Raw genomic sequence first — 144,179 nt, 5'->3', positions numbered from 1 at the left:
GGCCTTAAATCTGGACCACCAGACATCACTCGGCCCCTTCTCCAGATTGACAGTGGTACTGTCCGCTCTGCCACTCTCTTTTATGATGCCACTAGCCAGCACTTTCACTAGAGCTCTTGTGACTGGGAAGCCGTGGTCTGCCATCCAAAATATAAAAGAAATCAGTGCATCTTCTTCTGCAGGCGTCAGGGCCGAATTAGGATGAGGGTTCAGTGTGTATTTCTTCTTTTTGTAGTCCTGCAGGGTGGTGTGTGGGATGCCATACTTTTTGGACGTCAGCCTCAAGCTAGCTCCTGCTCTCACTTCCTCAACTGCCTTTTTTAGCACTTCCTTTGTATACTGCTTTTTCTTGCCTGACATTTCCTCACTTTCCCTTGTCTTGCTTTTCTTATTTCCCTTTCAAATGAACAATACTGTATGTTATGTTACAACTAAAACTGTATTTTATGTAAGCGCAATAAAACTGCTAGTACTAGAAGCGAGTGTCATATACGCTCTGGTATTGCAGGATCATTAACAGATTATGTCTATTTGAAAACTTTAAATGCTTAAAAACACAAACCTTTCTTCAGCAGATTCACAACAGAGTAGCGCGGCGCAGACTTATGACATCACAGCAACACACCAAAATAAAAGTCCTGGTCACAGGCTAAAATCACTAAAGTGCATAGAAATTTAGACTACATACAAAAACACATACAAGAAATAACGTGAAATACATGTTAAAACCTGCTGTATGGTAACAACATAAAACAGAGATAGACTTATCAGTTAATGTAAGTTTATTAATTTATTTGTTATGGTCAAATCAGTCCACACTAACTGATGTAGAGCAGTGTTTCCCAAGCTGTGATACAGGTCATTCCTGGTATCCTGTTGAACATCATAACATTTAGAAAATCAACCGCAGTTTTTAAAATAACTTGTGCAATCACTATAGGGAGAATAGATCAAATAAATAACTTTAAGTATTTATGAAACAAAATAGTAACGCTTTAGATTACAGCCAGTGAAATACTGCATAAGTAAAACACATGTACAGCATACCTTTCAGTAATTATAACGTACCTTTTTTATAACTTACATGTAGGAATAAGGGAACAATATGTACAGTTTGGGGAATAGAGATGTAACAACCAGAAAAAAAAAAAAAAAATGTATACTGGAAATGTTTTAGTACGGAAGCCCTAAAAGGCCATAGATTATTATTTTTATTTCTAGTTTTCTCGTGATCACGACATAATAAGAGTGGTTTTCTACGGAGCCCCTAAGGGGACATGGTGGTGGGAAAAAATTTGAGATGAGAGGAAAAATAATGTCAATGCTTTTGCGTTCCTCTGAAATTTTTTTGCAAAAAAACAACAACAACAAAAAACGCAAAAGCATTGCCAAATAATTTTTCTTCCCATCTCTTTATTTTTTTTATTTTTTTTATCTCATCTCATTTAATTTCCCTTTAGGGACTTTTCTCGTTATCACAAGTTAATTTTCTCATGACCTCGACATTACAAAAGTAGTTTGATTCTGCAGGATTCCACTGTTGCTATAGTAACAGACTTTCACACGCATCTGATCGACAGATTAACCATGCCACATGTTGTGGATATTTCAGAAAAAGGTTTGCTACGCTTAATAATGCAGTCTACAATAAATAAATAAATAAATAAATATAGGGTTATCAATCATGGATGCCAGATCACTATTCTAAAATATTTTAGTGCTGCTTGGATTCAACCCACTTTATTTTACTCATTCATTTGAAATAAAAATGACATTACATAATTTGTTTGTGATTTTTATTGGTCATATAGGATAGGCTGTGACTGATGTGCGTTACACTGGCTATATATCCTTCTAGCCATACGCTTCCATCAAAAAGAGGTGCAATACTCCAGATCCAGTTTATATAATTACAAGCTTGGGATGCTGTTTGAGAAGAGTGTGTGTGTGTGTGTGTGTGTGTGTGTGTGTGTGTGTGTGTGTGTGTGTGTGTGTGTGTGTGTGTGTGTGTGTGTGTGTGTGTGTGTGTGTGTGTGTGTGGCTTCCTACAAAGAAATGTAGAAAATACAAAAGGTCACAACACTGTATAACATCAGTGAATTCAATTATACACATCTTAAATCTTTACACATATAAATCATATTTCTCATCAATATACATTGAGTGACACAGTGAGGTAAACTAATGACACAATTAAGACTGCGCTGATCAAAACGGCGTTGAGAAGTGGAAGTCCTTGAGGGATAAGTATTTAAAGGAGAGGAAAGTAGAAATGGAGAAGAGAAGTGGCTCTGTGGGAGGAGCGATTTGTGAAGGAGAGGCCGATGTCATCCAACATCCCCCAGGCTTTAAACCAGCTAGAGTCAGTATAGAGCTCTTAGAATATGCTTAGGATTTAGGAGTTTGAGTTTGAGGAGAGTTAAATTGTCTTTGGTATATTGGACATCTTTAAATGTTAAACTGAGTTATACTGGAAATCATATAGCTAAAGATGTTTTAAATAATTGCTTGGAATACTTAATAACAAAGGGAGAAGATATGGATGGAATATAAACCAATAAGCAGAGAAATAACAGATTGATGATGTAGAATGTAGTGTCTCACCTGTTTGGGGAGAGGTCCCAACATGGATAATTCCTGGTGTTACAATTGATTTAGAGATATTAGATAAGAAAAGGGAATGTGAGGAAATGGCTTAAATATTATGTAAATAAGTAGGGGTGTAAATCGGACAGTTCATCACGGTACGATATGATGTCGATTCTCTCAGCCAGCGATACGATATATGCCGATATACCTCAATACCTCAAAAAATGCGATACGATTACGATTCGATTCAGGGCTATATCGATTGATTTATCGATATTTAGATATAATGTGCTAAGTTTACACAACCAGTTACCTTTTTATGAACTCACAAATGCAACCAAAATATATAACATGCACATTTAATTAAACTCTTTGAAATTGCACACCCTCTCCTAATTGGGACATTTATAACAGAAGAGTTCATTTGCAAAAACAGATAACTCCGTTCATTTTCATAAAGCAGGTTTGTTGTTGTTGTTGTTGTTGTGCATTCCAAGTAATATCAATCAAACTGCAGCTGGGTTGTTTTGATTAAGTAGCCTAATAAAAAAAATTTATAAAAAAAAAAAAAAAAAATGCAGGTAACTTACAAATGTAAAGTTCATTGAAATTTTTTTTTTATATATTAAAAGTTTGTTATTTAGCAAAAGCAGATAACTTCAACAGTCGTTTTTTTGGGCTAAATCAAATAACTCCACATTTCATGTTTCAGAGTTAAAACCAAGTAATTGTTATGATATATAATAAAACACTTGGTTAATCTTTGTAACGTTAATCTCCTCAGATGACATAGATGCCTGACAAACTTAATTGTTGTGATTACACGCAATACAGGGAGCTGTTCCCTCACCGCTGTAACGTGCTGCTTTATCAAGGATATAACCCTGAAGAAGATATCTAGGGTTCATCAAGTCCGTTTAAATGATCCACCCTCGGTCACTTTAAGTCAGCTTTGACGAAACTCCTCTCAGCTAGCGCGTCTTTTCGAAGTGACTAGCAGCCTTGTCACCTGACCTGAATACTGCGTGCTGATTCGCTTAAACAGACTTATCAGGTTGTGTTCACAAACAACAAGGGTGCTACTCGCGATGCCTTGACAGTGGACAATACCGGCGTTTGTGACAATACATGTTTAGGGTTCAGTCAATCTTGTCAGGCGTCTATTTCAGCACTGCAAAAAGAGATGTGTTAAAAATGACACATCATGTGTAGAATTTTAACACATGTGGTGAGTGTGTTCAGGGACTACACATGTTGTGTGAAATTGTGTCAGGTAATTTTACACAGAAAATAAGTTATGTCAACACATGTTTTACACAATAGATGTGTGAGCTATTTTAACACATAAATTGTGTCAGGTAACTTTACACACAAATGTGTGATATCAATACTTTTTACACATAAAGCGTGTGAGACAATTTTACACTTAAATATGTCATTTCAAAACATTAAGTGCTGATTGTAGCTGAAAATGACCAGAAACGACTAATAATGTGTTAACATTACCAAGCATATGTACGGTAATCATAAAAAAAATAAAAAAAATGTCAAAATATATTTGCCATTTAATGAGTGCAAAGTACAACAAAAGCTACGGAAACCATACTTGCATATAACAATCAATCACACAGTTATGACTAATGGATGACATAACAAGAACAGTCATATCATAAAACACAGATGCATGAATACATGTCATAAGAAACATTTGTTTAAAGTATAGTTAATCTGTATGAAAACCATACTTGCATATAACAATCAATCACACAGTTATGACTAATGGATGACATGTAACAACATATAAGTCATATCAGAAAACGCAGATGCACTGATCACTGAGATAATAATAATATAACTTTTGTCAATGATAATTAGTCTCGAACTTGACTTGAAATCGTTTACAGTAAAACTCTAACAGTAGGCTATGAGATTACATCACCCAGTCTGAATATATTAGCTGATTGTTATTAATCACAACTTCAAAGATGACAATGACAGTCTGCAGTCTGACAATTTACATTCTTGAGAAGGATTAGCTAAACAATCTTGTATCTTGGGTTTAAGTATAGCTCATCTGTATCAAAACCCTGCTTTATGTCCAAAGGCCTGAAATCTGCAGTATCGGCCAGACTGATCATTTCAGACTCTTTAGTTTGATGTACAACATAGGCATAGAAATGATCATCAAAGTACTTCACTGTAAGAATTCTAACAAACATCAGGATAGACATGTCATCAGTCTGAGGTATGATGTGAATCATTTCTCCAAACTAGATGTACCGCATCGCGGTACAAAATATGACCGCCGCTCAGGCCTGCACTGGCTTTCCACAAAAATAAATGACGTGGAGTAATTTGGCTGTATTGCGTGTTTATGTATATACCTAAAAAAAGTAATAGTATGTGCATGTCTGTCTGTGTGTGTGTGTGTGTGTGTGTGTGTGTGTGTGTGTGTGTGTGTATGTGTGTGTATTTGTGTATGTGTGTGTCTGTGTGTGTGTGTGTGTGTGTGTGTGTGTGTCTGTGCGTGTATGTATGTGTGCGTACATGTGTGCGCGTGTGTGTTTGTGTGTGTGTGTGTCTGTGCATGTGGATTTGTATGTGTGTGTATGGGTGTGTGTCTGTGCGTGTGGATGTCAGTGTGTGTGCATGCTTGCGTTTGTTTATATTCCTGCATGTGTGTGTGTGACAGTATCATCCTAAACCAGCAACCCTTCGCTCAACAGCACCATCTACAGGCCGATGAGTGTACAGTCACTAAATGTGCACATAAATGAATTTATTTTATACCCCCCCATGGATGAAATTCTACAAAACTTAGCAGAGGATACCCCCAGAGGTTGTCAAGTTAATCATACACATGAAATATGGTGCAGTTCTGAACATCTCCACTGAAGATAGGGGCGATTAAAGCAGAATAATATTGCATTTTCATTTTTTATGGGAGGGGCGCAAATCACAAATGAGTGATTATGGGCTAGTTTGATGTGCCATAAAAATTTCTTCATCCTCGGTGCCACGGTTCAGGTAGTTATTTAGGAAAAACTGCATTTTTTTGGGTTTGGGGGGGCCCAGCGCGGGGGGGGGGGGGAGTGGCCCCCGGGGACCAAACGAAATTTTTCCGTAGAATCGTTGACGAAAAATTTACGGGGGCCCCAGCGCGGGGGGGGAAGTGGCCCCGGGGACCAAACGAAATTTTTCCGTAAAAGTCTAGTAGACCAACATACCATAAAAATGTCTTCATCCTCGGTGCCACGGTTCAGGTAGTTATTTAGGAAAAACTGCATTTTTTTGGGTTTGGGGGGGCCCAGCGCGGGGGGGGAGTGGCCCCCGGGGACCAAACGAAATTTTTCCGTAGAAGTCTAGTGGGGCTACATGCCCACCAAATTTCATGTTCCCCGGTGTTTCGGTGTCCCTGGTATCGTTGACGAAAAATTTAAGGGGGCCCCAGCGCGGGGGGGGGGAAGTGGCCCCCGGGGACCAAACGAAATTTTTCCGTAAAAGTCTAGTAGACCAACATACCATAAAAATGTCTTCATCCTCGGTGCCACGGTTCAGGTAGTTATTTAGGAAAAACTGCATTTTTTTGGGTTTGGGGGGGCCCAGCGCGGGGGGGGAGTGGCCCCCGGGGACCAAACGAAATTTTTCCGTAGAAGTGTAGTGGGGCTACATGCCCACCAAATTTCATGTTCCCCGGTGTTTCGGTGTCCCTGGTATCGTTGACGAAAAATTTAAGGGGGCCCCAGCGCGGGGGGGGGGAAGTGGCCCCCGGGGACCAAACGAAATTTTTCCGTAAAAGTCTAGTAGACCAACATACCATAAAAATTTCTTCATCCTCGGTGCCACGGTTCAGGTAGTTATTTAGGAAAAACTGCATTTTTTTGGGTTTGGGGGGGCCCAGCGCGGGGGGGGGGGGGGGGGAGTGGCCCCCGGGGACCAAACGAAATTTTTCCGTAGAATCGTTGACGAAAAATTTACGGGGGCCCCAGCGCGGGGGGGGAAGTGGCCCCCGGGGACCAAACGAAATTTTTCCGTAAAAGTCTAGTAGACCAACATACCATAAACATTTCTTCATCCTCGGTGCCACGGTTCAGGTAGTTATTTAGGAAAAACTGCATTTTTTTGGGTTTGGGGGGGCCCAGCGCGGGGGGGGAGTGGCCCCCGGGGACCAAACGAAATTTTTCCGTAGAAGTCTAGTGGGGCTACATGCCCACCAAATTCCATGTTCCCCGGTGCTTCGGTGTCCCTGGTATCGTTGACGAAAAATTCAGTAAGGTGACAAAAAAAAAAAAAAAAAAAACTTTGACAATCCCTATATGACCGGCTAGCTACGCTAGCGGCGGTCATAATAAAGGCTCTCCTTTGTTATCTTCTTTAAGAGGCACTACAGAGCCAGTTCTGTAAGTTTGGCCGGACACACTAACAGCATGGGTGACATAGACAGTGCTGTTCAAAGTATATTCAGTGTCTTTGGCTGATTTCAGATTTTCGAGCACAACATCTGCTTTCTTCAAAGAGTCAATAGTAACAGGATATGAGTTTGTAACAATCATTTTCTCAGAAAAAGGGTCAGCTAACTTGAAGCTATACATTTGCTGAACCTGATGTTTATATCTCAGTGTTTTAGAAACATTTTTAAAGTTTCCAACTATATCTGCATGTCTTTTTAATGGTTTATGCTTCGCTTCGAATCTCATACACCACAATTGAGATATTCATGGGTTTCATCAGGTCCCTTTCCACAGGTGTATTAATCAAGCACAATGCAGTCTGCATTCATAATCTAGGTGCTTGATTTTATACACCTGTTGAAAGGGACCTGATGAAACCCATGAATAGGTCCGAACATAACCATCATTCGCGGATAGTGTGTCATAAAATGATGTTTGGGTATCAAGTTTCGGTCATAGAGCTTCTTGAATAGTGTGTGATGCTCAATAATGAGCTGTTTAAGAAAAACAGCAAGTCCATATGTAACAACAGGTGCAAATACAATGCTACATATCTCTCTTAACAAAATGAATAAGTGCCAATGTTCACTTCCTACACTAACAAGATCACCGACCAAAAAGGGTAATACCTGTAAACCACATTTGCGATGCCGTCTGTTTTATTGCATTGTCAGAGGTTCTTAGATTGAGTATAACACTGGGCTCATTTTTTTCATTCCCATACCCATAGTCAAAACTGGAAATTCTATGATTCAACAGTTCTAAAGAAAATAGCCTTTCTTCATAAATGAAGTGGCGTAACATTAGTCTGATTTCCAAAGGCGCTACACCCTCAAGGATATCATGCATAATGTCAACGCATGTGTTCTCAGTGACATGGAAATAGTGCAGCTTGTTTAAACAGGAGTCCTCTTTAACTCCAGATGGATCATTACGTAGCACATGCTGCTCATAGTTTTCTCTGGTGCGCTTTTCTACTTTATCTTCGTCGAAATCAGTCTGTGCAGTCGTTTGGTCAATCAGGCAGAAGTGACTAAACTTGTTGGCTGAAAAGCTTTCCAAATAACCACAGAGGGAATGGATAGCTAAATTGTCAGCAGTCAAAACACAGATTGTTCCATAAAGTTGATGTCTTTGTCCTAAATTTGTTTGTGATTTTTATTGGTCATGTAGGATAGTTTGTGACTGATACCATGTGCGTTACACTGGCTATATATACTATATACTTTTCCTTATGTACATTAATGATCTTCCTTATGTGCTTCATTTTTCTAGTTCTTTGTTATATGCTGATGACACTGTTATTTTTCTGTCTGGCCCAAACATTGACACAATTAATTACAAACTTAACACAGATCTGCAGCATTTACATTTATACACTTAATATTAAAGGGTTAGTTCACCCAAAAATGAAAATTCTGTCAGTAATTACTCTCCCTCATGTTGTTCAACCCCGTAAGACCTTCGTTCATCTTCAGAACACAAATTAAGATCTTTTTGATTAAATCTGAGAGCTGGATCACTCCTCCATAGGCTTCTATAGACGGTATAACTTGCTGGCCCAGAAAATGTATTAAAGACATCGTTAATATAGTCCAAGTGACTACAGTGGCTCAATCTTAAGTTTATCAAGCGACGAGAATACTTTTTGTGCGCAAAAAACAAACAAAAATAACGACTTTATTCCACTATTCATTTCCTTCTCTCTCTCATCAAAAATATCTTCATTTGTGTTCCGAAGATGAACGAAGGTCTTACGGGGTTGGAACAACATGAGGGTGAGTAATTACTGACAGAATTTTCATTTTTGGGTGAACTATCCCTTTAAGAAAACAGAATGTATGTATTTTTATTCATCTAGGAGACAGCTATCTATATCCAATCCCATCACCTTTTCTAATCAAAAGCTCTCAATTGTATCCACGTATAAGTATCTGGGAGTCTCTCTTGACTCACATCTCACTTATCGTGAGCATGTCCAAACCCTAACCAGAAAGTTAAACCAAAAGTTATTTGTTTATAGTAAAATTAGACCATATTTGTTGCTTTCTGTCTCTAAAACATATCTTCATGCTATCATTATGTCCACTCTGTCGTATTGTTTACCTGTTTGGTCACTCACAACAAATGAGATCCTTGAACCAGTAACAAGACTCTATAATAGAGCCTATAAGATCCACAACAGGCTTCCAGGCTGGACTCACCACTGTATTGCACAGTGTCTTTGTGTAATGCCTTGACATTTCAGAACTATAAAATAAGCCATGGGATAAACTTGTATTATCAAATCTTAAACGGACACACTTCAGCAGCACTGACTGCGTTGGTTCCAAAACTCAGCTCAAGGTTCGAGCGCACTACGAGATCTGTTACAAATGGACTTCTGCCTTTACCTATGGAAGCTTGTTTCCGCCACAAAAAAAAAAAAAAAAAAATTGCGACTTTTTATCTCACAATTCTGACTTTTTTTCTCAGAATTGCGAGATATTAAAGGAGAACTTGGTAACTTTTTTAACTTAATAAAACTGTCTAGAAATCATTTGGATGGTTAAACAACCTGTTCTGGTGATATTGGTGACTTTCCCCGCTCCCCCCAGCGTTCCCAGGCGGAAAACCAACCTTGCAACTTGCGCACTGCCGTCCCGGCAAAGTGAAATTGGAAGTCTCGTGAGAAGCGAGAACTAGAACGAGAACGAGCGCGAAACACAAATTGCTTTACGGCAATTCGACATAAACACACACGCATGTATGATGTATTACCAGATTACCCACCTCGGTAGACATAGCTCCACGCGATACAGTTGGCTTGCTCCGATCAAAACAAACGCACATGAGCAGCGGTAGAGAGGGGGAGGAGGCCGCCGCAAGTGAGTTTTTTACGACTGTGTTGTGAAATATACGCCCCCCCCACAGCTGTAGGGGGAGCTCGTGGGGAAAACATGCGACAACAAAAGGGAAAATCAGCGAAGAAGTGACTAGAGTTCGCTAGAGTTACAGAGTTCTCCTTTAAGTCAGAATTGTGAGATATAAAGTCGCAATTCTGAGAAATAAAGTCGCAATTGCGAGATATAAAGTCAGAATTCTGAGGAAAAAAAGTCAGAATTGCGTGATATAAAGTCAGAATTGTGAGATATAAAGTCAGAATTGTGAGATATAAAGTCAGAATTGTGAGATATAAAGTCGCAATTGCGTGTTATAAAGTCAGAATTGCGAGATATAAAGTCAGAATTCTGACTTTTTTACTCGCAATTGCGACTTTATATCACGGAATTCTGACTTTATATCTCGCAATTGGGAGATATAAAGTCAGAATTGCATGATATAAAGTCGCAATTGCGTGTTATAAAGTCAGAATTGTGAGATTATAAAGTCCAATTCTAAGGGGGAAAAAAGACGGAGTTTTTTTTTTTTTTTTTACCTCAGAATAGTTTATATCTCCCAATTCTGACTTTATAACACGCAATTCTGACTTTATATCTCCCAATTGCGAGATATAAAGTCAGAATTGCGTGATATAAAGTCGCAATTGCGAGTAAAAAAGTCAGAATTCTGACTTTATAACACGCAATTGCGACTTTATTTCACGCAATTCTGACTTTATAACACACAATTCTGACTTTATATCTCGCAATTCTGACTTTATATCACGCAATTCTGACTTTTTTTCTCAGAATTCTGACTTTATATCTTGCAATTGCGACTTTATTTCTCAGAATTGCGACTTTATATCTCACAATTCTGACTTCATATCTCGCAATTCTGAGAAAAAAAGTCAGAATTGTGAGATAAAAAGTCGCAATTTTTTTTTTTTTTTTTTTTTTTTCTGTGGCGGAAACAAGCTTCCATATTTACCGGCTTAGGAACTGCTATGGACAGAGATCTTTTTTTCATGTGCTCACTAAAGCCTGGAATGAGATTCCACAGCACATCAGAACTATAACATCAATAAGACTATTTAAAATAACATTTGCTCGCCATCTAATGGACAGGTATATCTGTGACCACTGAGATGGTTTCATGGCCTTCTCCTGATGCTTGTTTGTTGCTGTCTTGTCCAGGAGTTTTGTTGTGTATGTGGTATTTATGTTCTGCAGAGCAGGAACCTGCTGAAAATCAGTTTTACACTGAGTCAGGCCCGATTGTCTTTAATCTTTTCCTGTTTAAAAATATAAATAAATAAATCCTTCTAGCAATGCTCCAATTCACAAAAAACTAAACTTTAATCCAGTTGATATAAGTACAAGCTTGGGATGCTTTTGAGAAGAGTGTGTGTGTGTGTGTGTGTGTGTGTGTGTGTGTGTGTGTGTGTGTGTGTGTGTGTGTGTGTGTGTGTGTGTGTGTGTGTGTGTGTGTGTCGTGTCAAGTCAAGTCACCTTTATTTATATAGCGCTTTTTACAATACAGATTGCATCAAAGCAGCTTCACAGTGATAACATGAAAATAATACAACAAAGTTTGTTTCTAGAAGAAAATTGCATCATCGTCCACCCTAAGTAAGGCAGATCAATAATATTGTTAATATAGGAAGGTAGCTGAGAAGTTCAGGATTCCTGTTGCTTCACTGGCCCGATATGTAAAAAAAAAGGCGAGAGCTTGCTGACGAGGGCCCAGGCCCTCTGTCCTGTGTAGGGTACAAGGGCTGCAATGCAATTCTTACTAATGACCAGGAGCTCAGCCTGGATAATGTTACCAAGAGCATTCCCTGCCAGTGCCATGGTAACAAGAACCCCCTCTCAGCTGATGTTATGCTTCCCACTCGTCTTTCCCCCTTCATCGCAACAAGAAAGCCAGGTTTCTGGACAGTTGCGAGCCCCATCTCATCTACATTCCAGATATCTTTTCCCCGAAATCCATGTCTGCTGTAGACAGTTGTCAGATTTTTGAAGAAAGACCCCACGTTCACTTCATTAACGTTTGTTGATCTGTACAGACTTGTAGCCTGAGGCCTTCTGATGGAGAGAATGGGGTGCCTCCGCATACAGTTGGTAAACCAACTTGCACTTGCCTTGCCGTTTTTAGTCCATCGCTGTGGAAAAGGCAATCTGTAAAAATCGGTCAATTCAAAAGCCAATTTGCGAATCTACAACGATAAAGAAAAACAAAATTAGTTGATAATGCAGTTGTACTTTTATAAGATATCCCATGTATAATTTAATTATTTCATGATTTGAAGTTAAAGGCTGTTGAAAAATACATTCAGACTACAGAAAATGTATGTGCAGAAAAACATCTGTTATGGATTTGTAAAACTGGCTTATTTGTCATTGTGCCTAACCTGGTCTCTCCCTATTGTTGGTTTTTAGTGTATTCCTTCCTCTTTGGGGGGTAGCCCATAATACAAGGTAGAGTCCTGCACGGGTTCGGGTACCCGCGGGTATTTTGCTCAAACGGGTGAGAAATATCCAACTGTGTCGGATACGGGTGCAGGTCGGGTCGGGTCGGGTCGGACACGGGGGAAACACGGGTCTTAACACGGGTTTAAAACAATCACATGCAAACGTAAAAATTAGGGGTGGGGGAATTAACGCGTTAATCTTTGCGATTAATTTGAAATGTTTAACGCGTTAAAAAAAAATAACGCAATTGACGCAGCACTTTTTTTTTTTTTTTCGTTTTAATGATTTCCTGTTGCGTCTGCTATTAAAAAGGCCGAAATATGCCGTCCCGCCCCTCCATGTTCGGCGGTCAGGTTTCATTCTCGGGCAGCTTTCATGAGCGGGTCTTTTCCGCTCGGTATGTGCGTCGCGCTCTGTGCTCCGCGCGCACGCGCGCGTGAGTGTGTGTGTGTGTCGGTCGGTCGGCGCGCTCTGTGCTCCGCGCGCGTGTGCGTGTGTGTGTGTGTGTGTGTGTGTCGGCTCGCTCTGTCGTTAATGGCCCAGCAGCGGCGAGCTCTCCGTTCCGTGTGTGTGTGTGTGTGTGTGTGTGTGTGTGTGTGTGTGTGTCGGCGGCTCTGTCGTTAACGGCCCAAAGGCTTCAATCATGTACTAAGCACTGGAAAAGTAAAGTCCACTCAAGTAACGTGAAATTTCTCTGTTGACTTCTGTTTGCTGAGCTGGTATAGCCATGCTGGGCAACAATGGTAAAATGACCTGCTCTGATCACATGCTCTGGTAATAATAGCTTTGTAGGACTATATTTTGTTTTAATAATTAATAAAATAATAATAATAATCTGTTAAATTGATTATGTTGATTGATTATTGAAAAAGAATAATATATTGATATATTGATGTTTAATATTTTAATATAGGGCTATTTTCTGTTCCCTTTTTTTCCTGTGTTGTTTAATTAGGTGATTCTAAGTTTAAAAATTGATGATTACAAGCTTGGGGGAAGCGCAATTAATTGCAATTAATTACAGAAATTGTGCAATTAATTAGTTAATTTTTTTTAATCGATTCCCAGCCCTAGTAAAAATATATGCATATTTTTAGGAACACATCTACAAAAATATGCCTGTATTTCAAGTTGATAAAATAATTTAAAATCCACATCAGTTTATTTGTGCCCACGAGCCACTCCCTCCCAGGATCTATAACGTTACCTAGGCTACTTTCACTTTGAAAAATTCCTCATAACCACGCGCGTGATCTGCTTGCATTCGTCGAGATGGATGCTGAGGAGTTGAAGAAAAGAATAGCTAGTGGAGATTGTAAAGTTGTCGACAATACGTCATCAAAAGTCAAGTCCAGTGTGTGGGAGAAATTTGGAGTTATCTGAAGAAAATATTGTGAAAGGCTTTGCTGCATGCATTTTCGTGTTGGATAGCCGCACATGTGGAACTTCATCGCAGAGGAAGCACGCAGATAACTGTGGTAACAAACCAGTTCTATCGAACAGTATTTTTCAAATTTAACACTGTTCAGTATGTGTGGTGTTCAGGGCGTGTTTGAACCCAAAATTGTCAGATGTAGGCTAGACGAAATTGCGTGGCAGATATAGTGTTGTAGCCGCGTCTGTTCCCTTTGTCTTTCCCCGGAAGAAATACCTTCCGCATTTCATTCGTGGTAGCCCAGAGGGATCTATCGGTCTTCTTGCAGCATTTTGTACACTACACCTGGGCAACAGAGGAGAGCAAAGTCTTGCTGCTGTTGGATAATCACAGCTCCCATATCTCAATAGAAGCTATAAACCTCTAGGGCCAATGGTGTGGTTATGCTTTCATTTCCACCACACTGTACTCAACATCTGCAGCCGCTGGACAAGTCTGTCTACGGTCCGGTAAAGAGGCTCTTCAGCGAGGAGATGGACAAGTCTGTCTACGGTCCGGTAAAGAGGCTCTTCAGCGAGGAGATGGACAAGTGGCACCGTGAGAATCCTGGACAAACTATCACCATCAATGACCTGAACAAATCATTGTTCCTAGAATGATTAGTTCTGTGTTGAAAGAATGTTTCAGGATCATCATACTAACCTTAAATAAAAACGTTCCACTAACTAACATTAAGAAAACTGAACATTCTGACGTTCCCATAACAAAACACAATGTTTGGAAAACGTTCTTAGAACAAAAATGTGTTAGCTGGGTTAAGACTTACAGGAGTTGTGTGTGTTCTTGTGCATTGGATGTATGCAGATGATGGCACTCTTGATGTGTTTTTTGGGTGATTTAATGGTTTAGTCTTTGCTTGGGCAAGGCATCAGAGAAAGCTTTGCTCTTGGTTATCCCAGATAAGATTCAGTCACTCAGTTTTGGGTCGGCTGCCAGGATGCCTGTTTCATCACCTGTACAAAGAAATAAGAGCAAATTTTAAAAACAAATAAATTCACATTGTCTCTTAAACCTTATCCGAAGCGTCATTACCAAGTGATTGTTACAAATGAAACAAAGTGTAACGTAAACGACTCTGGGTCAATGCGAATTAGCTCAAGAATATAGGGAATTTGGGAAATATTACTAATCATAACTCATGGTCATAATTCATAAATCGCATATACATTACTTTATTAATTTTCGGAAATACCTCGTTCTGTAACTGGTCTCGTCATCAGTCATTCGTCCAGCGAATAAATGTAAGATTATCAGTTAAGAAGGAGTATCCCTGTTTACAAACTCCAAGAAAGTTTATCTTCTGGCCACGAACATAAAAACTTTCTGAGTTTATGAATTAAAACTACTCAAGGTAGTCAATATCGAGCTTGTAGCTTAGATCTTTGGTTTTATTGACTCATAAGGTGGGTTTTCAAACACAGAGACAGTTAAAAGTATAAATTGATTTTTAATAAATGTAAACTAGAGATTATATGAGCTACAATATAAACGTACGTAAAAATGCAAACAGTAAAACACACAAACATTTAACCAAACAAACACATAAAACGTAACGTGATAGAGAGAATAAAATGAAAATGAAAGAAAGAAAGACAGAAATAGAGAGAAGAGATAGAGGGTAACTTAATTCACAGACCTAAGAGCAGGACACCTGAAATCAGCTTTTAGAGAGAGATCACGTTACTTGCAAGATTCTGTGCTCTTTCAGTGTGGTGCTGAAGAGGGGGCGCGCGTGCGCGCGTGTCCGGCTGGTTTGCGTCTAGCTTCGTATTCTGGGTCGTTTCGCAAGACGATGTAAAGGTTCACTTGAATTTAAAGTTACCGAGAAAGTTCAGATCATTTCCCTTGTGGAGCGGAAAGGCGTGTAGGAACTTAGTTGCAAAAGAACGGCAGCTTCTACATGCATCCCAGAGGAGAAGCCAAGGCCTGTTCAGCTGGTTGCGTTGGGAAGCGCTGCGCGTGGAGGAGAAGGTCAGAAGAGAGTTGAGAGCGTTGAGAGTTGAGAGAGCTGAGAGAGTTGAGAGAGAGCGTGTAACAGGCGAGTTCCGTCTTTTGAGGGAATCCCGTGTACGCCTCCTTTTGCGTGGAGGATGAATCGGATCTTCTGATCTGAAGCGGGAAGAGGTTTCTTTGTTTGTGAAGAAACGCCCACTTTGACTGTCATGTGAGAGATCGAATTTGAGAAGATTTGCTCCAGACATATGAAAGGTGTCAAACGATACAAATTATTGCAATTGGTTATCAAAATTCAACTCCGTTAGCTGGAGAGGATTACAGAGATATCAAAAATAGAATATAGACGTTGTAGCAATGCAAAGATACATTATTATGCATTAGTATAGGCATTTGCAGTTCTATTAATGTTACAATAGGACATATGCTTTCCTATGGTTTACACACACCTCTTAACACAAAAATTTATATATTTAGTACATTTAAGAGTGACTTTATGGGTAAAAGTCCTTTTCTGTAGGGGGTTTCTGTTTCAAAGTCCAGAGTGTGTTTGTGTGTGTGCGTTGGAATGTTGCGCACCCGTGGTCTCCTTTGCATAGGGCTGGATGAGCTCGGTGGTCAACTTTTATGACCTGCCAATGAGATTGGGTTACGGGATGCGATTCTTCTGGGAGAACATTCTTCAAAAATACATTTCAGAGCCAAACACTTGAAGATCATAACTATATGATCAAAACAACATTAATCACACATACATACAGGAAGTTCAGATACAAGTCTGAGTTACATACATTAAAAGGATGTTAAGTTAAACCCAAAGGATGTTTGTTTGTTTGTGTGTGTGTGTGTGTATGTACGTGTGTGTGGAGTATCTGGAATGTCACGAGTCTATAAAAGTCACAGGGAGTCCACGCTGAACTGGGGGGCTCCAGACACCCCGGCGCTGGTGAATTACCCCTTCGGGAGTAATATTAACCAAAGCTCGTCTTCCTAAGGACAAAGAAGATGTGTTCGACACCCTCATGATTCACTTAATGTGAAAAGCAGCTGTCCGGACGCCATTGTTGCTACAAAAGATATACTGCATGTTCCTCAAATTTCCCAAAAGGCCAATCTATGCGAATATAAAGTAATGACCAACAATTATGCCCTTTAACAACTTGCCAAAACACGTCTTTCCTCACCTTGGCAAGCCGCACTGAGTGTGCCCTTTTCTTCTCTTGATGGTACCAACATTTGATCAGTGTTGTCCAACACTGGTGGGGTGAACACTTAAGCACACAAATATTTCATGTTTTTCATTCCTTTTAATGACTTTAGATGGATATTTTCCCAATGAAATGGTGTTCTGTTGGGCCGTTTCAAAAAGTCTCACTGTATCTGCATATATTATTAACACAGAACTCAGGTAAATACCAATAAAATGATTTACTCAATATCATCCAGGAGAGACTGTCTAAAAAAATATGCGTTGTTGTCCCCGTAATTAAATACTTGATTTCCGACGTGATCAGAAGAACCAGTTATTATCGACCATACAACCAACCCATTCAATTCTAGCCAAATCAAATCCTGCCACAGTGTTGGTGCCACAGACGATTCTTACTGAGGAAAACTTCATGTGAGGGAGAAGCAGATTTAGACATAAGACCATGATAGCCATCTCTCTGTGGGGGAGATGTATATATAATGTATATACGGTGTCTGTATATATCTGTGAGTTACATCGTCTCCTTAAATTTTACCGTCAACAGGGTTAAACAGGGTGAGTGCCGAAGTTGAGGGTCTCTCGTGCAACAGTCTCTGGGTATCGGCTCTCCATTTCACTGGCAATGTCCCTTATATTTCTTGATTACATTTTAAGAGAGTGAAAGCCAAGGGAAACTGCAAGGGTCTTTTTGGTGCCAGTGTTCAACGGCTCTGCGGCTTCTCTAGCCAATCAGAAAGCTTGTCACATCCATCCCACTACAGCGAATTTGCATTGTTTCACGACATTTCACCAGCGCAAGACCCAAAGTGTCACGTAAAGGTTAAATCGAAGAGGCTAAACGACTACGCTGAATGAATAGCTAATAGAAAAAAAAGGTTACAGAAATGCCATTTAAATGCCTGATTAAAACATATATTTGTCATTTAATTTGTGAATCCAATTATTTATCTTTTTAAACTGCAGTTTCAAATGCAATTCGAAATTCCACTATTTATGAATGTGTTCATGCATGTTTAAATTATGTACTTATTGAGTGTTTTATGTTGTTTTTGTAAATCCCTTTTTATTTTGAACTATTTATTGATGGATTAATAGTTAATTTATAAATTCTTACATTTATAATTACTCCTTTTATTGCCCATTAAAATATAAAATAATGAATTACCTGCAATTTATTCTTCTATTCTATTCTATTTATTCTATACTTTGCAGTTTATTCATAGAATAATTAATTAATTTGTAAACAAATTTATCAATGCCTATTTTTCTTGTACAATTAGTTATTTAATAAAATGCTTTATTACAATATCCGATTACACTTGTGGATCTCCATACTAGATTAGGGTTAGAAATCTAAAACCTGGCCTGCGCTGAAAGCTTGAAACAGTCTTCTTCACTGAACGGGTGGCAGATTTCCAACCACGTCCTCAGTCTTGGCAAAACTAAGGTCATCTACACCGTTTATTACTCCAGTAAACTGCAGTCCAGCCAAGAGTGAGTCTATCAGATCATAACTGAGTGACCATTAGCTTTCCGAACTAATTCTTTCACAAGCTTCATAGTGGCATATGCTTATATTTTTATGGTGTTCATACACTCCAAGCTCAGGCACCCAGCTCACAGTTTTTATCTGAAGCAAAAGTAGGACAATTGTTTCACTTTTAATAAAAATGCTAGTTATTAAATGCTAGTTAAATGAGGTAAGTCCAAAGTCTACACCTGTTTCTTTACGCCTCCATCATAGAGCTCAGGAAACCTCAGTCTGAAACCTGAACATGTGGGCTAAATAAACTGCTATGACTCTGCTAGCCCTGACACAACTGATGTCTATGAGCAACTGACTCACATTTTTGAAGATTTTTTCTTGACCTTATGCATCTTTTGGAACAGCAATACCTACTTTCAAAGCACATGGTCCAAGTATGTACACTGCAAAATTTTTCGTTGTGAATTTACAATAAATAATTGGATAAATTTTGCATGACTTTCACAGTAAGGATTACAGCAATATACTGTGAAATATACTCACAGCAATTTACTGTAATTTTATATCTGTGATATTACAATGCATTGTTGTAAAAGCACAACTGTATACTGTAACTTCACAGCTTCAATGACAAAGCAATTATTGTGATATTACAGTACATTACTGGGGAATTACAATCTTTTGCTGTACATCGTTACAACAAGGCCCTGTATTTTACAGTGTGTACTGTGAAAGTAATGTACAGGTTGACAATAATTTACTGTGAATTTACAATCATTGTACAATTAACCCCCTCCCCCCCAACAAACAACTCTGAGGTAAAGTCAATGTTAGCCCAATGGCATATTTATTAACAAATACATATTTTTCAATGTACAGCAGATGCCAAGAACTTCAAGAGTTCAAGAAATTAAACTTTCTAGTCATAAAAGTCATCTTAAAATGCAGAAAATGCAGAGAAATTGTGCAAACTCGAAATTCAACTACCTGTCTCACAATTCAACTATTCATCTAGCTGTGTCACAATAACAGTAATGGACAGGATGGGAATGAGGCCTTCATGGCAAGATAAGAGAGCGATGAAGGAATGTCGTAAAGGGGTCAGGCGCTCCTCTCAGTCTCAAATATTATAATGAGTCCACACGTAAAAATCTTGTAGTGCAAAGTTGTCTTGAAAAATTACAAAAAGAACAAGGCTACTCAAAACTGAGCCTGACAACTACCGCTGCAAAAAAAAACTATGATGCCCACTCAAAGTCAATAAGTTTCCTCAAAAGGGTGCTCACATGAGGGTTCATTGTTGTCCGCTTCTTGGTCTTTGAGCCTCTTTCAGGATTGATGCCCAGGAAGCACCTGTTAATAAGCAAAGATAGTTTCAGTTTTAAATAGACTTACAGTATGTATTGCAGACAGCATTTATCAAGGTGTGCTTTTTGCTGTGCTTTTTCCCCACATCAAACCCTAATAGATTTATAATCCAAACTTGTTAGATCTTACTCTCACCATATTTTTTTTTTTAGCCATTTTTAGCCAAGGTGCCTCAGGTTAGGTTTGCCTGAGGCAAATAGGGTTGATTTTCTACTATGAGAGGCCATATCAACGTGTGCCGCCACTGAAATGCATCTTCACGCAATTGGCCAGTTGGTAAATTAAAACCAAACCCTGTTGAAAGTATGACAAACATATCCTTTTCAATAAAGGGCCTGAGAGCATTTAGTTCTGCTTTGAAAGAAAATTTCATCTACTTCATTCAATGCATTCACATTTCGCAATAGACGTTTCAAAATCATCATCACATAGCCTGCCCCAAAACAAAATAAATAGCTGTGATTGGACCGGCAGGTATTTGTCAGCATAACATGTGTAGAAACCCAGACTGATCTGCAGAGCGAAATTGAATGAGTTCGCGAGATCAGGATGGTCTCACCAGGCTAGCCTCAGGTACCTCGTTTGTCAGTATTTTAGACCTCAAGACAATCATTGAGTTGGAAGCCTGTACTATAATGTGAATTACAAGATTAAATGTTATCTTTATAAAATACCTTTGAATGAACTCCAGCGTCGACGATCCAGCGGCAGGATACTCAAGGTTGAAGACGTAATAGCTGCTGAAGAAAGCAGCTACTCCGTGTAAAAAGAAAGGGTGTGGGCCCATCACAACATGTCCCTCGATGGATACAAGCCATCCAGAGGGCTTCATCATGTCACCTGAAATGAACAGATACAACATTATGTGTTATGAGCACTTTGCGATCTGCTTAAGATACAAATGGCTATACAAATGTAATTCTTATTATAATTATAATTATTATTATTTATTGTGGTCTTGTAGATTTCTAGAATGAAAACAAAATAATGAGTTAGAAATGTCGATACTAGATCAAAGTAACATTACCTTGAATGATCAAGCAGGGGCTGCTGGGGAGTTCTGCAGTATTGACCAGTGGCACATGGCTGTAACATAGTTAACACACAATAGCATGGATTTAGGATAAAGGATAAATATTGTTCATTGGTCAGAGGTAGTAAATCATGCAAGGTAAATGTTGATAATGTAATCACTCATTTTGCATTTTAAATATTTGAATAAAAAATCTTACATCAACTTCAAGCATCAAACTCTCTCTGATGACCTGGAAAGAAAAGAAAAAGGAGAAATTACACAAATGCAACCAACAATAAGAATTTCAGTTTGAATGCAGATTATGATCATTGTAATTTAATTTTATCCGTATGTCAAAAATGATAGTGGTATATATATAGTGTTTTTTTCTGTAGCACTTTGAGATTGCTCACTCAATGTAAAGTGCATTTACAACTTTTACAATTATTATTCATTCATATCAGGACAAGTGGGAAACCCTAGTGTTAAAACCCTCCCGTTGTCGAACACGACATGAGACTAATTTACTCTAGTTAGCTCAGTCATGTTGTAACTAGGATATCCGCTGGAAAAATATTTTTTCATGGACCGTTTGGTTTGAATCAGTTATTAAAGTTAAACAGCTAACGGTTAGCCCTGCTAATCTATGATAACCTTGACTAATTACAGAAATGTGCACACATAAATAGTAATGTTTGTCCCATCATTGGTTTTATAAACTTTACAAACACCAGATTTGTCTAAACGGTGCTGTGACATGAAAAATTAACTTATAGCTAAACTCTCGTCATTACTAACATTACTACTATTAGCAAATGCTGTGCTACAAACACTTGCTAACAAAATGTGAACTGTGTCATGCGATAAACGTATAAAGTAAGGATGGCTGACGCGAAACAGTCGTTCCGAAGCTTTGCGAGATCCCGAAGCGCAGATGTTTCGAAACACTGATCCGAAGCGTGATTCAAAACACCTATGTCACGTGACTATGGCCAAACGAAGCCTCGAAGTGTTTTCATCAGGTGTGGTCCGCCGAATCAGCGTTTGATTGACACGGTCGGGAACAGACCACACAGTCGCACATCTGTATAAAAGTGAAATCAACGCATATTGACCTCGTGGGTTTTTGTGAGAGGAGTTTGATTTTGAGATAGCGGATTTTTGGTGATATAGTGACATAGTGCGATTTGATTAGTTATAGGCTATTTAGGCTTGCATTTAAATTTAACTGGAATGTAAATGAAACTGGAAAGAGATAGCAGTAATCTTTCCTCATTTGTATGTTCTAGCTAAAAAAATTATCTCCGCCGTCTGCGTCAATGGCCTCGTGGTCAGTGCGCCGACATGTAGCGTCTTTGCACTCGGGCGTCCCGCGTTCGAGTCCCGGCTCGTGGACCTTTCCCGCCTCGTTTTTTTGTCATCTCTCTACTGTCCTGTCACAATAAAAGGAAAATCACCAAAACAATATATATATATATATATATATATATATATATATATATATATATATATCTTTGCATGCCAGCAACAAGTGTCCCTTGTGAGAGGATTTTTTCAAAGGCTAGAGAAATTATCTGTAAAAAAAGTAGTCTAAGTCCTTCCACAGCAGAGAAATTAATATTTTTGAATAAAAATCTCTAAAAAAGTGAGACATTGTGGCTTGATTTCTTTTATTAATATTCATTTTGCAAGACCAAAATAACATTATGCACAGTGAGGAGCCTATAGGTTACAATCTTCACATATTAGAAAATTATAATAATAAAAAAACAACACATTTTTTTAATGGCTCGTCAAGGTTGTTTCAGATCAACACCTGCAAGTGACCACTAGGTGTCACCGTTGAGACGGGTGTCGGATTGATTCGAAGCCTCGAAACAATATGGCACATTTGGTTCAACTGTTTCATTGCTTCACGAGGCCTCGATCTGGCCATCACTAGTATAAAGTAAATATTATTATCATATTAAAATAACATGGGTGTAAGTGCTGCAAACATTCTGCTCACCTTCTCCATTCAGCCCGAAAATTCAGAAGAGGGACACGACCGCGCCTTTTCAGTTCAAATTCAAAACAGTTCGGTTATGTCATGTGACTTCCCAGGGCATATTTCAATACAATATTTCACTGTAATAATACTGTTTAATGCTGTGAAATCCTTATTTTTTTCACTGTGTTGCTGTGATATTACAGACCTTGTTGTGATATAACAGCAGGTTTTTGATTGCAGTATTTTACTGTAAAATAAGAGTTAAATGCTGTAAAATCCAAGGATACTGTCGTTTTTACAGGTATTCATTGGGATATTACAGGGAAACTTAATTACAACAAGTTACTGTAAAATAATACTGTTAATTATTGTGAAATGCTGGTAATTTTTAACAGTGTATGAGTGGACCAAACTGTAAAGTCCAGTCAGCAGATCTTCCCCTCCACCTTGGAGACAAGGGATCCATCTCGGTAAGTTCTCCTGATGAAGCTGAAGGGCATTGTCACCCTAGCCCTGACTCAAGCCCACGAGTCGGACGGTACATCTTCCTGATCGAGCTTCCATTTCAACCGGTTTGTCACGGAGATTCATTAACTATTGCTGGTGCATATTAACATCTTGTTTAACCACACACATATTCGTTTGCATTCATAGTGTCCGTCCGAGCTTGCAATGTTTTACCGAGTTCGGAGAGGCGTGCGAAATCCTGTCTCAATTTGTTAACCACTGAGTTTGAGGACTCAATCATGTTCTGTAAAGTGTGGATTTCGCCAGAAAGTACTAAGCCAATTTGACCTTCTTGGCGAACCTCTCCTCCTGTTCTGGCAAAACCATTCAAATGTCTGCGTCTTTGCATTTCTTTTTCTTTGTTGGCTCATCTTGAGACAGTTTATTCTTCACGGATTTTGATCCAGACATTTTCAGGAATGATTTCTGAATGTAAGGAAATAATCCTGAATTTTCTGACGTGTGGGATGGAGCGTACATCTCTCGTACCCAGCCACCAGAAGTCTCATAGCATTGTTTAAGCAATTCATTTAAGCTTAAATAATCTTCTACAGTCCATGAAGGACACACAGTACATGCATTTCCCCCAGACTGTATATTTAAAACTTTCCTTGCTATAGTTTCCCATGAAAAAAATCTTCACATTGTCAAAAATGTATTTTAAGTAGGCCTAAGCATGTTGTGCTTGGAGTTAGTTGTTTTATTTGTGATAATAACGCAATGAAACATGAATTATGCAGACATACTTTTTGTCCAGGCTGTCATACAAAGAAATGATGAACACACGCAAAAACAAGATACAACCAACAAAATATTAAAAACTGATTATGTTGTAGTCAATGTAGGCTTTTTCCTGTCAGTTTTTTGTTTTACTAGTAAAATAAAACCTGTAGATGTAGTTTGCTTTTTTTTCCCAAAAATAATTTTGTCAGATAAGTACCTCAACCAAGTTTAGTTTTGTTTTGTTCTTCCTTAATATTTAAAATATTTAAAAATATATAAAATATTTTCCTTGTATTTTGATGGTTTAATCAAACTTGAAGGGTCATCAAAAATATATTTCCCCTCTGGATATCATTCTGGACTGCTGTGTGTGTGTGTGTGTGTGTGTGTGTGTGTGTGTGTGTGTGTGTGTGTGTGTGTGTGTGTGTGTGTGTGTGTGTGTGTGTGTATACACACACACACACACACACACACACACACACACACACACACACACACACACACACACACACACACACACACACACACACACACACACACACACACACATACATATTTCTATGTAAATATGCATTTTTGTGATTTTAGACAGCAGCGAGTGAAGGGGACTTTTATTTTGGTCTGGCGATTTGACGTCATATGTCTGCGTCGCGTTCCTGCAAGTGTTGTGTTTTGCCTGAAGAAAGGTTTGTTTTAAAGCATTTATATCAACACAAAAACCGCTAAACCATTTATATAGTTTTACAAGCTATGCAAAATTAATGATTTATTATTCAACGAAACATTGTAATTATTTATTTGAACATAACGGACGATGTTTGTGTTAATAAAGTGCTTTTAGCACGTGGGTAATTTGTTTACTAGGACTAGATATTACTAGTCCTAGTAAATCAGAAAAGGTGCGTCTCATTTCGTTCCACATATAGTCAATAATTTGATCGTAAACACGAATTCGTCAGCTGGCAGTAGTGAACGAGAAACGGATGTTTTCTTTTTTTTTTTACTCCGAGTCAATTGAATCAATCGCTCCGCAAAACGATTCACTGATTCGAATCGCTCGAACTGCCTAAAACAGTGTAAATGCAACGAGAATACAAACACAAACATGTAATGACAACTTTTATAAACTAATGGCAAATGTTTTCATTAAAGTGTATTCTATACAATGTGGTCTACAAATCATTAAATATCATTTATACATCATAAATGCCTAAATATGAAGTGTCTTTATCATTTGCTCTTTTATTAATTTTCACTGCATGTTTTGAGTGATTTTTGTCTAGTCAGTTTATTTAAGTCCATTAACTCTCAGTCTGACTGACTCCCTCACCAGTGCGCTGAACTACTGAACTAGAGCTGATTGAGACGCACTCAGAGATTTACTGTGGATCTACTTTTCTTTCTGTTAATTATTCTCATCTTAAACATGACTTTGTCCAAACACACAGGAAAACTCCTGGAGAAGCATCTGAGATCCACGACACTATTATAAAGATGGCGTTTATTAAAGAGGAGAGTGAAGACATAATGATTGAAGAAGTGTTCAGTGTGAAACATGAAGAAACTGAGGAACAAACAGGTTAGTTTCATTCAGTCCTTATTAAAATGATCTACAGAAATGAATGATAGAAGAATGTCATATGAGTGTCCTAATTAAAGTGGTTTTATTTGACATGGAGCGGGTCGCCTCATGTGGACAGACATGTTGGTTGAGATCACATGACCAGACAAATGCTAATGCTGCTTATTACGACATGTAGAACATTAAATTAGAAAACTATGGAAGTAGCCTAAACAAACCCAGTATTCTGTGTAACATTAAACCTAAAATCTCTTCTAACAACCCCAGTTGTAAATTTTCCATCAGAAGTTGAGTGTTTCTTCTCCTGAACTCCAGCACATGTGTGAAGTATTCAGTCTCAGAGAGATTGAGACTAGCTCGTATATGATGCTGTTTATAGCTAAATAATACTAGTGTCATAATGGCAAATATTTATAACGAAAATAATGCAATTACTGTTTAATGACTGATAGGATTTTTTTTTTTTTTTTTTTTTTTTTTGTTGGCCTATATTTTCTTAATTCACTCCATTGAAAGGTACATGTTTGTCCTCCTGCAGATATTATTTATATAATATAAATTGGCAAGGCTTAAAAATGCAAATGATAAACTTTGGTGACGATGCAGCACTCACATGAGATCGCTGCAGTTAGCTAATGACAACGACTCGACTATCCAATGTTTTTCTCATTTGAGAAGCACTTTCACTCATATATAATAAAAAAAATACCCAACAGGCTCAACCCAGCTTGTGACTGATTCATTCAAAAACACTGAATCATTCATGAATGCAACGGCTCTGCTGTGCAAATGTTCATTGCTGAAATGGAACGAAAACACTCAATATTGTGCTTAAATGTTACTTGAACAGCATTTCTAAATCACGTTTCAAATGTAGGTCAGAGTGTAAAGTTGAACTCATCTTCCCCACTTTCCTCTCGTATCACATGGATGAGTGACGAACATTTGTGATAAACTACTGAAAAAAACAAACATTGACTATCCAGCTTACACATCACCTGCACATCACCTACACATCACCTGCACACAGCTGAGCTGCTGAAAACACCAACAGGTGTTTCTGATTACCCACGCGTCTTACAGCACCAATACAAAATAAAAATAAAAGACGTAAACTAAAAAAAAAATCTATCCGTCAAATATTTTCTTGAAAGGCAAAAAAAGAAAGACCGGACGAGCCCCCATTATGTTACGGCCGACTCGTGGCCTCAACAACAAAGAGAAATCAAAACAAAAGATCGATATAATGAATAAGGTTTATTACATGATTCTAGGGGTTTCACTCATTTTTTGCCATCTGAAATGTCCCACAATGCCGACAGACGATAGATGTGGTTTTAGTGAGGAAACGAGGCCAGCCGGAGTTGATGTCTCCTCTCCGTCCGCCCCTCATGCAGGGAAACACATACATCTCCACCTCCTAATGTGAGTCAGGTGTTCCTCATCTCCGCTGCCCTCTACAAAACCAAGAGAAATACAAACACACCCACACCCATAACAATATTAACTTCTTGTTTATGGAACTGTTGCTTAAAACCAATATCACATTTGCAATCATGCACATATTTGCCTCCATATTTTAAATAAATAAAATAATATAAAAAAATGCATAAATTTTACTGCCGTTTTTTGCGCCACAATCCTTAATTTCTGACCCAGGTCCCAATTCTTCCTCTTTTCACATACCCCTGGAGTCCGCTTCACATTTAACTCATTATTTAACTCATTGCATCCGCTTGTCGGAGAAAGTGTTAACGGCAGTGTGAACTGAAGCAGATATTTATGTATTTTTAGGTAATCCGCTAACCTGGCTAGTTATTTTTATTGTTGGCATTTTATGTGATTTAAATATCTAAATGCTAGTGAAAAATTTTTTTTTAGAAATGAATCTGCATATACGATGGACATCGGTTTTGCTCATCTTTGCTCACTCCTTTGAAGGCATCTTGAGTAAAACAGATCTATATTTAATAGGTGTATAGTTGCATACTTTGTAATTCTTCAACCCTCTACACCAGTGGTTCTCAAACTTTTTACACCAAGTACCACCTCAGAAAATATTTGGCTCTCCAAGTACCACCATAATGACCAATATTAAAATACAGTAGTGTAGTGTGCCTAACTGTTCAGCTATAGCTCTGCACAGCTCAAACTGAGGAAGCTTTATTTATAATAAGAATATTCATTATTGTCAGCCCCTTTTTATACAGTGCAAAACCCCAGTCTGAACATTAACACTGCACTGTGCTGCTTACATACAGGTCAATACAAAACTTAAATATTGATTAAATGAAAATGAATTGCACCTAAATGTGAAATAAAAAATGTACTTAAACATTAAATGAAAATGTATTGTACTTAAAAGTTAAATAGAAACTGAGCTGTACTTAAATGCGAAGTAAAAAATAAAAAATAAAAAGTACTGTACTTGATATATTTTAACACAGGCTGTGCATCTGCAGGAGAAGAAGACAGACAGAGGACCTAATCAACCAAAAGCTGAAAAGAAAACACGATGGCGTTAGTTGAGCTGGATGTGTGATGGGCGCCGCCATGTTAGTTTGTGCCGCCATTCAGAGAATCGGATCTGTTGGATTTACAACACATGAATTCATCCACTTCTCCCGAAATACATGAAAGAAAGTGGCCGGTGAACTGGGAGAAGAATAGAGTTAACTTTAAAGTTACTTACACAATATGTATCTGATATAAATAAAACATCTACTTCGTCTAATTATAATGGAAAGGATTATTATTGCCGCTTCCATAGACATCAGTGTGTAACTCTAAATGTATTGTTTATATATAATCTATAATTAAATAGGGGTGGTGGTGGCGCAATGGATAAGACACATGCCTTTGGTGTGAGAGACCCGGGTTCGAATCCACTGTGAGACACCAATGTGTCCCTGAGCAAGACACTTAACCCCTAGTTGCTCCAGAGGCGTGCGACCTCTGACATATATAGCAATTGTAAGTCGCTTTGGATAAAAAGCGTCAGCTAAATGAATAAATGTAAAATGTAAAAATATATATGAAGAGTTCAGATGCAAAAGCCTTTAAGTGCCATCTGAAAATTTCTTCTAGAATGATCATTTTTATCAAACTTGTGAAAATTTATGAAATTTACCTATTAATTGCCATTTAAGTGAAATTACTGAACTTACATATACAAGCTTGATAAAAATGATCATTCTAGAAGAAATGTTGTATATGTATGATTTCACCAAATCAGCTTATCTTTTTAAATATCTGAACATACACTCTTAACATCAGTCAATCAAGCATTATATTATTATAATTATGATAATCAAGCACTATTTAATTATAGAACTTTAGTAATTAGAAGTAAAACTTGGTAACCATGTATGAATGCATATGTAAGCAATAAGGTATAAGAGGCTGTGCTGTATCTTGAATAAGTAACTGAAGGGCGTTGTTAGGCCTGCAACCCCTTCAGCCGTGACTTATTCACCATACAGCACTTGCCTCGAGTACCTTATTGCTTTTATAAAACGGTTACCACACAATATTAAAGTAAAAAAAAAAATTATTAGTGCAACTTTCATGAAGTTAAATCAATAAAAGCATTCCTTCCGCTAGAAAAAATAGTCCCTGACCGTAAACAACAACGTTCCATGTGTAATAGCCTATGCATGAAAGCTCAAATAAAAACAACAAACCGTTCTCAAACTTTGTCTCATTTTTTTTTTTTTTTACACAATATTTGTGAAATTTCCTCACACAAATAGGCATAGCTTATCTCTCAGCATGAGGAAACGTTTATTTTTTAGTTTATCCCGTTATTCTCTCTGCACTAAACTAAATATTTACATAGCCTAAAAAAATAATTGATAGATAATTGATCTATTTTGATAGATAACAGTTAGGTCTTTAATCTATTTTATTAATGTTATTAATTTAGTTGCTAAAATGCTGCCTAACAAGAGATACTTTTTTTTATTGTTGTTTATTTAAATTTATTTGAACATCTCCGTTTATTGTGCACGCATTAAATATTTGTCTCGTTTCAATCAGCTCCACTGTGGTGATATTTACCTCGGTTCTCTTTAGTTGGGGCTCAGCACTGTATCTCTTGGGGGTGGTGGTGGCGCAATGGATAAGACACATGCCTTTGGTGTGAGAGACCCGGGTTCGAATCCACTGAGACACCAATGTGTCCCTGAGCAAGACACTTAACCCCTAGTTGCTCCAGAGGCGTGCGACCTCCGACATAATTAGCAATTGTAAGTCGCTTTGGATAAAAGCGTCAGCTAAATGAATAAATGTAAATGTAAATGTAGCACTGTCAGCAGTGTTTTCTGTTGCAGCAAGAATGTCGCTCCAGTGCTTTCTTTGTTTTAAGTTTGGCCTCCAGTAGCTCTGTAGTGAACTTTCACACTTATGTCCACTCACAGACATAATTTCCCTCGATTCGAGACCAGCATCGGACAATCTCTGCACCATGGTGCTGCGAAGGCAGTGATTGGTGTAAACCTTGGAGGCGCCGGCTGCTTTACAAATTCTCGGCAACATTGTTGCGAGGTAGTTCACACCCATAGGCTCTCTTGTGTACCTGCAACAATCAAAAACGAGAAAAAACTTTAACACAACAAGATTTAAAACAAATTATAAATAGCTAATATGATTTATGTGCCACTGCGTGATCTACGCACCAAACACATTTAGAGAGGTTTTGCTTTTTGGGTTCAAGGATTGGAACTAACCGTTTTATAATTGTCATTTTAACTGAACTGAAGGACTGGTGGTGGTGCTTAAGATATTGTTGGTCATTTAAGTACTGTAAAAAAAATTGATAATAGAAATTATTATTAAAAGATAATACTACTACTACGAACTCTACTACTAATAATAACATCTAATAATACAACGCACGTTTCTTTTGAACTGATTTGCTGAAATATAAACGGGGATGATCGCCAGCCAATGAGATTGCCGTTTGCGCATTAGCTCCGCCTACTACCGGAGAAAATGAAATATCTTCCGCTTGTTCTTAAAAGCTGAACAATTCAAAATGAACTCCGTTATTTTGACTGGAGAATACAACAAAGAATATCGTTTACATGTAGCGCGTCGATTCTGCGTGGTATGTAAGATTCTCGCTCTCTCTCTTTCCGTGTGTGTGAGAGAGACAGCGCTCTCAGCAAAGCGACCGCGAGTTGTGCGCCTTCACACTAGAGTTTACAGAGTACGTCAAATACAGGTACGCTGGGCATCCATTGAGCTGAATAGAAATAGTAGGTACAGATTATTTGACGGAGAGCAAAACTCACAAGCGCTCAGTCAGAGTGTTCAGGGAGTGAAAATATAAACTTCTACTTGTCCTCTAACACAAATACACTGGCGAGTAAAATCTAAGAATTTATTAACCAATGGCTAATGATAGACATCATTTAGTCACCCAGAGTGATTGACTCGCATTGTAGAGGGTTGGTCTTTGTGTATAAATAGCCATCATAACCATTGTCTCTTGTCTAGCTTTGTTTTGCGTAACCTGCTGTTTGGTGAGTTTGTCAAGTCTGTTTATGGTCATAGTAAGTCTAGTTCTCACGTTCAAGTGCTCATGTTTATGTTTATGTTTTAGTTCAGTTTATTTTTGTATCACGTTTTTCATTTATCAAATAAAACTACACATGGGTTCAGACACATCGCCTACGGTGGACTTAAATGTTACACAATTAGAAATAGTTGTTTGATGTTAAGTCCAGTCATATTTATTTGTATAATTCTTTTCACACTACATATTGTTTCAAACCAGCTTTACAAAAAGTTATTTTGTAAGAAAGTCATACTGTGTTTTTCTAGCTGTATTTCTGGGAACAGTGTTTTCAGTTCCAGCAGAACCGTCTAATGCAGCATAGCTAGTTTAGGAATGAGAAATGAGGAGGTTAGTTGAATGGTGTGTTCCATTTACCTCGAAAGTCTGAGCTTTCCACCACATGTCGGAAAATCAAGATGGACGCATCCAGGCAAACCTTTGTTGTGCATAAAAAAGTGATACTGTCAAAGTATCATGTCCACAGATAGAGGAACCTCACAAGAATCAGAAATTGGTTAATTTCCCATAGACTGGAGTGAGACCACAGATGTCTCTCGAGCTCTTGTGTGCGAAGAGGCTGTGTGGAGCACACATAAACTAATCATCTCTTCCTCTTTACTACTAGTTACAGCACAAAAATAAACATACTGTAATGAATAGAGAATGGAGACTCCATCTCCAAGTGGTTCAGCTGATCTAGAGTTGATTCAGGGACACACAGGTAGACCCGTTTGCCTCCCAGGAGTCCTACCACTGCCAGCACTTTTACTCCCTAAAAGCTGTTGACACACAGCTGGGCCGGGGGCCTACGCAAATACGGGTTTCCCCCAGTAAGCCTATTTGCACAGAAACTGTGCAAGATCAGAGAGGACAGGGAGCAGGTCTTGATGGATTTTCTGACCTGATTCTTCTTGTGACAGCCTCACCCTGACAGATTCCCATGAGGAAGATCCTTCTTTTTTAAGGGACAGGGCACCATCAGTGATAGTGTGGTAGACACTATCACTCAAGCCGGAGCTCCCTGTATTAGGCGAGCTAATTTTTTGAAGTGGAGTCTGTTTGCTGAGTGATGCTTTTCCCATCAGAAAGACCCCCGGAGATGCCTGATCGATTCTGCGCTTTCCTTCTTGCAAGATGTGTTGAAGCGGAGGCTGTCCCCCTCCACCTAGAAGGTGTATGTTGCCACCATTGCGCCACATCACGTTGCAGTGGATGGTAAGTCCCTAGGAAAGCACGACCTGGTTGTAAGGTTCCTGAGAGGCGCCAGGAGATTAAATCCTTCCAGACCGAGCCTCATCCCCTCCTGGGATCTCTCTGTGGTCCTTTCTGGTATCCAGAGAGCTCCCTTTGAGCCGCTTGAGTCCGTTGAACTTAGGATCCTGACTCTAAAGACAGCACTCCTGACCTTGCACATTTCCATCATGAGGGTGGGGAACCTGCAGGAATTTCTATTAGCGAACCGTGCCTTGAGTTCAGGCCGGCCTCTCCTCATGTCATCCCACCACACCCTTCCAGGACCAGGTTGAGTTTCCTCCGAGCTTGCCCAGCATTAATTACACTGGTCATGGCTTAAAAAAGGGAATTGAGAAACTAAATAAAACGTGAAATAAATCAAAAAAGGAACAGCAGCTATGACCGTCTCCATGGTAAGCCCTGTCCCTTTCATCCTGTTGGCATGGAGGACTAACATTCTGGGCTTTCGTGGGGCATTGGGTAGGTTATGACTCAACGGGAGCAGTTGCCAAAAGGCCACGCTAAAGCTTGCCAGCATCTGCATCTCCATCACTCATAACACATTTCAGTGGTTGTGACATTTTCCATAGGGACCCCCATTTGTCAATCGACATAACATTGTAGTGACTGACAAATGGTCAACGTCTTGGTTACCAATGTAACCCTTGTTCCCTTATGGAGGGAACAGAGATGATTTGTGTCCCCTGCCACAACCCTGAACCACCGCTAAATGGCCGGGTCCCTCGTCTCAGCTCATCAGCATTAACCCGAATGAGTTGATGCGTGCCACCATCTTATGTACATATGTACGGGGAGTGGCTCGGCTTTCAAATTCCACTCGCCAATTCCATCTGCCATTTTTCTAAAACTCAGAGGTGATTTGGGCTCCCAAGTAAGACCCTATTTGTCAGACGACATAACATCTCTGTTCCCTCAATCAGGGTTACATCAATTCTCGTTGTGAATCCACCATAGCAACATGTTATGCAACCAGTGTTTAAAACACAGGAAATCAATAAACAGTCTTCAAGGGAAGAGTTCACTTCACTGTAATATACTGAATTATTATCATTATTACAAGGTTATTATTTTAAGAGCTCAGGATTAGAACATGTATTTTATGTCTTTACACTAAACATTTGTGCTGGCAAAAGGGCTTGAAATTCCTGAAAAATTACAGAAAACACCTATTTAAGCTATGTCTTATTGCAGTAGGCTTTGTGCCATTAAACTGGTGTTAACTTGTATGTGTTTTTTTTCACTTTAGACCTGATGGTGCCGAAAGAGGAACTGAAAACTGAAAAGAGTCAAGAACTGAATAATGTTGAAGAGAAAGATGAGAAACGTGATTTCATGATCGGAGGAAATCTATCCACACAGACTGAAATGACTTCCTCACAAAAAAAGACCAAATCTAACAGTTATGTCACCTGCCATCAGTGTGGAAAGAGTTTCAGTCAAACACAAAAACTCAATGTCCACATGAGAGTTCACACTGGAGAAAAGCCTTTCACGTGCCATCAGTGTGGAAAGAGTTTCAGTCAAACACAAAGCCTTAAACTCCATATGAGCATTCACGCTGGAGAGAGACTTTTTACCTGCAAACAATGTGGAAAAAGTTTCAATCGAAAAGGAAACCTTATGGTCCACATGAGACTTCATACTGGAGAGAGTCCGTTCACCTGCCAACAGTGTGGAATCAGTTTCACTCAAAAAGGAAACCTTAATGTCCACATGAGAATTCACACAGGAGAAAAGCCTTATACTTGCTCTCATTGTGGACAGAGTTTCACACATAAAAAAACCCTTAATGTCCACATGAGAATGCACACGGGAGAAAAGCTGTATGCATGTGATCAGTGTGGAAAGCGCTTCACATCAGAAAAAAGCCTTAGATTTCATATAAACATTCACACTGGAGATAAACCATTCCAATGTGATCAGTGTGGAAAGAGTTTCACACATAAAGTAAACCTTAAGGTCCACATGAGACTTCACACTGGAGAAAAGCCTTATACTTGCTCTCATTGTGGACAGAGTTTTACACATAAAAAATCCCTTAAAACCCACATTAATAATTTACACTGGAGAAAAGTGTTTGTATGTGATCAGTGTGGAAAGCGCTTCACAACAGAACTAAGTCTTAGATATCATTCAAACATTCACATATCCTTCACTTCTTTATATTTTGCTTGAGGCATTTAAATTTTTTTGCTCATATGCACATATTTACTCTTATGGCCACATCGACCATCTCGGGCCTCCAATTTTGATTGTATAAAGGCTTCACTCCATTCCAAATATTGATAACTTGAAATCAAATTATTAGTTAAACTTCTGTCTTGCTGTGACATACCACAATGTAACTGAATTATTATACATACAAATTAAAAAACTGAATGAAATGAACATTGCACAGCATTACTTGCTTCATTTTTAGTGTTAATCAGTGGTGGGTAGTAACGAAGTACATTTACTTCGTTACATTTACTTGAGTATTTTTTTGGAAAAATGTTACTTTTAAGAGTAGATTTGAATGTGGGTACTTTTACTTTAACTCGAGTACATTTCTAATGAAAAAATTTTACTTTTACTTCGTTACGTTGGGCGACGTTCCTCTCGTTACTTTATTTTAATGCAATATGTGTTGTTAAATGCGTAGTTTATTCCAAGCGATGCTCAATTCACAAATGAATCACTCTTTTGGGTCGATTCTGTTCAAAGACTTCATCAAACAAGTTGGCAGATCTGTCTAAATCGGTTTGCGAATCAGTTTGAATGAACTGTTCAGTTCCTGCACGCACTGAATCGTCTGAAGCGATTTCAATTCACACTGGACTCGGAGTCATAACAGAAGATTTAAGAACATCAAGAGCATTAGATGAAGTGGCCGTGGACCTACAGTAGGCTACAGTCAAGTGAAAGCAAATCTGCAAATGTATCATATTTTTTGCCAGCGATGAAGATCTTTATTAGTAGAACATCTTCGTAAGCTGTCTGTGAATCAATGATTCCACAGGACAATATATTTGATTTCATTTCACTCAGGTAACATTAATACATTTTACAACCAAACAGATTATTACGCCACGATAGCACTACTAGAAGTTATGACATTACCCGTTTTTTTTGGACATGTACATTAATTTATACATGAAATAAGCTACCATTGTTCACAGTTTATGAACACCCGCCATCCCGCGGTAGTGTGTGTGTATTGTTGCGCAGTGGCGTGCAAACTCGACTTGAAAACGAATGCCTTTGCCTGCCGTAGACACCGTTAACCAGTTTAAACATGCTTGCAGAAATATACATTGTTTTGTAAGATACGCCTAGTGTATGCACTGAATAAAGACACTGAGAGCAAGCTCATACGTTTCAGGAACCTTTACTGGGAACATATGTGTCACCTTCAAAACAGTCCGTGTGTAACCATGAAACTTTAGTTCCCTTTACAGAACACCTCCCCTCTTAAGTAAGAATCCCCCCCTCTGACATCCGACAACAGCCCTTAAAAGCAATACTCACTTATCGGGAAATTCTTGTCAAACAGAACCTTTCACAACAGAACATTTATAGAATACGTTTTTTTTTCCTTCAGTCTCTCACAAATCCAGACGCTCTGGCGGCCGTGACACTCTTCCTGAGATTGTCACATACGGGGTGTGACTGTCTGTCTGTGATTGTCTGTGTCAGTGTTCTCATGTTGGTGTGTGACCTGGTTGTCTGACTCTGTAGTTGTAACAGTCTAATCCAGCGGCACCTGAGGTTGTGGTTGGTGCACCGGACATAGGTGTGTTCGGTTTCTCCTGATCTGTCCTTCATCTGTGTGAATGATGTAAGACCTGGGTGTTGTAGCCTTCTGAACGACTGTTCCTCGTTTCTCCTCTCTTGGGAGCCACACATTTTGTCCCGGCTGCAAAGGCAGCAGGGGGCGGGCTCAATGACGCAGGTTGTAGCGGAGTTGTTGTTTTTCTTTCAACCGCTTTTCACCCTTCTTGAACCCTCTGATGTTTGGCCAGCGAGGAAGCAGGGATGCTGGAAGCTGAGGTATGGTCGTGCGCAGCTGTCTGCCCATAAGGAGTTGTGCAGGGGAGTAACCACACCCCAGAGGTGTGGCTCGATACGCCATCAAAGCTTTTAGTTTCTCACCTCCTCCTTTCCACAGTCCTTTTATGGTTGCCACCGCACGCTCTGCCTCTCCATTCGCTTGCGGGTATCTTGGGCTGCTCGTGATGTGTGTAAACCCATACTCCGTGGAAAAGTCTCTGAACAACCCACAGCTGTATTGTGGTCCATTATCAGACACAACTGTGTCCGGTATCCCATGGCGGCTAAATGCTTCTTTCAGAGCTGCAATGACTGTGTTGGCTGAGGCAATATTGAGGTGGGTAACTTCAATATAACGTGAGAAGTAGTCCACTACAAGGAGATAAGTCTTCTAATCCCAGAAGAATAAGTCTGTGCCCACTCTTTGCCAGGGTCTCTCCTGTACTGGGGTGGTCAGCAAAGGCTCCCTGTGCTCTATCCTGTGCTGTGAGCATGTGTTACAGTTCTCCACCAACTGACTGATATGTACTGACAGTCCTGGCCACCAGACGGACTGGTGTGCTCTTGCTCTGCACTTGACAAAACCTTGATGGCCACTGTGGAGGTAGTTGAGGATATCCTGTCTCATGTCGTGGGGAATGACGATTCTCTGGCCCCTGACAAGCAGCTCTCCTGCTAACGTTAGTGTCGCTCTTTCCGGCCAGTATGGCCCCAGCTCTGGCGGAAGGGCATTTTTCTCCGGCCAGCCTGTCTTGCAGTATCTGATGAGTTTTGCACACACGGGGTCAGTTTTCTGTCTTTCTTGTATTTCCTGTAGTTTTGTTTCAGTGGCGGGAAGGCTTTGGATGACAGCATCCGCAAAAACTTTAACCTCTGCCTCGTTATCCTTTTCCTCCTGTGTGAGTGTTTGTCCTACAGGGGCTCTTGATAATGTGTCTGCTGTTATTAAACTCTTGCCTGGCACATGCACAATGTCGAACGTGAACTTCATCAGTCTCAGCCTGAATCTCAGTACCCTGGGAGGGAGTTCATCTAACGCCTTGGTACTCAGGAGTGGCACTAGAGGTTTATGGTCTGTCTCTAACCTGAACTTCAGTCCCAGGAGGTAAGGCGTCAACCTTTCACATGCCCACGTCGCAGCCAAAGCCTCCTTTTCGATTTGTGCGTAATGTTTTTCGGCCTCGGACAGGCCTCTGGGGATGAACATAATGGGCCTCCACGTTCCATCACTCTGTTGTTGGCTGAGCACGGCGCCCAAGCCAAAGGATGAGGCGTCTGCCGACACACACGTCTCTGCTGTTGTTGAATATGAGGCCAGCACCCGTGGTGAGCTCAGTTCTTTTTTAAGTCTTTGGAACGCCTCCTTCTGTGGTGCTCCCCAGCACCACTCATTCTTCTCACAGAGCAGGTCTTTAATTGGCCTGGTGTATGACGCAAGGTGGGGTAAAAACTTGCCCAGATAGTTCACTATCCCCATCACTCTCCTCACGTCTTCTACACCCTTTGGTTCGGGCATCTCCATAATGGCTCTGACCTTATCTGGATCCGGTGTCACGCCACCTGCCGTGACACGATGACCCACAAACATGATGTTATCTTTTGTAAACTCACATTTTTCATTCAGCGTGAGTCCTTCCTCTCTCAGTCTCTTCAGCACCTGGTGCAGTCTCTCGTTGTGCAGCTGTATGTCCTCTCCATACGCAACTATGTCGTCCGCATGACACACCACTCCATCGCACCCCTCCAACATCTGCGACATACGACGGGCTGATGAGATCCCAAATGGTAGGCGACTGAATGCATATCGCCCGAATGGGGTGATGAATGTAGTTAGGAGCTGGCTCTCCTCCGACAACGGGATCTGCCAGAAACCGGAGGTTGCGTCCAACTTTGTGAACACTTTTGCCTCGGCCAGCATGGCTAGTGTGTGGTTTACTGCTGGGAGAATGTGTCTCTCTCTCTGCACCCACTGGTTCAAGTGTGTCAGGTCCACGCACAGCCGAATCTTTCCTGGCTGAGCTTTTGGCGCCACAACCATGCCTGCGCACCAGGGTGTGGGCCGGGTCACCTTTGTAATCACCCCCATGTCCTCCATACGCTTCAGCTCCGCCTGCACCTTATCTCACAGTGGTAGAGGCACGCGGCGTGGGGATGACAAAGCGTATGGGACAGCACCTGGCTCCAGCTCTATTTTGTAGGGCTCCTTTAATTTTCCCAAGCCTGAAAACACTGTAGGGTACTGCGCCTTAAAATCCTCTTGCTGGGTTTGTACAGTGTGGACACGCCTTATTAGCCTGAGTGCTTTTATAGCAGGAAGGCCCAGTAGCGCCTTAGTCAAATCTTTAACAACATAAATGTCTTGTTCTGTTGTTACCTTATCCTGACTCAGCTCAACTTTAAAGCGTCCTTTTACTTCCAGTCTGTAGTTTCCTGGTCCATACAGCACTTTGAGTGGCGGTTGCAGTGTCCCATGCTTTTTAATGGAGTAGCTGCTGCTTGGAATTGCTGTAACACTTGCTCCAGTATCCAGTTTTAAAACAGTTGCTTCTCCATTTAACTGCACTGTCTCTATCCACTCGTCCTCACCCTCAGAGCCCACCTCTCCTAGGAAAGCAAAATCCTCTTTGTTTTTACTCCCCCTCTGTGCCTCTGAGATTTCATGGACCCCACCAGTCGATCTGCATTTCTTTGCAAAGTGTCCCTTTTTGTGACAACTCCTGCACTCTGCATCACGGGCGGGGCAGTCCTTCCACAGATGTTTCCTTGAAAATCTGCACCTGCCGCATTCGGATGTCTTTGTCTCCGGTTTATCTTTGGCCGCTTTCCGCCATTTGGTGTTTCTGCTGTTTGCTTCAACCTGTCCGGACGCTTGCTCTGTCCCTCGTAACATTGGCTGCTGTTTTTTTACTGCTGCGCTCTGTCTCACTCTTGTCATGGCTTTAGCTAGTGTCAAATCAGCGTCCAACTGTAGACTTTCTGATAATTTAGCATCACTAATGCCAACCACAATTCGGTCCCTTATTAACTGTTCTCTTAAGACCCCAAATTCACAATGTTCGGCCAGCGTGTGCACCGCTGTTATAAAGGACTCAACACTCTCACCGGGTTCTTGGTTTCGTCTGTTGAAGCGTGCTCTTTCGAAAATAACGTTCCGCTGACTAACACAGTGCGCCGTGAAAGCCTCTGTAACCGCATCATAGGACTTCTTTTGTTCGTCTGTGAGGGGTAACACTTTTAGGATATCTTCGGCATCGTCGCCAGCTGCATACATAAAGGCGTTCACTTGAAACTCTGACGATTGTTTATCCAATCCTGACGCTATTCTGTAGCGTTCAAAGTGCTTAAACCATCTCGGCCATTCGTTAGCATTGGAGAAGTTGAACTTGCCTGGCAGCGCTAGCTGTGGAGCTAACTGTTGCGCCGTTGCTTCTCCGTCCATCTTCCTTCCTTTTTCGGGACGATGTTTTGCTTCACAGGTTTAGTTCGTCTTTCTACTGTCCTCCTCCACTCCGTTTTACTTCTGACACCATGTTTTGTAAGATACGCCTAGTGTATGCACTGAATAAAGACACTGAGAGCGAGCTCATACGTTTCAGGAACCTTTACTGGGAACATATGTGTCACCTTCAAAACAGTCCGTGTGTAACCATGAAACTTTAGTTCCCTTTACAGGACATACATTTGATTATATTTTGGAGAACAGACAGAAGAAGATCCGTCGATGTACTTTTTTTTGTGTGTGTGTGTGTTCAGATGTTCAATAGCAGTCATGAGCGCGAGCACATGTGAAGAGTTTTAACTCTTTCTTCTGTCAATTACATGCCTTTGAATGCAACACTCTGCAGATTCACTTTATTTCGACATTGTCTAATAATCCAAATGTAGTTGTATAAGTTACTATTATACAAACCAAAGGACAGGCAATGATTTTCAGGCTATACAAATGGCAGAAATAATGTAATTGTCTCTTCTGTTTTTGTTGCAAAGATAGCCTATCCAGGGCTTGACATTAACTTTTTTGCTCACTAGCCAATGTGGCTAGTGGTTTTCCAAAGTTACTAGCCACACAGCATTTTTACTAGCCACATTTTTGTTGTTGTGAAATTACCTGATAAAAGTTGACTATGGTGTGCTAAAATTTACTTGAACTAGATTTACAACCCTTTTAAATGTAAAACCACTGTACACACCCAAATCAAGACTACATAAATATATAACAATACAGGTCATTATCATTAGCTCTGATAAGGTTGTGTGTAAAGCTCCTTTTTTAAATAAAACCATGTATAATGTATTATATGTCGCCACATAGCTCCACCGGCATACGATGTAACTCCAGCAGGGCAGCTAGCTGTCTCTTCGTTTCTGTGTTGTAGTTCACTAGAGCGCAAGCAAGGTTCACTGTGTGCATGTAATACTCTAGGGCTGTCAAAATCAGACCTGGGTGCAGACTAACTTTTTTTATATATACATGCCATGGGATTAATCAATGCATGCTGATGAATGATGTATAATAATAATAATTTATCTGCATACCCTAGTTTTGCACTGATGTAACAAGACTGACAGTGACACAATAAGACCTCATGTTAGCATCTTTTTACTCTTAAAAAAAAATATATATATAAAAAAACATGCATGTTCTTTAATGTTTGATTATAATTTTACTGTCTTCACATAGGGATGGGATTTGATAAGATTTTATCAATAATAATGCCACTGACGATTCTGATTATCGATCCAATTCTTTAACGATTCTCTTATCGATTCTTGATAGCACTGTGTGGAAAAAATTTAAAAATGCTTTTAAAAAAAGTGGTTTTTATTTATTTTAAAGTTTAAGCTTGAGTTAGCAAACTGTACTTTTTATATAATGTATGTAATAAATAGAACCTTATTGTAAAGTGTTACTGATTAGTTATACACCGATTCAGACGTCTCCTGAGTTCACTGTTGGAAAGATCAGTTGTTTTAACGATTCATTAAAATGAATCGGTTCAAATGAGTCATTATTAGTTCGCGAATTGGACGTGTCGTGCGCGTTGTGTGATTATCCCAGCAGTTAGGACATGGACATCCAAGATTTGTGTCAAGTTGTCAACATAGAAAACATTTCATCACTGTATAGTTTTATTTCGTTTAATTAAAGTGTTGTTTTATGTCAGCTGAATGTCCGGAACGCTTTTCAGAGAAGATAAGGAAACTTATTTAGCACAATTCACACCCAGCAGTATAATTCAGGGGAAAAAAATCTCCGAATGCTCCACACGAAACTTTGGTCTTCCGACCTTTTACCACCGTGTCGATTTATTTAGATTAATATGTGCGAGGGAGAGAGAGCAACACAGCGCCTAGTTTGGAGACGGTGAAGTCGTTTACACAGAGAGAGTGCGCGCGCGACCGGCTCTCTCTCTCTCTGCTCGTTCTTTTAGTTAAAACATGCGCCCTGTCACAAACGCAGCCGTTCATCTACATTACTCACCGATCAATTAAGACTTTGGCGGGACAAAAATTCACTTTGGCGGGCGCTAAAACAAGTTCAATGCAGGAAAATTCATGCGTGAGTTTCCATTAGACTCGCACGGTAGCCAGGCAAATGGCGAGCTCAGCTGTTGTTGACGCTGTGTGTGTCATGGTGTGTGTGCTTCAAGATTATGACGCAAGTGCTAAGATTCCGATTGGCCAAGAGAAAAAATGCTAAGATTCCGATTGGCCCAGAGAAATGTAAATTATAAGAATTATCCAATAATGTTTCGCAATTCTAGCCTGCATGGCAGTTTACTGTGAGAAACAATACCCCCCCCCCCCCCAAAAAAAACCTCTCCGGTTCTACGCGATTCACGTAAATGACCCAATTGACCAAGAAAAGCGACAAGTTTGCAGGTATGCAAAATTGCTCGAAATGACGTTCGAATATTCCCTCTAAAAAAAACACATAGCCTTTATTCGAACTATTCGAACATCTGGTTGCGCATTTTGTCAATGACACGCATTAGGTCAATAACAGGACAAATTAATACAAAGAGACATAACTACTTGTATAGTTTATTTAAGTTTAAACATATTTGACAACGTATTACCTACACAAAAACAAGTAAATCAACTAATGGGCAAGACCGCAGACCTCACTCTCGCTCACTCGCACTTGCAGGCACTCTTTCTCTCTCTCACCCTCATGCTGCGGTCACACCAAACGTGAATAGAGCGTCTGGCGCGAGTGATTTCAATGTTAAGTCATTGTAAAACGCGCATCTGGAGGTCTTGCGGCGCGAATGAGGCGTCACGCTCTCTGCGCATAACGGTTTAAATGAACAACAACAAGAGTTTTGTGCAAGCAATTTAAGGTCGCGACTCTTATATAGCAGGCTTCATTCAGTGATTGAAACAAATATTATTAACATTAATTGAAGTTTTACAGTATAACCAACATTGAACGCTCCGAGCGAGCTGTGCTGTGGTAAACATGGAACTTTTCCTTGGCATGAAACGGTAAATAATCAAACCAGTGGAAGCCTATGCATGAAACTGCTGTATCTAGCCTACCTTATTCATGCAATATCTATTCAGTCAGTACAGTAGCCTACACTTTAGTAATGTTTCTGTTTAACGTTAAATATAATGACCTGTCCCTGACCCCTCTGACAGCGCGCACTCGCAAAGCAGACAGCCGCGCCTCTGCTACCGCGGGCGTTTTTCCACATTAAAGGGTTACTTCACCGTTTTTTCATATTAAACTATGTTATTCCCTTAACTAAGACGAGTTGATACATACCTCTCTCGTCTCAGTGCGTGCACTAAATCCCTCTGTCTTGCGGCGAAACTTTGTTAGCACTTAGCTTAGTCCAGTTCATTCAATATGGGCCAAGCAGAGAAGCTACCAAACATCTCCACGTTTTCCCTATTTAAATACAGTTACTCGCGTAGTGTAACTCGACCTAGGACGGTGACAAAACAAAACGTTGCGCTTTTCTAAGCGTGTAAAATGGATAACTATATTGTATGGCGGAATACCATAGCATGTGCTTGTAAGCACTTCGACTTGGCGCAGTAATATCTTCACTAGAGGGAGCGGGGGCCGGTGAGAGGATTTTTCACGAGTGAAGATATTACTGCGCCGAAGTCGAAGTGCTTACAAGCACATGCTATGGTATTCCGCCATACAATATAGTTATCCATTTTACACGCTTAGAAAAGCGCAACGTTTTGTTTTGTGTCACCGTCCTAGGTCGAGTTACACTACGCGAGTAACTGTATTTAAATAGGGAAAACGTGGAGATGTTTGGTAGCTTCTCTGCTTGGCCCATATTGAATGAACTGGACTAAGCTAAGTGCTAACAAAGTTTCGCCGCAAGACAGAGCGATTTAGTGCACGCACTGAGACGAGAGAGGTATGTATCAACTCGTTTTAGTTAAGGGAATAACATAGTTTAATATGAAAAAACGGTGAAGTATCCCTTTAATATTCATTTTCACCTTAATTCAGTTTTTTAAAACTATTCGAATATATATTCGAATTTAGAATATTCGTTGACAGCCCTAATAGCCTACTCATGGGAGTTGTAGTGTCGTAGTGTCACACTTACTGTATTTCAGATGCCTTTTGAAAAGACTACAATTATTCAACCCGCCAAAGTGGCTAGTTGGAGTTACTATGTTACCCGCCACGAGCAAAATCCACCCGCATCCGGCGGGTTGGCGGTTGTTAATGTCAAGCCCTGAGCCTATCTACTTATGATAATAATAGTCATTTAAATAAATAAAAAATCTAAATAATATCATTTTATATATATGACGACTTCAGATGCAAAAGCATCAGGTACCTATTAATTGTCATGAAAGTGAAATTACTGAACTTAAATATATGAGCTTGATAAAAATGCTTGTTTTAGAAGAAAATTTAAGATGGCACTCAGAGGCTTTTGCATCATGAAGTCTTCATATACAGTATATATATATATATATATATATATATATATAGGCCTATATGATCCAAAGTAACTAGCTACTTGAGTCGTTTTTTCATTGGATACTTTTTTACTCTTACTCAAGTAACTATTAAGATTATTACTTTTACTTTGAGTAAATATTTCTATAAGTACTTGTACTTTTACTTGAGTACAGTTTTTGGATACTCTACCCAACTCTGCTGTTAATCTGGACTTGAATATGGCTATTGTTGGGGGTTATCTGATGATACCTGGAAGTCTCACTGCTAATCCTGACTAGAGTTCTCAACGGGTCGGGTCGGCCCGACAAACCCGACGGGACCCGCGGGTTCGGGTCGGGTTCGGGTCGAAAATATAAGCAAATGGGTCGGGTCGGACCTCGGGCTTAATCCTTTCCACTAAAAAAAACAACAAAAAAAACATTTATTAATCATCGCTGCTGTTCACCGTAAAGAAAGTCTGGCTGCTGCGTGCAACGTGCATCATGGAGAGGGGCGGGGGCAGACGCCACTGCGTGCACGCCTTTAGCCTGGAGAAGAAGATGGAGTTGGTGAAAAGTAAACTTGCCGCAGGTGAATTCACCGTCGCTACTACAGGAGTGGGAAAATCAGAGGTCTGGAAAGTGTTTATTGTTTGTATTGTTAAAAGGCGTGAACATTAAAGGTTGATTTGAATTCCCGTCTGCTGGTCATGATAATACGTGTATTAAAAAAAAATTTAAAAACCCGCAGCGTTGGGCTGCGGGCCGGGTTCGGGCATATAATTCATGTTGATGTGTCGGGTTACATCGGGTCCGGGCTTTAAAAGCCACGGGCCGGGTCGGGTCGGGTTGTAATTTTCAGGCCCGTTGAGAACTCTAATCCTGACTAACCACTAAACTAAGGGGGTTCTGCCTAGTAAATAATAAAGTAGTAAGCAATAATAACAACAACATGTTAAATGTATATTTATTAAAATCATAAATGGATGCTCCATTATTGGGATCTTGGATTACGTGCCTAAAGCCACACATGCACTAACCATATTAAACCTGGCGATACAGCATTGCCAATTGTTAGTTGTCATCCCCTTGATTGTGCAGAGTGTCAATGTTGCGGTCTCATTTTAGAGAATGATACTACTAGTAAACCTGAAAATCTAAGCTTAAATGTTGTTGTTTTTTTAAATAGTCCAAGAGAAGACACAAATAGAGGAACTTCCTTAACCTTCATCAGCAGTGGAATCATCTGGATCAAGCAAGATTACAAGCAGATAATTATGTAATGCTTGTGAAGGGTGACATTTTTTATATAATTACTTCACTTATCAGGCTTATGTTACTCTGAATAATACCTGAACTTCGTATTTTGAGCACTCCTTGCGTTGTTGTTGTTTTTGCCTCTTCATGTTGACTCGCTTAATTTAGTCCTATTTTGTAAGTCGCTTTGGATAAAAGCGTCTGCTAAATGACTAAATGTAAATGTATATTATGCTTACAAATATAATTACAGAATGTAGTTGGTTCATTTAAGTTAATGAAAGAATCAGGATTTTACACCCACACATGGCATCTCTGATGTTCTGCAGAACTTTGCTGAGGGAACAAAGCCAGTCAAAGCCACTGTTTCCATTTGGATATGAGAGACAGTCCTGTGGACCAAGAAGGAGCCATATGGTCTTTCTATAAGGCATAGGGACCCAACTGGGTGGTTGAAATGTGTTTTAGAAGGTAACTGTTATCAAATTTATGGATGTCATAATTATAGCTTTTCTAAGATCGGACCTAACCACCCTCACCATTGCACCTTTCCTCATTCTTCCTAATCTCTACCTCCCCTTCGGGGTGGCCCGTATAGGTCCCAGCAAGTTCATTGGTTCATGCAGGGCTGCCCGGACTGCAATTTCAAAATCTCTTCGCACCTGCCCATAAGCAAGCTCCTACCTCAGCCCGTTCTTCATTGCCCCTGGTCACACCTAGGACTAGACTTCATCCCTGATCTTGTGGCATCAGGTGGCTACAACTGAGTCCTTGTGGCAGTGGATCAGCTTTCCAAAGCTTGTTGTCTGGTGCCAATAAAGGGCCTCCCTGTGACCTTTTAAGACAGTGGAAACGCTATTCCAACATGTCTTATGAAACTTCAGTCTTCCGGAAAACACAGGCTGCATCCGAAATAGCATACTCTCCTGAGAAGATACTTATTTTGAAGAATTACTTCACGATCGCTAAAAAGTGTTTTATATACACTGTAAAACCAAATTAGTAAGCAGAACTCAAAAATTGATGTAACTCGTTGCCTCAATTTTTTTAAGTTCATGAACTTAAAAAAAAAATATTTCAAAGGTTAAATATTTGGATTACATGCTACATAAACATTTTAATTACAGTTAAATTAAAATTTGTTATTAAATCAACTTAAATATTTTCAGTTATAGTGACTCAAAAAAAAAAAAAAATGCCCTTAACCATTCTCATGGTATTAAGTTTACATTACAAAAAAAAATAAGTACACGAAGAACCATTTTTAAGTAGCATCAACTTAATATTTATTAGTCTTTGTGATTTGTTTTACAAGTACAAATAACTCAAAACATTTGACACACAACACTCAAAATCGTATGCCTCACCTTAAATTTTTTGTGGTAACTCGTTGCCTCAAATATTTTGAGTTCAAACAACTTCAACAGTTTAATTTACAGTGAGTTACAATGAATTCTTGCCATCTTTTATTTAACACTGCAGTGTTAATTTAAAAGACAGAAACATAAAACAATCCAGAGATGCACTAGACTAAAACCTGAACACCAGATTAAAATAGCACCTCTAAAATTACAAATTTATGAACCTGCATGAAACTTTACAACAACATGTACCATTTAAAACTAAAATACATGTACATTTATCAAGTGCTACCCAGCTGTACTTAACAACTCTCAAGAACAAGAGCTGTATTAATACCAAATAACATTAATAAATACAAAAGGCACACTGTGCATATTGTGTGGAAAAAAAACAACTGGTGCAGAAACAGTTTAACCATTATTTTCACAGAAATTACCTACATTGAACTACAGAGGAACTGCCAGGCCTTAGTAATTATTCTGATACATTTCTACATGCGCATCAAGTCATTTTTGAGACTCTGTAAGTTGGGTGACAGTTTACCATCGTCAAGACCAAGTAAAATCTTCTGAACGAATTCAAAAGTGTTGGTCAGTCCCCTGGGATAGCTGAGGTGTAGTGCATAGATCAGTCCAAACATTACCAGGAAAGCATCAGCAAATCTGGGGAGGTTGCCCACAATCTCGCTTTCAATGACAACAGAGATTTTCACAGGCTGGAAGTGAACTGGACTTGTGTCATTATCTTTGACGACTGTGAGGAGGGCCACTGAAACATCTAAAAGCTCTGGCTCATCAGATGTGTCCTGTAAAATAAAATAGATATAAAAGGATTAAAGATTTTTTTATTAAGATTTGTCAAAAATATTTACAGCAGGTTTAGTGCAAAGATAAAGGCATTTAGTTAGTCGTGAGATTTAACAAACAATATTGCTTCAGACCAACTGACAGAAAGTTGTGTGAACAAACTACAATATGAAGATTTTAAACAGAAGATCAGTGTTCTACAGGACCCAGCTAAGCTACCAGTAAACAAGAAATTGATACTATACTAAAAAAAAAACCTATAAAAACGCTTCATTTTGTTTAACCCTTTAGCACGTACGATCAAACCGTTGTGATTTGTCTTGGCTGATCCCTGAAGCGTACAATCACACCGGTGTGATTCGAACGTTCCCCGCATCACGTCATCAGCTGCTGAATTCAAATCGGTTTTGGCGCTTTGGCTGGCGCTGAGCCAGATCGGACGCACTGAGTGCTTGTCATATTATCACAACTATTGTGTTTTCAACCATATAATGCTTATTTTAGGTTTCAGACATTTAAATACACAAGTACTAGCAAAACCATACATTTATAGTTTGTAAAATACACACTGATGTCTATGGAAGCGGCAATAATGTTCCTACAAATATATTCTGACAACATATTTGATTGATATCATATACAGATTATGTAGGTTACTATAAAGTTCACTCTCCTCTTCTCCCAGCTCACCAGAGACTTAATTTAATGGCTTTCGGGAGGAGAGGATGAATTTGCGTGTTGTAAATTCCACAGCTCGGATTCAGCGCGAACAAACATGGCGGCGCCCATCACCCGGTATAGATTAACTAACGCGGTCATAATAAAAGTGTTTGGACTTTTAAATATATTTACTTGCACATATTTCGAAATCGGAATATCAGATTTATTTTTATTTACATAATATAGAGAGCATGCTTGTGAATATTAATAATAAAAAAGGAAAAACTAAATAAAAGCGATCCATGTGTCTTACAGTGCTGTTGTGGCTGCGGTGTGTCACATGACGCGTCGCCATGGAAACAGTAATGCGAAACATTCTAAAATAACGGTCGCCTAAAAAACTCTCACCCTTTGGGGTAAGATAGAATATTTTAAACTCACGTGTGAAAAGGTTAAAGCAATCTAGTACCAAAGTTTTTTTTTTTTTGTGAGGTCAAAGAAAACAAATCGCTTCAAATCTCTTCAAATCACACAAACTATGTGATTTGAAAGACTGAGCAAGGGTAAGCGTGTAAGTATGTCTGTATTCATATGAACCGTTTACTTAATATGGTTATGAGATAAAAAAAATAAATAAAAATAAACTCACTATGCAGGTCTTGAAAAACTCTGAGACGTCCTCACGTAGATACACAGGAAGGGCATGAAGAACAGTAACACGCTTGGTGTGTATGTCATGAAACTCCTATAACGATAAAAACAGAATTGTAAATAACTTATTTAATGTTAAACAATACAATCAGATATACAAACATCAGACAAATACCAAAAAAGTGGACAAGTTGTTGTATTCAAAGCTCATTTGAATCATCAAACTTTTCAAATGTTTTCCAATGTTCCTCTTTTAATTAAGAATTAGACCTATAAAATAGGTATAACAATATTTGTACCTGTGCATCATGGATTTTTAGGATTTCAGTCAAAGCATCTGATGTCTTCCCGGTTCTGCCTGCCTTCTGTCTGAACAGGGTCATCAGTCTAGGAAGATGTCGGTCAAGCTCAGAGTAAAATGTGTTGGGCAGGTTCTGGTTTGTAATCCGTTGGAACTCTGCATATACCTACATTTTAAAACAAAGACAGACAGAAAGACAACACAGCCATATTAACTATGTGAATCTGGTAAATCTACTAACCTTCCATAAGGCAGAAAACAGCCCCTGAATGTGGTATATGTTGTCAAAAAAAGAAATAACAGGAAAAAGTGCTACTACATTACCTCAGATTCCATTTTGAGTGCAGGCCAGAGTTCCATGAGCTCTTTCACTGGTGGGCATGTCTTCACTATGGTTTGTCGCCGCAGGGCAAATGTGGTTTGCATCATCTTTTTTATAAGCGGTAAATTCTTCTCAGCTTTCTTCATTTCATCAACGACTTTCTGCCTCAGCTGTTCAAGGGTTGAGGGATTTTCTCCTTGGGGAAAGTTGGGCAGAAAGTTTACCTCTGCTCGTTTGGGTCTTTTAATATTTGAATGTGAAGAGTCATTGTCAGGATTCATTCTACTTCTCTTTCCAGCATTCACTGTGATCTCTGGACATCCAGCCCTTCTCATCTTGCTCCTATAGTTGCCCATCTTAAATTTGAGGCTGTTCTTCCATCCATTCCAGCCTGTTTCAGATCCTGCTTCCTTCAACACAAGAGCCTCAGCTAACATTGCTATCTCCTTGTCACTGGGATAAGCCTTGTAGCCATACATCTCAGATGCTAGTGTGACGGAGTAGTACCAGGTTTCAGACACAAGGGATTTCGACTACGCCACCCATGGGAATTTCACCCCGGGAAATATGAATGATACCTAAGAATTTAGGTCACACAGGTTCGACTCTCTTAAGGAAGTGGGCGGAAACGTGGGTATCATGAAGAATACAAAACTTTATTAATACAAAATCAGATTTAAAAAAGAGTGTGAGATTCACATTAAAATAATCTCCGTTGCACCAGGATGTGTCTGATGACTCGTTAGTGCATGGCTGACATCGGCTTCAAGACAAACAAAAACAACAAGAGACATACAACAATTCACATCACTATTAATTACACAACTAAAAAGAAAAGAAATACAACCTTACAGGGCCGGGGTTCACCACGGAGAAGGGGGTCACAAAACTAGTAAATCAAAAGCACACTTGCACACACACACACAACACCGTGCACTCAACTTACGCAACCAAAACACTTCAAAAGTGTGGCACCGCCCGTAGGAGGAGCACCACCACCACCACCACAAGAGACCCGTCACCCGTGAGACCCCGGCGACTGAAAGAAAAACAACAACAACTTCAGAACAGTTACAATAAATCACAATTTGATTATATCACTGATCACAAAAACAAGACGAAAATAAAGTCATATCAAGTCACAAACAATATACAGATGTTGGTACAATAGAAAAAGAAAAAAAAACCACAAGTTAACTAAATTCAGACCAACTTAAAAGGAGCAACCGCGGGGTTATCTTCTCCTTATTTCACAAAGTAGTGAACGTGGACTCCAAAATACACTGAACTATAATCTAAAGAAACCAGACAGCGACAATCCTCCTGATTAATTGGACGATACGGCGCTCTCGTAGTATGGCAACGGGGAAGCAACCGGAACTGCAACTATAGCAGAAACAAATCGCTCACGAGCGGGAGAGAGAATCCTGAGACAAATCCACAAAAACAATTACCAAAATGGATACATCGCCTGCTAAAATTCTCAGCATTTAACTATGTGCATAACAACACTTACCGAACAAGTGGAGATGAGCTCTATTATCCATTTACAGGCACAGATATACGGTATTCATATAACTGCCGTTCAGCTGAGATACAGGGAATACTGCACACAACGCGAAACATCAACTAATCCCCAAACCCCACAAAGCTAACCAATCTGCTTTTCATAAAACAGTCCGCACATACCTGAGAGGTTAGTAGTCTTAGCATCCACTGAAAACAAGCCGAGGGAACCAGGGAGGAGAAAAGACAGGCTAGAATGCGCCATGAATCGTTACTGTCATGCACACAGCAAACAACAAAACTCGCTACATGCTAATGAAACATACCTGTGTCCACTGTCAACAACGGAAAACGAGGAGGAGCCGGACGTGACGCATCCCAGGCCATAACCAACCAGCTCTTAAATAGTGGATCCTCCCTGCTGATTGGTGCTCACAACCGTCAATCACCATCACTCGTCCTATTCATTCGGTTACACTAGCTTTTCTAAAATGTCATGTTTTACGTCTCTTGTTAACTGAAGATACTTGTTGTTCTTCTCAAATTCGGCATTACCTTCCCGAAGTTTCAATTCAACATCCAAAGAAAATGTGGGAATTGGAAAAAGAACTGAAGGCCATCTTCTCCCACGTTCTGAGGATGATACGCTTGAGACTGTTTCCATTGAGGCAACAGAGCTGGAATCTTGCTCAAAAGACACATGCACAACAGCTTTCTGTGGCAACTCATCAATGTCAGTGAGGGATGTAAGTTTTCCATCAAAGTCGGGGTCTTCATATTTTAAACTGAAGTCAAGGTCTATTTCCAGCTGTTCTTTTATAACAGCAATCAGTGCATCAACAGACGCTGATCGTGAACAGACTTTTAATTTTCTAGCCCGGTCTGGTTCAACAACACGAAGGACCATGGGTTGTGGGGATAGATCTGCCATTATGCTAATGGAAAGCAAAAGATTGGCATGCATAAATGGTTATTAAAATACACAGATTATATGCTGCTAAATAAACAGTAACAAAAATATAGGAATTAATTCATAAAAAACTACTCACCACTGGCTAGACTCAGTTCTGTTTTATTTGTATGAATCTCTTGGGTGTTAACAGAAGCGAGCCTTCTACCTCGTATGCAGAGAGCGGGACTGAATCGTTGAGATCAGACTTCAGGTGGATTGACAGACTTGTCTGGGAAGGTGACAGCTCATAGGATCCAAGATGTTCTAAATACCAGCAATCATAATTAGAACATAGGAATGAAACAGTGCTATTGACAAGGTAGATGTGCTCTACTCTGCAGAACCTAGGTAGTCCACCACTGTCTCCGACAGACAAAAACATTTCACAGACATAGTCTGTGCCATCAATGGTAACCTTTGATGTCTGGTATATTGTGTCACTAGTTGTTAGTCTTCTAATGTGTAGCTGAGCTACTTCTGGTAGAGCTGAAATCAGAACGGAGTCAACCCTGGATGCTTGTGTTTCTGGCTTGAAAAATGATGGGGCAGCAAGATGGTATGCCATCATGTGTTGGTGTCTGACTGCCATAGTCTTCAAAATATTTTTGAAGTTTTGAGCATCATGCACCACTCGTTTAAAAAAACGGTGTTTGGCCTCAAATCGCATTGTCCAAACATGCACCAGGGGCCCATAGCACTTGATCATGGTGGGGTAATGCTCCACGTAGTGATGTTTAGGACGAAGGCTAAACTCTGGGAATGTCTTCAGCAGTACTTGCTTATGATCGCTGATTTTGGACTGAAAATAGTCTAAGGTTTCATCAGTAAATGATGGGCATAATGCTAACTGCACTAACTCTTTCAGTTCCATCAAAACTGTCCATGCACCATTACCTTCTGGTACAACATTGCCTACAAGCAATGGAAGCAGTCGGAGCAGAGTAGCATTTTCATGTCCATTCCCTCCTACCGTTCCTCGAGACAGAAATGTTTTGGGAATTGGTTGAGGCCTATCCACTTTATCAGCATGTTGATATGGGAAAGATGCAATCTTTTGGTTCAAATACTCTAAAGTGAAGTACTTCATCTGGATCAAGGTCTTAATGCAGAGAGAAAGCTCCACAGGAACTATGCCTTCTAGAAGATCATGAAGGACATCTGGAGGAAATCCTGTGATTGGATGAAAGTAATCCAGGGAGTCACGCAAGACACAACTAGCTTTAACACCAAAGTGGCTGGAGGACGTGTCATTTTCCTGAATGTTTTGTACATGAAGGTCATGGCTGTCTTTGGTTCTTTGAGAAAACTGCCTGGCTTCAGTTGCTGGAAACTGTTCTCTTGTGGCCAAGCAGAATCTGCAAACATAGCCTGCTTTAAATGACTCCACAAAGCCACCTAATCCATGGGCAGCTAGATTGTCAGCAGACACACAAAAGATGGTGCCTTTGACATTGCGACCAAGTCTTTCAATAAAGACACCATCCTGTTCAAGAATATGAACATCACGTAATAGTGGAGCAAGTACAGCTGCATACCCATGCCTCTGGAGGTCTGTCACTTTTGCAAGCATTGCTAGCTGTATATTGTGTAATGCTGACCTGTATTTTGGTGACATATTGGCAAGTGCCCAGTATACAGCACAAAGTTTGTGAATTTTACGTGATGTGCCAAGTGGGTTGGCAATTTCAAGGTCATCAATATAAAGCTGGAGTGGTAGAATGAGATCACCTGTTGAAAATAATTCATTTTCAAGGAAATATGAGCCATTGTAGCTTGAGGCATATTGACCAGAATTGGTATTTGGATCAGTAATCATTTTTAGAATGTCTGTGTTTTTAAACAACTCCTGAATCATTTGAAGGATAGGAACATACATTATGGTATGTCCACGTAGCTCCAGCTGATACTCGACTGGCATTACACATGGATAGTTGTGCTCGAAAAAGACTTTTCTGCGCTTGGATGTGGATAACTCTGCACCTTTAGAAGTACTAGTAAATATAACATTGGAATCCATTACAGCACTTACAACTTCATCCAGTGCAGATTCTGCCACATTGCAACCATTTTTCTGCAATATCTCTCTAATTGCCTCCTTGAAAGTCTGACGAAACACTTGCTTGGTGTGATCTACTTTTATGAGAATTGAATGAAGAGTACACCTTTGTGGTAAAGCTACAATCCTTATATGGGCAAGCCACTGTTTCATGATTTCTTAAATGCCTTCTAAGATGGCAGAAAAGAACAGATTCAGAAAATTGCTGCTGAAATGGGCATAAAGGGCATTTAAATAACAGAGCCTGCTGAGAGTGTTCTGCACTACTGCCAAATTGGCGAGCATGATATCTTGACAAATGAGTTCTAAGACTATTAAGTGTCTTAAATGTACACATGCAATCATTATAGATGCATGGAAGGGGGCTTACACTGGAAAAGTGACTGTGCTGCAGTCTGTACTGTAGTGCTTAAATATTTGCAATCTGTCAGTAAAAGAAGCTGAGCACAACTTACATTGCCAAATCATACTGTAGCCAACAACCTGAAAGAAAAACAAAATTAATGTTAGAAAGTGTATAGCTCCATCAAAATAGTTTAATTATTAAGTACAAGTCAACTAACAGGTTACATGATCATGACCAGAGAATACAACTAACACTGTTCTCGTTATAATGTGTTTTTTTCATGTGTACAGATAGAAAAATGTATGTTAATGTTACACCGAACATAGAGGGGCGTATTATATAATAGACAAGGCTGTTTAAAGATTAAGCAGGACAATTATAAATGTGGACCTCTTCATATAGACATCTCAGCGCTGTTTTATATTTAGAAACAGACGTCATAAGTCAATACTTTAACACATAACGGCTCTATATTTTGCAAAAATACAGGCAATGGCACATGCTCTCCAGTTCCCTAGTTTGCGTATCATTGGCAGTTTGGCACGCCAACACATTGGGAAAAGTATATTAGTTAGCCTATCTAGTTTTGGGCACACCAGCCAAAATAAGCAATGGATGTTTTTTTAATTGCGTGTCACGCATGGACATAATCTCAGCGCCTAACGTTAATGTCTTTAAAACACATGTAGCAGTGACGTTAGGCTAAATCGTACACGCTAGAGATGCGCGGTTGGCGGTTACAGCCGCGGACTCCACGGATAAACCGCGGATTGGCCTGGCTTCATGACGTGACGAAAAATAATATTTTAATTAAATTCGGACGGGTGGTGGGCGGTTGAACCAATCAAAAACGTGGTGCAGATGGATGGCGGACGGATGATGAGTTTTGTGATGCGGTTGCGGATGAAATAATAGCCCATCTGCGCATCTCTAGTAGTACACGCAGAATTATAGACTATGGTCCGTTTAAAAAATGATAAAAGTTAGCTGATGTGTAACATTATGCTTCGTCGTTCATTGTTTTTATTAGGCCTATTTCATCAGTTATTCCTTGCTAGACATCCATGACTTTTGAATGTAAAATACGTAACTGACGAACGCTGTTTAAAGTTTTGTCTTGATTAAACTGCTGCAACTGTTCACTAGATAAACCCCTGTTTAAAAACACATGTAACACTTACCGTGACACCGAAGTTGCTGATAAATGCCGACAGCTTGAAGCTTACATCCTCCTCACTGCAGTCACTTGTGGCGCCAACCTAACTTAAAAACTATCCACGTGTTCGTGTTGCGCGTTCCCACAACGTCGCAAGTCTCACGTTGACCTTGGGGCACGTGAGCCTCTCAAGCCAATAAAATTATGATCCTTACGTCAACCGAGTCGTAACTTTTTAATCAAACATTTTTAATTGCTTACGTTATTATCTTAAGCAGTGATTCCTTAATATTCTTTGTGCTCACATTAAACCAGCTGTAAATATATGTACAATTAGTGCTTAGAGTGAATTGAATATTTTTTCTTGCTAAAATCTTTTACAGCTGAATTTAAGAAGACCCAACCATTATTAGGAAAATTAAGTATTTTTTTTTTATATTAACTTATTTAAATACATATAATTTAATTAAAAATATCAAACAATTTGTTACACACACAAACCCACACACATGCAAGCACACACACAATGTTGAAACAACAAGAAATAAGTACAGTTAAATTATACACCCAAGTGGCACTTACTTAATAAGCAAATTGTTTAAGTTAATTAAAAATAATCAGTTTAACTCACTCAAAACTATAAAAAAGTCACATAAACTCAAAATATTTAGGTTAGTAGAACTGTTTCAGAAAATTAAGTTTATGCTACTCAATAATTTTAATTATTTTGAGCATTTGGGTTTACAGTGTAGTATGAATGTGTGTAGTGTGAATGAAATCCAGATGTACTTAATGCTGACATTATCATGTGACCTTCCAGCATCAGCTGCGTTGCTTCACCATCCACAAATCCTCTCCCGTGGCCTCATGGGATAGAAATGTGTCCATCATATGCACACTTTAGAATCCCGGAAATAGTAGGTCATCTGGGTACTTTTTGCCTACATTTTTATGAGTTCTGTGAATTCGAACATACTTCTTTTGTCACATACTGTTTTTTTTTTGTTTTTTGTTTTTTTTGGTTCTTTTGGCAGTGTGGGCAGGTGCAAATCCTGCTGGAAAATGAAGGAAGCATGAAGTGCTCTGAAAATGTCCTGGTAGACGGCTGCGTTGACTCTGGATTTAATAAAGCACAGTGGACCAAAGTCCTCTTTTCTGATGAGAGCAAATTTTGCATCTCATTTGGAAACCAAGGTCCCAGAGTCTGGAGGAAGAATGGAGAGGCACACAATCCAAGATGCTTGAAGTCCAGTGTGAAGTTTCCACAGTCTGTGTTGGTTTGGGGAGCCATGTCATCGGCTGGTGTTGGTCCACTGTGCTGTCCACTCAACGCACTGTCTACCAGGACATTTCCAGAGCACTTCATGCTTCCTTCAGCAGACAAGCTTTATGGAGATGCTGACTTCATTTTCCAGCAGGATTTGCACCTGCCCACACTGCCAAAAGAACCAAAACCTGCTTCAATGACCATGGTATCACTGTGTAATTACTGTGTGATTTCATGTAATATTCTAATTTTCTGGGATTTTGATTTCATGGATTTCATAAGCTGTAAGCCATAATCATCAAAATGATAACAAAGGCTTGAAATATCTCACTTTGCATGTAATGAGTTATTAATGGTCTACGTCGTTTCCAACTGATTCTATGCCAAGTACCCCCTGACCGACCGCCAATCATTTAAGATAGAAATAAAAGCTATGACTATGATATAGTGATGTGCCAGTGCCATCATTATGAGATTTATTAAACAAATGAAAAACATTTGCAATAATAAACATTAGCAATAAACATTTGCAATAATAAACAACGTATCATTACCGATAACTGATTAATATAACAGTTTAATTACCCCTTGACGGCCCAAACATGTTTGATAAAAGAAACATATACAGTGTGTATATAGCCTTTATGATGTGTATTACATTTTAGCTCAAAAACAATTGTAATAAAAGATAGGATCATAAGATGCGCAATATATTGGAAGACATAGTTTTTACCACTTAATGAAGTTTTGTTTTGTAAATCGTCAGACATGATTTTTACCACTTCATTAAGTTTTGCTTTGTAGAAAGCCTTTCTTTAAAGCGAATTTCGCTTTGTACAAATTGTATCTTAATTTTAATAAATGTTTCATCAACCTTATTTAATAAATAAAAAGCAAATATAGCAGACAATATAATAATTGTGACATTGAGGCGCCGGTGCGCCGCGTTCACTTGCATTGCATTGTAAAAAGCCTTTCTTTAAAACGAATTTCGTTTTGTACAAATTGTATCTTAATTTTAATAAATGTAAAACCTGTATTTAGAATACATATAAATGAATATAATTGTTTGCTATTACAAGGTTAATGGGTGTATTTGGAGTAAGATCAATTTCTCTTTCATGAGATAATTCCTGTTCTGGCCCGGGTTTCGTTTCTCCATGTCGTAAACTCTAGGGGCGAGGCTTCTGAACCGTGATATTCAAAAGATGATTGTCTTCGCCGCCACATTTTTCAACGTACGGTCATTCGTACAATGGAATTGGCGGCATCCTGTCGTAAGATTATTTCTGCACTTGCTTCTTCGTTAGATTGATAAATGAGGCTTGTGTGTGTCCCTGCCCATAATGCAAGGAGACACACTCAGTCTAAACTGCTTATTGGCCTTGATCCAGTGGTGTAGTCTACGTGATACGCAGGTATACGCCGTATACCCACTAGAAAAGGCCAAGGATTTCCGTATACCCACTTAAAAAAAGCGTGAGGATACGTATCAACTTCGTTTTGTGTCAGAACTTTCACACTTTCATTCATAAATTCACCCCGTCTGTGTTTGCGAAGCGACGGATCGAATCGCGGAATCCAGTCACAAATGGAACTTGCTATATAAAGCAGAACGTCACGGAATTAGGCTATTTTTGAATGAATAAATCAAAAGTAGCTGCTGTACAATGAATCAAATCTCGATATGGACTAGTGTCAATGAATATTAAAGCTAAAAGAGACTGCAATTGTTCTACGCGTCTCTGGGAATGAGCGCTCAGTGTGCTCCACTACACACACACACACACACACACACACACACACATTTACATTTACATTTAGTCATTTAGCAGACGCCTTTGTCCAAAGCGACTTACAAATTAGGACAAAGTTCAGCGAGTCATCATAAAGAGGCAAAAGCAACAACAACGCAAGAAGTGCTCAAAATACGAAGTTCAGGTATTATTCAGAGTAGCATAAGCCTGATAAGTGATGTTTCAAAGGGAAAGGAAATTTTTTTTTTTTTTTTTTTTTTTTTTCTATAAGGTTAAGTGCTCACGGAAGAGATTGGTATTCAGCTGTCTTTTGAATGTTGTCAGGGATTCTGCATTCCGGATGAGGGTGGGGAGAGCGTTCCACCAGCATGGAACTGTGAATGAGAATGTTCTGGAAAGTGATTTTGTGGCTTTCTGTGATGGAACCACGAGACGTCGCTCGTTGACCGATCGTAGGTGTCTGGTAGGGATGTAGACTCGTAGGAGTGAGTGAAAGTAGGAGGGAGCTGAGCCTGTGATAGTTCTGTAAGCAAGCGTCAGTGCCTTGAACTTGATGCTAGCAGCTAGAAGTAGCCAGTGCAGAGAGATGAACAGAGGAGTGACGTGGGCCCTCTTGGGCTCGTTGAAGACAAGACGAGCTGCAGCATTCTGGATCATCTGTAGGGGTTTGGTTGCACATGCTGGAAGTCCAGCCAGAAGAGCATTGCAGTAGTCAAGCCTAGAGATGACCAGGGCCTGGACGATAAGTTGTGTTGCATGCTCAGTTAGGAAAGGCCTGATTTTCCTGATGTTGTGCAGTGCAAACCTGCATGATCGAGCTGTCTTTGAAATGTGATCTGTGAAGGTCAGCTGGTCATCAAACGTTACTCCCAAGATTTCTGACCGATCTTGATGGGGTGATTAATGATGACTCTAGCTGGATGGTGAAGTCGTGCTGTAGAGACGGATTGGCAGGGAGGACGAGAAGCTCAGTCTTTGCCAGGTTGAGCTGCAGGTGATGTTCCTTCATCCATGTGGAGATGTCCGCCAGACAGCTTGAGACCCGTGCAGCTACTGTGGGATCATCTGGTTGAAAGGAGAGGAAGAGCTGCGTGTCATCAGCATAGCAGTGGTAGGAAAAACCGTGTGCCTGTATGATGTGTCCCAGTGATGTGGTGTAGATGGAGAAGAGGAGGGGACCAAGAACTGAACCCTGGGGAACACCTGTGGTCAGCTGATGTGCTCTGGATACCTCACCTCTCCATGCGACCTTGAAGGACCTACCTGTGAGATAGGACTCAAACCAGTGGAGTGAAGTTCCTGTGATGCCCAGTGATGAGAGGGTGGACATAAGGATCTGATGATTCACCGTGTCGAAGGCAGCAGACAGATCCAGGAGAATGAGGACTGAAGATTTGGAAGCAGCTTTTGCGATCCGTAGGGCTTCTGTGACTGACAGTAATGCAGTCTCAGTTGAATGTCCTTTCTTGAAGCCAGATTGGTTGACATCCAGCTGGTTGTTTAGAGACAAGAAGGATGTTAGTTGGTTGAAGACAGCTCTTTCAAGTGTCTTCGCAATGAATGGTAGGAGAGAGATAGGTCTGTAATTCTCTACAAATGATGTGTTTAGCGTGGGTTTTTTGAGCAGTGGAGTAACCCGAGCCTGCTTGAATGCTGTAGGGAAGGTGCCAGTGTGGAGGGATGAGTTGATGATGTGTGTGAGTGATGGTAGAAGTGTGGGAGAGATGGCTTGTAGAAGGTGTGAGGGGATGGGGTCAAGCGGGCAGGTGGTAGGGTGACTGGAGAGAAGAAGTGTAGATACTTCTTCCTCGGTTAGCGAAGAAAAGGAGGACAGAGGGGTATTGGCTGTGGAAGGGGTCGGTCTGGGTTCCTGTGTGTGTGGAGCTGAGAACTGACTGCTGATAGCTGTTGTTTTGTTGGTGAAGAAGTGCGCAAAATCGTCAGCAGTTAAGGAGGAGGCGGGAGGTGGTGGAGGTGGACAGAGGAGAGAGTTGAATGTCTTGAAGAGTAATCGTGTGTTGGAGGAGCTGTTGATCTTGTTGTGGAAGTATGAAGATTTTGCAGCATGAACATCAACAGAAAAGGAGGAGAGGAGAGATTGATACATACTCAGGTCAGATGCGTCTTTTGATTTGTGCCATTTCCTCTCCGCTGCCCTGAGTTCGGTCCGGTGTTCCCGAAGAACCTCAGATAACCAGGGGTTAGAGGGAGTAGCGCGTGCTGGCCTGGAGGAGAGAGGGCAGATAATGTCTAGAGAAGAGATTAGAGTGGAGCATAAGGTGTCCGTTGCGGTATTCACATCCAGAGATGAGAATTGTGAGGGTGGGGGAAGAGAGGATGATACGGCAGAGGAAAGATGGGAGGGGGAAAGTGAGCGCAGGTTTCGTCTGAAAGTGACTGGTGGTGGAGGTGGGGGTGCAGGGGTAGAGAGTTGTAGACTGAAAGTAATGAGGAAATGATCTGAAACGTGGAGAGGTGTCACCAGGATGTTTTCTGTGGTGCAGTTGCGTGTGTAAACCAGGTCCAGTTGGTTGCCTGATTTGTGAGTACCTGTGGTGATGAGTCGTTTGAGATCACACACATACGCACGCGTGACTCACGCTCGTGGTGTTTTCAGCGTTTCACTGTATTGAGACATGATGTAGGCTACACATGTGCATTTCATCGCAGAGCTGCTATGAGAGTCACTTGATGAGAATTTCACCATTTCATTTGATAAAACTATCGTCATTCATTCGTTTCATATACACACAGAAACTGTTATGTCTTTACGACAAACTGTCAAAATAAAAGTTCTGTATAACTTGAAGAAATTATAACAGAAATATATTACTATTGCACAGAGTATACTTCAGGCCTAATAATAATAATAATAATAATAGTTTATTAAAACACACAGAAACTCAAATGTCTACAACCCACCAAAATAAAAGTTCGGTCTAACTCAAATTAATTAGAAAGGAATTGCACAGTAAAATGTATTTTAAAATATTTATTTTTTTCAAAAACACCATTTCTAAAAGTAAATTTGTATTTGTGCCTATAATGTTTGTTTTTTTAAATTGTTGATAATTGTCAACTGATAAAACCTGTGCTTCAGGGACCATATTCATATAACAAATAAATAAGTTGAAAACACTTAGTATTTCATAATGCTCTCAATTACATGTCGATGCATACTGTATGCATTAGTGAGTGTGGTGGTGCTTATGGGGTGACGCTCTGGGCTGGGTGAGTATGCGGGGGGGGGGGGGTTATATTAGAGTATACTCACTACAAAAAACTAGACTACACTACTGCCTAGATCTATATATATGCCTACAGGACAAACAACAGCAGATAGACAGAGTAACATAGAGCGCTTACTGAAGCCACAGAAGCTGACGATGTTTGCTTCCGCGGTACGCTATCATATGTTTGAGCCAATACTACAAAACAGAACAAAAATAGCATTTTTCAATGCTTTTATTAATTGGAGAAATTAAAGTTAAAAAGAGATTGAAATTAAGATTTACATAATGGAGTAATTTCTGTAGTAAAGATAAATTCAGAAAATGTTTTAATGCATGTTCAATGTGAGCAGAATAAGTTTTAAAAAATACTTCTAGCACAAATATAAGCAAGTTGGGCTTGTTTGCCATTGTCATTCCAGCAGTGGTTACCTAGGATAAGATAAACAATAAATACATGATTATTTTTATGAATCAAAGACACTTTTATTAATGCAATTAACTTTATATTTAATTAGTTTTAAGAAATCTGTTATATTCATACCAAAGTTTATTTCCAGAACGTGGTCAATATTTGCACCATTGTCAGGTTGTCCACTGCACCAGTTGTTGTAATCAAAGACAGATCCATCAGTCCACATCCACTGTCCTTCCTAAAGAGTGAATTAAGTGGTTAGAAAGTCTTCTGTTCAGAAACACTCACTCACACTTACTTATTGCAATTGATGAACTTTTTTCCTTTTTGTAAAATATTTGTGCCCAAATTCATATTGTATCTTACAGGGCTTTTTGAGGCAGATAATGACAAAATTTGAATTACTTTGAATCTGCATAAAAACAATTGTTAGGCAAAGTTAGCTGCTACACTCGTCACAGTTGCTTATTTTATTATGAAATGTACAAACTAACCCACAAAAAAATATGTTGTAGTCTTGAACCTGTGCATAAATTATATAAAACAATAAATAATTTTTCACAGCCATCTTTGCGTTTTCTTTATTTTTCTATCCGAATCTATGGCAAAATCTCCAGTCTCCTCCTCTGACTTCAAGCTCATGTGATTGCCACTAACTCTCCGTGTGGAACAGTCATGTTGTATAACAAGGGCAGAGGCTCACAACATCCCAAGTGTCCAAAGACAACATATACGCCTGCCATAAGCTATTTCATGTCACAATCAAGCGGCAACCTTCCAGTCTCTCTCTTAAAAACACGGAATTGACTTAAACTGCAATTCATCGACTGGCTGCAAAAGAGAGTCAATCCCATTGACCCCCATGTTAACCCTCTGAGGTCTGAGGGGTTTTTGGGGTCCTTGAGATGTTCTGACATGCCCTGACATTTGTGCTTTTTTCAGTTGCTTATAAACATATTAATGGCAAAGGTATAATTACACTCTATTTAGCACAAACAGGGCTACCATAATATGTGAGCAACATGCATGTACATGTTTGTATTTTTGAGAGAAAAATGTTTATGCACGGTTATTGAAAAAACTAAAAACTAAAGTTTCTGAAATAAGGCCACAAAACACATACTAAATATGTGTCAATAAGACTTTTGACTAATTGATGTCTTTGCCTAGAGTTTTTTCTTCAAAATGATGTGAAAATCATCCTGCCCTTATCATTCACATAACACAATACATTGATTTAAATCTTGTAAAACACTTTTTGTTTGTAAAGGCAATATGCGCAAGGGGCGTCAACCATTCAACAGCATCATGCATATGTAGTGGTTCACACCTCAGGAGACAATGGGGCCCGCATACTTAATGAGCCATTCATTCAGGTGTGTCACCTATAGCCACAAGAAAGAATGCAAGAGCAATATATATACAGTATATATATATATATATATATATATATATATATTCTACCAAATTGGTTCACAGTTGGAAGCATGTCAATTATTTTTATTTTTTTTATAAATTTTGCTTGCAAATTGTATAATATCCAAGGAAAACATGTCTATTAATTGTGCAGTTAATTCTCATACTGTATTTTCAGTTTTGGAATATGTATCCTCTCCCCAAATTTGTCAATAATAAAACACAATAAAAATTATTTAAAGAAAATGCTTATATTTACCTTTTAAAATTTGTTTACATCTACCTTGTAAATATATATTTTTTTATTAAAAAGGTTACAATTACAACAACAATTGAAGTGTAATCTTTCTTTGTAAAAACTAAAGTATACATTTTATCATACATATTTCAAACTTCGAATATAGCCTACATTGACAAAACATACTATATTTAACATATTAGCAAAAATTGGCAAACAAAAGCTTATTTGAGGTGGCAGATATTTTACAGTAAAAATGTGTAATCTATCCAAAACTAATCAACGAAATGTTGTCTTTCATATGTCTGTAACATAGGTCTTTCGTTTTTATTATAAGGAATATAAATGTTAATTTGCAGTTTAATACGTTGCTTATACAAATACATTTTATTTCAACATATTTCAATCGATTTTACTCAGTATAGCAAAATAGTTTGCTAAAAGCAGATCATTTATTCACACACAGAAACGCAATTCAAATTTAAACCGTCTTTTTGCGAGTTGTGGTAAACAGCGCATCTCTGCGTTCATTCATTCACACAGAAACGCGATTTACTTGAGGATGAAAAAAAAAACTTACTACAGTATTCCATCCGTTGCTCCTCGAAATACCAGCACTTCTGAGGTAAGTTTTCCATTATTATTATTCCTCACAGCGCTGCGAGACAGTGTAGACGACTACACTTATCTGAATAAACTTGATGTGTTTTCTCGAGCTGATATGGGGGCGTTCACAGTTTGTATGGGATCGTCGGTCATTTGCGTTTGAATAGCGCGCGCTCTCCGTGGGCGGGGCCGATTATAACGTAATGAGCTGAGATGAGCTCGACTGGAATCGCTCTCTTTTAATACAGATTTCACAAGATGAGAATATTTGTTTTTTATATAAATTACTTCATTTAAAAGAAGAGAATTCAAGCTTCATGCCTGTGTGTCTGTATGCCTGTTTGACTGAGTATTCGCTCAGATATTGTTCATTTTCGGACGCGTTTCAGAATGGACTTCACTGGCAGAGAGAAGGCAGAACTCGCTTCGTGTTTATTTTTCTTTATTTGGCAAAAAGCACAACACTTTGTTTTTATTGTGAGTATACACAAAAATAATACACATTTAACAGAATCGATTGATGTATGAAACTCCTATGGAAAATCAAAGTCAACAGAGTATTTATGAGTTTCTTTTACATTGATAAAAAAAAAGCGAGCTGGTATCGCCGGCGATACCGTAGACCTCAGGGGGTTAAAATGCCCAATTGTACAGCAGAAAAAAACATGTTTAAACCCTGTCTGTTAGCCGTTACGTCACCACAGCTAATCCGCCTCTTTGACCGTTTTCGGTTATCTGGGAGTGACACGCTGCCAAGATGGCAACAGCCGGCTCCGCCCACTTTGGGCTTCAAAAATGCTCTTCAGAAACAGAGTGACGTCACAGACACTACTCCCATATATGTTTACAGTCTATGGTCACAATATGCAAAGTAACTTTACAAAAATGCAAACGAAACTTTAAGAAAATGTATAAATAATAATTAAACAAACTTTTATCATCTGCATAACCACTTACTTTTACAGCATCATGACCACCAATCCAAGTTCGTGTCGTACCAGGCACCATGTTCAGCAGAAGATCGTTTTCAGCTCTACTGTGCACCGATGCGAGATTTCCACCAAAAGTTTGACAGTACTTCTGAAAAGGCAGAATATTTTTAATATCATCAATCAAAACCAATTATTTTAGTATTTTGTAACATTAATAATGGTAAATGTAGTATCCTCAGCATTACAGATGTGTTTTTCCAAATGGGATCTGCAAATTTTTTTTACAGACTTTCGTGTGCGCCCATGAAACTTTTCATGTTTATGTATACTATAACCTATTTCATTTGTGCGCCACTGCCATTTTACTATGAAGAAGACAGGAGTATGGATGCACATGAATTAATAACACTATATTTGCTCAAAATGTGTCTTTCATTAGGGCAGTAGTATAGTCTATCTCTAATATCACGGCCTTATCTCTGCTTCATGATATGGGCTGATGGCACAATAGTGTACATTGGACTAATAATAAGTGTTTATCCCTGAATATTGTACGCCAAACACAGAGGTTTTTCAGATTTCCCATCATGCCATTCTGTCTGTATTTATGATTCTTTGCAGCCTTTAAAAACTGTGCAAATATAACATTAGAAGCAGATCCTGAGAGGTGTCATGTATTGTCAGGACACAGACCGTGTCACTAAACAGAGCTGAGGGCCACTGCCGTTTACATAGTGACATGCAGGACTCTTGCTCATGATGCATCACATGACCATACGAGCCAATACATCTCTGCATGTGCAATTCAGTACAAAACACATGTTTAAATTCTACAGATTTATTTTTCAGTGAACAATATGCATATGCAATATAATGCAACAATCATTTCTATATAGACTGTATTTTTTATATGAACTTATGAACATGTTACGTGTGCACCAGAAGTGCGAGTTGCTCATTATTGTGAGTGTATTTAAAGATGAAATAATACACAAAGGAGGATCCAAACATTTCTTCAAAAACCCTGGAATAACTGATGAGCCAAGAGGGTGTCAATGTGGTTACTGATGCAAGTTTGGGCATTTCTCAAGAATTCTTCAAGATTTGCAAATTTGTGTTGCTTATTTAAGTTATACTAATTATTATTATTATTAATTATTACATGGCTTGGTTGAATTCCAATGTAGAATGTGGTCTGTTTCAATAAACAGAAATATCTGAATATTTATTTGATGATCAGATTCTTCAGTTCAGATCAGATTCACTATTAAGAACTCAGAGTGTCTGAATTCTTTATATTTCTCTGTATAACTTCAGAAAATGACATTTCAGCCTCAAATTTATGCATATAACTATAATAGTGCTGTCAGGAGCACATTACCTCTGCTGACATCCAGTCAAGTGGTGTTGCAAAGAATTTGACACATTTCAGTCCAAATGCAGACCATCCAGTGGGGCAGCCATTAGCTGTATATATAATATTCAAGAAACAGTGAGAGTATTTACATACACAATCATTGATTATGCTTAATAACCCAACAACATGTCATGTAAACACTTTAAATAGAGTTATTATTGAGTAAATATCATAAACTGTTTAAGTTTCTCAAATAAGTACATAACTTCTTGGAAGAATATAAAATGTATTCTCTGCTCTCACTGTAATAACAATAATTATTTCAATAGTAACCTGCTGCGTCCCCCTGAGAGAATGTCATGAAAAGAAGCAGAAGTGTCAGCTTTTCCATGGTAAACCTGGGAATGAATTGTTGTAGCAAATCCAACGTCTTTTTGCTTCGGGTCTCAAAGGAAACTCTGTGTCGAAGTTCCAGGTCCCAGAAGAAATAACTTTATTGAACAATCAACAAAGTGATATGCCAGCCGTTCATCTGAAGTTCCCATTGCCAGACTTCATGTCTTATACCTTTTTCTTATCTCTAGGTACCCAATGGGCATTTTCTTTTCTTGCCCCTCCTCGTGATATCGCCACCATTAAAAATAGACTTTTTGTCTATTGGTGGAACATCTCAAACATCTTATATAACATGTTTTTCAGTACCTTCCAGTGCTTCCCTCTCCCTGCACCCCTCCTCCATGCAAATAGAAAAACACCCGCAAATTAAGAAAACATCTTCATCAGTTTCACAACACATGTGTGCTCCAAATACTCACAACACAACCAAATACAGAAACACACTGCAAAAGTTCACAACTTTGCAATGACATGCAGCCTCTGTACCCTTTCATATAGGCTGATTTATTTCGAGGTTTTTATTCTCTGTCTGGGAAGCGGGGCAGACAAACATTTATTGCTGCGGTCCCTTCAATGGGCTGAAGGCCATGTTGGAAAGCTGAATAACCGTACCTTTATCTGTCATGTTTGCAGATTGAGAGCTGAGATTGGGTAACTGTGCTGCAGATGTACAGATGTTATTGCGGGTTGTATTGATGTGTATTAACGTGCATGTTTTCTTTATTGTTAAAGGGACAGACCAGCCACTGTTTCTTGTATATTTAAGTTCCTTTTCAGTCGGTCACGTCCGACGTTACGTGCACAAACAATAAAAACTTCAATCTCCTTTCTCTGCCACTGACTCGCCGTGTGGAACAGTCATGTTGTATAACAAGGGCAGAGGCTCACAACATCCCAAGTGTCCAAAGACAACATATACACCTGCCATAAGCTATTTCATGTCACGATATGAAAAGTAGCTTTGCAAAAATGCAAACGCAACTTCAAGAAAATGTGAAAAATAATTAAATGTTTTTTCATCTGCATAACCACTTACTTTTACAGCATCATGACCACCAATCCAAGTTCATATCGTACCAGGCACCATGTTCAGCAGAAGATCGTTTTCAGCTCTACTGTGCACCGATGCGAGATTTCCACCAAAAGTTTGACAGTGCTTCTGCAAAGGCAGATTATCTTTAATATCATCAATCAAAACTATTTGTTTTAGTATTTTGTAACATTAACCCTCTGAGGTCGAGAAACGCGCCGACGCGTTTTGCTGGATTTTTTTCACATAGCAGCAACATAAACTTAAATTACTCCGTCATTTATGGTTATACAGAAAAAAGAAATATAAAAAAATTATCTGTGATATTTCTACTTTTGTATGTGTCCACTTACAATCAAATCAAAACATTGTGCTTTTGTAAAATAAAGAAAATAAACAGGGTGTGCGTTCTGCCTCTCCATCGCGGTGAACTTTTTTTTCTTGAGCACGTCTATAAACTGAAACAAAACTCAGCGAATACTTGTCACACATTTATGAGCCATATACCTTTATACACATTTAAGTGTGTACTTTTAAATGATCGGATTCAAACTGAAAACAAATATTCTCTGTTTAAGTAATTTGTATAAAACCAACAGGATGTCCAGTATCTCAAACGCTTGCTAATTACTTTTTAATTCGACACGCCCACTCGCGCAAAAGAGATTCACATGCAAATCGTCCACATGGAACGCGAACGCCCTCGTTACCTCAAACACAAAACACCAAAACACTTCACAAGTCTCTGCTTTTCGTCGAGTTTGGAAGACACGTCTGAGCTTACATGGATTTACCTCAGAAGAAGAAGAACGCGATTTGAAGACAAGAAAGATGTAAGGTAAGAAATTCTTACTTATTAGTTTATGGTATTGTTGCATAAACTTCACATTGCAGTTGAACTGTTGCTAGATATATGGTGAATATTATACTATTTAGACCCGTGTTTACTGTTAAATACTGTTTGTGGATATCTGCTCAAACATAGATATGTATAACCATAATGTTTAATATTTTGGAGCGCGATGGCGTTTGAATGTATCATATTTTGGAGCGCGCTGTGGGTTTGAATGTGTCATATTTTGGAGCGTGATTGCGTTTGAAAGGAAAAATGCACCAAACATTAGGCTTTATGTTTTTACTATTATCTCATTTCATATCATCATAACGAATGGAAACATTTGAAGTAACATATGATAATCAATATATTTTTCTCTAGCGTAGTTGTTCTTGAAATCTTTTGGAAGATTTAATTTATTGTTATTATTATTTTATGCAGCACTGCGTAGCCTATGCCTACAAGGCCTATATTCATGTTCATTATATATTGTTGGAAACGTGTGTGTGTGTGTATTCTGTGAATTTTAAAAATAAATTTTAACCAGAAAAATCTAAAATCTATTCCCAAAATCGTGCAGCCCTATAGTTTCTCTTGATATCAGTATGTTCACAGTTTTTTCTTTTTTCTTTTCTTTCAGGGACCAGATGCAACTGAGTCCTGCTGACTTCAACATTCACATGAGTCTCTGTACATGCACATGGTAAAGTGAAAATCAAACACCTTGGAAATGAAAGGTATGTACAATGTTTTTAGGAATGGCACAAAGGTCTCTGTCTTTGGATCATTGTTTTCAATGTGCTCTTTTGTCATTTGTATTTTTGGATTGTGTTGTGTTGTAAATAAATCCAAACAATCTAAAAGCCATTCTTTTTTAAATCTCCTCATTCTTTGTGCAAGGTTGCTCTGAATGACAGGGCCTGATCGCTCCTAATAGGGCAGTTAGGGGAGTGTCTTTGTCTTTCTCAGGTGTGAAAAGCTTACATATTCATGAGATGATCACGCCTCTTCGAATATGGCTTTGTCACACAAAACACGTCTTAGAAATTTTAAATCAATATATTGTCTTATCTGAATGAGCAGTCAGGGTGATTTTCACATAGTTTTGGAGCAAATATTCTAGGCTATGTCATACAATTTTCAAAAGTCTTGTGAAGAAATAATAAGTATGGGTTTCATGGCCTTATTTCAGTGAGAATTTTTTTTTTGTATTTTCACAAACCACGCATAAATGTCATTATCTCAAAACTACAAACTTTTACATACATGCTGCTGATATATTATTGTAGCAGAGTTTGTGCTGAATACAGTGTAATTAGACTTTAGCCATGACAATGTCACTAGTAACAGAAAAAAACACAAATGTCAGAGCATGTCAGAACACCTCCAGGGCCCAGAAAACAGCTCAGACCTCAGAGGGTTAATAATGGTAAATGTAGTATTCCTCAGCTTTACAGATGTGTTTTTCCAAATGTGATCTGCACTGCAAAAAACAAAACTTGTTCTTAATCAGTATTTTATGGAGCCTCTAAAGGGACCTTTGCAACAAAACAATAAAAACCATTTACAGACTTTCACGTGAGCCCATGAAACTTTTCACGTTTATGTATACTATAACTTATTTAGTTTGTGCACCACTGAGAGTATGGATGCACATGAATTAATAATGCTATATTTGCTCAAAATGTGTCTTTCATTAGGGCAGTAGTATAGTCTATCTCTAATATCACGGCCTTATCTCTGCTTCATGATATGGGCTGATGACACAATAGTGTACATTGGTCTAATAAAGTCATGAGCCAAGTGGGTGTAAATGTGGTTACTGATGCAAGTTAGGTCATTTGGCTGTATATATAATATTCAAGAAACAGTGAGAGTATTTACATACACAATCATTGATTATGCTTAATAACCCAACAACATGACATGCAAACACTTTAAATAGGGTTATTATTTGGTAAATGTCATAAACTGTTTAAGTTATTCAAATAAGTACATAACTTCTTGATAGAATATAAGTGAGGAGACAAGAGACGGAGATGCGTCGAGTCAGTTTTACTCTCCACTTCAATATATCTACAGTATCACACTGTACAGCGAGTGAGGTCAAAACAGCCACACAACGTTAACCCGGAACTCATATATCATAACACATAGTCCCTTGGTGAATGTCTCTTTCAGTCTTACTTGTGGGTCACCACAATGTATTCATTGCTCTCACTGTAATAACAATAATTATTTCAATAGTAACCTGCTGCGTCCCCCTGAGAGAATGTCATGAAAAGAAGCAGAAGTGTCAGCTTTCCCCTGGTAATCCTGGGAATGAATCAGCAGCAACGGTAAAATATGTCTGTGCATTATAAGAAAATCTACAAAGATACCAAGCAAGTAAAAAGCTATTTGAAATGCAAAACAAATAAATAGATGCACTTAATCAGTGTCTTAGGCTTATTTTATAACAATATAAATAATAGCTTTACTATTATTTATAACCATGAGTTGCATTAAATATTAAGACATAAATGTAAATTATACATATTGTTTCACTGGCAGAACTTTATTCACTTAAAGATATAGTTAAACTCAAAAATGAAAATGTCATAATTTACTCACCTTATACTGTTCCTAAACTGAATGAATGTCTTTCTTTTGTGATACAACAACAAGAAGTCAATGGGGTCCAATTATGAACTGCACGGCACTGAAATTTAGGGATGTTTACTTCAGAATGTGCCGTCAAAATGTCAGTAATGCTGTAGTGATGCTCTATTAAGCACCTTTCCCTACTTTAATACTAGATGTTATATCTAAAATCACAAGTGGGATAATATTTCAATAAATATTGATAATTTTGACAAACTTCCTTTTACACTAGATATAATTAGAAATTTGGGTGGAGTGAGAATTGGATGGATATCAAAGATATGTGATACCTTTATTTGGATTCTTCCATAAACATGCTGTAGATAAAAACCCCTAAGGAATGTAAGCATGGTATGTTTGCTCAGTCCAATGAAACAGTGGATAATAAAGGGCAGTTTATCAGGTTCAATGAATGAGGAACAACAGCAGAGAGAAGGAAAACAGGATGGAAACACTTTCCATGCCATGTGAGCTTGAACTGGATCAGGTTTCTGTGGGCAACAAACAATGCCTTCATTTAAAGGGATAGTTCACCCAAAAATGAAAATTACCCCATGATTTACTCACCCTCAAGTCATCCTAGATGTATGTGATATTCTTCTTTTTAGACGAATACAATCAGAGTTATATTAAAAAATGTCCTGGCTCTTCCAAGCTTTATAATGGCAATGAATGGGTATATGTCTTTGGAAGTCCATAAAAGTGCATCTTTTATGCATCTCACACGTAAGCAAGATGGCGCCTGTGTTTGGCTTTGCCTCTGCTCTGTCTCTGCCCTCACGTATTTCTGTGGTTTTTCTAGTGTTGTTCTTTGTTTTATCAGCCTTGATAACAAATAGCTGTGTCTCAGCTGTTTTAAAATATGATCGTCACACGCTTTTCCGCATTAAGGAGACTATGAACGACTTCTCAGTTACCGGGGCTTGGTCCTCGAAGTTTTTCCCTCCTTATATTGAATATTCTACGTCATCGCCGGTGTACCTGCTAGTCACCAAGCATCGCGGCAGGAGGAGGAAGCGGGGATCCAGGGCTGGTATCCAGGCCAGGTGGAGGAAACAACGTGGAGAGTCACCATGTCCAATTGATCCCGGAGCTTTCTGGGTTGAGCGGTGCTTGCGGTCAATTCCTGTCTGCAAGGTGTCGTGTGCGCCTTCGTTGCTTTGGAGTAACGTTAGTCAATCTGATCGGAGTTTCCCGACTCGGCGGTCCCAAAATCCATTTCCGCGAGAGCGGATTCTGTGTCATGTGACTTGCCAGCTAGCAAATGCAAAACCTGACCCATCTGATCGTGTCCAGCCGGCGCGATTTGCTCTGTTTAACGCGCGCTCCATTGCTAACAAGGCGCTCATACTCAATGATTTATTTACAAAGGAACATATTGACTTTATGTTCCTAACAGAGACTTGGCAGCGAGATATGGAATACACTCATCTCAATGAACTGTGTCCCCCGGACTGTTCTGTGTATGGGACACCGCGGGTGTCGCGACGAGGAGGCGGACTCGCTCTCGTCTACCGGGACCGTTTCTGCTGCAGGTTGATCAATTCGGATTCTTTCGACTCCTTTGAGCTGCAGATGACTAAGGTTGGAAATAATGATTCATTTTATTGTGTCTTAATTTACCGCCCTCCTGGTTCTGCTCGCTTGTTTTTAGCTGATTTTGCCGAGTTTTTATCTTCAATTATCAAACTTGAAAAGGTTCTGATACTTGGGGATTTTAACTTGCATGTTGATGACTCGTCATGTTCTGTGGCATCTAAATTCTTAACACTCACTGAATCATTTAATTTTAAACAATGTGTTTTAGGTCCTACACATATAAAGGGTCATACTCTGGACCTTGTTTTTTCATTAGGTCTGAGTATCGACCATTTGAGTGTTATGGACATAAATGTGACAGACCATTGTTGCATATTTTTTAATCTGTCTTCTAATGTTGACTGTCTTCCATGTAGACCGATGTTGCAAAGACGTATTATTAATCAAGCTACAGCAGAGAAATTTTCGGAGTCATTTGACCGAGTTCTTTTATTGATTGTAATAATGCTGAATTATTTCTTCAGTCTTTTAATAATCAGTGTCTGTCGGTTTTAAATCTAGTTTCTCCCTTGAAAAGTAAAAGCATATTCCCTAATAATGTGTGCCCTTGGATGAATGAGGATATAATGTCTTTCAGGAGAAAGTGCCGTAAGGTTGAACGTTTATGGAAATCCACAAGTCTAGAAGTACATAGATTGCATTTGAGGGAGCTTATCTCACTGCTAAATGTTAAGATAAAACAGGCCAGGTCAGAATACTTTACTAATCTTGTAACTAAGAATAAGAATAATTCTAAAGTCCTGTTTGATACAATATCTAAGATTGTCTCTCCCCTTGCTCCCCAAGTGCCTGTACACTCAAAGAGTGATTGCAATAGGTTTTTAAATGCTTTTGTAAACAAGGTGCAAGATATTAGAAATACTATAATTCCATCTCTTGATGTCATTTCATGTGGGTCAGCTGCCTCATACACTTGGGATACTTTTTCTCCAATCAATCTAGATGATATTAAGAGCATATTAAGTCAAATGAAACCATCTTCTAGCCCGCTCGATGTAGTGCCGACTTCGTTGTTATTAAATGTGTTTGATTTACTTGGACCATTTGTTGTTAAAATGATTAACCTTTCCCTTTTAAGTGGATCTGTTCCTAGTCATTTTAAACAAGCAGTTGTCAGCCCTTTACTAAAGAAACCTAATTTGGATTCTTCCGTGCCAACTAATTACAGGCCGATATCTAAAATGCCATTTTTATCTAAAATTCTTGAGAGAGTGGTCGCCGGCCAGCTGACTACATTTCTTAATGGGAAAAATATACTTGATAAATTTCAGTCAGGTTTCCGGAAATGCCATTCAACTGAGACGGCACTTCTTAAAGTTTCAAATGACATTATGATGGCTGCTGACTCAAGACAGTACACAGTGCTGATTTTACTTGACTTATCTTCTGCGTTTGATACATTAGACCATACGGTCCTGTTAAATCGATTACACAATGAAATGGGTTTCTCTGGTGTTGTTCTTAGATGGTTTACCTCTTACCTGAGCGACAGATCATTCTGCGTGTCTGTTAATAACATTTTGTCAGATATGACCCCTCTGTCATACGGAGTTCCTCAGGGTTCAGTTTTAGGTCCTCTTTTGTTTTTATTATATATGAGCCCGCTTGGTGAAATAATCAGAAACTTTAATAATGTGTCTTATCACTTTTATGCTGATGACATTCAGTTGTACTGTTCTTTTAATGATTCTGAGTTTGGAAAATTAACGGATTTACTGGAATGTCTGTCATGCATTAAGTCTTGGTTATATAACAATTTTCTACAACTGAATACAAAAAAGACTGAAACTATGATCATCGCTCCAGAACAAAAAATATCTCAAATTAAACAACACCTCTGTTCCTTAGACTCGTCTTTCCAGACGAGCCTAAGAAACCTTGGTGTTTTGTTTGACCAATCGATGTCCCTGGATGGTCATTCTAGACAGCTGGTCAGAAGCTGTTTTTATCATTTGAGAAATATCTCTAAATTAAGAACAATACTGCCCAAAACTAACATGGAGATGATCATTCATGCTTTTATTTCATCACGGTTAGATTATTGTAATTCTCTTTTTACTTGTTTTAACAATTGTTCTGTGAGCCGTCTCCAACTGGTTCAAAATGCCGCAGCCAGGCTTTTAACAGGAACAAACAGAAGGGCACACATTACTCCAATTTTATTTACTCTCCACTGGCTTCCGGTAAAATACAGAATTGATTATAAAATTTTAATTTTAACTTTTAAAGCACTACATGGACAGACGCCTCAATATATCACTGACATGTTGACCCCTTACTCTTCGTCTCGTATTCTCCGCTCCTCAGGTCAAAATCTCCTGATGGTACCTAAAACCCGCCTGAAAACTCGGGGAGATCGCTCCTTCCAGGCGACTGCTCCAAAAATGTGGAATGCCTTGCCCTTGTCATTGCGTGTGGCCGATTCTATTGTTTCTTTTAAAAAACAGCTGAAGACACTGCTATTTAGACAAGCTTTTAGTTGATTGTGTTTTTATGTTTTTGTTTTTATGTTTGTATGATGCTTTTTAAATTGTATACTTGCTACTTGTAAAGCACTCTGTGATTCTTTCTGTGATGGGTGCTATATAAATAAAGTTTACTTACTATATAAATAAAGTTTACTTACATCTATCCATCATAAAAGTGCATCTATCCATCATAAAAGTGTAACGACTCAAACAGGAGGATGCAATAATGCAAGTAAAACTCTTTATTGGAAGTTTAACAGAATAGTCAGAGGTAAACAGACACACACAAACACGGAGGCAGACGAGTGGCGCAGGGACCTCGATGGGCAGCACGGGTGATGATGATGGTGAGGCTGAAGGATGTCCGTGACGTGCAAGGGGAGAAATCTGGAGCAGGCGGATTAATGTGAGAATGAAACATAGGCTTTAATTTAGATACATGAAAGACGGGATGAATTCTCCTGTACGCCGGAGGAAGATTGAGTCGGACTGTCACCGGACTAAGGATCTTGATGACAGTGAACGGGCCGATGAATTTGAGAGCTAGCTTGTTAGAGACGGAGCGGAGTGGAATGTTCTTGGTTGAAAGCCACACTTTTTGACCAACGACGTATACGGGAGGCTTTGACCGGTGGCGATCGGCTTTAGCCTTGGTGTGCGCCCCCACCTGGAGCAGAGTCTCACGGGCTCTGGTCCATGTGCGTTGACACCTCTGGACGAAGGCGTGGGCGGAGGGGACCGCGACCTTGGATTCCAGACTAGGAAAAACTGGTGGCTGGTAACCTAAGCTACACTCAAACTGAGATAGGCCCGTGGATGACAATGGCAACGAGTTGTGAGCGTACTCCACCATTGAAAGATGCTGACTCCAGGAGGAAGGATTCTTAGATACCAAACATCGCAGCATTGAAACCCTGAAGATAGACTGACACTCGCTCCCAGTAATTTACAAAACTCTCGCCAAAATTTGGACACAAACTGGGGTCCCCTGTCAGAAACCACATCCATCGGGAGGCCATGTAAGCGAAAAACGTGGTCCACAACAGTTACCGCTGTCTCCTTGGCTGAAGGTAATTTGGGCAAGGGAATAAAATGAGCCGCCTTCGAGAACCGGTCCACTACGGTCAAAACGACATCTTGCCCTGGGAGGGAGGGCGGGAGGACGGTAATAAAATCTAGCGCTATGTGGGACCAGGGTCTCGAAGGGACAGGCAGCGGTTGGAGTTACCCATCTGGGGGTCGATTGGAAGTCTTACCAGTGGCACAAACCGAGCAAGCCAAAACAAAACTGTGAATGTCGCGAGCCATTAATGGCTACCAGAATCGTTGCTTGATCAAAAAACTGGTGTGGTTAACTCCTGGATGACAAGCCATGTGGAACAATGCCCCCACTGAATAACATCTGACCGTAATCCCTCCGGCACAAATAAACGATTCGGTGGGCAACCGGCCGGAGGCGTTACCCCTTCTAAGGCCGTCTTGACCTTCGATTCGACCGCCCATGTGAGTGTGGAGACAAATGGGGTCTCGGGTAAAATGCACTCGGGAGTAGACGGGCGTTCGGAATGGTCAAAAATGCGCGATAAAGAATTGGGTTTGATGTTTTTGGAACCCGGGCGGTACGAGAGAGAAAAATCTAAACGACTGAAAAAAAGTGCCCACCGAGCCTGCCTAGAGTTGAGTCTTTGGTAACACTTTATAATAACTGCACGCTATTAATCATTAGTTAAGCATTAGTAAACAGTTAATTCATTTATAAAGCATTAATATACATTAATAAGCAGTTTATAAATACAGTTATAAATGCTGTATTCTTGATTTATAAGCATGTCTATAATGTGTTTAATAATTGTATTTTCTTAATTTATTAATGATCACTTTATCATTTTTAAATGAAGTATTGCATTATTTACAAACCGGTTATTTAGGAGTTGTCAGTGGCTAATAAGATCACTTAGAAAGTGTAAGTAAATGTAGTAGATTCAGGTAGTTATAAAGCATTTAGTACTGGTCAGTTAACTATGTTTGTGAGCTAATCTAAAGTGAGGACTAGTTATGCTTTGTAAAGCATTTATAAAGGAGATTTAAAGACTCAGTTTTCTTCTAAACAGAAAAAGTAAACAAACACACACAGCGATACAGAACATAAAAATATTAACAGCCTTTAAATCTTCTTTATAAACGCTTTACAAAGCATAACTAGTCCTCACTTTAGATTAGCTCACAAACATAGTGAACTGACCACTACTAAATGCTTTATAACTACCCGAATTAACCCTGAATTACAGTAGAAATACATGTTAATAAACCATTTATTAACACACTAAGTAACTATTACTATATGTCTGAATAATAATATGTATTTAAACAGTTTATTAATAATTTACTTACACTTTCTAAGTGATCTTATGAACCACTGACAACTCCTAAATAACCGGTTTGTAAATAATGAAATACTTCATTTAGAAATGATAAATTGATCATTAATTAAGGATGAAAACACAATTATTAAACACATTATAGATATGCTTATAAATTAAGAATACTGCATTTATAACTGTATTTATAAACTGCTTGTTAATGTCTATTAATGCTTTATAAATGATGAATTAACTGTTTACTAATGCTTAACTAATGATTAATAGCGTGCAGTTATTATAAAGTGTTACCGAGTCGGTTGGCGGTTCTGATATATTCCAAATTCTTATGATCGGTCCAAACGATAAAGGGTACCCCCGATCCCTCCAACCAATGACGCCATTCTTCCAACGTTAACTTGACTGCCAACAACTCTGTTACCAATGTCATAGTTACGTTCGGCAGGTGATAAACGATGGGACAAAGACACGCAAGGATGCATCCTGTCGTCTGTGGAAGAATGTTGGGAAAGTACTGCTCCTACCCCCACCTCTGACGCGTCGACCTCCACCACGAACTGACGTGAAGGATCAGGGGCTATCAAGATGGGGGCTGAAACAAAGCAGGCTTTCAGTTTGGAGAATACAGCCTCAGCTGTATCGGACCACCTGAACATAGTTCTGGGGGAGGTCAAGGCAGTCAGAGGAGCGGCTAGTTGGCTTGAATTGCGAATAAAACGCCGATAGAAATTGGCGAACCCCAGAAACCTCTGTAGGGCCTTACGGAAATCTGGACTTGGCCAATCTACCACAGCCTTAACCTTCTCAGGATCCATACGTACTCCCTCAGACGAAATTATGTAACCTAAGAAAGGAACAGACTGTGCATGAAAAGCGCATTTCTCCGCCTTGACAAAAAGCCCATTCTCTAGCAACCTTTGAAGCACTCGTCGGACGTGCTGCACGTGTTCCTGGAGAGAAGAAGAAAAAATCAATATGTCATCCAGGTAGACATATATGAACTGATCTACCATATCTCGCAGCACGTCATTGACGAGAGCCTGAAAGACCGCTGGGGAGTTGGACAGCCCAAAAGGCATGACCAAATATTCAAAGTGTCCCCTGGGGGTGTTAAAAGCAGTCTTCCATTCATCTCCCTTCCTTATGCGAACCAAATGATAGGCATTACGTAAACTCAATTTTGTGAAGACTGATGCTCCCTGCAACCTCTGGAAAGCTGAAGACATTAACGGCAAAGGATAGGTATTCTTTACTGTGATGTTGTTCAACCCCGGTAATCAATACAAGGTCGCAGAGACCCATCCTTCTTCCCCACAAAAAAGAACCCCACCCCCGCTGGAGAAGAGGAAGGACGGATGAACCCCGTTGCTAGAGAATCATAATTATATATTATAGGCCTCCATGGCCTCCCTTTTTGGGGCAGAATGCGAATATAACTTGCCTTTAGGCGGAGACATACCTGGCAGTAAATCTATGGCACAGTCGTAGGGACGATGCGGAGGAAGAGAAGCAGCACGAGACTTACTGAACACTTCCTTCAGGTCGAGATACTCCGCGGGCACGTTAGATAAATCCACTGCCTCCTCCTGAAACACAGAACCAGAAACAGATGAACAAGCAGACACTAGACAGGACTCATGACATTGATTGCTCCATGCAGAAATGGAATTCTTTCGCCAGTCCACTCTAGGGTTGTGTTGGGTTAACCAGGGGTGACCAAGGACAACGGGTGCAAGTGGAGAATCCATGAGAAGAAATGATAATGTCTCGGTATGGTTGCCTGATGTGATGAGGGTAATGGGTTCGGTGGTGAGTGAAATGTTAGGGAGTTCTTGACCATTGACTGATATCTTGTGGGTGAGTGAAGTGATCGGGATCTGAAGTCTGTGAGCAAGTTTAAGGTCCATGAAATTACCTTCTGCTCCGGAATCCAGCAGGGCTTGACCGTCGTGCGTGCGTGTTGCCAATCTCAGTCTTACAGGGAGGAGCGTGGACGATGATGAGATCTTCTCGGCGGAGATCCCACCCGATAGTAGCCTCACTGTTACTATCGGGCTTGTCCTTTTACCTGGGCAGGAATGTAGAAAATGGCCCACCCCTCCACAGTAGAGGCAGAGCCCCTGGGACCTCCGCCTTTCCTTCTCCTCCCGGGAAAGCCGAGCTCTCCCCACCTGCATGGGCTCGTGATCGAAGACGGGGCTGACCGTGTCCCCGCCGCTGGCACGTGGATTCTCAGCACCCCCAGGTGATCTGTTAGGAAGTAAACGACGTTCCATCCTGGTTAATCGGGCGTCCACCTTCAATGCCAGATCGATAAGTCCATTGAGGCTCGTTGGGAGGTCCAGGACGTAGATTTCCTTCTGGACACAGTCTGCCAGCCCATGCAGGAACACATCCCACTGAGCCTCCTCGTTCCAGTGGCACTCTGCCGCCAAGGTCCGGAACTCGATGGAATAGTCCGACACAGAGCGGTCACCTTGACGCAAGTCGGCGGGTATCTTGGCCGCCTCTCTCCCTGCCACCGCTCTGTCGAATACTTGCCTCATCTCCTCGGAGAGTGCCTGGAACGAGGTACAGCATGGATCCTGGTTCTCCCACACCGCCGTTCCCCATAACGCCGCTCTTCCAGTCAGTAGTGTAAGAACAAATGCCACTTTCGATCGTTCGTTGTTGAAGTTTCTCGGTTGTAACGAGAAATGCATGGAACATCGGGTTAAGAAGGCTCTGCAGTATCTAGGCTCTCCTGAATAAGACTCAGGGTGTATTCACACCTGCCTTGTTTGGTTCGATTGAATCGAACTCTAGTTCGTTTCCCCCCTTGGTGCGGATCTTTTGGGCAGGTGTGAACGGTTCCAAAACGAACTCTGGTACGGTTCGTTTACGATGTGAACATGAACCGACCCAATTGCAGAAAACTGCGCCTTTTTATTTGACTGCTCTTATGAGGATACATTTTGGCATAATGGTGTGTGTTATTGTTCGTTCAAGCGCGAAAGAGAAAGAGAATTCTGGTGCGCTGTCTGTGCACGCGATACTGTTGCGCGTCTCTCTGCGCGTCGTGTGTGCATCAGGACATTCACAGACAGAGCGTTCTCTTTTGTCTTATCGCGCTTAAATGGTTTAAAAGCATGTTCTCTCCGCCAGAACCGTCTTGCAGCACATCGTCGTCTTCTCAAAAATCCTAATTACAACATCGTATAGATGACATTGTAACATATGATGCTCAATAGTTTCTTCATATTGCGTTTGTGGAGAATAACACCAAATCAGTAAAAGAAAAAATATTGCATTACGAAATATCTCCATGCTGAGCCTATTTTTGCACTTCCTGCTTTTCCCTGCTTGAGAATTATTTTTATTTTTTATTTCTTTATTTAAAAGGGACAGCGCACATTAATCAACATGAGGACAAAGTCCAAAATGTAAATGTGCCATATTTAGCCATACAGGCTAATTTTCATCTGCAGTCTCTAGGTTGATGGTTAAGAGAAAACAATAAATACACTACAACAATACAATAAATACATATCAATAAGAAAGCCTTAGATAAGTAAGAATAACACCACTATTCCCGATCAGGACAACTGGCAGGTTGATAAAAAAAAAATATATATATTCCTGTCCAATGAATGGACGACCTTAGCACACGTGTGGTTTTGTTTACAAATTTTGGTTCACTTGCAAAAAGAGCAGTGTGAAAGCGAACCGTACCAAACAAAAACAAAAATCAACATTGTATTTGGTCCGGACCAAAGCAAGTGAACTATCGGACTTTCCTGGTGTGAATACACCCTCAGGAACAGGCAGGCGAGGTTCTGACTGAAAGAGGGGTTCAGGTGGTGTGGGTGGAACTGGCGGTGTGGGTGGCGCAGTGGGAGCTCTCAGATGTTGTAGTTGTTGGGTGAGCTCGGACACCTGCGCCACTAAAGCCTGCACCGCCCGACCCGTGTTGGTGAGACTCTCTTCCTGAGCATCCATTCTTGTAATGCTTCTGGTGATGAATTCATCCATAGTGATTGTAGGTCCACTTGCTGCATCCATCAGGTGGTCAGATCGTTCTGTAACGACTCAAACAGGAGGATGCAATAATGCAAGTAAAACTCTTTATTGGAAGTTTAACAGAATAGTCAGATGTAAACATACACAAACAAACACGGAGGCAGACGAGTGGCGCAGGGACCTCGATGGGCAGCACGGGTGATGATGATGGTGAGGCTGAAGGATGTCCGTGACGTGCAAGGTGAGAAATCCAGACGGAGAACGGAGAACACAAAGAACAATCCAAAAAGGAACACACTGATGTCAGACAGAAACAGGAACGGGAATGAACACAGGAATACTCTACAACGATCTGACAAAGACAAGATGAAACTGTGAACTTAACTAGGCACGTTGATCAGCTGCAGCTGATGCCGCTGATGAGATGCAGCTGTCATCGCAGATCAGCGGTAGTGATCAGTGACCACGCCCACACACACACACACACACACACACACACCACAACAATAACACGAGACGAGAAAGAGACAGTGAATTCATGAACCGTGACAAAAAGTGCATCTATCCATCATAAAAGTGCATCTATTCATCATAAAGTGCATCTGTCCATCATAAAAGTGCATCTATCCATCATAAAAGTGCATCTATCCATCATAAAAGTGCATCTATCCATCATAAAAGTGCTCCACAGGCTCTGTTGTGTTAATAAAAGCCTTCTGAAGTGAAGCGATGTGTTAGTGTAAAAATATCCATATTTAAAACTTTATCGACTAAAATAACTAGCTTCCAGCAGAAGGCCTACGCAAGTCGACTTGTGCCACCAGAGAAACACTTGACGATGTGTGGCGTAGATGTAGGAGTAGTGTGAGGTTTGACGCCTCTCGCGGTTCAAACAAACAGTATGTTATTACTTTTTAAAGAGCACACGTTTATAACACACATACAGTAAAAAGGATGTTGTAGAGTCTATGTCGTGCTGTTACTGTCATTCTCTACAATATGCTGTTCTTTGTCACTAGCCGCGTTTTCCATTACCCTTCAAATTGCAAATAGAAATTGCGAATTGAAAATGCGCTCAATGGAAACAGGTCAATTTCACAAAACCTCCCATATATCACAAAAAAAATTTTACACCAAAAGGTAGACTACTTACATCTGATATATTCGCCATTTTAACAGATGGACAGTGAGTTAGCAACGAAGCTACCGGTGATGCTATCAATATTAATACTAATTTATGACTGAAGTCTTGGATATAATCCGTTTTTTTTTTTTTTTTTTTTTTTTTTTGTGATAGGGGTGTAGAATGTTTGTTTGTAAGTGAGTGTGGAGAAGACGCGTTCAGCCGTGATCCACGGACGTAACCTTTAAGAGTATGCAGCGTTAGATCACTAATAGGCTTGAGACGCGTCTGCTCAACAGTCCGCGTTGTAACAATGAGGTTTGAGCAGTAGTGCTTCTCAGTGAGGAAAAGTAGAAAATGTTCGTTGTAAGCGAGTTTAAAGAGAAAAATCAAGAATTATAAATCAAATCGATAGAGCTCCAAAAACAACAACGCGTTCAGACGCGACGCATGATAATAACAGGACAAGACATTACTCACCGTGTTTGTTGAGTGTTTCTTACTCACCTGAGCTTTTATGAACTCAAAGGCGCGAGCGCGCGAGAGAAAATAAATAAATAAAAATAGCTGAGCGCACGGGTGGCGCGTTAACAGGCTAGCGAATTACTAGCGTGTTGTGCTAGTAGTAACGTAAGCTAGCGATGTCAGGTTAATCTGAGATGTTGGGTAAGCTGTATTTAGTAGTAGTATAAACAACTAGAAATTGTAGTAAATGATGGTTCAAAACAAGGAAATACGAGGCTAAGACGGAGCTTACAGCACCGAAGCAGACACACTCACAACAGGCAGCGAGGCAGAAAGAGGTCCCATTAAGTTAATCAGTGAGCAGTTGCTTTCACAGAGTTCTTCGCCTATGTCTATCCTTGACTAAATCAGTTCCTTTCATGAACGACTTCACAAAGCTTGTGAGACTGCTAAAGTTCATCTTGCTAACTCTCAGACTAAAATGAAAGTGCAATATGATTGTAAGAGTGTGGCATGTACTTCTCAGCCTGGTGAGTCTGTGCTCGTCCTGCTTCCTGGATCTGCATTGTAGGCTAGGTTCTCTGGAACTTACACTGAGAGAGGAAGCTAAGTGTGTAGCTGCCTGGCTTAAGAAAGGTAACATAAGAAACATTTGGTTATTAAAAAGGCTTGGGGGATTTGTGTCTCAAGGGTGTATCTCAAGCTGTCTAGTATGGCAGCTTGAGCGTGTGTGTGTGTGTGTGTGTGTGTGTGTGTGTGCGTGTTTGTGTGCGTGTTTGTATGTATGTGCGTGTGTGTGCGTGTTTGTATGTATGTGTGTGTGTGTGCGTTTCTTTTTTTTCTTTTTTTTGTGTTTTATTGTGTTAACACTCTTGTGGACAAGAAATCCTTTTTGTTTTGTAAGTTACTGTTTGTTTGTATATACTTTTATTGTCCATTACCTAATAAGTATACAGTATATTGTTTATTCAGTGGGAAGGGATTAGTAGAGAGGTGGGTGCCATTTCCTTTTATATCTTGTTTTTCTCTTGTTTAAGCTAGTTAGGGAGTTAGTGTATTATTATTGTACTTTTGTTTTGTTTTCTTTTTTGTAGCTTAGTTTTTCCCAAATAGTTAGAGGGTTTATGTTTGTTGTCTTGGCCTTGCCCCCTCCCGAAGCCTTGAAATCCTCCCACATTTGTTAAATAAAGAACGTGTTTTGCTATTGATTTGTTTTTGGTCATTGTTACGGCATTGGGGTTGGGAATTGAACTTTGCAGCCGCCACACATCACACCATTTTAATTCTGTTACTTGTCCCTTCAACCCTAGACAAAATAGGGACCACACACACACACACACACACACACACACACACACACACACACACACACACACACACACACACACACACACACACACACACACACACACACACACACACACACACACTCTCTCTCTCTCTCTCTCTCTCTCTCTCTCTCTCTCTCTCTCTCTCACTCTCTCCATAGGCGTAAAGGTTTTAATACTGTGAACTATTCTCTCCCCTTACACTAACACCCTATAAAAAGAATAGTTTTGTACTTTTGAAAATCAAAAGTTTGATAGTGATGGCCTTATGAAAGGCAATTTTTGTGAATAAAATGGTTATATAGATGAAACAACTATTTTTTGTTGTGAAAATAATACTTTGTGATTTTGTGTATTTACTAACACAACTTAAAATGTGCTGAAATGTTTGAATAAAGTGCACTTTGATGATCTGTTGTGATATTAGTACTAAGAGTTTTGTAAAATACCTTACTTGTGAAAATAGTACCAAAGTGAATTAAATAAAAACTGTAAGTAACAAAACTGATGACACACCAATCAGAGTCTCAGGATAAGGGCCATGGGGAATTATGTGCTTTGGAAAATGAATCCCATGGGAGAGAAAGAGGAAGAAGAGAGGAAAATAAAAATGAAGAGGACAGGGTCAAAAGTCATTTATTCCTGATGAAATACAGAGCACTATAGTTGAGCATGTTCTTCTGCAGGAATGATCATGAGGGAAGTTGGTCTACAGGGTTTTACTCACACATACAGTATAATTACAGTACAGCAGTACTTTAGATGAGAGACCTTTCACTGTTACAGTAAACACCGTGGCACACGTTGTTAGAAAACTGCTCTGTCACAAAATCTGACTATATAATGACAGAATAATCCAGTAACCGGCTGTGATTGGCCCGTCCCGAGCAGCGCAGAGGAAAGTAACAGGCACCACGTGACCGCGGGTTCACTTCAGCAGAGCAGAGATCATCGTTATTTATGATTAACATCTGAATAATGACGTCTGACACGAGTGCATATAAGTGAAAATAAGCCGTTTAAAAAATAAAAAATAAATCCAACGAACATTAGTAATATACAGTATACATAATTTACATATTAATACATAAAAATAAATAATAAAAGACACATGCCAGCGTGTACAAATTGATCAATTAATCAAAAAACGGTATATTCATTAGAGATATGAGTCTAGTGAAATAAGCAGGAGGATGACGTAGGCAGTTAGCCCCGCCCCCTGCGCGAGTGGTCCTCAGCCACGCCCTGCTCCGCATCCTCATGACAACAGCAGCATCCTCGCCATCCCATCATCACTGCGAACACAACACACAGATAACCCTGAAGAGAAGACTCGCCATCCCAGCATCACTGCGACTGACTCCAGCAGGACAACACACACAGATAACACACAGATAACCCTGAGCAGATCTACAAGCAGACACCAGCATCTTCTTCTGTTCCTCGCCTGACGCCATTAGCTCGAGCTCAGCCCGTTCCTCGTCGTCTTCTGCTGTTCTTATATAAACTCGCTGATACCGTGTGATCATGACGGACGCCGTAACGTTAGCTGAGTGTAATATTAAAGTGCTGTGTCGCTTCAGGCCTCTGAACCAGGCGGAGATCCTGCGCGGAGACAAGTTCCTGCCCAGCTTCCAAGGGGACGACACGGTCATCATCGCGGTAACCATCTCCTTTATCCACATTAACCGCACATTCAACACTAATATAGACATTACATGATGATACGAATGATGATGATGATGATGCGCGCGACTGTGTCAGTATGACGTCAGCACATATAGAGGCTCGAGGCCTAATCTGAGTCTAGCTAAATACAAAAGAAATATAGTTCTGTCTGTGTGTATATATATATCTGTGTGTGTGTGTGTGTGTGTGTGTGTGTGTGTGTGTGTGTGTGAGAGAGAGAGAGATAGTTTGAATGAATGCAGGGAGTGGCTGATGATGATAATGTAATAGTTATTGGGGAGGGGGAGGGTTTTATTTTTTTTACTAAGCTGTAATAAATGTATATATATATATATATATATGTAGTGAAAGTATCTGAATGTGATTAGCAGTTCTGTGAAGGCTTATAGTGTATAAAGCTGAACTGAGACAGTCTATTCCTCCGTCTATATCTCTGTGACGTGATTGATGGTCTAATAATCAATATCTGAGTCCAAACAATGACGTTCCCGTTTCCTCTGTGTGTTTTATGTGTCCGCAGGGAAAGTCGTACGCGTTTGACCGTGTGTTTCCCACTAACACCACTCAGGAGCAGGTGTACAACACATGTGCCAAGCAGATCGTCAAAGGTCAGTGTGTGTGGAGTGTGTTTCATGACTATAGCTGAACTCATTACATATGAGCTGGGAGGATAGCGTTCGCCAGGCTTATACTGGATGTGTGTGTGTGTGTGTGTGTGTAGATGTGCTGGGAGGTTACAACGGCACCATCTTCGCCTATGGACAAACCTCTTCTGGGAAGACTCATACCATGGAGGTACAGTGGGTTACACTGGTTACATTATTACACAGTTTTACTTCCAGCAACATTATCAAGAGTTCATTTTGCATTAGTTTTTTAGGGAACACTTTACCATAAGGTTAATTATTTAACATTAGTTAACATGAACTAAGAATGCACAATACTTCTACAGCATTTATTAATCTTAGTTAATATCAATTTCAACATTTACTTATACATTATTAAAATCAAAGGTTGTATTTGTTAACATTAGTTAATGCACTGTGAACTAACATGAAGAAACAATCAACAGCTGGATTTATATTAACTAACGTTAACAAATATTAATAAATACTATAACAAATGTAATGTTCATGTTAGTTAACACATTAACCAATGTTAACTAATGAACCTTATTGTAAAGTTAAAAACATTTTTACATTATAAAAATAGCAAAACCAGTCAAAAGTAAAAATATTTAGCATAACATACGTTAAACATCACTACTAAAATCTACAGTTGTGGTCTGTGTCATTGGTCAGCCGTCATTGTGTTTAGTGTCGTCCGGCTCAGTCTCTTTCTGCTGGAACATTTTTATTTTTATTTTTATTTGCCCTTTATTTAACCACTTACAGCTTTCTGAGATTAAGGCAAAGCAAGTTTATTTATATAGCACATTTGATACACTATGATAATTCATATAGATTTACACAGAAATGAATAAAAAAATAAATTAAAAAAATCACAAAATAAAAACAAGGAAAATTAAAATAGTTATAAAAGGAATTAAAAGAGTAAAAAGATGATACATAGATAAACTTCTCATCTGGTGTATCATAAAACACCGGTGTATCATATTTCACATTATTAAAAGATAAAAAACAGAAGTGACCTGGCCAAAATGAGCAGCACAACATTGTAAAAAAAAATAAAAAATCAGCATAACATTAAAACACATCATTAGACCGATTAAACACGTCTGTCTGTGTAATTTACCAACATTCTACCACGAATTGACAACGATAAAATACTTTTTTCCTGGTGTATCTAATAAATAATACACAATGCATAATAATACATGCATATCGATTTATTTTGCTGTCTTAACAATCATGCGAGCCATTGCTCTGTTTATTGATCTGAACCGAGCCGGACGATGACATCACTGATTAAACCGAACGGCTTTATAGACGAACAACTAAATCAATTACTTTTATTATACTAAATAAATGACTGACAAATTCTTGCTCTTCTACTCTGTGTTCAATAACATAGATAATATAGAATAAAAAAATAAAAAACATAACAGTATTATTTACAATATTTGACTATTTATGTCCTAATTTATTTCTTATTATTGCACAGTTTTTATCCTTGCATTGTTTATTTTAGTTTTTTTATTGCTATTATGCCCTTTATTGAGGAAGCTGCGTAGACATGCACTCTAGTTTCTAATGTTTTATTGGTTAATGCTTTTATCCTGTGTTTTGACCGGGACCTTAGTGCTTCGCTTCGTTCCTTCATGTAAAAATGTGTATGGAATGACAATAAAAGACCCTTGAAGAGTTTGATCTTTACAACAGAACTGACTTCAGCTGAACAGTGACACTGCTTCCTGTTAGAGCTGCAGAACTAAACTCAGTTTGCATCATTTAATCATTATTTTCCTGTTATCTCTGTAAAGCCGCTTTGAATCAATCTGTATTGTATAAAGCGCTATATAAATTAAGCTGACTGGACCTGACTGGTTCAGAAGCACTGCACCACCGCTCGGATCAGACCAGGATGAGTTTTACTAATGACATGTTTATTTCAGGGGAACCTGCACGACCCGCAGCAGATGGGCATCATCCCCCGCATCGCAGAGGACATCTTCAACCACATCTTCTCCATGGACGAGAACCTGGAGTTCCACATCAAGGTACTAGATTTCCCCCTGAACACCTGACTTGAGTTTACCTACAGTCGACACTTTTAAACATTATACTCAGCTGACTTCACCTCTGACGGCTCGGGTTGACTGAACGCTATTCTGACCACGTAAAAGGCCTAAGAATTATAGTTCCCTGAGCACATCTAACCCCACCTACAAGTCTCTCACTGAGTCGAACCACGTCTCGTTCCTTTGTGAACACTATCACTTGGGTATAAGGTGTGTAGTGTCCCACTAACCCTGCTGCACTGCAATAACTAGACAGACTCCAGACAATGCCTTTCGAATATGCTTTCTCACGGCTGGAGGATCTCAGACCAATTTCAGGGAGAATCCCACCAGCAAAAATACTACAGCTTTTATAGAATAGGAGCATGGCAAAGCAGACATGATGATACATAATTTCCCTACAATTTGATTGGTTGTTCATATGCAAACCCTGCTGTTACTAGGTAGAAGCAAACTCTGTTTTCGTGTTTGCTTCACATTGTTACTCAAAGTCACGAGTTTATAAACCTAGACATCAGCCTAGTTTAATTTCCACTTTTGTTATACTCGGACATGATTCACTAACACACACACACACACACACACACACACACACACACACACACACACACACACACACACACACACACACACACACTCAGTTACGAGTTTTTGACCAAAGAGTTTGGAAACATTTAGGATTCAAAAGCATATAAATGTTATTCCTGCAAGAGAAATGAATGCTCGTTATGCTCGACCAGTGCTCTCAAAAGCAGTGTTTGCTCTCCTCAGGTGTCCTACTTCGAGATCTACATGGAGAAGATCCGGGATCTCCTGGACGGTTTGTAGGAAACAGAAATAGTGCAGCGTAACGAATTCCCTACAATACTCCTCATTGTGTTTCTTTCCTCTTCAGTCACGAAGACCAACCTGTCTGTGCACGAGGACAAGAACCGAGTTCCTTACGTGAAGGTGAACGATCAGCATATTCAGTGAGAGTGAGATTAAAGGAGGAGTTCACCTCAGAATCAACATTTCCTGATCATTTACTCCTTTACCCACACATCATCCAAGATGTTCATGTCTTTCTTTCTTCAGTGGAAAAGAAATTAAGGATTTTAAGGGAAAACACTCCAGGATGTTTCTCCATATAGTGACTTCAATGGAGTCCAACGGGTCGAAGGTCCAGATGTGAGTTTCAGTGCAGCTTCAAAGTCTCGACACGATCCAGCCGAGGAATAAGAGTCTTATCTAGACAAACCAGCCGACATTTTATAAAGAAATAAACATTTATATACTTTTAACCACAAATGCTCGTCTTGCATTAGCTCTGTGATGCGACACACGTTACGTAATCAAGTTGAAAGGTCAAGCGTGACGTAGGCGTAAGAACCGACCCAGTGTTTACAAAGCCTTAGTGTTTACTAAGTAAAAAAATTCTAATAAATAAAAGGTCAAACAACGATGTCGGACGATTTTGAAGTTGGAGGAGAAATTAGATTTTTCGCTCTACTCTACATTTCTGAACCAGAACACACGTGACCTTTCAACCTGATTACGTAACGTGAGGCGCATCACAGCTAGAGCAAGACAAGCATTAGTGGTTAAAAGTACATAAATGTTTATTTTGTTATAAAATGTCCGCTGGTTTGTCTAGATGAGACTCTTATCGAGATCGTGTCGAGACTTTGAAGCTGCACTGAAACTCACATCTGGACCTTCGACCCGTTGGACCCCATTGAAGTCACTATATGGAGAAACATCCTGGAGTGTTTTCCTCAAAAACCTTCATTTCTTTTCCACTGAAGAAAGACGAACATGAACATCTTGGTTGATGTGTGGTAAAGGAGTAAATTATCAGGAAATGTTCATTCTGAGGTGAACTCCTCCTTTAAGCTTTCTACCAGTGCTAATGAAGTGTGTGTTATCAGGGTTGCGTTCGCGCTAATGAAGTGTGTGTTATCAGGGCTGCACTGAGCGCTTCGTCTCCAGTCCGGAAGAGGTCATGGACGTCATCGACGAGGGCAAGTCCAACCGGCACGTGGCCGTCACCAGTGAGTGCTCACACTCCTTATAATCTCACTGACCGTAGCTGTAGAAACACATGATATGAGGAGAGTGAAGAGTAAACGCGGTGTTGTTGTGTGGGCAGACATGAACGAGCACAGCTCTCGCAGTCACAGCATCTTCCTGATCAACATCAAGCAGGAGCACGTGGAGACGGAGCAGAAGCTCTGCGGGAAACTCTACCTGGTGGATCTGGCCGGCAGCGAGAAGGTCTGAACTATTTTTACTACACGCCTTTGGACTACTTTCTTTAGTGGAATAGTGTTGGGGTTACACGCAACATTGGACCCCATTGACTTTAATTACATGGATCAAAAATAGCGAAATATTTGTCGTATCATCCTTTTAACGTTTAGGGATATTTACCATGAATGGCGTCAGCGCTGGTCAATGCATTGAATCAATGCCATCTCTATTGAATGACAGAGGTGTAACTTCCAGAAACATCAGAAAGTAAAAGTCCTCCTCAGTATTTTGTTCCAATCACCTGGTTTTGCTAATTAGCACAGTTTTTCAGCCAGGAGATAGAACTAACGAACTAATAGCTGGTTGAGTTCATGGCTGGAATAAACATATGGCAGGACTTTTACTTCCTGACCCCTGGACTTTACTCCTCTGTTGAATGGTTAATTGATGAATGTATGTAGCTCTAAGTGAATGTAATGTAAGTCTCGCCAAAATGCACCCTAGGGTCTTTTTGTTAATCTACCCGAAGCAAACTTTCATGTAAAAGCATAATTAGAAAGGAAACACCACTTTTAAGTTTTACCGTATTTTCGTTTTATGTTAAATGCCTTGTGAATGGGAGTGAATGGGGCACTACTATGATAGCATCAAAAATCACTATTTTTAAAACACTAAGAAGGCTCGACACAACATGAAACTGTGCTGGAAGTGTCACCAGAGGCTTTACACATGAACTCCAGCATTGAGAACAGTGTTTGTGTACACAGAGTTTACTAAAGAGAACGATTTTGAAAAACTCAATGTGTTTCTGTCCGCCGGCATTTTGTCAGTCAAAAATAGTCGATCTCCGTAGGAGAGTAAAGATGGAAAGCTCCTAAAGCTCAGTTCCATATAAATTCACGGATAATTTGTTGTTTTCTCGTTAGTGAAAATCAATATTGACCTTGTATTTGAAAAAGGATCCTCATATAAGAAGCAATACTAAAATTCAGAGTCAGTTCATTCGCATTCGGAGATCGACTATTTATGTCTGTCATAATGCCAGTGGACACAGAGACAGTGAGTTGTTCAAAATCTTTCTTTTTAGTAAACTCTGTGTACACAAACACTGTTCTCAATGCTGGAGTTCATGTGTAGAGCCCCTGGTGACACTTCCAGCACAGCTTCATGTTGTGTCGAGCCTTCTTAGTGTTTTAAAAATAGCAATTTTCGATGCTGTCATAGTAGTGCCCCATTCACTCCCATTCACAAGGCATTTAACCTAAAACGAAAATACGGGCAAACTTAAAAGTGGCGTTTCCATCCTAATTATGCTTTTAAACGAAAGGTAGGCCTCGGGTAGATTCACAAAAAGAGCCTAGGTTGCATTTTGGTGAGAGTTACCCTTTAACAATTGTTGGAAACTTTTATTCCTTCATCGAAGCAAAAACCATGGATTTTATAAGCAGAAGAGATTTATTCTTCCATGTCTGTAGTTCATCAGGTCTGTTCATCATCACCAAGTCTGACTCAAGACAGTTGCCTTGCACTTTTATACACATTTAGGGGGAGGGATTTACATTGAGGTAGAACAAAGCATGCAAATTAAGTATACAGGTTAAGGAACCCGCCCGACTCCGGTTTAATGACTCACTCAAAGACAGTCCGGTGCCGCCACCTAGTGGCGTAACAGTTTAACTCTGTCTATGTGCTGAGATGAAGATGATGATACTGGTGAAATATCAGCAGAAAGCCTCTCATCCAGTCAGATTCGAGGATCGGAACTAACTGTTATACATATAAAAATAGCCTAACAAGCTTATTGTCAGCTTTATGTTCTGTTATGTGGACCCTTATTTTGACATTCTCTTCTTTTTACTTCCTGTTTCAACGCTGTTTAGTTTTGGTTACATTGGTTACTGAATATGTCCTTGTTTTTGTGCATGCTGACCACATCGTAACACTTATTTATATAGCAACAAATAAATCCAAATAAATAAATGGCGATAATACCGCATGTGGCGCAATTGAGCCACACTTACCGCAAGGGCAATTCCTTCACCGCAACAGCCCTAATAAAAAAGATCTTTTGTGTTCCACTGGCGAGAGACAGTTATCCACCTTATTTTGTGACGCAGAAGAAAACAGAAATAATCTAGAATGACAAAGTGCAGTAAACAGTAACACTATTTGCACTATAAACCAGTGTGTTTGTTTATAGGATTATAAAGCCCTATTCAGATGGGATTAGCTTTACAAGGGTCAATGGGAGTAATGTAATTTGACCACAGGACGTCTGTAATAATAATGGCCAATTCGTCTGGATAAGATATCTCAGTAAAACTAGCAGAAGTGGGAGAGTAACTCGATTTACACACCGCCGTCACTCCTGCCGTCATGTGTGTATTACGTTGCTTACTGATATCACGTGCGCAAACACATATAACCTATATTTATATATAAAACAGTTATGTCCGGTTGAACTATTTATTAATTAACTTCATATTGGATTGTGTTGGTAATAGGCCTCTAGCGCTAAAAGATGTTTCGTGCCTCTAACGAGTGCTGTCGATCTTCTTTGGTTTTGCCACAGACTCGTCCCAGCAACTATAACGAACTGAACGCTTCTTCAAGCGCCTCCATACTAGAAACATTTGTGGAAAACTCCTTTTAAACAGGAAGTGACGGAATATTTACGTATATTTACAGCGGGTCTATTCGCACGGGACTAGTATCACCTGAGGTAACTTTTCCAGACCTTTTTACTGAAGATAAGTCGCTGTAATCTTTACTGTCCGTAATGATTAACGTTACTGAGATGCACATTCGGACGGGACTAAAATCACTGAGAAGTTCTGGTAATAATTACTTTACCCACCTCTCCATGTCACACTAGTCCTGTCAGAATAGGGCTTATGGGAACAAAGACCAGTTTGCAATATCAAACAGTATATTTTGATTAGTTGATCTGCATAATGAGCCCTGTACCGATGCGTCAGAACTGAGTGTGACATCAGACGGGTTGAGCTTGTGTATCTCCACAGGTCAGCAAGACTGGTGCGGCCGGAGCCGTTCTGGACGAGGCCAAGAACATCAATAAATCCCTGTCTTCTCTGGGAAACGTCATCTCTGCCCTCGCTGAGGGAACTGTAAGTGCACTCACACGCACACACACACACACACACACACACACACACACACACACACACACACACACACACACACACACACACACACACACACACACACACACACACAAACACACACTCTCACTGCACATCTCTCCTGTGTGTGAGCAGAAGACTCATGTGCCGTACCGGGACAGTAAGACCACACACACACACACACACACACACACACACACACACACACACACACTCACACACACTCACACTGCACGTCTCTCCTGTGTGTGAGCAGAAGACTCATGTGCCGTACCGGGACAGTAAGATGACGAGGATCCTGCAGGACTCTCTGGGAGGGAACTGTCGCACCACCATGTTCATCTGCTGCTCTCCCTCCAGCTACAACGACGCCGAGACCAAGTCCACGCTGATGTTCGGACAGCGGTAACACATCACACACACACGCAGAGCACAATACACACAGTTAAGCATGTGTTCCCTCGTTGTAATAATTCGTTCCCTTGTTTTAGTACAATGTGGCCACAAGTCCCTAAACCAGGGAACAAATTCATGTGCACAAACATCACATCTAGATAAAGCAGGAATCTTTACTGTATGAGTTCAGTTACAGACTGAAGGGTTGTGCAATCACTGAACTCTGGTTTCAGTTTCAGTTTCCAACGCTTATTGAAACACGATGATTTAGATCAAACCAGTATTGAGCTGCACTGTTTTACTCTCCTCGACTGCAGTGCGCTTTTATTCTTCCTTAAAGTCCGGGTGAACCGGAAGTTGCAATCGACTCTTCTCCAGTGTTGTGACGTATTTCCCAGTGAAAGGGAATATTGAACTGAGGGTTTGACTTCAGCGCTCCTCCTCTCCATCTCTGCTCACAGCAGACTGACGGTTTGAGGAGAGGTTTAGCGTTTTCAACCCAAGCCGTCAAACTGACGTCATCAGAGAAGGAACGCCATTCCAGACCGGAAGTAACTTTTCCGATTTTGATTAAAGATTACCACGGCAAACAATTTTTTTCTGTGTATTAACTTGCACGGATTAATTGTTCACCACAAGACTAGTAATATGCGCTAACAAAGTAAATAAGGTCAATTTTGATTTCATGTGGACTTTAAAACATCCAGATCAGCCGAAGCATGTGACGTGACTGTCACATAATGCAGTCTGCTTCGTGTCAGTGTAGTGTATCTGTGCATTAGCTCTTAAAGTGACAGTAGCCTAATAAACCTGCTGCTGTCTGTCATTAATGTTCATCAAACAACTAAAGACAAAGGGCCCTATCTTGCACCCAGCGCAATTGACTTTGTACACCGACGCATGTATCATTCCTATTTTGCACCCGCGCAAAGCAGACTTTTCCCTCCACAGAAGCACGTCGGTTAACTAAGAAATACACTTGCGCTCCCGGGGGCGGTTCAGCGCAAAGAGGAGGCGTGTTCCGGCGCAAACGTTCCCTCATGCTATTTTGCAGGTTTAGAAAACAATTGCGCCACTAACCAGGAAAAAATTGTTTAAAGTCAGTGACGCGTTGCGCATGTTATTCATATGCTATTTTAAGGGCGCATGCTTGGCCATAACTAATATAGCGTGTGCACAACGCGCATACACTTTGATTCTCTCATCTACACAGAAACAGCAGTTTTCATTTTTGCAAATCATACATTATTACGATAGATAGATAGATAGATAGATAGATAGATAGATAGATAGATAGATAGATAGATAGACAATTTATTATAAAAGCATACATCTAGCTTACACATTTACCCAAATTATCATACACCTGTTTAACCGAAGTTAATTTGGGTGGGTTTCTCCATCCCCAATGTCCCTGACGAGAACGTCGGTCTCCTCGGCTGTGAACCGCTCCTGGAAAATCCGCCGTTATAATAGCAATCTGCCATGGAACAAGCGCGCCTGCTCTTAAAGGGAATGTGAGATGTCGCTCTGATTGGTTTATTTCACGTTACGCCCAAACCACACCTACAGTATGAATAATGAAGCTACTTCAGACCAACCCCTTTTAGATTTGCGCCGGGCGCAAGAGTCATTTATCCCGCCGGGAAAATAGCAACAGCACCCGAGACCCGCCCACAAAGTTACTTGCGCTTTGCGCTTCATACTTGCGTTTCAGATCGTTAAAATAGGACCCAAAGAGATAATCACTCTCTGCTTTTGTATAACTGCAGTAAAAAAAAATCAATGTATATTTAAATCATACAGTGACTATGCAGTGCTTTATTTTTATATTTGATTTGTTTTTTCAATTTCTGTAGTAGGCTGTTAGGTAAACATCATACCCTATATATTGAGTTAAATTATTATTATTTTATTTTTTTTACTTATCTCAGTCATATTCAGGGTTGGGCTAAAGGGACATGATCTTTGCAAACTTGTGATGGCCAATCATATCAAAGAAAAGCAGGGCTTGCCGTTCACAAAAGACGAGTGCCAATTACCAGTAACGCTTTAGTTTTAACGGTGAAAAAGTGGCTAAACATTTATGAGTTGACAACTGTTTTACGACTGAAATGTTAACTGACCGACAGTAATAATCTGCAAAAATTATGCAACATACTCATTCAATTTTCACCATTTTTAATAAATTGAAAAATGCCATCATTTACATGATTCACGTAATTCATAACTGAATGTGACAAGACAAGGAGCGCTTTGCATTTTCGACATATTAGAGATAATATGTGCATATTTTAAATATTTTTTTGCAAATAGTCTAAATTGATTACGTCACAAACAAGAAGACCTTTGTTTTTCTTTATTCCCTTAGATCACTGGAAATCGTTTAATTAATGAATTCCTTTAAATAAAAACGGACCCAGTCGTGGCTAAATGTCCTCTGACCCTAGAGCCCCCGTGTGACAGCGCTTATTGTTTTATCAAGCGTTTATTGTTTCTGGTTACGTCGTGAGTGTTGAACACACTGTCAGTGGAAATCAATGGCAGGTTTTAGCTTCAATTAATTGCAGAACATTGTGGCGGAGAAGAAGAGGAAGTGCAATGCAGTTCTGATTTCTGTGTGTGTGTGTGTGCAGTGCTAAGACCATCAAGAACGCGGCCTCCATTAACCTGGAGCTGACGGCGGAGCAGTGGAAGAGGAAGTATGAGAAGGAGAAGGAGAAGAGCAAGAGCCTGAGGGACACCATCCAGAGGCTGGAGCTGGAGCTGAGGCGCTGGCGCAGCGGTGAGTCTTACACTGCTCTCAGGAGCTGGATTCAGCCTTACAGTGCTCTCAGGGGCCAGTTTCAGTTAAACAGGCATTTAAAGGGTCCTATAAAGTCCAAAAGGCTGCTCTAAAGGCCAGTAATAGAGCCACAATCGCATGATAGAAGCAAGTGTTTAACTCTGATCTGATGAGGCAGTTTCAGGGTCTAAAGACTCACTGATAGCATTTCTCTGCAGAAGTGAGTATAGTTGGAAGGATACAACTAATGTTTTATATAAAAGAGAGATTAGAGCTAGATGAGTCTATAATTGACAAATCCTCTCAAGCCTACTTAAAATATTAACTTAAAAGTTTGATAAAGTGACAAATGGGACACCAGACAGATTCACAAACCCACATCAAGTGTGCCACTTTACTCATCAATAAAACATCTGGTAATAGGTAATATTAAAATAGGTTAAAAAAAATCGCGATTAATCTAAATAAAAGTTTGTGTTTACATAATATATGTGTGTGTGTAGTGTGTATAATTATGTGGTATATATAAACACACACACATGCATTTATATATTTAAGAAATATTTGCATGTATATACTGTATATATATTTATACATAATTTATATTATACATAAATATAAATATTTTATATATTAATAACACATTTTTCTTAAATATATACATGCATGTGTGTGTGTTTATATATACCACATAATTATACACACTACACACACATATATATTATGTAAACACAAACTTTTATTTTGGATGCAGTTAATCGTTGCCCAGCCCTAATTTGTTTTAATATATATATATTTGATTTAATGTTATGTATCTGATGTAATTACAAACTATCCCTTCCTGTTATTCTTGCTGAAATATCAACTGAAAGTCCCTGCTGAAACACCTACACTAGCCTGATGTGTGTGTTTCCCGCAGGAGAGAACGTGCCGGAGACGGAGCAGACGGATGCTGATGTGGTGAAGCTGGAGGTCAGTGAGGACACGTCTCTGGATAACGAGAGGTCCTCATCGGAGCGCCAGCGGGAGCGGGACCGGGACTCAGATTCCTCCTCTATTGTGGTGCGCATCTCGGAGGAAGAGCGGCAGAAATATGAGGAAGAGATCCGCAAACTCTACCGCCAGCTGGACGATAAGGTCAGTCACATGATCAACAGTCACTGCACCATCTATCAGATCTACATCAGATCACAGTGTGTACAGTCAAACCACACTTTACTCAGACTCCTTCAACATTTCTCACATTATCTCAGAGAAGAACTCGACTGGAATTTGACTGGTTTTGTCCGTCCTTCTGTTAGACTGTCTCACACATGAATTATGTTGAATATCTGTCAGCTGTTAAATTTAACTACACATTTAGATAATACCAGTTTAGCTCAACCAATCACCAAGCAATGCTTCATTTTGTTCAGTCTGTGTGTAAAAAGAGCATTAGCAATTAAAGAAAACACACTTCAGCAAAACATGATCAGCTCAAAGTGTCCCAATCATTTTTACTCCCAAATGTTTATAAATGTTACTGGTAGTCACTGAATGAAGGATATTTGGGATTAATATGTTATTTTGCTTACATAAATTAACTATATTGTCCTGGCACTAGTGAAAACATATCATAGATGATATCTGGTGTCTGGATGATGTTTGGTTTGACTACATATGCATAACAAGATAAACAGGTTTGTATTGCTGTCAGTGTTTTTTTACCCTTGTTTCCTACACTGTGTTTCCTAGGATGATGAGATCAATCTCCAGTGTCAGCTGGCGGAGAAGCTGAAGGAGCAGATACTGGATCAGGATGAGGTCAGAGGTCACATCTGGATCATGTTAATATATTAAATACTCCAAAATAGTGAAAGGCTTCAATTTAAAAGGTTTAAATTCAGATGCTAAACATGCGAGATAAGTCAGCACACTGTTGCAATGCTCCCAGATCATTTAGTGATCGCTCCAAAAATAGAACCATGTGTCATTAGATCAATAAAACGAAAGATTAGTAGAGGCAGACATTAAATTAGCATGAGCTGCAAATTAGGCCTATCAACAGGGCTGAGAAACTAAATTAGAATTTTTCATTTAAATATTTTTGAAATTCAAATTATATTGACATTATTTCTGGAAAAATACAGTTGAACAACAATCAATAAGACAAGCACTGGATGTTTATTTGTCCCTGATGCATTTAAGATGGAGGATCATTTTGCATTCAGGTGTCTATTTCAATTCATATTCAAAGTTCACATTTTCACTTGACCGCCCCACTGCAAATAAGCAAGCGCTAAATTCAATTAACAAAAACATAGAAGTTAAAACAACAGCAGAATATACCATGGTGACAACACAGCGAAACATAAAATCTCACATGACACTGGGCAAAATGTGTGACTTCTAAATGTATGCAAACATTTTTATATCATTTGAAATGTTTTATATCATTTGCTAAGGCACCAGAGAATATACAGTAGGCACTGATTTGCATAATTGTACATTATATAGTAATGACGTAAAGCAGCCTATAGCCCGCACAGATGGTCACGGTCTGGGTTGGAGGAAAGGAGCAAAGACTCAAGTGCACAAACAAGGGGTATTTATTAAGGAATAAAAAATAAAACAAAATACAAACAAAAACTCCCTGTGTGGGAAAACAAGACCAGCATCAAGGCATTCCCACTGGACCATAGCAGGAGCGAGAAACATGAGGAAACACAGACAACGAACCAGCACAGGGGTGGAAACACTACATAGGGAAGCAAACAAAAGAGGGTAACGAGGGAGGACAGGTGGGGCAAATGAACCAATAATCAGGTGACAAGATGGGCGGGGCTAGACAATCCACAGGAGAGCACATGGCACAAGGAAACACAAGAGAAGCCATGTGCTCACACCAAACAGGACGAAAGTCATATCGGCTACATAAAATCATAATGAGAACATCATTATAATTGTGTGTTTGGGACGTGGCTTTTAATGGTGAGACTTTTGTTTTTGTAATCAGGCTCTCAAAAATTGTATACAAATTTGGATTTCGATATATCGGCCAATATATATCGGTTATCGGCTTTCAAATATAAAGATTTATCGGTATTGGTATCGGCCATTTTCATACCGGTAAATCCCTAATATGCTTTCACATGTAGTGAAGTAAAAAGTTTCCTAATATGAAGATACAAATACTTGAAAAATGTAAAAGTTGAAAAGTGTCTTTTAAATCTTCATTAAACCAAAATGAAACAGATTAACAATCAACACAATGCTGTCTGTTTGCTGGAGGAGGCGTATAAGAGCCACAAAATACATTGATTTGATCCCGATTGAGCATCATCTGTCATGATGCAGAGCAGATCCGCTATCTTATAAAGACCCGAAACATGGCTCATCCAGTCTGATTTTAGTCTGTGTTATGAGGTTTCTAGCTGGTATTAAAGGGGACATATCATGAAAATCTGACTTTTCCCATGTTAAAGTGCTATAATCGGTGCTTCTACCAACCCAGAAAACGTGAAAAGTGAAAAAAGTAACTTTGTTCTGGTGCGCCTTTCTCTGCAAGCATGACAAAAATAAAGCTGATCATATTCGCTCTCCTTCTGACGTATGAAGAGGATCTTATTTATAATATTACCGGCCCTTAATCTGCAGGTTTACACACACCAGCCGACATTTGGTTCCACAAGCGACAACAGAGACCAGTTCTAATGCAGTGATAAAGATCCAGCAAAGCCTGAAACTGTTGTGTGGTTGAGCACAGACGAGCACTGAACACTATTGACCAGAACATGTCACCGCTGTCTTATAAACACCTCAGGAACTGTGGACACTTGTGGAGAAGTTAAACATGATGATGAGATGATCAATGTAACTCCACAACAACTACAGAAATGTCTCCAATAATAACATTCAGAAGCTCTTCCTGAGTCTCTCCGTAAGGCTGCACTCGCTACTGGTTATTCTGGGATTCTGGATGAGTGAGATTGGCCTGTTCTGTTATAGGCGGATCTTTTGTGACGTCATTGTTTATGTTTGTCGCGTTGCATCATGGGAATCGTGTGGCAGGAAACACCGCTAGATACCTGTAATTTGATTGTTTTGCACGTTTGGAGGAGGATTTAGAGAAGAGGATGGTTCACTCTTGCTGTGTGGTCGAGTACGGCTCGTTGGGGGCCTGATAAAAAGTTTTTTTCGAATTCCCTCCGAAAAGGATCGCGAAAAAACGAAAGAAATGGTTGCGTGCAATTAGGCGATTGAACCTGGACGCTCCGAAGAAAGCCTGGATTCCTGCAGCTAACGTTACTGATCGAGTTTGTGAGGCTCATTTTGTTCATGGTAGGCCTAAGTCTTAGTGACTATGTATTTATAGAAGATTGAATAAAAAAAATAATAAAACTGAGTCAAATCAACCGAGTCATATGTTTTCGCGTTCTGATTCAGGTGTCCCAAACCGCGATCCACAGCACCCAGACTATGTTCCTCACATCAAAATGGGCTATTCTGGATCGCAAAACTTAAAAGCAAAAGAAAAGGCTGTTCTAACCTCTGCTTTTAGCACGATCACTGCTTTCTGTTTGGCAGAAAAGATCGGCCCAACTTTTTGAAAAAACAAAATAATCATAGGCCTCCAGACTTTTGAAAGCCTTTAATCTTTCATGAGTGAAGGGTCCAGGGGTTTCTATTAAATAAGAATAAATGTCTCCCCAGCAGATTGGTGGCCAAGACACGGGCAAGTCGGACCAACGTTTTTTGTCATCCCAGATCTCATATGGGCTTTGAATAACTTCGATTTTGTCACCAATACAAATTTTGAGCTTCTCTCCAAACCTCCTCCGGTCTTCAGATGTTAAAGTGCTTATATATTGTGGATTTCGCCCGCTAACTCTCTTGAAAGTGCTCGTCGCGTCTTTACTGCCCGCAATACTGTTTGTTTTGTTGCCACACAACCACTCGCGCATGCGTACAAAGATGTCAACAAAGATCCTCCTATTGCCGGAGTTTCTGAAGCTCGTGTAAAGACTCCGCCCTCTTCTGAACGGAGGCGGAGCTGCAGCTCATTTGCATTTAAAGGGACACATAAAAACGGCGTGTTTTTGATCACACACAAAAAGGGGCAAATTTGACAAGCTGTAATAAATGATCTGGGGGGATTTTGAGCTGAAATTTCACAGACACATTCTGGGGCAACATAGATTCATATTACATCTTGTGAAAAGGGTCATAATATGTCAGCTTTAATGTCTGCTGTTGTGTGTGTGTGTGTGTGTTCAGCTGCTGGCGTCGACGCGTGGCGACTCTGATAAGGTGCAGACGGAGCTGGGCCGCCTGCAGACGGAGAGCGAGAGCGCTAAAGCGGAGGTGCGGGAGGTGTTGCAGGCGCTGGAGGAGCTGGCCGTCAACTACGACCAGAAGAGCCAGGAGGTGGAGGACAAGAGCCTGCACAACAAGCAGCTGGCAGAGCAGCTCAGCCACAAGATGGTGAGTGTGTGTGTGTGTGTGTGTGTGTGTGTGTGTGTGTGTGTGTGAGGACAAGAGCCTGCACAACAAGCAGCTGGCAGAGCAGCTCAGCCACAACATGGTGACCGCATGACTCTCACCTCACTCACACTGAGAGAGAGAGAGACGTGTGTGTGTGTGTTCACTGCTGCCTCTGCTCGTGTGTGTGTGTGTTCACTGCTGCCTCTGCTCTACAGGCCAGCCTGATGGAGCTGGAGGCGGAGCTTGCTCAGATGCAGGAAGTGAGCTCACAGCAGAGGAAGCGCATCGCTGACGTGTTGAATGGGCTGATGAAGGACCTCAGCGAGTTCAGCTCCATCGTCGGCAACGGAGAGATCAAGCTCGTAGGTGTCCTCAGATAACTTTTAGAGCTTCTATTTTTTTATTTATTTTTTTTTATTTTTTTTTTTTATTATAGAAAAGTACAATGCAAAAGACACAAGACAAATACAAGGCATTGTAATACAGCTCAGAGTGTATAAAACAAAGAATAACAACAACAACTAAAATATAAAATGAACATTTATGTACAAATTTTAATAAAACTAATAATAAATAATAAATAAAATAGAAACTTTTTAGAGCTTATCAGAGGTCATTTTCACAAATTCCTTTTTTTTTGTCCCCATTAAAAAAATTCTGAATTCCATCTTAATAGTTAAATAAAAATTTAGAAAGCATGTATTTTCAGAATTCAGAAAAAAATTTACAAAAAAAAAAAAGAAAGTTATGAAAATGACTCTAAAAGTTTTAGTTTTTTAATATGACATCATGAAACGCATACAGTTTAAGAATAAATGATCAAATTTTTAGTGCCCCAATGAAAAACATTTTATTTTTCCCAAATTCTGTGTTTTCCATTTTCAGTTTTCTACATTCCATTTTAATGGTTTAATTAGGGACCGTTCGGTATTTATGGAAGGGGCCACCGGAGGAAAATAGGGGAGGGTCATGTCTTTTTATTCTTTGTTGAGGGGAGGGTCATCCAATTTTTTTTAGTCTAGGGGGAGGGTCACCCAACTTTTATATTCATGAAAACAGCAACATTTCAAAGTGGCTTGTTTGGTGCTATTTTTTTCCATTTAGATCGATGTTGATCTCGCGTTATCAGCCCCCCTTCGATATCAGATGGGTCTGACCCAACAAAAATCCAGTTTGGCGCTGTTTGACAGTGCGCGCGCACTTCAGTTTGCGCTTAGAAAAAGTGCATCATGTCAGAACAGAATGCCAATGAAATGTTTACCCGGCAAAGCTTTAAAGCACGAGCAAATAATGAACTTTTGTGATTGCGAATAAAGGCGGCCGCACACCGGACGCGCAGCTCAGCGCCGCGCCGCGCCACGTCTAGGACACTGTCACCTGAAAATCCGATAACATCAGCAATTTTCTGATTTCTGTAAATAAATATAAAACTAAATGTATATTGCAGCACAGGGTGAGGTCCGTATACATTAACTACGATTTGAGACACACACATGTAAATTTAATATAAAACTATGTAAATGGCGCTCTGTGGCGCGGCAGGATTTTGAACACGGTCCTGAGCCGCCGCGGACAGGCGCCGAAAGTCGCCGCCGGTGTGTGTACTCTCATAGAGAATAATGTGTTCGAATTTAAAAGACGTGGCGCTGCGCGGTGCGGCGCTGCGCGGTGCGGCGCTGAGCTGCGCGTCCGGTGTGCGACCCCCTTAAGTGCACAGTGTCCTGTGAGTGTAACTCTACCGCTGCATTAACATGTTGTGAACGTAGGCCTATGTCGAGTTTTACAGTATTGGGACTGAGGCGCATACTACCATATTTTAGTTTCCATTCTTATTTTGTTTCCACGATGTGTAAGATGTAGGGCTACCACATCTTTAAATTACTATTAGATTTATTTAAGTTAACATAAATACGTAGACCTACACCACAAAAACTGGTTGAGGATAAATTCGTTAAACTTGGGCGATTCCAGTGTTATGGACGTGACATTTGCAGTCAATACGTGAAATATAAATTCTCAGAAAATGCATTTAATACCAATATTTTGAAACGTCTGAAAGGAGTCAAGACATTAGAAAAATATCAGTCTACACATGCGTTTTATATTTAATATGAGGGAAATACACATGTGACGTGACACAAAAAATCTTTAACTTTTAGGTGGCAAAATATTTTTTTGTAATTCTATAAATTACACTGTGCAAACCAAAAGATATATACCCACCGGATGAATAAAGATCAGCCTACACAGAACATAAAATATTAGCCTATTTTTATTTTATTTTTCGTGGTCGCATTTATGTGAAAAAAACAAAACAATGTTACGGGCGTCAGTTCTCCATTACGGACATGACTGCTCTGAAAGCGACTTTAAAAATTTCACAGAGACCTCAAACAGAAAGCACAAAGCCTTTCTTTAAAGTGAATTTCGTTTTTTTATTAATTGTATCTTAATTTTAATCAATGTTTTATCTGGATTTAAATAGCCTAAGAAGTAAATATAGTAGAAAATAGATAATCATGACACGGAGGCGGGGGCGAGTGAACTGGACTCTTGTCTCATAAATGAATGGTAAATGGTAAATGGACTGCATTTATATAGCGCTTTCACAGACCCAATGGCCACCAAAGCGCTTTACAATATTGCCTCACATTCACCCATTCACTCACTCATTCATACACCGACGGCGGTGTCAGCCATGCAAGGCGATCCAGCTCGTCGGGAGCAGCTGGGGTTAGGTGTCTTGCTCAAGGACACCTCGATACTTGGTCAGGTGGAACCGGGGATTGAACCACCAACCTTCCGGTTTGTAGACAATCTACATGAACCACTGAGCCACTGCCGCCCCAAATGAACCGAAACTCAGCGTAAGGCTACTTGCCTCACAGACCTGAGAAATATATAGAAAGCTTGAAATGTCTACTTTTAAACAGAACAATTCAAAATGAAGGAAAACAGACTGCTTTCTGCTTATGAAATGTGCATTTCTCTCTGGCGCGTTCTGAGAAGATCGCGACGCATCGTCAACTTCATCTTTGCAGTCGACACAGAAAACACTTGTTTATTAATAAACAATTAAAATGTCTCCTTGCTATATTTGACATATTCATAATAATTACTTTTGCTGGTTCTTTGTGACAGCTTTTAGATGCTTTATTGGCAGCGCCACCCACATGTTGAACGAGTCACACCGCATCAGCACCGAAAACATGATTTTTTTCAAATCTAAAATCAAAAATCGTGATACGAACCGAATCGTAGGTTTGGTCTATCGTTACAGCCATAGTAAGATGAGAAAGCAAGAGTTTATGGTTTTAAAAAACAAACAAACAATGGCTATCTGAACATCTTTGCCAAGTGCAGTACAGAAGTAGGCTAATCAATAAATTATCGGGGAGGGTCATGCCTTTTTTCACAATCATTTTGGAGGGTCATAGAAAAATGTATTGCTGGCGAAGGGAGGGTCATGTCTTTTTTGACAACAGATCTCAAAACTCCTCCGGTGGCCCCTTAAATAAAAAACGAACAGTCCCTTATCAAAAAGCATGTCTAATCAATTAAATTCAAAAAACTTTACTAATTTTATTATTTTTTTTTACTGTAATAGAACTTTTTTTCTATGTTGTCTGTTTTAATTCTGCTGTATTTTTGATTTAATGCAAATTAATTATCAAAAAAAGTTGTAATCAAATGAAGGCATAAAACATTTTTTTAAAATATGAATCTTTAAAAATGAAGATTTAACAATCACTTTATATATTTTTCTCAATACAAAAGGGGGCATTATGGTAAAAGACTTTCCTTTAGATGCAGATGTTTGTGTCTGTAATGTGTGTGTGTGTAGCCGGTGGAGATCAGCGGTGCGATCGAGGAGGAGTTCACTGTGGCGCGGCTCTACATCAGTAAGATCAAGTCTGAGGTGAAGTCGATGGTGAAGCGCTGCCGGCAGCTGGAGAACATGCAGCTCGAGTGCCATCGCAAGATGGAGGAAACCAGCCGAGAGCTGTCCTCCTGCCAGCTGCTCATCTCACAGGTGTGTGTGAGTGTGTGCTTACGTTATTAGATAGAACTGTCACACACAGAAAGAAGACAGTAATGAAGAGTTATTAGCGTGTGGCGTTTGTTTGATGTCCAGTGTTGCTGAGCATAAATACATAATCATGTTTCTCTCAGTCTCCTCAAAGTTGCGTTGGATTTTCTCCTCAGCGTAAAGGTTTAGAGGTCCATTTATCACTGTTTTCCATGTTCGTAGAGTTAACTTGTGGAGTAAATATATAGGCTATAATCTGTGTGTTTACACAGCCTTTTTAAAAATGGCGGGTGCTGGTGTTTCGCGTGCTTTCGGCCAATCATCGAACACTAACGTCACGGATAGCTCCTATAGTGCTGGTTTAGACCCGACTCTGAAGTAGGAGTAAATTAGTTACAAAGCAAGTTAGACTGGCTTCATTTTCATCAGGCCATCAATTTGCACATCATTACATGACATGAATCTTTCTGATGCTAGTAAATGACGTGTGGTTCATGCTGGCCCAGATCTGCTGTGTGTTCTGTGTGGTGTTTTAACTCTGTGTCTCTGTGCCTGTGTGTGTCTGTGAGCAGCATGAGGCAAAGATTCGCTCTCTCACGGAGTACATGCAGAACGTGGAGCAAAAGAAGAGACAGCTGGAGGATAACTATGATGCTCTCAGTGAAGAACTTTACATGATGCAGAACTCGGGTAAGATACAAACACAAATACAGACCCTGCACAGACCTTCAGGCTCTATGACGAATTTCTAGTTAGAGCAATATTTTCATAGATTTCCCAACTTCTAGACGTCTGACTGTCAGAACTCCTAGAGTTGTCTAGATACCTCGCCTCCTGTAGTGTAAGACGGATTCAGGATCCATGTGCAAATCTCTTTATTAAAGGGATAGTTCACTTTGAAATTAATTTTTGGTATGTTTTAGCTTACCTCAAGGGCATCCAAGATGTAGGTGTCTTTTTTTCCGCAGTAGTTTCAATTTTGATATTTTTAGGTCAAACCGTTCTTGTCTGTCAGTCATATAATGCAGGTCTATGGTCACTGTCTCAAAACACAAGCACAGAGTCCAAATTAAAACAATTCCCCGTCGTCCAAATTAAACAATTCCCCATCGTAAGTACACATTGATGGCCTAAGACACGAAACGAGCGGTTTGTGTGAGAAACCGAACAGTATTTATAACGTTTTTATCTCTTATACGCAGCCATGTCCGAGTGATCTGATCTGACGTGTGCGCAGACTGGTGCATAGATATATACACACTAGATGTCGCCTTGTCTACGGCAGTTCATTGGAACGAATGTCTTTAAGGCGACCTCTAGTGTATATATCTATGCACCAGTCTGCGTACACGTCAGATCAGATCACTTGGACATGGCTGTGTATAAGAGGTAAAAACGATATAAATACTGTTCGTTTTCTCACACAAACCGCTCGTTTCGTGTCTTAGGCCATCAATGTGTACTTACGATGGGGAATTGTTTAATTTGGACGACGGGGAATTGTTTTAATTTGGACTCTGTGCTTGTGTTTTGAGATAATGACCATAGACCTGCATTATATGACTGACAGACAAGAACGGTTTGACCTAAAAATATCAAAATTGAAACTACTGCGGAAAAAAAGACACCTACATCTTGGATGCCCTTGAGGTAAGCTAAAACATACCAAAAATTAATTTCAAAGTGAACTATCCCTTTAAATGTAGAGCCAGAGGGAGAAGTCCAGAAGAAGCTCATGGAGAACCAGAGAAGCAATAAACAACCCACAAACAAAAGGGCTAATAGGGGATCCAGATAGGAAGGGAAGAGGTTCAACACCTCTTACAACTCCTGAGCCGACAAGACTACGCAAAGAATAGTCCAATGTAAAATATCCATCTATCCATTCATTCTCCAAACCACATGTCCTCTGTAGCGTCTCAGGGATGCTGGAACCAAACAGCTAATATATAATCCAGTGTTATCATCTATGAATCTAAAAAATGGTGATGATTAAGGTTTTATGTATTTTGATCATTTGAAATGTAGTGCTGTAATGTAGCATAGTAAATCATACTACTCTAAATTATATTTTGAGGGGGTTCAATGCAATATAATGCACAAGGTGCCACAAAAACTAGTGGCAACACTTGCTGTTGCTAATAAACGTAAAAAGCATTAAACCCTTATCTTGCTAATTAGGGCTTCCCGTACGTCCTTTTTATCTACAACTTACCCCAGCTCCTCCTTGGGGATCCCAAGGCGTACCCATCCTGGATCTGCCTGCCAGAGCCATATCACCCTGTAGCCCTAGACTGGTCACACACTGAAGCTAAGCATGGTTGAGTCTGGTTAGTACCTGGATGGGAGACTCCTGGGAAAACTAGGTTGCTGCTGGAAGAGGTGTTAGTGAAGCCAGCAGGGGGCGCTCACCCTGTGGTGTGTGTGGGTCCTAACACACCAGTATAGTGATGGGGACACTATACTGTTAAAAAGTCCTTCAGATGAGACGTTAAACTGAGGTCCTGACTCTCTGTGGTCATTAAAAATCATTAAAAAAGAGTAGGAGTTTAACCCCGGCATCCTGGCCAAATTTTCCCATTGGCCTCTGTCCATCATCATGGCCTCCTAATCATCCCTATATATTCTGATTGGCTTCATCACTGTCTCCTCTCCACCAGTAAGCTGGTGTGTGTGTGTTCTGGCACACTATGGCTGCCGTCGCATCATCCAGGTGGTGCTGCACATTGGTGGTGGTTGAGGAGATTGCCCCATTCCATATGTAAAGTGCTTTGAGTGGCAAGAAAAGCGTTATATAAATGTAACGCATTATTATTATAAATTATTATTATTATTATTATTGTTACCCCGGGATCTCAGTTGAACATGCCTGGAAGAGCTCCACCGGGAGGCCTCATGACTAGATGCCAGAACCACCTCAACTGCCTCCGTTCAATACAGAGGAACAGCAGCTCTAATCCAAGTCTCTCCCGAATATCAGAGCTATCTCTCAGGATCAGCCCACACACCCTGGAGAGAAAATCATTTCAGACCATAGTTGACCATAGGTGAAGGTCAGAACATAGATCCACTGGTAAATCAAGAGCTTCGCCTTTAGGCACAGCTCCTGCTTCACCACGACATTCTGGAGCAACAACTGCATTACTGCCTTCACAGCACCAATCAACCTATCGTTCCCATGATCCCACCGACCCCCAATCATAAACAAGACCCAAGATATTTGAACTCCTCCACTTGGGGCAGCAACTTACTCCCTACCCGACCCTCCTTGGATCCCCACCTTAACACGGTGGTGGAGTATGAGTGTGTCAGTGACCCTGGAAGAGGTCTTGCCCAGATCTTTAGCTCCTGGTTGGCTCGCCCTTGAAATTGGAAGAGGGAAATGGGGGCCCTCTCCTGGATGCAGGCCTGGGAGAGGATCTCTTAGATGGACATCTGGTGACCAGGATCTGGTCCATGAGACTCAGTCGGGCTCATCTGAAGGGGCCTTCCCCTTTTGGACATAGTACCTGCAAGGAAAAGATTATGGGATCGGTGCAATGTACAATGGGCGGCATCTACTTATAGATGATAACGATTACATGATTATTTTGTGGTCGTTTTTTTCTTATCCAGTTTTCAATGCAAAACTTGCACAAGCAAGTAATTAGTAGAATATAAATGATAACAACTTAACGTTGCTGTATGGACCAGCGCCCTCTGTTGGTCAAAATAAACACCACATGATTGTGGCTCGTTTTAATTTTTCACCTTAGGTGTTATTTCTCTTTGCAGTGAAAAAGAGGAACTCCAGCCAGGGTCGGGCCACCAAAAAAGGAGACTATCTCCAGGAAACAGGGACGATTGGTTTTCTGCCAATTATTCTGGCTGACTGTAAAGCTTTTAAAACTTTCAGACTGCTTGACAAACCTTTCTTTATTCTTCTAAGACTAACTGAAATTCAACTACAAGCTACTTTCACCAAAGTCAGAGCTCTCTGAAGATCTGTGCGGACGTAGCATGCTATATCTTTTCTAAATGTTTGGTCTTGTGGGTTTCCTTTATCAGAACTTCAAAGTTGCCAAAAATCCAAAAGACTGGAAAAAGAAGTTCAGATTCAGCTTCTGTACTGTAACATTAATGGTTCTGTATTTATGTTTATACCAGAGAGTAATGTGGCAGAACTGGATGGAGGAGAGAAGGCTGACAGAGAGGCTGAAGGGAAAGTAAGTCGGACATACATGGGTCTAGTATTTTACACATAAACAGTCCTGTGACTAGGGTAAGGAACACATACATATTATGGTAAGAGAGATGTTGTATGTGATGTGGTTATTATTAAAAATAGGTCTCATGGACACTAGGAGGGTGTGTGAAATGGTATTGGACTATTGTCACACGAGTCAGTGCAAATGTTTATTTGTGTGTGTGTTTGTGTAGAAGGCCGCTGTTCGCCCAGCTCTCCATGCAGAGTCTCGTCAGAAGCAGCTCAGCCACCTGCGGGACGAAATCAATGAGAAACAGCGACTCATTGACGACCTTACCGAGTCAGTCTCAGTTCCAGTGTCTTCTGATAGCATTACACTGTTGTATAATCACTGAATGTTGTAAATGAGGTGCTGATGGTGACATAACTTGTCTTGCAGTAAGAATCAGGCTCTAGAGCTGGAGCTGGCTCATGTGCGGTCCAGTTTCAGTAACCTGAAAATGCAGGACGACACCAAGAGCGCCTGCTTGGAGCAGCTGTCGTACGTTTTTATACTATTGCACAAATACACTGAGATTGTTTGATCATGTTGTGAATGTTAAAGAGGGCCTATTCTGCGATTTCCATGTTCATCTGTCTTTAGTGTGTAATGTTGAGTTCTTCTCTATATCAGTGTTTCTGAACTCCTGAAACGCCTCCACTGTAGTCTTCAGTTTCTTTCGGGAACAAACACGTCACAATATTCCTCATTTAAATAATTCATACGCAGAATAAAGGGGCGGGGCCTGGTTGAGTTAGTTAGTAGTGTGTTAAACTGGTGGTTCTGGTAAGGGGCGGGACATTTCCCAAACACACTCGAAGCGCTCGACCAATCACAACACACTGCTCCAGCCGACCAATCAGAGCACAGTGTCCTTTTCAGAAGGAGGGGCTTCATAGAGACAGGAAGTAAACAGAGCGTTACTGACAGACTGGGAAGAGAGGAGCCGCAACAATGGAGAATATGAGGAAAATAATCAACATTCAAGCAGGAAAACCTGTTCTAGTCGAGCCTGAAACAACATCAAGACTTTGTACAAGAGCATGATAGGTCCTCTTTAAGGGATGCTACAGTGTGCAATGACTGTCTAATGCGTGTTAAAGTTTGAGTTTTCTCATCAGCTTTCAGCAGGAGAGACACGAGCAGTCCAAGCAGGATCTCAGGGGCCTTGAGGAGACTGTTGTAAGTTTCTCATATAAACTCTGGTTACACTTTATTTTGAGGTGTCTTTGTTACACTGTAATTATACATTTAAGTACTGAGTAATATTAAGTAACTACATGTCCTTACTATAGGGTTAGGATTAGGTTTGGTTTGGTTCAGGGTTAGTTGCAAGTAATTATTTCATGATTTATAGTTATGACTATAGTAACTACATGTAACATATGTAACAATGACTCGTAAAATAAAGGGTTACCCAAACTCTTCCTCTTATTCTACAGTTCCTTCTTTTACATCATTCACGTCTGAATTTCTGCACCATGATGATGTCATTTAGAGTGTTTGCTGAAAGCCCATCACAGTATATATTATTTATAGATGTAATCGGAAGATACACATGCTAACCATTGGCATGATAAATAAATACACATTACTAAAACAACAGAAACACTTAAAGAACAGCCAAATCACGTACTGTCATAATTAAGTATTTATTTGGGTTTCATATTTGATCTGTCAACACATCTGTCTCTTCACTGTGTTCCTGTTGACCCTGGACTATATCCATATGTGTTGTGTGCGTGAGCTCCCCCTGCTGCTCTGGCTGAGAGGATAACAACCTCAAACCGGCTCAGATCACATCATTTGTTGGAAAATTAATAGATCTTTAGTGGAGATCTGTAGTTGCGTTGCTGAAACAGGGCTTGAACATCCAGCATGTTTTCATCACATTGATTGTCAATCATCTTTAGGGCCATGTCTTGAAAATCAACGTGTTAATAACCAAAATTGATATTTCATTTTTTGATCTACTTGTCTGTGGTCTCATATAGCAGCTTCTCTCTCTCTGTGTCTTAGGCTCGGGAACTCCAGACCCTCCACAACCTGCGCAAGCTGTTCGTTCAAGACCTCACGACTCGGGTTAAAAAAGTGAGTTCCGCATGTGAACATGGATATTCTGCTTAACAAATGTCCTCTGTTGTGTGTCTTTCTGACATGTTTTCCTCACACAGAGTACAGAAATTGGACCTGATGATAGTGGGGGGTCTAACACTCAGAAACAGAAGATTTCCTTTCTTGAAAACAACCTGGATCAGCTTACAAAGGTTCATAAACAGGTCAGGGTGCACTTTCAGGATACAATACATTTCTGTAAATTAATTCTCAAGGTTATTTGCAATTCATAATGTTGTGTCCCTTTATTTATAATGTATGCTAACACTAATTACTAGCGAAACCGTGTGTGCAGCTGGTACGTGATAACGCAGATCTGCGCTGTGAGCTTCCGAAGCTGGAGAAGCGTCTTCGTTCTACGGCTGAGCGGGTTCGGGCGCTGGAGACAGCACTGAAGGACGCCAAGCAGGGCGCCATGAACGACCGGCGCCGCTACCAGCAGGAGGTGGAGCGCATCCGGGACGCCATGCGCCTGCGCTATCCTCTGCGCCGGCCCAACGCCGCTCAGATCGGTACTGCTCGCACTGCACAATCATAAATGATGATATGATAGGTGAGCAGTAAGGTACTGGAGGCTAGTGCTGTGTGGTGAATAAGTCCCGGCTGAAGGGTGTGTTTGGCTCGGCGCGAAGTGGAGTTAGCAGTGAGTTATTCACCGCACAGCACTAGCCTCCAGTACCTTATTGCGTTTATAAAACGGTTACCTATCAATACAAATACCGTCTTTATGAGTGAGTCAGTCAGTAGAGAAGACTTTTATATTGAAAGGACTGAAACTTGTTGTTAACACGGAGAAGCAAGACACAACTGACGAATGATTAGTGTGTCAGGGAACGGGTAATCCCCTCTGGTGCGCTAACATTTGACGTTTTGTTTTTTTGAATTTTTTACTTCATTGGAATGGTACGAAACTTGGTAAAGGTTTTGGCACTTGCTGTGTGAACACAAAAAAAATCATAGACATGATTCAAACAGGTTAAATGGCCCTGAAAACAGTAGTCACACACTCGCAGTTAAAAATGAGCGTATTGGAAACTGCAGCCAAACACACTCTCACTGAAAGATCATTTTTTGAGATATCAAGCTCAAATTTGGAGCACAACTTGTTTAGATTTATGGCATTGATTTTCCGCAGTTTTAGAGTAAAACGTAATTTTGAAAATATATATTTCATATAAAAATTTTAATAATATTTTTGTGCATTTTTCATATTTTGTGCGTTTCTTTTTTTATGTTTACTTTTTTTAAACTTTTTTCCCTTCAGCAATAATCTGCCAAGTATCGTCTTTAAAAAGAGATCCAACTTCAGTCTGTCGCTCTAAAGCATTCAAGATTTATGACAAGAAAGATTAAGTTGGAAATGAAATTGTCAGGTCTATGCTCAAAAAGTGAATGAATGGATTATAAATACGGCGTAAATATAAATTACTATTAAAAAATATCCCTAAAATACAAAATGTTAAATTAAAAATATTATCAAACTAAAATATAGGACATTAATTTCAAAAACAAACAAAAAAACAAATCGATCATTTTGACCGACACACATAGAGCACCAGAGTGGTAAAAGGAAAAGATATTGCAGCGGACATTCAAATGTTTTTTTTGTTATTACGAATATAGGACTGACCTGAAGGAAGATGCTTTATCTACTGTAAACGCAAGTACACTCGCTCACTCTATCTCTCACAATACTCTATAAGTTTGAACAATATCAATGAGAATATATGTTTGCGTTGCTAAGAGTGGTTGCTAGGGATGTTGTGTAGTGATACACAGAACCGTTGGGTGAAGTGGTCATAGCCGTGTGTTATCTATTGACCAATCAGAATCAAGGACTGGAACTAACCGTTTTATAATAATAATTGGTTAATAATAATAATAATAACTGATGTTGTGGTTCCTGATGTTGTGGTTCCTCATGTTGTGTTTTGTTTTAACAGCTAAGCCAGTGAGACCTGGACACCATGTCTCGGCCACGTCCCCCACCAGCTTCTCCAGCACATCACGCTCCAGCAAACCTGCCACGTCCTACAGCAACGCTCTGTTCCTGCAGGAGGAGAAGAAAACCAACCCGTGAGTGTGTGTGTGCTCTCGTCCAGGCCCTGTCTGTTTCTCGTCTTCTCCTCCTCTCCTCCTCTCATCTGTCCTCTGTTCGTTTCAGTGTTGGATACAGCACTGTGAGATCCATAGACATACTGAGCTCCTGTCCGCTCGACGTGGAGAACGGTAAGTGTGTGTGAGCTGTGACACCACTAAAGCTACAACATTTATACACTGCCGCTCATACTTGATATTAGGAGATAAAATCATTTTATTCTGGATGAACAGGGAAAATAAAGGTATAGATGGAAGGGATCAACTCAATGCGTGTGCAGGTGTAGACCAGAGGTCAGCAACCTTTTGCCATTTTTAATTTGCCCCAGTTAAAGAAAATGTCCAAGATTGATAGCAGTGACTTGTTTAAAGAATAAAAGTGTCTTGAGGACTGTTAGTAAACGCTGCAGGAAAGCGGCTCTCCAGGACCGGGAACGAGGAGCCCTGATCAAAATATCCCGTTCACACTAAAGGTCCTAATTCTCGTAATTTCTGCGGTTTTCGCAATTGTAGCAAGTATTTTGAGAGGTGTTTTGACAATTCACAGCCGCCCTATGACGAATACCAAAAAAAAGTTTCGGACTCGACCTGAAGGGCGATAACTATAACAATAACGATAAAGATATAGATCTAAAAAATGTTCTCAATATTGAAGAATTGCAGAGTTCACACCACAGCTATAACGATAACGATATAGAGAAACGATATTGTTGGAATCACTTTCAGAACGATTTTTTTTTTTCAGCTGTTGAACGATAAAACACTGACAGCCAATCAGAATCCACTCGAATTTAAGGGCTCGCACATTTAAAATGGCAGACGTAATTGTGGAGAGGTTAATCGCCGAGGTCCAGATACATCCACCAGTGTTTGACAAGTCGAGTCCCTTTTCAAGAAAATGGGATATGGAAAACAATCGTTCATACCCTGTGAATAAACGGTGAGAAGTTTTACCTCAGGTATCCAGCGCTCGTTCTGACAACACTAGCTTCCGTTGAAGTTGCAGTGAAAAAGCCCAGTGTTGTTTTTATTTCACTATATTGACTCCGTCAGCTAAACTCACTGTTAGATTATTAGATTAGACACTAGATGTCGCCTTGGCTACGGTTTCGTTCCAATGAACTGCAGTAGCCAAGGCGACTTCTATTGTATATATCTATACCCGCCAGCGCTCTCAGATCACTTGGACGTGGCTGAGTTCAAGAGGTAAAAACAATATAAATACTGTTCGTTTTCTCACACAAACCGCTCGTTTCATGTCTTAGGCCATCAATGTGTACTTACGATGGGGAATTGTTTAATTTGGACTCTGTGCATGCTCTTTGAGACAGTGACCATCGACCTGCATTATATGACTGACAGACAAGAACGGTTTGACCTAAAAATATCAAAATTGAAACTACTGCGGAAAAAAAGACACCTACATCTTGGATGCCCTTGAGGTAAGCTAAAACATACCAAAATTTTATTTCAAAGTGAACTATCCCTTTAAGCTCATTATTATGTAGCCGAATCACGAGTGAAATTAGATGTAGTGGGGCACATGTCCTAAAAGCTTGGAAACCTCTGGTCTAAAGAACCTTTTTCAACTATAAAGAGCCTTTTGTGCAATGGAAAGATTCCATGGATGTTAAAGGTTCTTCATGGATTGCCAATAAAGAACCTTTATTTTTAAGAGTGGGTTACATTTTATTTCAATGGTCCACTTTATTAGACATTCTACGGACTATAAGTGCATGTCAGCTAACTCTCAGTAGAGTATTAGTACTGTTAGGTTAGGGTTCGGGTTAGTGGAATAATTCGACATGTAGTTGCAGAGTTACTTATAGTCAGTAGAATGTCTGTTGGGGAGCATCAGAAACCGGCAAGAAGGGCCAAAGAGCCGTGGGAACAGAGCGAGTGTTAATGCGCCACACCGGTCTCGAGTCCCACGGAGGAACTCCTGAAGGATAAAGAAGGAGTGACAGCAGTGAAGGACGAGAGAGGACCAGGCCTGGCACTTTACGTTGTGGTTTTGTTTTAGTTTATGTGACAGTCGTCCATGAGGGGCTGCCGCTTTACTTTCGTTTTGTTCTTTGTTTATTTTATTATTAGTTATGTAATGCTTACCGTTCGCCGGTTCCCTCCTCATTCTTCCCGTATCAACAAACCACGTTACCCAGATAATAAGCATACAGTCTACTAATACTCTAATGTACTTGCAAAGTTACTTATAGTTAGTAGAACGTCTAAAGTGGACCACTGAAAGTGTAACTTAAGAGTGTAGATTAGTTTACCCAGAGATCCTGTTATTGTCAAGTCTTATCCCGGCCTCCAGGCTTCTGATGTTAAAGACTAGCAGGTTTTAAGAAGGGCCAGAACCAGTTATCTTAGACACAATGTTTTTGCTTGTAACAGTTGTAACCTTTTATTCTGTTCCTTTATGCTTTTCAGGAAATAGCACAGACATTAATGATAACAGGTAAGCAAACTCCTGTGCTCTAATGGGATGGATCGACTCAATTGCAGGTCTTAACAGAATTACATTTTTGACTTTAAGTTCCAGTTATCTTGTGTCTATGTTTTATGCTGACTGCTTCTGTGTTTCAGGAGTGATGTTCACTGTGGCAGTATGGCGGACGATGCTTCACGACTCTTCATCATGCAACAGGAGACCGCAGCCAGTTAATCATTTAATGTAAGCAAACACACACACACACACACATATATATAATGAGCTAAGAAGCACATGTTTTCATCAGTTTTCAACTTCTGTCCCACTTTCTCCAGATATTCCAGTCGTCTGCATGCAGCCGTTCAGCCTTCGCCATCTTCTCCACAACTTTATTCCTAGACTTCTTGGCTCTGTATTGTCTTATATTGTATGAAATATTCCTCTATCGTTCATGCAGAGTCACATCATGTATCCTGTCTCGCGTATATCACTGTTGCATGTTTGTCTGTTTAGTAAGAAAACTCATAGGTTGTAAATGAACCCTCACATACAATAGATATTTGAATACGCACATCTATATTGCTTGCATTATAATACAGAAGAGAACTAGAAATACCTTCCCTTTAGTCTTGCTGAGCCTTAAAGAAAGACGGTTAAATATTGTGAAGATTCACATAGAACAGTGTGTTTGTGTGTGTCATCGTGTAGATTTTGATAATATTATATTCAAGTACTGACTACCTCCAATTATGGGAAAAAAACACATTTTCAGTAATATTTGATTTGCATTGTATTTGTTTTCACATCAAAATGATTGGGATGAAAATTGCTGTATGTCAAGAGAACATATCGTGGAGATTTACGGTTATGAAACGCTCGAAGTGCTTCAGGTATTCTGCCAAATGCTCTGAACAATCACAGCTCTGATTTCTCTCGCAAAATCCTGATCAGCCAATCAGGAAGACAGAATGAAGCGTCTGTGTCTGTGTGATGTTTCCCGTGAGGTCCGATGAATGGGTGTCTCCATTCCTTACACTTTTCTTACAATCCTCTTTCAGGATGTCTTCAGACTGATTCACTTGTATATTTAGCAAGACGATGAATGAGTGAGGCCGCAGAAACTGTATTATGATGAAGGTTTAATCATAGATTTAGTTGGCACTGAAATGCTTGCTTCTCACACTTCTTCCCCGATTCAAACCTCTGTTGTCACCATTAGAAGAGTAAATACTTCAGAAACCGATGAAGAGAGTTTGGGCAAAAGCTCAACTGATTTACTCAAGATATCTTTGTTGAAGGTTGTTTTATGTGATATATGTACAGTGAGCTAGTTTGCTGGAAGCTGATGCGAGAAATAAATGTAATTCAAAGAAAAATGTGATTCTTCGTTTTGTTCTGTTTGTTTTGTTTTTCCATCCTGAAGAGGTGAGGTCTTTTCTTTAGGGCATTTGTCAACAACACAAACCAAATGCTAATTAGTAGAACTATGACATACTTTTTTTTTTTTTTTTTTTTTTTTTTTTTACCAGAGGTTGGTCAACTTGCACTTTTTATCATCACTTTGGAACTATTTTCATAAGTTTCACAAACTCAGCTGCTATATTAGCCGCTTTCTGACCGGAGGAACCTTTTCACAGTTCCTAGAACTATTGGCTAAAGTACCCGGATGTTCCTGCGGTGCGGACACGCCGACTAGGAACGATTTTAGTTCTAGGAACTCCATTTGGAGGAACTAATTTAATCCTACTTCAGAGTAGGGTCTAAACCAGCACTATAGGAACTACTCGTGACGTTAGTGTACGCTGATGACCGAACGCACGCGGAACACCAGCACCTGCCATTTTTAAAACAGCTATGTAAACACACAGATTATATATTTACTCCAGAAACTAACTATACAAACATGGAAAACAGTGATAGATGGGCCTCTAAACCTTTATGCTAAAGAGAAAATCAACGCAACAGAGGGGACCAAGCCAAACATAATAACATATTTCTGCTCAGCTAGCAACACTGGACATCAACCACACGGCATAGGCTAATAACTTATTTTCATATACGGTCTACTTTCTATGTATAACAGTTCTATCTAATAACATATTAAACAGTACTGTTAGACAGATCGCTAACTAATTAAAACACAGAGAATGCGAGCATTGTTTGCTCTGGCGTTCTCAGCACCGTCAAAATAAAGGTCCGCCGTGCTGTCAAAATAAAAGTCCCAACAACAAGCGTCACTCCCTTACCCCTCCTACCAGTTCCTATGGCCACTTGGCCAGTGCGAATGCAAACAGCAAAACCGAGTTTGAGTACTTCATAGAACTGTTTAGAAGTGGACAGTTCCTATAACTAAGTTCCTGTAACTACTTGGTCAGAAAGCGGCTATTGTTTTCTTTAGTGTTCTACATGTTTCCTTTCACATAACATTTGCTGCAGAACATAACATTGTTACCTAAGATGTTTGATTTAATCCCTAAAACTCAATACATTTTCATTAAATTTTCATTTTACAATCAGATAATGAAATAGTTCCCCTTTCGAGAGAACTCTATGCTGCGTCATTATGGGCTTTTACACCGGGTAGTGATGGGAACGAGCCACCAGGGGAACGTTTTCCTGGTTGTATTCGCACCGGCAGTAGGAACTCTGAAGTGACGTAAGCCGCGCTTATTGTTGTGACAAAAGGAGTTCCTACAACTAAGATCGTTCCTAGTTCCTGCGGTGCGAACACGCCAAAATTCAGGTACTTCTGCCAATAGTTCTAGGAACTCTGAAAAGGTTCTTCCGGTGCGAAGCCCCTATTATGTTGACCACGCTATAGGAACTCCCCCAGCCTGACCAGTGTCTGAAGCACGTGTGCTACACACCACTTTGAATTGGCTTCGGCAATAAGATAACGTCACTGGCGCACTGCATGCACTATAAGGGACGCCCAATACGTCATCATCTTCTTTGTGTTCAGTAAGACCGCTGTTGTCTGTGCGCACCTGACAAAATGGTGAAAGTGTTCAGGAGATGTGTGGCGCCATGCAGGAGGTTTTTAACTCCTGAGGATACACAAGAACTGTGTGTAGAGGAGCTCGATGTGTTGGAGTTGAGGCAGATGAACAGAGCTAGTCCACCTCGTCCCTCACTCCCACTGACAGAGAACTGGGGGAAGTTAAGAAACGCTCCACGGACAGACTGAAACTGGACTGGTCCGTGGAGAGAGAGGAGTGTGCTCCTGACAGGCTGGATGAGCGGTTTCTCCCGGGTCATAAACAACCTTAGTTTGTCAGCCTTCTAATTGTCAGCTTAATGATGAAATGGAGAAGTCCTGGAAGAAACTGTTCTTGGTCCTCCGCCACGTCACTGATTGTGTCCTGTCTGTGGCTTAATCTGTCTGGGTGAAGGGGAAGGGCAGAGCCTTTCTCATGGGTGCCCCGATCTCGACTACCAGACATTTTGGCACTCACCCAGCTGGAGACAGTGCCAGAAACAAGAAGTCTAAGAAGGACCGTAGAGACGTAATTACGGCCAGAGCAGACGGCTATCTCAGTCAAACCCCTGAAGCCCTGGGTTTTTGTCTTGTGTGCTGTATCATCCAAGTGGATGCTGCACACTGGTGGTGGTTGAGGAGACATCCCCTGATATGATTATAAAGTGCTTTGGTTGTACAGTAGTACATATGAAAGCACTATATAAATGTCTCATTCTATTCTATTCTATTCTGTAGCAGTGGTCATAGGCTCACTTTAAACTGCAGGTGGGTACCTTCACCTGCATCTCCTCCTGAATCGGGATGAAATGCTAGGAGGACTTTTATACCTAGCAGGAGCTGATATAGTGAGAAGTTTTAGTCCCTTATTCTCTTCAGTTGCCCTGTGTATTTGTTGAGGAGGAGGGAGTTGATACTGATGCGCTTCCCACATGTTTCTGTATAGGGAATGTGAGGTTGAGGCCCGGTCTGTCACATCCTCACTAGCGAGAGCGTGGAGAAGAGTCAGGATATCTCCGGTTGCTCGCATATCACACTACCGCTCTTCCTAGTATAAGAGTTCTTGAGTTAAAGCGCTTAATGCGAGCTTAAACAGAAAGTACAGTAATTGGAGACTTTCTTGTCAGCAGCTCTCCTCAGTAAACGTATGACTGGAGGATATACTTCCTTGTACTCTAAATATGTACTCCAGATGCGAGATTGGGATGTTTTTTAGCTAATATTTTGCTTTCCTACTCTTTCATCGGCCAGCCCTTTTTAGGTACGAGGTAGAGGTATTCTCAGCCTCCCTCTATTATCAGAGCTGTCGGGATTCTCTCTAGAAGAGGGATGATCCCAACAATGTGATGTTCCCATGATGCTGCACTTATTTATGTTAGAGAGGTGCTTTGCCTCTTTAGCTATGATTGTCTCAAATACTGGGTATTGGTCGTGAGCGCCCCCTTAGGTACCCTTAGGTTCACATGACAACGATATGCTTAAAACTGAGAAGTTTTTCCTTTGGTTTTCCGTGTACAGACGACACCATTGTCAAAAAGACCCCCATTCACACGGATCCGCGAAAACGAATAAAAACGCTGTATTCTGCGGCCAGTAGATGGTGATGAAACTTTATAGACTGAACACGTAATACTAGGGCTGGGAATCGATAAAAAATGTTTTAACGAATTAATCGCACAATTTGCTGTGATTAATCGCAGTTAATTGCATTTTCCCCCAAGCTTGTAATCGTCAATATTTAAATGTAGAATCACCTAATTAAATAAAACAACACAGAGGAAGTATATTTTAAATAACATTTTAATTACATCTTGTGAACTGTAAACAGACTCTCCTCAGAACCACAGAGTAGCTGTTCCCATCAAATAAAATGCGTGCAGCAACATTATAAATATATACTGCAGTAACGTGGATTGTGCGGGGCCCTCCTGTAGCCTCGCTAGTTACGTTGCTAGCACCTGGGTGCTTTGCTTTTAAATTGTATTTTAGAGACGAATTGCTTCTATGGTATTTGAATTCAGCTTTGCAAATTGTACACCATCTTTGTTTTGTCAAACGCGCCATCAGGCAACTTTTTAAATGCAAACATTCCTCCTAAAACTCAATCCTTGTCCTTCTCCATCATGACAGGGTGACTTGGTTCGGCACACTCACAATAGCAGCCGCTATTAAGTCATTATAGGAAGTCATTAAAACGAGGCCCAAAAAAAAAGTGCTGTCAATTGCGTTATTTTTTTTTTATGCGTTAAACATCTCAAATTAATCGCAAAGATTAACGTGTTAATTCTCCCAGCCCTACGTAATACACATGTGCATGACGTCATAGTCTTCAGAGATTCACGTTTTTGTTGTTTACACGTTTTCAAAAACGTGCACTTTAAAACCCGGTTTCAAAAGTTTTACGTTTTTAGTTAAAAACGGTGTCGTGTGAACAGCCGCTTAGATATCACATTCATATGACATGAGAAAGTGAAAGCTGTCCCGGGATAGAAAAACTGAGTGGTGGTATCCCTACTCGTCTGTCGTTACAGCTTATGTGAACACGCCTACTGAACGATGAGGCAGTGAACCCGAGGTTACCCCGCGAGTCAGGCCTAGAGCTCCTGTACGATTTTAAAATCGGGTCCATCAGAGATGTCCAATAGATTTCTTAGGCGTGCCGAAAGAACACCACAGACACAGTGTAATCACTGTGGGAAAATCTCACAGTAAAACTGGGAGTTGTGCAAAATATGATACACTGGTGTTTTGCCAGATGAGGAGTTTATCTATGTATTATCTTTTTACTCTTTTAATTTCTTTTATAACTGTTTTAATTTTCCTTGCTTTTATTTTGTGATTATTTTAATTCCTTTCTGTAAAGCTTTGAATTGCCATAGTGTATGAAATGTGCTATATAAATACATCTGCCTTTGCCTACTGACAGCGTGCGCTATTGAAATGCAAATGATCTGCGGCGATCCATGCAAATAGTGCCAACGCCCACATCAACTCGGTAAAGCGCATCTGTAACACATGTCCGTCGGCAGACTGATAAATACGAATAAAGTTCCAATACAAGGTTTAATATAAGAATCCAAATAGGTACAAATCCACACAGGTAGAAGGTAACACACACACATAACTGAAACAAGACCGGACAAACTCAAAGGGAACACACAGGAACTATGTACTAAAGATAACGAAGTGACCACAGCTGAGCCAAGCTAACTAATAACAGTAACCAGAAACTAAAGAGTGGCAGGAATCTAAACAAAGGAACACGTGTGAGAAATTAAAACAAACTAGAAATGAATTGAGCATAAAGGGGGTCACGAGAAGCGCTGCGTCTAGGACAGACTGAAAAGATTTATGGAAATCTTCTGGCGAGATGCGGGAATTAATTTGACGCGCAACTCTCACAGTGCATTATGGGTATTCTCCAGCCGCTGAGCATACATCGGTTGTACGCCCAATATTGCGGTGCATTGTGGGATTGAATGAGTGAACTCAATGACATCCACTATGGTTTCGGACACCACTACAAATATTTGAGGATATTGGGGCGATTTCGGCCACAGCCCTTGTGTTTCCTGTTGGGCTGCCCTCCAATGAAGATTCTTCTAGTCGACTCGTTCATTTAAGCAATTAGTCGACTAATCACATTTCTATTAATAAGCCATAAATCATAATAATGAGCCTTTAATTGCCAATGTATAGCCTAATCAGCGCTCAAACGCACGCATAAAGCTTGCCACAGCGCATGATTATGAATGTGTCTTGAAAAAAGGAGAATGTCAAAACATTTTTGTAATTTATTGATAATGTTTTCTGTGTTTTCGGTTTCAGAAATTAATTCAACAATGCTGACTCGTCATCTCCGCAATAGTGGACACGCCTTTATGCACGTTCATTCGGATTACGTAATCTGAGAAAATGTTGTGTGTGTGTGTGTGTGTTGTGTGTGTTAGTGATGGGAAACGAGCAGGGGGCAGGGTTTCATATTATTTTGAAGTTTTCCCGGGCGCCGCCATTGATTAGCAGACCCCCACCTGCTGTTAGCATCCCATTGACTCCCATTCATTTTGGCGTCACTTTGACAGTGAATAACTTCACATCTGAGGCGTTTAAAGACTCCATTTGTCCATTTATTTCTAAAGAAACACGAAAATCTATAAAAGGCTCCATTACCTTGTATCTTACGTTATGGCCCCGTAGAAGCAGTTTTTGTAAAAGTAGGCTAACGATTGCGTCATAACCACGCGACTCTCTGTCGCACAGTAGAGAGATTACCGTATGGACAGGAGGAGAAGCTCGCGGGCAATCGGGGGGACGTGGAGGCAAAATGACAAAATAATTAATCAGAATACATAGCAAAAGTTTCTCCTGCTCCTAGCTCATGGACACCTCCTACTCACACTCTCCGTCTCTGTGAGTTTCGTAAGGGAATGATTCAGATTTCTCTTGGCACAGCTACTAGAAGACAGACGGGTTGCTCACGTCACATCTGCGTCGTCAAGCTTGAGTCTGCGCAGTACGCTCAGCCATCAGGAAGTGAGTGCTTCTAATTGACTTCACTTGTCTCCGTTGAATCCAATGCGGTCGCTGTGTCCAGTTTAAATACTGTCTATGGAAACGAGGCTTATGGCCGAGTTCGACACACAGAATAACAGTTGTTTATCCTCTACCATTGGAGGGCAGCACTGAGTTGTGTCATCAACAGGACATTCACTCGGCAGGATAGAAGAAGAGCTATTAAAACTACACCAATTACAGCACTACAGGTAGAGATGTGGGAAATGTCATTAGAAATGAGAAGGATACAGTTATCACTGAGTTATTGGCAAGGCAAGGCAAGGCAAGGCAAGGCAAGGCAAGGCAAGGCAAGGCAAGGCAAGGCAAGGCAAGTTTATTTATATAGCACATTTCATACACAATGGCAATTCAAAGTGCTTTACATAGAAGAAATTAAAATAATAAAAGGAAATAAGAATAATTAAAACAGTTTAGAAAAATAAAAAATAAAATACAGTACAAACAGTCGGACGAACATTGGCACAGTGCTCATTCAGTAAATGCATAGTTAAACAGATGTGTTTTGAGTCTGGATTTGAATGTGACTACAGTAGGAGCACATCTGATCTCCTCTGGAAGCTGGTTCCAGCTGCGGCTGGCATAATAGCTAAAAGCAGACTCGCCATGCTTAGAGTGAACCCTTGGTATTTCTAGCTGATATGATCCTAATGATCTGAGTGATCTGTTGGGTTTATATTCAGTGAGCATATCTGCAATGTATTGAGGTCCTAGGCCATTGAATGATTTATATACCAGTAATAATACTTTAAAATCAATCCTAAATCTAACTGGGAGCCAGTGTAAAGACCTGAGGACTGGTGTGATATGTTCATATTTTCTGGTTCTGCTCAGAATCCTAGCGGCAGCGTTCTGTATGAGCTGCAACTGTCTTATGGTCTTTTTGGGAAGGCCAGTGAGGAGTCCATTACAATAATCCACCCTGCTGGTGATGAAAGCATGCACAAGTTTCTCTAAGTCTTGTCTGGAAACAAAGCATCTAATTCTTGCAATATTTTTCAGATGATAGTATGCTGATTTAGTTATTGCTTTGACATGACTACTGAAACTAAGCTCTGACTCTAGTGTCACACCAAGATTCCTGACTTGATTTTTGGTTGTTTGACCCCTAGAGTGAAGGTATGCGTTCACCTTGAGAACTTCATCTTTGTTTCCAAACGCAATGACTTCAGTTTTGTCTTTGTTTAACTGAAGAAAGTTTTGACACATCCAACTGTTGACTTCATCAATGCATTGGCACAGGGAGTCAATGGGGCTGTAATCGTTAGGCGATAGGGCCAAGTAGAGCTGTGTGTCGTCTGCATAGCTTTGGTAAGAGATTTGGTTCTTTCTCATTATTTGGCTCATTGGGAGCATATACAGGTTAAACAGGAGTGGCGCAAGAATTGAGCCTTGAGGGACTCCGCATGTCATGGATGTCCACTCAGACTTATGGTCTCCTATACTCACATAATAACCTCTCCCATCTAAGTATGACCTGAACCATTTTAGGACTATCCCAGAAAGCCCCACCCAGTTTTCCAGCCTGTCCAGAAGTATGTTATGATCGACAGTGTCAAATGCAGCACTGAGGTCGAGTAGTACCAGCACTGATAATTTGCCTGAGTCAGTATTTAAGCGAATATCGTTTATTATCTTTATGAGCGCTGTCTCTGTGCTGTGGTGCGGTCGGAAACCAGATTGAAAATTGTCAAAGTATCCATTCGAGCTTAAGAATTTGTTCAGCTGATTGAAGACAACTTTTTCAATGATCTTACCTATGAAAGGAAGATTTGAGATTAGTCTATAGTTGCTTAATATGGTCTTATCCAGATTGCTCTTTTTCAGGAGGGGCTTGACAACTGCAGTTTTTAGGGAGTTTGGAAAACTCCCAGAGAGAAGTGAAGCATTTACCACTTCTAGAAGATCTGCTTCTAAACTGTTTAACACACTTTTGAAAAACGATGTGGGAAGTGTGTCAAGAGCGCAGGTTGATGTTTTAAGGTGCTGTACGGTTTCTTCCAAAATTTTGCCATCAATTTCTTTGAAATCAGACATAGTAACTACTTTCTCAGGTGGTTTGATCTGTCTGACCCCAGCGCAACTCAAGGATGTGCTGATCACCTTTCTGATATTATTGATTTTCTCAGAGAAGAAAGAAGCAAACTCACGGCACTTGCTGTCTGAGAGCATTTCACTGGGAATCTGGCTTGGGGGGTTTGTCAGTCTCTCTACAGTAGCAAAAAGAGTGCGTGTGTTGTTTAAATTACTGTTTATAATATTTGAGAAGAAAGTCTGTCTAGCTTTGCCTAGTTCCATATTGAAAGCATGAAGGCTGTCTTTGTAGATGTTATAATGGACTACAAGTTTTGTCTTCCGCCACATGTGCTCTGCTTTTCTGCATTGTCTTTTCATATTTTGTCTTTTCATATAAGACTATTGGGCTAATACACAAGGCCATAGTCAAGAGCACCCAACACAAGACACTTTAAAGCATTGTAGGAAAAAACAAAGCTTCGGATGGACAGTAATACAGAAAGCAACAGAACTTAAAGTTAATCAGTTAAAAGTTAGTCCAACAGTGCCACCACCAGTAATAAAGCCTCGGTTACTTTCAGACGCTACAGTAGAGTTTACATTGTTAGAAAAGAGAAACAAGGATAATGAATGTACTTCATGTAATGTGCAGAAATATATTAAAGAGTACCACAGCTATGTTCAGATCTACACAGACACATCTAAGAGTTCAGAAGAGAGGAGCTGCTTTTACTGTTCCAGAGTCATCAGTGATGAGTTATGAGTTTATACAGGAGAAATGATGATCTATTATCAGCAGTGGACAGAGGAGAGAAGACCAATGAAATCAGTAGTGTGTTCAGACTCAAGTTCATCATTGGCTAGCGTACAATAAAGTCATTCGGGAAGAAGACCAGACATTTTAATAGAAGTACAGCAAACATTGCACAGAATTCAAGTGATGGGACTTACAGTGGTATTTTTATGGGTACCCGTAAATATTGGTATCCAAGGAAATGAAATGGCAGATAAGGCAGCAAAAGAAGCCATTAAAAACAACAACATTAACATAAGTGTTAGGCAAAGTAAGAATGAAATCAAGAGTATTATTAAGGAAAGGTTGAAGGAAAGGTGATAAAAACAATGGGATTAGGAGAAGAAAGGTCGATGGTTATACAGAATTCAAAGGAAAGTGGGAGAGATGAGAAGTGCAGGAAAAAACAGGAGAGATGAGATAATAATATCAAGGATGAGATTTGGACATATAAGACTAAACAGTTCACTTTATAAACCGGGTAAACGTGATACGGGAACTTGTGAATTATTGGAGAAGAAGAAACTGTGGAACATGTTATACTGTCAGAAATATGAGGCTAAAAAGAAGGAATGCAAAATCTAGCAAAAATAAAACTGCAATTTATATTAGGATATATTTTACAAAATAACTCGGGAAATTGAAATAAGAAAACGACTTTTATAAAGATCATTAACATTTAAACGCATCATTATGCATTAATACGACGAGGAGAGTTCAGGTTCAGGTTCCTTTTATATGTACCCGTAGGTAGATTTGGTTTGCAGTGTCAGAGTGTCATCCATACATTTAGACAAACACAAACAATAAACATTTGACGATACAAAAAATATATAAATGATAAAAAAAAAAATAAAAAAATTAAAAATGTAATTATTTTTTAAAAAACTAGCATAGCTTCTGTGTCATCTATATATTTTGTTCCTCTGATTAATGGCTGCTGGAACGAATGTATTTTTATACCGCTTAGTTCTTCTCTTTGGAACTCTATACCTTCGTCTGGATGGAAGAAGTTGAAATTCACTATGCAAAGGATGGGCATCGTCATTTAAAATTGAGCCAGTTATCTGCTGTAACTGTCTGGTATACAGGGACACTGGGCTTAACTGAGACACTCCAATCAACTTACTAGACCATTTAACAATTTGATTTAGAGAATTTCTGTTTTTTAAAGATAGATTCCCAAACCATGACACCATACAAAAAGATAAAACTGATTCAATAAAAGATCGATAAAATAGGACCATGATGGTTTTGTCAACGTTAAAGTAAGATAGTTTCCTCAGACAAAACAGACGCTGGTGCCCCTTTTTGCACACAGCTTCACAATTTGCCTCAAAATTTAATTTTGAGTCGATAATTGTCCCAAGATATTTGTAGGATTGAGTACATTCAACTGTTTGACCTTTGATGAATGTGACTTCATGTGTATGAGTATGTTTTCTAAAATCAATGATCATTTCTTTTGTCTTTATTATGTTTAACTGAAGGTAGGACTCCTCACACCACGTGACAAAGTCATCAATTATCGGGCCGTGACAGGTCTCATTGTCCTGAAGCCTACTGACAATTACAAGAATCATCTGCATATTTTATGATGGTCCTATTTTCATATCTACTCTGACACATGTTTGTGTAGAGGATAAACAAGAGGGGCGAAAGTACACATCCTTGAGAGGAACCAGTCGAGGAGGAGACTGGGTCTGACAGCGTTCCATTTACCTTAACTCGTTGTGTCCTATCAGTTAAAAAATCTAGAATCCAACCCACAAGATTATTACTCAAATCGAACTGTTCTGCTAGCCGACTGATTAAAATATGTGTTTGAATTGTATTAAAAGCGGACGAAAAATCAACGAACAAGAGTTTAGCGTGAGACCCAGTTCCTTCCAAATGTTTAACAATTAGATTCAGCAAGGTAACTGTGGCATCTTCTACTCCTCTGTGTTGCCTATAAGCAAACTGCATTGGGTCCAGTGCATGCTCCGTTTTGAGTCGTATATCTGACCTTACCAATTTTTCTAAGATTTTCATTAAAATCGACGTGAGAGCAATCGGTCTAAAATCATTATAGGTTTTGGGGCAGCTTGATTTAGGAACAGGAACTACCACCGCATCCTTCCAACCCTTAGTTATATGCTGTGTCTGTAAAGATTTATTAAAAATAAAATGGAAAATGGAAAATGGGACTCAATTCTTTTGCACAAAATTTAAGTAAATGACCACATATTTTGTCAGGTCCGTGACTCTTAGTTACTTTTACTGAGCGAAATGCTTTCCCACACTTTTTTGGTCTATTTCGGAGTACTGATTATCTTCAAATTTGTTTCTCAGATCCTGAATTTCATTTCTAAAATCAAGCGTATCAAAACGGTTAAAAAATTGGTTAAGCGAATTAGCAAGCTCAGTATCAGAGTTCAAACCATCAAGGGTTACCTGGCTGCTGTTCTTTGGATTCCGAAGGCCTGTTATCGTTTTCATGCTAGACCAGGCTGAGCCAAGATTATTTGCAGCCATCTTGTTTTCTAATTCAGATTTATAGATATGTTTTGCTTTTAATATTTCTATTTTCAGCTCCTTACTAGCTGTATGCATGTCTGAGACTACTCCCTGTTTAAACGCAAGTTTCTTTTTCTGTATGCTGGATTTAACAGATTTGGTTACCCATGGCTTATTATTTGGATAAATTTTAACTTGCTTACAGGGAATGATCATATCCCTACAGAAGGCTACATATGAGCATGTTACATCAGCAAGTCTGTCCAAATCATCACCACAAGTCTGTTTAAACATGTCCCAATTTGTACAGTCACAACATTCCTGCAAGCAGAGCACAGATTTATCATTCCAGTCCATAATGGCTTTTGTCTGTGCTTTCTCTCTTTTTAAAACAGTTTTATAAATAGGAAGTAAGTCTACACAGTTATGGTCAGCAGAGCCTAGTGGTGGCAGTGGGAGTGATTTATAGGCGTCTTTGACCGACCCATAACATAGATCTAAAGTCTTATCCCGCCTTGTTGGACAGGAGACATATTGTTGGAAGTTTATGAGTGACTGTTTAAGGGAGACATGATTAAAATCCCCCAATATGAAGTTTGGTGCATCCGGTGAAATTGATTGTAGTTTTTGTACTACATCGAAAATCGTGCTAGAGGCAGAAACAGCATTTGCCTTCGGGTGAATGTACACTATTGCAGAGATGGGGGACTCGAGTCATATGACTTGACTCGAGTCAGACTTAAGTCGCAAATTTTAGGACTTGAGACTTGCTTGACAAATATTAATAAAAGACTTGACTTGACTTTGACTTGATATTCATGACTTGAGACTTGACTCGGACTTGAGGTAAATGACTCGAAATAACTTGTCTTTTTAAAAATAAATATCTGTATTTGAACGCACCGCAACAATCACGTGACGCAGCAGGAACGCGCGCAGCGCGCTGTGTGAACAAAAGCCGTAATAATGCAGTGTCGTAGTGATGACGCTGAAGCGCGGGATCGTTCGCCAGCTGTGAAACGGTACGTAATGCGCAAGTTTATGATCGAATGCACAAGCGTGGAGAGAGAGAGAGAATCGCAGCTCATAAGCAAACTTAAGACGCTGCTAAGACATTATTACATGTCTTTAGGGGTTGTGTGTGAACGCAATCTCTGATTCCGGGAAATCACTGGCAGTGTGAATGAACCTAAATCAAACGAACCCGGGTCAAATCTTGGGTCACTTTATCCGTGTATTTTCCGGAATCTCTGTGTGAAAGGGGCTTTGGTCACACACCCTGACAAAGGCTCATTAGCCACAACGCATAGTTGTGCAAGTACTTGTCACCTGATTTTAAAATATTAAAGCCATGATGAAATAAAGGCTTTCTATATATTTTTAATAATATTAGAGTGCCTTGGATTAACGATTTTTTTTATGATCTGAATAATCCATTACATACAAAAGCACAGAGAAAAAATATTTTCTTGAAAATGAAAATCGGGTTAAAATATGTTAAAATATGCCATATTCCAGTTTTTCTTACCTGCATGCATCCCTTTGTACTGTCTAGTTATATAGTCTGCTATCCCAGGGTTGACTTGAATGTTAAAAGAAATATAAAAAAAAATTAACTGTAATTTAATAATAATTAATAATGCATTGGTACAGTCTACCGTTCTCTGGGATTTGTTTTCATGATAATCGAATGTAAAGAGTTTTATCTCTAAAAACTGTTTAGCTTATACCGCTAGTATATAGGGCATAGAGTAAGTAAAAAGAAATCACTAGTTAATACCACTAAAAGATTGTAAAAAGACACCTACACACAAAGAAAAAAACATACAGACTTTCGAACCGAACCATGCATACACAAATACACAAAACAAAAATTCAAACTTGCAAGCACAACCATGCACACATGCAAACAAACAATACACTCTTCACTCATACACACGCACACACATTCACTCACAAATATTAATGAATCAATCACACTCAATCAAATCACCTCTCTCTCTCTCTCTCTCTCTCTCTCTCTCTCTCTCACACACTCTCTCTCACACACACACACACACACACACACACACACACACACGCACACACACACACACACACACACACACACACACACACAGTCAAACACAACCATGGACATGCAAACAATACACTTTTCACACATACACATGCACACACATTCATTCACAAATATTAATAAATCACTCACTCACACAGATTAATAATGTACAATAGTCAATCCACCTGATTGACAGGTGTAAGTTTTGTGTCAATTCAATTATTACTGTTTTTTTCTTGTTATTCTTTTGTTAAAAAGGAAAGATCTAACTTGTTGGGATGTGTTCATGTTCCATAAAGGGGATGCCAGTTTGAAGAATGCCATAGGAACCATTATACTTAAATTGTGAATTGTTTAATACATTTTAATGGTCTTGTGCAATGTTTGAGGCATATTTATTTTTCATGCTTTAATGTTGGCCTAATTTCAGTTACATTTACATTTTAGGCTATGTAGTTTTTTTTTTGTTTTTTTTATTATTGTAGTAACCACTCAGCTGTATGTGGAAATGCATATTTTAAAAAAATGTTGCAAATAAAACCATAGTCCACAGCTTATGTAGTTTTAACTTATTTTAATATATAAATTCAGTGAAATCATCAAACGTTTGTATGACTTGCCAGTGACTTGTGACCCAAGCTACGACTTGACTTGACTTGCTTGACATAAAGCAGTGACTTGACTTGCTTTTCACAAAATTGACTCGGACTTGCTTGAGACTTGAAGGTTAAGACTTGAGACTTACTTGTGACTTGCACATGTGTGACTTACTCCCACCTCTGCACTATTGTTATAAAAAGTTGTGGAAACTCACGGGGCAGGTAGAAGGGCCGCAATGATACCGACATGAGTTCGACATTCGGCGTACAAATGCGTTCTCTGACAGTCACAGAGCTGCAATAGCGTTTATTCAGATATAGACATACCCCACCTCCTTGAGTTTTCTTCGTCACTTCAGCCTTCCGATCCAGACGGAGTGCTCAGTGAACCATGTTTCAGTAAAAGCCATTATTTTCTGACTCTATGTCTCCGCATAAAAAGAAGATCAGTGTGATTCAGCATTTCTCTCGATACGACAGGAAATGTGGAGGATTATAACTGAGAAAGATGATTGACAGGCCAATTTACTGTGTGAAAGATGACTGACAGGCCAGTTTACTGTGAGAGGATCAGTGTCGGCACCTTCAGCTGATCATCTAAGAAATTAAAATATAGCATGCCTAGTTTAGTTAAAATGGAAAGGATATTTTAAAATTCAATTATACAATATAATACACACACTGAAGGCGTAAGATAAGGAGAGAGTGATTTGGGTGTGTCTGTTGAGTACGCTAGTGAGTTTTAGAAACCTATGGAAAACATCAGAACTAGCATGCACTCAAATACAATTAAAAAATTACAATAAATCACAGCTTAAAGGAGCAAGACATCAGCAGAGTCCAGATGCGGGTCGTTTAAAACAGCAGTGAAACAGCTCATCAGGCTTTATGTTCTGCCAGTCTCCTCATGTAGAGATATTTGTGTAGTACAAATGATGAGATTGAGGCTTACTGGTTAGAAATGGCAGATTTCTTTGCAGCAAAGTCTTTGATCAAATCAGTAAAATCCTCTTCACGTAGAAGGACACTTCATCTGACGTCAGAGTGAGAGGATTTACCTTCTGCTTTTGGAGAAACTGCTTGTCTATCACTGGTAGAGTCTCAGAGCAACAGCTCTCTTTACTGATGGAAGATAACAGTTCCCTTGCAGAGGATGGCTCATCCTGGCAGATGAAGTCTGGAGGAGCTGGATTACTTTTCTTTGGTTTTATTTGTTTAGTTATGTGTGACCCTGGATCACAAAACCAGTCACATGTCGCACGGGTATATCTGGCAATAGCCAACAATACATTGTATGGGTCAAAATTATTTTAAAAAATGTATGCATTAGTTTTGTGGTCCAGGGTCACATTATGTGACTCGCATATTATTCAAATATTGTTAAAATGAAGATCAAATGTCCATTTTACAGCTCAAAGATAGCCTGGATTTGCCAGGTAATCAAACACTCAAACAGAAGGATTCACACAAGTAAAGTGGATAACAGGTTTTATTAGCAGAAGTATTAGATCACAGCGATGGTAGCAGGGGAGTAACTGAAGAATGAAGATGGATGACTGAAGACTGGCGAGTGGCGAGTGGCTCTCGCTGACTATCAAGTTAATGTTCAACGAATGGCTTTTCTGAGTTACGTGACAGCGTTTACAAGCTGTTTTATTGACCTCTTTCTGTAGTTGAAACACAGATTGAGCGATTACATGAGAGATATGATACGGATATCGATGAGTTGGACTGTATCTTTCAACGTATTATCTGACGTTCATTCATGTTTATTTTGTTCTGAAACGCAGTAAAGACGAAGGAATTGATCGCTTTCCTTTTACTGAACTGGCACTACCGTGATCTCTCGCGCCACATTAAAGAGCGGCATAACGGTATTTATTGTTTCGTTTTTTTTTTGTAAAAAAAATCAGTATTTTGTAATAAAATGGACAGAATTTGAAAGCTGAGACTTTATTTCATACCAAAAGTAACAAAGCACAACACTTACTGCGATTAATTGGATCATTCATGATGAAACCTGTGAAGTGTCATAAGGTCTCTGTTCAACTCTCTCTTCATAAATATATAAATGCATAATCTAGCATTATATTGTCCTGTAAGTTCATGAATAAAAATAAAAATGTGAACAAAAACAGAGCCTATTAAATGGCTTATTATCATTAAAATGTGAAAATTAAAATGACAGGTAATAATAGATTATGATAGAATTTGTACATGTCTGTCCGTCAAAATGGCGGACAATGCAAAGTCTAACGCGAGCTCTTATCGCTGCTTACGTATATCGAACTTTGTTTTAACCCTAAACAAAGAATGAAAAAGGGCTTCGTATTAAAGGGGTGGTATAATGCCCTTTTCACAAGATGTAAAATAAGTCTCTGATGTCCCCAGAGTGTGTATGTTAAGTTTTAGCTCAAAATTCCCTACAGATATTCTTATAGCATGTTAAAATTGTCACTTTTTGAGGGTGAGCAAAAACGCACCGTTTTTGTGTGTGTCCCTTTAAATGGAAATGAGCTGCTGCTCTCAGAACAGGGGGCAGAGCTTCAAGAGCTAGTGTCCTTTTACCTCACACAGACATGCACTGAAAATGTCAATGTTTATGTTCAAACTGGAGTCAGACAATGATGGAGTGACTCGAGAAGAAGTGACAACATGTAGAAGCAACAGGACGTTTCTGAATGGTTAGTTGATGAATTTATGTAGCTGATGTGTAGTTATCCTCTAGTCATTGATTAGCATATTCTGTCATGATAATCTATAAATCGTGTTCCGGGGGAGGGGTTTATGTAAATTTTAGGGTTAGTGATGTCACTAACCCGGGAGGAATGTGGTTAGGGTTGCCAACCGTTCCGTAAAAAACGGAATCGTTCCGTATTTAGAAAAAAATGGATGCGTTCCATATCAAAGTAATAAGGAACGCAATTTGTTCCGTATTTCTGTCAGAGCCAAAACGAGCAAACATTGTCATTTGTCATCTAAATCAATGAACGAGAGGACGTTTTATTTTGAAACTGCGCGGTGTATGCTAATTTCCTACTCTTGTGTTTTGTTGTCACCAATGAGATACGCGCACTTACATTCCCACTCAGCTCATTGGTCAAGATAGGCCCACTGCTGCTCGTAAGGAAGACGTGTCGGCAAAACAGAGGGCAAAAACTAAGCAGCATGGACGACACCGGCTCGGAGAATATACAACATTTACCAACCAGTACTGCTTCTTCTACAAGCACTGACAGTGGTACATTTCCCAGGAAGAAACAAAGACGTTTACAAAAATATCGAGTTGAATGGGAAAAGGACCACGCATGGCTGGGGAAAGTGCATGACAATGAATATAAAGCGAACTGCATAATCTGCCGGCGCGTGTTTTCAATTGCCCATGGTGGCATACATGACTTGAAACAGCATGCAAGTGGTACTGGACATGTCGAAAGACAACGGGCCAACCAAACAAGGGGAAGCCTTGACCGATTTGTTGTCCATCAGGCAACTCCAGAGGCAGATATGGTAAGGACTTCTGGTTATGGAAACGTGCAATGAATGAATGTCAGCATGTTATTGCCAGCGATATTACAATAGGCCTTAATGATAGCCTACAGTAGGCTATCATTAATATTTTATAAATACTTATAAATACTTTATAAATAGAATTTGATTGATTTATTGAATATTATGAAGAAGTGCAATTGGTGGATTAATGCATAAAATGTATTTCCAAAAATAACTACAAATACATAGATAGGCTAATTGATAAACTGAAGAATGCACTGCACACAAAGATCTTTTACATTTCTAATAAGTTCAAACTTTTCATAGATATTTTCATGTGCAGACAGCTATATATAAACTGCATGTTGGTAACCCTTGATGTAACATAGTTATTGATTATTAGTTATTCTGTAGATATAATATGCTTCTGTTTGTTAACCTGGGTTTAGTCATACACGTCGACTATAGGCCAATACCATAAGATATTTTATTTTTTTCCTTCTTGATAGGTGACTGCTGCAGAGGTAGCTCATGTGTACCACACAGTCAAACATGGTTTAAGTTATAACTCAGCCGACTGTGCATTCAAGTTGACCACCCAAACACTGAGTGACTCCAACATTGCCAAGAAGATGTCCTGTGGTAGGACGAAAGCTGAGGCAGTTGTGAAAGATGTCCTGTCTCCAAAGGCGATAGAAGCTGTTATCAAACAGTTGAAAAGGGATGGTAATCCACTAACATTCTCTCTCCATACAGATGCCTCAAACAAGAGCAATCGCAAAATGTTTCCCTGGGCTGTACAGTTTTTCACACCAGAGAATGGGATAGTCAACAAAGTAATAGATTTTGTAGAAAATCCAGATGTGTCTGCAGAGGGAATAGTCAGATCAATCCAAAGCTCCCTTGACAACATAGGTTTATCCCTTGATCATGTATCTGCATTCAGTGCTGATAATGCAAATGTCAATTATGGTGTCCACAATTCTGTCTTCACAAAATTGAAAGAGATCAACTGTGAGATACTTCGTGGCAACTGTCATGCACATATCATTCATAATACAGTGAGAAAAGCTCTGGACCAGCTTTCAGTGGATATTGAAAATATTGTCCTCAAAGTTTATGGCTTCTTCTCCATCTCTGCCAAAAGGAGAGAGTCCCTGAAGGAGTTCTGTGAGTTTTGTGATACCGAATTCCATGAAATCCTGCGCTATGTAGTGACCAGATGGCTGTCACTGAACCCTGCAATCACCCGCCTGCTCCAAAACTGGTTGCCACTAAAATCATATCTGATTAGCATTGGTGAGGAATGTCCAAGGCGTCTTCAAACATTGCTGAGGTTGAGTTAAGATGCTCCTGGACCCGAGGAGGAGGCAGACATTGTGGAAGTGTACCTTCTCTTTTGTAGTAATATCATGTCCTTGTTTGAGGAGGTGGTGAAGAAGCTGGAGACAAATGTAACTTCATCTGTTGACCTTTACTGCATCATGGATTCCTTTCTGATGAGACTAATTCAGAGAAGGGATGATGGACAGACAAGGGGGTGGTGGCGCAATGGATAAGACACATGCCTTTGGTGTGAGAGACCCGGGTTCGAATCCACTGTGAGACACCAATGTGTCCCTGAGCAAGACACTTAACCCCTAGTTGCTCCAGAGGCGTGCGACCTCTGACATATATAGCAATTGTAAGTCGCTTTGAATAAAAGCGTCAGCTAAATGAATAAATGTAAATGATGGCTTCTACGGTTATCTCACACGACAGAGGCTCCAGCATCTCTCACCATCTGAAGCTGATGTTGCCAGGCAGGAGTTTACAGCCTTCTTAAACACTGCCATTAGTTACATCCAGAAGTGGTATGACTTTTCAGAGGAAAACTGGCTTTTTCACCTGCAGCCCCTCTCTTTAGAGTCTGGGAAGATATCTTTTAATGAGATGGAGAAGATCACTGAGCGGCTTCACATGGTTGATAGGTAAGTTAGATACAAATGCAAATGTAAACCATGTTTTACTATTGTTGATGATTATGAAAGTACATACAACTGATAGAAATATTCAAATAAATACATGTATATATACATAACTTTCTACACATATAATTAATTTAGTTAAATAAACAGCAAAACACTGTACAAAGTTCTGAAATGTGTTTTATTTCTGTATTGACCACCGTATGGCCTGTGTACCATTTATGACTAACACAACCTTTCTTCTCCTCTGCTCTGAAAGACTTAACATCTCTATGGACAGCCTCTATGAAGAATGCATGACCACAAATAACCTCCTTGCGCACCTCACCACAGCGGCCCAAGAAAAGGAACAGCAAGGGAACAGCAGAGAGGTGGATGCATGTTCTTCAGGCAACTGATCTCCCCAACATTCAGGCTGTTGTATCCTTTGTCCTCAGTATCCCATCTTCCACTGGGTTTGTAGAAAGGATTTTCTCTTTCATGAAAAGCAAATGGACAGATGTGCGGAACAAATGTTCCATTGAACTAATTAGGAGTGAGCTTATTGTCAGCCTCAATTATTACATGTCTTGCTCAGAGTTTTACTCTGCAGCACTGAAAGACAAACAGCTCCTTGCTGCAGCAAGAAGTCAAAAGAAATACCATTGGAAAAAGTAGGTTGTGTACCACTGAGCTCTTAAGATCCAAAGGTCAGTCACATTTCTGTTTCAATACAAATGAACATTCCAGGCATTTCAGGTAAAAAGGTGTTTTTTTTGGCACAGTGCAATGTTTATTTTAATTTGTCTTTACCATTTTGTACATTAACAGTCCTGTATTGCACACTGTTTTAAGTTAAAGAGGACTATTTTTTCTTAAGAGAAACCTTTTTTGCATTTTGCACATTCAGTCTTCATATCCTACTGTTTTAAGCACATGAGAACAATTCATTATTTAAAGGAAAAACTTTTTGTTTCTGTTTTTATTTTTGTGAGTTTGCACATTTTACAGGCTTTCAGAACTATCCAGAATAATTTCTGTTACAGAAATTCTATTTTTCCAGTACAATAAATAGATAAGTGTTGTAACAACTGTGTGTGGGGGGGGGGGTCTTGCTGTTGCGCAGGGGTGTTCCTTATTTTTTTTACAGGGAGTTGGCAACCCTAAATATGGTGTAGTCTCTACCAGCCGTTTGTTGTAGTCCTTAAAAAGCGATTTCTTTAAAAGCAAATATCTCCCTTTGCTTTGAACTTTGAGCATTGTAACTTTGCAGATGTTGTTTAAGCTCAAACAGCAACATTACACACTAACTAAAGTTAGAAAGGTGAAATCATAATCAACCACCCCTTTAAGTATATCTGGGCCTTTAGGGGAAGCAAAAATGTGTTCATGTGTTTTTCCTCATTAGCTGTTTTTCCATTGTGTGCAAAGCAGGTCCAGGGAACACACAGTTCTGGCGAAAAGTCACATTAAGGATGATTCTGGCTATTTGACAGATTACAGTAAGAAAAAGAACAAGTCATGCTCACAAGAAGAAAGACACAGCCAGGAACAACGCCTCTTGATATAGATATGGCAGGCAATCTGCCAAAGCACATCTCACTGGACAAACGATGCGCTCACAAGCTAACATTAGACACCGATCGATTAAACATCACTGTTTAATACAGATACTTTCATACTTTCATGGTCGAGTCTCTTGGATCAGCAGTTACTGATACAGCTTGTGCTAAAACCGTACGTGGACAGAAATGGCTCGACTATTATGTCAGTGGACTGAAAACAGCAAAGAGTATTAAAAGAAAAATTGCACACCAAACTTCCTTAAAGTCCCCCTGTGGTGTAAATCCAGCTTTTAATGTAGTTTATGTGTCTATGTGGTGTTTTTAATATGCTTTAAGACAAACCATGTGTAAATTCATAAGTCGACACCATTGCTGAGTAGCCTGGTTAAAACCAGACCATTCTCAGTAGTAACTGAGTTATGGTCTGGCAAAGCTTCTTTAATAACTCATTTCCAAAGGGGCGTCACCAACGGACGTCGCTCTAATGCCTCTGGGCGCAATTGGATAGACCTAAAACTCCTAAAACCAATCAGAGCGATCTTCATCGTGTAAAGCCATATGCTGTGTCCCAATTCGCCTAAGTTACACTACGCCATAAAAGTATGTACTCTTTTTGTGAAGAAAATGTATTTACTTTTGAATGTGTAGCAAAAAAGTAGGCAAGCTTTTGGACATACTACTTCGTCATCTTTATCGGACGGATCTGTCGCGTGCGTCCTGTCACGTAAACTGCCCTGTCAATCATCTTGTCACAGTTAAAATCCTCTATTAAATCATGGAAATGGGCTTGAATGAGCTCTTTGCCAGACTACTTGCAAAGCAAATCTAAATTTGCCGGAAGTTGTCTGGGTTTTCCCAGGCTAATTGCTGAGTATTTCCTCCTTAAAACTGCAGTGAACCAAAGACAGTCTCAAAAACACGCTTTGAAATCGCTGGTGTTTCTGACGTCACAAACTACCTTGTAACCAATCAGATCAACGTGTGATCGTCAACCAGTGGATCTATGAGCTGAGTGAGCGAGTGGAGGCGGGGCTCATTTGCATATTCATAGAACCGCGCATACTAAATGAGGCAAGGGTGTCGAGTTATGTTCAAGATATTTTAAGGCATGAAGACAAAACATTTAAATATCGCATCAGTCATCACGCATCACACACATGACCAGCGTCGGCCAATAGTGAGCCTACGTGGTGACGTATAAAACAGACGCGCTGCGCTAAAACACTACGTGAACCAACTAGAGGCCCAGAGAGAAGGAAATGAATTGTGGAATAAAGTCGTTATTTTTGTTTGTTTTTGCGCATAAAAAGTATTCTCGTCGCTTGATATACTTAAGATTGAGCCACTGTAGTCACTTGGACTATATTAACGATCTCTTTAACAACTTTTCTGGGCCAGCAAGTTTCGGTCACCTAGCAGCCAACGGAGAAGTGATCAGCGCTCAGATTTCATCAAAAATATCTTAATTTGTGTTCCGAAGATGAACGAAGGTCTTACGCGGTTGGAACAACATGAGGGTGAGTAATTACTGACAGAATTTTCAATTTTGGGTGAACTAACCCTTTAACTGTATGTGTCATGTTTTTAAGATGTCCAGGTGAATTGTATTCAGTTTTCTCGAGCGTGGTCATGTAATTTGCTCTGTACAGGTTTGCATGTTCACTCCGTGTGAATATAGTACTCTGCTGTCTGAAAACAATAACCAGATTGATTCAAAAGATTGCAAGGCTTCAATGTAATGAAGTCATAGGGCCCTAGTTTAACGATCTGAAACGCAAGTAACTCTGTGGGCGGGTCTTGGGCGCTGTTGCTATTATACTGGCGGGATAAATGACTCTTGCGCCCGATGCAAATCTAAAATGTGTTGGTCTGAAGTAGCTTCATTACTCATAGGTGTGGTTTGGGCGTAACGTGAAATGAAGTTTTATGTAACAAAGTTCGGGAGGAGCATGTTCAGGTAATCATCCAATCAGCACAAGAAGAAGCCAGTATAAATAAAGTCTTACCTCCTGTCTCATGATTAATTTCTCAGCATCCCGCCACCACCCCATCACCTCACATTCGGCTGGGTCTGATCATAGATACCATGGTCTATACATTCATAGGGGGGAGTACTCTGGGGTCGGGCCGAATTCCGAGCTCGGAGCCCTCCCCCCGGACAGCAAGCCAAATACGCATTATAATATTACTTCAGATTTCATTAACATGTGAACTCGTGAAATAAACCAATCAGAGCAACATCTCACATTCCCTTTAAGAGCAGGCGCGCTTGTTCCATGGCGGATTGCTATTATAACGGCGGATTTGCCAGGCACACGCCAGGAGCGGTTCACAGCCGAGGAGACCGACGTTCTCGTCAGGGCCGTAAAACACAGAGAAGTGACATTGGGGATGGAGAAACACACCCAAATTAGCTTCGGTTAAACAGGCGTATGATCATTTGGGTAAATGTGTAAGCTAGATTTATGCCTATTTTTCACATCTTCATGGACACAACAATGATTTCCCTCGTGTGGTAATATTTTTCTGTGTAATAATGTATAGTTTGCAAAAATGTGAACTGCTGTGTCTGTGTAGATGAGAGAAGCAAAGTGTGTGTGTGTTGTGCACACGCTACATTATGGCCAAGCATGCGCCCTTAAAATAGCATCTGAACGCACCACTGACTTTAGACGAGGTTTTTCCTGATCTGTGGCGGAATTGTTTTCTAAACCTGCAAAATAGCACCAGGGAACGTTTGCGCTGGAACACGCCTCCTCTTTTCGCTGAACCGCCCCCGGGAGCGCAAGTTCATTCCCTAATTTACCGACGTGTGTCTGTGGAGGGAAAAGTCCGCTGTGCGTCGGGTGAGAAATAGGAATGACACATGCGTCGCTGTACAAAGTCAATTGCGCTGGGTGCGAGATAGGGCCCTAAGTGTCTAAGAGACGTCAAGGTCGTGTCGTCTGCAACAACCTCTTCTTTTCACACAGTTTCAAGGCAAGCTGGGATTTTGCATTTGTTAGAAATGCTGTTGTGCACTATTTCAGACGAGTGTATTCATTATATTGTTCAGTTTAGCACACGTCACTCAGACTGT

At 39.9% G+C, this 144,179-nt stretch overlaps 4 protein-coding genes and 2 long non-coding RNA genes across 12 annotated transcripts in view; 2 read left to right on the top strand and 4 right to left on the bottom strand.

The window, feature by feature from the left end:
* LOC309503393 (tigger transposable element-derived protein 1-like) overlaps positions 1-627 on the bottom strand; it is an 85,841-nt gene extending 85,214 nt beyond the window's left edge. For 2 of the 3 annotated variants that reach the window (XM_082176211.1, XM_082176210.1), the window contains exon 1: positions 1-554. This exon is cut by the window's left edge. Coding sequence is in view for 1 of the 3 variants with exons in the window: in XM_082176210.1 (XP_082032336.1) it covers positions 1-360 (360 nt within the window). In the remaining 2 variants the exon portion in view is untranslated. The other variant, XM_082176209.1, reaches the window with a different exon arrangement.
* An 18,659-nt stretch (positions 628-19,286) lies between these two features.
* On the bottom strand, positions 19,287-23,135 carry LOC309503062. Of its 2 annotated transcripts, XR_014207489.1 has the most exons (6): positions 23,039-23,082; positions 22,852-22,896; positions 21,061-21,093; positions 20,856-20,914; positions 20,503-20,668; positions 19,287-19,813 (listed from the first exon to the last, which is right to left on the bottom strand). It is a non-coding gene; the product is annotated as an uncharacterized lncRNA (long non-coding RNA). The 2 variants fall into 2 exon arrangements; XR_014207488.1 differs by having other exon boundaries at positions 22,852-23,135.
* Positions 23,136-24,686: 1,551 nt separating this feature from the next.
* LOC309503417 (uncharacterized protein) lies at positions 24,687-34,852 on the top strand. Of its 3 annotated transcripts, XM_082176237.1 has the most exons (4): positions 24,687-24,749; positions 25,512-25,642; positions 26,920-27,070; positions 33,706-34,852. In XM_082176237.1, the coding sequence occupies exon 4, from the start codon at positions 33,711-33,713 to the stop codon at positions 34,632-34,634; it is 924 nt and encodes a 307-aa protein (XP_082032363.1). In that variant the 5' UTR covers positions 24,687-24,749; positions 25,512-25,642; positions 26,920-27,070; positions 33,706-33,710; the 3' UTR covers positions 34,635-34,852. The 3 variants fall into 3 exon arrangements, with proteins under 3 accessions (XP_082032363.1, XP_082032361.1, XP_082032362.1); XM_082176235.1 differs by lacking the exon at positions 26,920-27,070; XM_082176236.1 differs by lacking the exons at positions 24,687-24,749; positions 26,920-27,070 and adding an exon at positions 24,758-25,170.
* Positions 26,162-26,913, bottom strand: LOC309503573. The gene is made up of 2 exons (XR_014207744.1): positions 26,465-26,913; positions 26,162-26,426 (listed from the first exon to the last, which is right to left on the bottom strand). It is a non-coding gene; the product is annotated as an uncharacterized lncRNA (long non-coding RNA).
* Positions 34,853-47,044: 12,192 nt separating the features above from the next.
* Positions 47,045-57,346, bottom strand: LOC309502664 (sterile alpha motif domain-containing protein 3-like). 2 transcript variants are annotated; one of them, XM_082175126.1, is made up of 6 exons: positions 55,815-57,346; positions 54,743-54,770; positions 49,776-54,222; positions 49,450-49,617; positions 49,149-49,244; positions 47,045-47,838 (listed from the first exon to the last, which is right to left on the bottom strand). In XM_082175126.1, exons 3-6 carry the CDS (start codon positions 50,250-50,252, stop codon positions 47,524-47,526), a joined length of 1,056 nt encoding a protein of 351 aa, XP_082031252.1. In that variant the 5' UTR covers positions 50,253-54,222; positions 54,743-54,770; positions 55,815-57,346; the 3' UTR covers positions 47,045-47,523. The 2 variants fall into 2 exon arrangements, with proteins under 2 accessions (XP_082031252.1, XP_082031253.1); XM_082175127.1 differs by lacking the exon at positions 55,815-57,346 and having other exon boundaries at positions 49,776-52,495; positions 54,743-55,626.
* Positions 57,347-86,419: 29,073 nt separating this feature from the next.
* On the top strand, positions 86,420-119,958 carry kif5aa (kinesin family member 5A, a). The gene is made up of 29 exons (XM_082175123.1): positions 86,420-86,933; positions 87,481-87,568; positions 87,682-87,755; positions 89,536-89,640; positions 90,433-90,481; positions 90,557-90,612; positions 91,607-91,694; positions 91,793-91,917; positions 94,917-95,021; positions 95,293-95,441; positions 98,069-98,217; positions 99,137-99,354; positions 99,952-100,020; positions 103,474-103,680; positions 103,896-104,042; positions 107,525-107,713; positions 108,283-108,400; positions 111,857-111,915; positions 112,130-112,236; positions 112,336-112,437; positions 113,058-113,118; positions 113,956-114,027; positions 114,111-114,215; positions 114,347-114,563; positions 115,995-116,127; positions 116,216-116,280; positions 118,582-118,609; positions 118,738-118,825; positions 118,918-119,958. The coding sequence occupies exons 1-28, from the start codon at positions 86,799-86,801 to the stop codon at positions 118,814-118,816; spliced, it is 3,099 nt and encodes a 1,032-aa protein (XP_082031249.1). The 5' UTR covers positions 86,420-86,798; the 3' UTR covers positions 118,817-118,825; positions 118,918-119,958.
* The last annotated feature ends 24,221 nt before the right edge of the window (positions 119,959-144,179 follow it).

Source organism: Leuciscus leuciscus (assembly GCF_965113295.1).
Source record: "Leuciscus leuciscus genome assembly, chromosome: 7".
NCBI classification, from domain to species: domain Eukaryota; kingdom Metazoa; phylum Chordata; class Actinopteri; order Cypriniformes; family Leuciscidae; genus Leuciscus; species Leuciscus leuciscus.
This window is presented reverse-complemented; position numbering and strand designations above follow the sequence as displayed.

Bases quoted from the DNA above. Each gene is read 5' to 3' on its own strand.
- LOC309503417 (XM_082176235.1), top strand. From the start codon at position 24,703: ATGTCTGCGTCGCGTTCCTGCAAGTGTTGTGTTTTGCCTGAAGAAAG. The intron at 24,750-25,511 runs GTTTGTTTTAAA...CCAAACACACAG, and splicing joins TGTGTTTTGCCTGAAGAAAG to GAAAACTCCTGGAGAAGCAT. The intron at 25,643-33,705 runs GTTAGTTTCATT...TTTTCACTTTAG, and splicing joins AGAAACTGAGGAACAAACAG to ACCTGATGGTGCCGAAAGAG.
- LOC309502664 (XM_082175126.1), bottom strand. From the start codon at position 50,252: ATGTATGGCTACAAGGCTTATCCCAGTGACAAGGAGATAGCAATGTTA. The intron at 49,618-49,775 runs GTAATGTAGTAG...TTTAAAATGTAG, and splicing joins CACTCAAAATGGAATCTGAG to GTATATGCAGAGTTCCAACG. The intron at 47,839-49,148 runs GTGAGTTTATTT...TTTATTTTACAG, and splicing joins AGTTTTTCAAGACCTGCATA to GACACATCTGATGAGCCAGA.
- kif5aa (XM_082175123.1), top strand. From the start codon at position 86,799: ATGACGGACGCCGTAACGTTAGCTGAGTGTAATATTAAAGTGCTGTGT. The intron at 90,613-91,606 runs GTGAACGATCAG...GTGTGTTATCAG, and splicing joins ACCGAGTTCCTTACGTGAAG to GGCTGCACTGAGCGCTTCGT. The intron at 100,021-103,473 runs GTCAGAGGTCAC...GTGTGTGTTCAG, and splicing joins AGATACTGGATCAGGATGAG to CTGCTGGCGTCGACGCGTGG.